The sequence below is a fragment of the Clinocottus analis genome, unplaced genomic scaffold (assembly GCF_023055335.1).
Source record: "Clinocottus analis isolate CAN_PGR_092001 unplaced genomic scaffold, fCliAna1.0.p SCAF_7, whole genome shotgun sequence".
Lineage (NCBI taxonomy): Eukaryota > Metazoa > Chordata > Actinopteri > Perciformes > Cottidae > Clinocottus > Clinocottus analis.
In genome coordinates, this window is record NW_027176229.1 from 7,102,116 (window position 1) to 7,239,057 (window position 136,942).

The following is a 136,942-nucleotide window of genomic DNA, read 5'->3' on the forward strand; positions in this document are numbered from 1 at the left end:
ATTGACAATCACCCGGACCGTGATGGCTTTTTTTCACAGCTGATACTGTGAAATAGTTGAAAGGAACTGTAAAATTCTGAATGTTTCACAAGCCTGTGCCGTTTTTTCTTTTTTTCTGCCATTTTGTTAGTTTACTTCTGTGCTATAATGTCACTTCGTTTTATTCGGTCTTTGTTTGGCCGGAGTTTGTCGAAGGACACTGAACCATCACGACATACGGAGGGAAAGCTGTTGCTTCAGTGTCAGAGATAAAGTTGTTTTAAATCCAAACAGAAAAAGAAGACAGATATTAGAAAAAAAGAAGCCAGAAAGTTGGTGGGACAAGGAGACAGAGTGAGATGTAGGGTGTATATATATCTAGATATCTATATCTATATAGATATAGATATATATTATATCTATATATATATAGATATGTATGTATATATATATATATATATATATATATATATATATATATATATATATATATATATATATATATATATATATATAGATAGATAGATAGATAGATAGAATAGATACAGAGGCAGACAGGCAGATGGAGAGAAGAGTGAGCAAATATGAGCGTTAGCGGTGGATGGCTCCTGCGATAGCAGTGAAAGTGAGCAGGACAGGAGTTGTTTGGAGCTGGTTGTTTGGACAGATGGCTGTCTGTGTGCTAATTACAGACTGAGTGCTTGACACTGAACACAATCAAAGAGGAAACTAGCTTTATTTGTTCAGCTTCACCCACACAGGCACGCACACACAAAACGAGACACTTTCATACACACAACAAACACTAATGAAAACAGTTTGCCAATGGCACAAAGAGGCACAGGCAAACAGATACAGAAACACACGTTTATACGCTCGACAGGGCACAAATAGAGTCCTGCACAGCGGCAGCTCTCCATGTATGCACAAACGCTAAAGGACAATAGATCACACTGGCCTTCCCGAGTCTTTTCTCCTGCAAAACTCAATATCCATCCTTTTAAATAGACACATCTTTGACAAACTAGCTTGCATCACGTCTGGTGACTGTTCTCATAATCCTCTCTTAATTTCTGTTAATGCAGAGTCTACTTTTTGTTTCAGCTACATTCTGGGAAAAACAACAACTTGGCAACACTAGCTGGCTTACTGAAAGGATCTGCTTTTTATCCGATCAGTATAGTTCAGCCCAGGCTGGATAAAAGGGTTATATGCGCTACAAAACTTTAGATGTTTGGTCAATTATCCAATGAGAGAGATGTGAGACGCGATTTGCTAACCTCTTAAAAGGTACTGCAACTCCAACACAGAAGCTTTAAAACACAAACAAAATGCCATGCTAAAACATACTGAACACACATTTTGAAACTTCTTCAAACACCGGGACCATCATCAATCAGCAAGTTAATAAACAGCAGTTTTGATTATCTATCGATTGCTGAAGCCATTAGTCACACGATGTGCCTCTCTATTCAAACGTATCACCTGGCGAAGCATCATGAAATAAACTGACACACGTAATGCGAATCACGCAATTTTTCTGGATCACATTTGAACGTAACGGGTGTGACGAAAATGACAACATGCCACACCGACAGACAGATATGGCTCTCGGCATGTACAGTGTATGCAAATGCTCGGGGCTCCATCTATTTTATTAATAATATTATTTCGAAATATTACAAAAAAATCCCAGAACAACATAAGTATCCTGTTAAAAAGGTCTTATTATCTATTATTATTATGTCACCTGCGGCATCACCCCGGCACATCACACTAACAGCTAATAAATAGCTAGGTTTGAGTCAGTTATTCCCACCTTAAATTCTTTGGGGAAAGTTTGGGGAATAACCTACAACATCCTTTTAAGAAATACAGTTTTCAATGAGCATGTTTGGTGGTGGAAGGGGCACCAGCTCAAATCTTCCCTCTAGGGCACCACATTCGTCAGGGCCGGTTCCTGCCGACAGAGCACAATGTTAGTTTGGTGCGAAGTTTGATCATGTTAAGCAATTTCCCCTCGGTAAAAGGTATAGCATCTCCCAAGATGTGTCACCAAATGTAACACTTGTCTTCCATATATTCTATCCCCCAATCCTAATAACAGAAGTGGACAATGTTTGCGTCAATAAATTTCAGCATAGCCTTACACGGCCCTATCCATCCTGTTGAATCTTCTTAGCAGCAAATACATACAGAAATCGTTGAGTAGAAGATAATATTTATAAATGAATACAAACACATACAAACACACGTTTATTCACTCAAATGGCTGCTGAGCTGGTGCAAATGTAGACAGCTAGGCAGACTGATATATTCAAGGATCTATTGCCAAAAAGTAAAGTATAGTATATGCTTAAAGTCAGGTATGGGGATCATAAGGCAGGAAAGGGTCAGGAAGGCAGTTATTTCAGGGTAGTAGGGAGTGGCTACATGTGGGAGTGAGCTAACTGGGACAGGAGAATAAAAACAGAGAGAGGGCATCTGGTGGACAGGAAGAAAATGGCCATGAATGGGTTTGAGAAAGTGAGAATGTGGCCGAAAGAAAAGACAGAGAGGCCAAATGTGACAATTTTTTTCCCAAAAAAATAAAACTGATTTTAGAAAACATACTTCAAAATAACCATAATTTCTACAACTAAGAAAAGTATATAAAAAAAGGAGTATATACCCCAACAACTGAAACGTGTTCCAACATCCACAACTGATTTTGTTACAGGTTTTTTTTCCCTTTGACAAAATATATAAAATGATGTGATTCAACCATGGAACTATGAACCCTCGACCACGTCCATCTTTTAAAAAGACTGCAAAGACAAAGAGCGGCCTTAGGGCTGTTAACCATGCCACCAACCGCTAAAAGTCACAAATTATATGCAAAATAGTTAAGGACAAAAGAGCCCAAAACTATTTATTCATTCACCCTTTGCAGCTTACTTCAGACAGCATGGATATTCCACAACGAATAGGTAGAAGATGAAGAACCATAACTGCCTGAAGAGGTTGTGATTGTTCTTACTGAAAAACGTTTTTTAATCTGGAACTGTCTCATCTCACTGAAAAAGCTGTTAATGACCTGTCCACCCTTTGTTACATCACGCCGGTGTTTTCAGTTCTAATGAATCCTCTGTTCAGGTTGAAGATGGGCGGAGCCATAAGGAGATGGCTCTGTGTGGACCTCTACTGAGGATTTGAAGAGGAGGGCTCCAACCGAATATGAAAAGAAGTATCTCCAGGTTAAAAGGGAACTTGACATATAGGCTTTCTGGGAAAGGGCTTCCTCCTCTCTTTTTCATTCATATCTTTCCTATCAATCTTTCCTTTATTTTGATCTAACTTCCTCTCGCCGCCTCCTCCTTTTCTCTCCCACCCCCAGATCCTTTCAAGGCCAAGCGTAAGCTTGTTGGATTTGCGATCTCCAAAACACGTTCCCACATCCCTCCACGGCTCAGTCACCTCAGAAGCATGCTCATTATGAGAAAACATAACGAGCTGGGCCTTAACGAGCTTAACGAGCTGGGCCTTAACGAGGTGTCGGTGTCTGTCGTTGCCGTGACGTCTGGTCACACCTCGTCAGGCAGCCATACAGTACAAGGTACCAGACACCAGATGTTCTGTTAGGCTCGTGTTTGTTTTTGTTTTTTTTACTTGTAATTTACATTTAAATCAATTATATATTTAATTGGAAGAGTGAATTTATTCTTTAACAGTTGTTTTTTGAATTTATTGATTTCACATTACGTGGCATCTGTCTGTTTTTTTTTATTGTAATGTGAAGTATCCAAGCGGCTCGATCAGAATGTTTCTATTGGGTTTCAATGGAAGAAAATAAAAATTAAGTAATTTGCTCTTGTGAGTTATTGCAACTCCAAGGGACTGTTTGCATAGGAGTTTTATGACCTTTAACTAGATCATTACTGCCCATTCACAGATAATTTCATATACATTTCTTATTTTTCTAGGCTGCAACGATGATGCGCTAAATGATTCAAACCAGATTCAAATGTAAGATCTCACAGTCTCAAATATCAAGTCACATGTCAGGTCCAAGTCATAAACTTCTTAACTAAAACGTTCAAGTTAGAAACAATCTTTACTTTACTTTCGTTAAGTCAGTTCAATTCAGTTCAATTCCATTTGGTTGAACTTGATTAGATTCAATTAAATGATCTGTCTCTCCCTTACTGAGAAAATTCTGTATTTGGGGATTGATCAACTCTTTTCTGTGACCTGCATAAAATAGTCCAACGCATACGAAGGTAAAAAGATAATATTCCTCCTGGACTCTAACAAAAGAGACAAAGACTGCAGTAACATGTACCTCCGAGTAACTTGTCAGTCGGTGGCCCTCGGGTGAAACGCAAAGGGTTGTTTCGAGAGCCAGTGTTTGGTTTGTCCGTTCAAGTAAATACATGGAGGTGCAACATGGAGGACGCCATGGAGGGAAGACATTAAGAGCTGATTTAAGCAAACAACAACATCTAGAGCCTTAGTTTCAGGTGAAAACATAGATATGAAGAGTTTAGTCCATTTGCACAAAATATTACTCACTGCCTTTTGTAGTGTTTAGCTCGTTTGGTTATTTTACATGAAAGCCAAAATGACATGAACTGAAACTGTAACTAATTTAAGATGTCTTAAGATGAAGTTATGCTTTCTATATTTGACCGGTCAATGTCTCCAGTGGATGATCCTTTAGAAATACCTTAAAACATCAATAAAGCACCATATTTCAGAAGTGCTCCATTTTTGTTTCCTTTATTTCTATATGACAGCAAGTCAAAGAAGTTGGTTGTGTTTAAAACTTTGGTGCCAGCCCAGTCTTTTTGATTATTTGTTTTAGTTTTTTAGTGAATGTTTACTGGAGTAAGACAGACCGTTCTGTCACCGCTGACAAGGCCGCTAGCCTGGCTCCGGCTGAGCCGGTAATCCTCCTGTAAGAGCCGTTAAACCACCACAGCTGCGGCAGGCAAGCTGCCACCTGAAGCCAACTGGACTGTCTCATGATGCCACACACATGGAAACCACACACGCACGCACACACACACACACACACACACACACACGCACACACAGATATACATCATATAGAAAGACAAACAAACACAGGGCTCTTTTCTCTCTGTGCTTCTTAGTGTATATTTGTGTCGTTCACACACACACACACACACACACACACACACACACACACACACACACACACACACACACGCGCACACACAGGATCAGCCTCATGATACACGATTGTGTGAGAGAGCGGAAGAAAAATAGAGCCGATCAGAGTTTACGGTTCATATTTCTGGTGTGTTTTATGTGATAAAAAAAGAAAACCATCAGGGAACACACTATCTCACCTAATTGTCTGTGAGTGCGTGCACGTTGGGGTCTGAGCATGTATGCGCATGCGCTTGTGTGTGCATGTGTGCAGTGTAAAGAGACACAGAGAGAGAAAGCAAAATAAAGGGACCGAGGGGTGAGAATGGGGGTGTAAAGGTTTACCTGTTTATTTATTAAATAGTGTCAAACACACACACACACACACACACACACACACACACACACACACACACACACACACACACACACACACACACTTGGATTCATTCCAAGAGCACCAGCTTGCTATGAATAATAATCAGTGATTGATATTGTTTGAGTGTGTGCGTGTGTGTGTGTGTGTGTGTGTGAGTGAGAGAGAAAGAGAGAGAGAGAGAGAGAGAGAGAGAGAGAGAGAGAGAGAGAGAGAAGGATGGTTACCGCCTCGTGTAATCCCACTCAACAGGAAACATACACTCCTGGGACTGGACATTTTGTCTGGTGTGTGTGTCTGTGTGTCTGTGTGTGTGTGTGTGTGTGTGTGTGTTGGTGTGTGACAGCATGTGTGTGCCCTCCCTCTCAGTGAAGTGGGCACACAGAGGGTACTTGTGTTTATGAGTGAAGGCATAAATAAAAGGTTAGGTTTAGCAGAACACACAAACACATAACCTCTGCGTATGGCTCCTTTCATCTTTTTATTTTTGATTGAAGCCAAACCTTTTCTGCTTTGTTTGTCTATTTATTGTAATTACAAACTGTGCAGTGTGCTTTGCTACAAGCCAATTTTAACACTGGGGAGGAACATTATCGAGAACAAATAAAGATTATGAACGCTGAGTATGAACTGGATAGATCTGCAAGCAGCAATAAACAAAACACCGACTCGGTCTGGAGCTAATCTGTATTTTTGTCAATCCAAATTCTTCAAAATGTCTTCTAGTAGACAAGCAATAGTATCGTAGTTCCTTGGTTGAAGTTGTCACCTCGTCTAACATCTCGCAGCAGAGATGAACACACAAACAAACACAGAGGCTGCAGGCGTGCAGGAGAAGAGTTCATCAGTCTTTGTTAGGAGACTTCTGCCAGCATTTGTGTCTCTGATTAGATGAGCGTATTTTCAGAGCTTGTTTGGAGCAAATCGCTAATTAGTTGATTAATGAGCTGGTGAGACGAGATTGGATAAATTGACAGCTGTATAATGTGTGATCATTTTATCAGCCAGCTCGGCGATCGCCCGGGCTGCCGTTTAGTGCAAGATCCGGTTAGCTCGTCAATGAGTCAGTGAATCAGACGATCAGCCAACCGACCAGCAACTCTTCAGGCAGTGTGTTCACCACACTGGTTTACTGAAGGCAACTGGCATCAGATAATTGAAGTAGATTCAGGATTCTACAATCACATTGTTGCCTTTCACTGGTAGGCACTTCATGGTACATTAAAAGCAGTACAGGTTATAACTTTTAAGTTTTAACAATAATACTTCTGATATTATGGAGGTAGTTGCATTCGGGACATGAAACAGAAGACACATGTAAGTAAGACATACAGAGGAAAGCCACGTGCAATCATGGGTTCAATATCATCAACGTGTACAGCCATCTTTTCTGAAACCCTGTGGTGCGATGACTCCTCTGAGCGCGACCATTTCACATACACAACGTGCACTTTGTTGCATTCCTGACGCAGAGTAGCTGCTGACGGTGTGTTTTCACTGTCGTGTTGAACTCTGAGACTATCCGCAGTGCACCGCTGGGCGCGGCAGTGAGCGCCGGGGAAGCTGCTGAAATGGAGGCCAGACGATACATGAGGCAGCATCGATATCAGCTGATAATCAAACAGCAGTTGAATGCGGTAGTTAAATCTTATTCCTTGATGGCTTTTGAGTGTTGGCAGAGATAATAAAACACATTTTCCAACTCCAATTGAAGAACATTAAACATGTTTTGAGTGTGTTTTGTATACAATGGGTACAATGGGCTACTGCAGCAGCAAGATTGGGATCAGCGGTGGGCTTTGGGTCCTGGAAGGACCCTGTCCGGCCCACACTCTGACTGAATAAGAAGAGATTAGTAGCTCATGACAGACTACAGGCGCTTCATCACATTACACTTGTCACTGTTATGGCCAGCGTTGCATGCTGAAGACACGGGGATGTGTATTGAATACTTGAACAGCCACCTCTAATGGTATTAACAATGAATCTGCACTAAAATGACTATCACCAAACCATCGTGTCTCAAACAGAAACATTACAAACACCTACAAAAAGTAACATTTGCATTTTGGAACATAAATCAGAAAAGTCCACCACTCGACATATTGGAAAAATGTGGGCCATCACTAATATTTTTTCCGACAACCTCGTTTTGAACAGCTCCCGTTTGCCGTTTGTGTTCTTTTGAATCCAGCCGGTAAAATTGTCTGTTGGTCCATACGCCCAACTCACTGACTGCATATGTAATTACATTTTGTATGGATAATGGAGCCATGCAGGCACCTGGAATATGATTATGTGTGGGCTATTATCCTGCTGTCCAAATCAATGTAAAAACAACATTACAATTTTGTATTAAATATATATAAATTGTAACGACCTGAGAGTTAAAGAAAATGCAAATTCAGAGATAGCACGATTTAAAAAATATTGAATATCACTTTTTATAGTTTTCAGATAAATAGTAACAGCAGCAATTTAGTGACTCAATTATAATAGAAGAATATCAGCAATGGACATGTACTGTGCGTCCCTAAAAGACTAATAATACACATCATTCAGGACGTCGGAGGGGCCAGCGTCCCCTCTCTCCTTCAGGCATGGGAACATCAGTGTTAAACATTAAAATCCTAGAAAAACCTTAAACCCTCCCTTTAAGGCTCCTACTAGCCCTCCTCCTCCTTTCCCTGCCCTTCTATATCCAGCCGAGTCTCTTTTGCTATTTCTGAGCCAATTAAAGTTGTTCCTCGGCCCGGTTTTCGGATGGCCGAATGAAGTGGATGGCCTTCAGTATAATCCCAGAGAGAGAGGAGGCTAAGGATAAACTCACAGCAGGTCATGGAGGAAAAGAGGGGAAGATTTGTGAGGTATGTCTGGGAGACAAATATAATAGACAAATAAAAAGGAGTCAGTTCTTATAGGAAGGTTGGACCCTCCTATATTGATCATTCATCATTGTATTATTATTATAATCTGCATCTGCCGTCAGTTATGAGAGAAAACACGATGAAGTTTAAAGAAATACCAAAATCCATTCTGGAAATATTAAAAGACTAAACTCTGAAAAAGAGTAATTCCTGCAGTGTGAAGCGCCGGTTACAGACTTTACAGAACTGAAGGCATTTTCTTGTGAAGCATGAGAGCTGCTGTCATATGCAGATGTGGTCCACTGCAAAGCTGCCACCATGTGTTCTGGTTCCCTGAACGACACCAGTCTCTCAACAAAATCATACTTTAGTTGTCGCATTCAGAACCAGAACCAGAACCATTTACTGGGATTTGTTTTCCTACAAGGAATTAATCCTGACGGGAGGTGCAGAACATTTAACAATAAACAGAGTGCAAGAAATGGGAGCATGAATATTTACAATTAACTCTACAATACAGTATCAAATTAAAATAAAGTGCACAGACAACAGATAACAGTAATTTACGGTGAACTGTAAGTGGAATGGTAAAGTGGCAAGTGAATTTCCATCAGGATTTAAAACAGACTCATATGAACAATTGCTTTTATTTATATGGTTGCTGATCCAATATTTAAAAAAAAAAAGATGTCTATCTGGCAATGATTGAAAAAATGAACCTTGGACTGGTCTCAGGTATCTGGGCATAGTTTAAAAATATCTCTCTGGGGCATGCTACCAAATGTAGTCAAACCGTTCTAGCCAATACACCTTCTTACTCGGCTTATGCATGATATCTTGCTCCCAGTTTCTGTTTTCCTCTTGGTTTTAAGGAGAATATTTGGAGGCAGTAGAGTTCACTCGGGCCTGTCTTCAGAGGGTCTGAGGTCTAGAATCTTCATCAGAAAGGTTGGCCCGCAAAACTGAAATCTTGCAATAGAGTACACAATTTAGTGGTGACAATAGTGTCATCCCTCGAAACGCAGGCTCTGAATCGATACCCAAGCTGTCCTTAGCCAACTATTTGCTGAGACTTTAATACGTTTCTGTCAGCAGCACACTTATTAGCATCAGTCAAGATATTAGAGGCCCATAAAAATATTCGGTTCCCCGGGAGAGACCGACTAAAACACTCCCAGGTGATGATTCTTTAGCCCTCTTTAATATCTTAGATGGAGATGCAATCGATCCACAATTCCGTGCGGAGCGCCGAGGTGAGGATCTTCCCACAGTGAGACCATGATGTGTTATATAAAGCAGATTAATATCGCTGCCGTATTCAGACTTCCAATAATGATTTCTCCATCTAATTGACAAAACCCTCCGCTGTGATATGTTGTGTCGCTACAGTGGCGAACACTCTGTGTGTCTTTGTGGTGCGGGTGAGGGTGAAGCATGGCAGCGTGCGTGTGAGGTAGTGACGACAGAAGTCATTCCATGCAATGTCAAACACATCTGCATGTCAATAAGTCAGGTGACGATGGAAAAGCAGACAGAAAAGGACACATAACAGGCTGAGCGTAAATTCGCCACGTGTACATTTTCATAAAAAAGAATACATGCTAACGCTGATTACGTGCGTCAGCGGGTTGTGTGTTTTTGTTGCTTCATCTGCAATTTGCATGTTGGTTCAAGCAGAAGCATGCATGTGAAAAATCATGTTTCGCATTGGGGCTGTTGCAATTTCATGCAAATATGCACATCCTGTTCAACTCAGCATGTGGCCGAATGTGGATGCATCATGTGCACGGTGTTTGTGTACCATGAACAATGCCCACATAAGACACACTTACATGCAGACAAAAGCATAAACAAGGATACAAATGCATGCACCTTCATGTCACAACATATAACAGCTGCTGTACTTGATGAAGCTCTCTGCAATGTCGAAATGATGTATATTATTGGGACACAGAAGCTGTGGTGTGCTAATTTGGCCCAAGACAGCATTTCTTCATATCTCAGACAAACGCAGGAGTAACTGCAAAGATGAGGACTTTATTAAAATAGCATTAAAAAGTGAGCAAGATCAGGAAGTAGTGTCACCTTCTGTAAATAGCCTGGAGTGACTTCAAGCTTGAGTCAACAAACCAGACCCGGGACAGGAAAAGACAGCAAAGGATAGAGTAGATGAGACCAGAGCAGGAGAGGACGTGGCTGTGGTTCCACGCCGTATTAACAAACCGGGTGTGTGTATACACACTCGGTTCTATATGTGGTTGCGCGCTTGTGAATGTACACAACATGAGCAAATGTAAAGTGTGTACTGGACGTGTGTGTTTAGTCAGTGAGTCAATAGCAAGAGTCAAGCTTTATCCCTGTGTAATCCAGGTGTGTGTGTGTGTGTGTGTGTGTGTGTGTGTGTGTGCGTGTGTGTGTGTGTGTGTGTGTAGGACACACACTTCATTCCAGTGTAATCCACTGACCCTGACAAACAGAGATGGAAAGGGATATCTCACGTTGGTGTGCGTGCGTTATAAATTCTTAATGAAAACACATTTCCCACTTACTTCTCCTTGTGAGTGTGATTGCAATCAAGGACACGGATCGATGCCGATGTGGGCCAGCAGACTAAACCGTGGGAAAACAGGATTCTCTGCATGCGCTGCAATTTTAATAATTAACACATTCAGAGACTACTAAGAAATAAGACTTGGAAAGTGAAGTTCATCTTGAAAGTCAGCAGGGACGTCTTTTCTGTTTTTTACATCCTTGCTCCTTGCTCATTTGCTTTGTTTTGAATATTTGTATGGAGATTTATGAATACTAATATTTTGTTGTTGCATCAACCCCAATATTGAAAGGTTACTTCCTGTGTAACTACAAAGCGTTTTGTTGTTATAGTTGTTTTATAATGAAGTGATTGTTGGCATCTTCTTGTGGAGGGCAAAGGGCACGTACCATCCTGATCCATGCCACTGCAGACATGTGATTTGAATTTTTTGTATCAGGACATTGCAAATTTCCATGATTATTAAGACGATTCAACACTTTTTCGAGGTAACTTTTGTTAACAAAAGTATATTTCTCTCCAGGGAACTGTAGCTTTGCTGTAGTTCTTCCATCGTGAAGTAACTGGCAGCTTAGAAAGCTACACGTTCAAAGTTTCTTCTACAAACAGTACCTTCTCTACTTCCCTACCACTCCCGTATCTGTCTTTTCCCATGCCATTCATTCATCCATCCTCCTGTCTAGCGGCTTCCATCTGAACCCCTTAGATGGATCCAGCTGTATCCGACTGTCACTCAAATGTGAAATCTCAGAAGCAATTGATCTGATTTTGACAAAACTGGAAGGGCACCGTATTATTGTGCTAAAACTCCAGATGTGAAAAATACTCAAAACACCTGGTGAGGTGCATACAGACACAGGTATATATTTGGATTACACTGTAGTCGACATCTCACAGCTTTGTTGAGTTAACTTTAACACAAACAACTTCTCATCAAAGTAGTCATCAAAAGTAGTCGTCAAAAGTTCATTTTAAGGTTTAAAGATTCGTCCTCAGACAGCACATTTTTGTAAGAAAAATGCACAAAATAAGATATTAGAAGAACCGTCATGTGATACATACAGATTTCAGGTGTTTTGGATGGTAAAACTGCCAAAATGCATCCCACTCATTTAAAAAAAAAAGAAAGAAAAACCATTAACTAATCTCAAGATGTGAGAAAAGAAAACTGTACTGCGGCCTTCACCAACATATTTGAACCAATCAGGCTGTCGCTTTACACTCACACTGAGATCTGCTGTCACTTGTAAGAGCCAGGATTTATTTGGGAGTTAAACTGACAAACTTAGAAGCCAGAAAGGAGACGTGCTACAAACCACACACACACACACACACACACACACACACACGCACACACAGTGCACTCAAAGAACAAAAATCAAGCTGTGGCTGTGAGCGAGTGAACATGGGTTGCCTCGATGAAGCAGGAGCCACCTTCAGCTGAACAATCCCACAGAAAAAGGCCGACGAGACTGACGGGTGGAATTGGAGAAAAATCAAAATGCTCATGGCGTTCAGCCCATGTGGCTCATATTTGTGACTTCAAATATGATTCATCTCGTTCTCATTTCTCTCCCTTTGCTTTGCGTTCTCTTTATTTGGTTCACCTTTTTGTCTCTCCATCTTCACCTGCCTCCAATTGTTTGTTTCGCCGATAAAAATATCCTGCTTGATCTACTTCAAATTAAGGCGTCTTTTTGCTGCATACATGATGAAGATCAAGCGAGACTAGTTGACGACTTAATTTTTGCATGAAGAAAAATATATTTGTGCTAAAGTCAAATTCATTTCATTACATAAACAAAGAAAAGCTTGTTTTTTTAGAATAGACGAGTCCTTCCAACGACTCATCGCATTTTACATTGTCTGCTGAAGTTTATGACTTTAATTTCTCGATTGACAAATTTAGTCACTTAGTGGCATAATGCCACTTATTGATAAAGGAATTATCACATGATCATTGTTTGCTGTGTGGTTTTTACCTCAGAGTATTGGCTAGTATAACGTAAATACATCTTTTTAAAGAAAGAAATGCACAATGTTTTATGTTTCCAACAAATGCAGGTTAACTTCAAATGAAATGTTTTCATGTGAAGATAAAAAAAAAATGTGTTTGTTCATATCACAGATTTATTTATGCTCCACAGCTTTTTTACATCCTTTTTCACACAGCTTTTCTGCTATTCTCTCTCTCTCTCTCTCTCTCTCTCTCTCTCTCTCTCTCTCTCTCTCTCTCTCTCTCTCTCTCTCTCTCTCTCTCTCTCTCTCTCTCTCTCTCTCTCTCTCTCTCTCTCTCTCTCTCTCCGTTTGAGGAATTCAGACAGAAACATGGAGATGGAGAATTTAAGTACATCAGATGGTGCTGTTTCCATGCGCAAAAATTTCTTCTGTCTAAAAGTGCAGAATTGTGACTCAACTTGAAAAAACTAAAAGGAGAGCCCAATTTTAATCCACTTGGGATGAATTTGAGTTCTAATTCTAAATGATACGTAAAGACAAAGGTAAACAAAAGCATCGTGAAGACCTGAGCAAAAGGGGCAGTCTCGATGGTTCCTTTACATTGTGCACTGAACATAATTCATGTCATGGAACAAAACACTGAAAATTGTTTCAGTTGTGGAAGTAGGTCAGATCGATGCCGACTTCATGCAGCCAAGCAAGTTAAAATGTGACTTATTTTCTATCCGAACACTAGGAACTGGTAATTTGCACAAAAACACAACAGTAAGTGTGGAGTGGGTGGTACTACAAGTGACAGAGAATAACTGCAGAAAGCCCAGAATAATAACACTGTTTCACATTCATCGAGAATAACTAAAAGTATTGCACGCTTCCTCCACTCGTCGCATCTTCAGAGAGCAGAATAGAAATTCTTGAAAACTGTAGTGAAGCTCCAGGAAGTCTGACAGCGTTCGCTTGAGAGCCCTTGAGGGGATACGCTGATGTTTTGTACTTAAATCGAATACTTTCCTCTGTCAGGTGACAGTGAGAACACATTATTGTTCAGATGCCCTGGAATTTATTTCTAAATGAAACTAAAAGAACGTAGGAGGGTTTCACCCTCTTCGCATGTTCGGTATTGAACTGTGACAGGGTCTCCTTTGCGTGGCATTGGAGGAACATTAAATTACCCTCAAAGATATACATTTTTGGGATTATTGTTTCTCGTTATGTGTTTATCAGTAAAATAATGGAATCCAAAACATTTTTGTGTGGAATAACGTTGTTTTTTTTTAGCCTAAACTTGGACCACAAGAGCACGAAAACAATCTGAAACTTAACTTGATCAGATTCTTGGTTCCTCACGCAGGGAGATGATGTTGGAGATGTGTGGTGGTCTGCTTGTTCAAGAATTAGGTTAGAATCCTTGTGTTCCTGGACTAAATTCATAAAGACATGAATTTACTAAATAGTAGGGTAAAATGACATATTAACCAAATGCACGTCAGTTGAGACTCAGTTCTCCTCCCCTCTGCCGTCATGTGCAGAGTTTATGGATCCATTGAATGATTCAGGAATGTTCCATCTGTCGCTCTTATCCAAGAGACACAGCAGGCGTCACTCGATCAATACCTGCGTCTTCCTCCCCTCTTGTCAATTCTTTAACCTTTTTTTGTCCCCTTTATATTTCACATTGAGGTTCTGAACAAACGGATGTGGCGCTGAAAGCATTGACGTACAAAGACGGTTAAACCAACCATACTGTATGTGGAGTCTGAACCCTTTATTAAAATAAAAATATGGATAAAAATATAGAAATAGACGAGCGCCAAGTGCTTTGAGCTAAATGTTAATGTCGAGAAATGCATCCCGCTATGTTTTATTTATTGTGTTGCCATCTTAAAAGTGGACAGAGACTACTTGTTCATGAATTGGCTCCAATAATGGAAGGAAGCTTCGTCCACACGGCGCTGTGAGCTTCCTCAAATCCAACATGCCACGACTCAAGAGAGATTTAATTCATCCGACTGTTGCCTCCCACCAGTCGATTCCTGCTGTATTACAGTGAAAGTATGTCGAATGAAAAACGTTCTCCCTTTCTCTCTCATTATCTAGAGGGGATTCAGGTTTCTCTGACCAGACTGAAACAGAGGCTTCTTTCCATTCCCGAGCTTTACATTATGACAGCGAGTGGGTGATGCGCTTCATCTTGATCATCTTGATCAGCTACAATCTTGTTCACAAGACTTGAGTGCAGTAGAGTTAAAGCACACAGAAGCACTTTAATAATGTTGTGATAAATCTTTCAGGAGAAAGTCTCTTTGGGGACCAATTTAGATGTAACAAGTATCCTATGGGGATGAGCAATAATAAAACATTCTGCACAGCGAGAGTGTTGGAGTGTTTCCAACTTCTGAGACGGGAGGATCTGAATCGCTCAGAGCTCAAAGAGAGGCGTGATCATTTCTTATATGCTTAACACTCTAGAAATGGCATACAACCAACGTTTTTAGGGAATTTAACTTTTAACTAATCCAATATTCAAGACATCCCCTTGGCTTTGGGAAATTGTGATTGGCCCTTTTCACACATTTATTATTGATTTAGGCTAATTTATTAATTGTTTGATCGGAACACTATTTGAGCGCTAACTCTATCATTTAAATAGAGATTAATTGAAGCCGCTCTCATTTGAGTTGTTTAACAGGATAAAACCCTCTTAGTCCAAACCATGGCCCGGAGGTACACATCGGTCTGTGGATAGGGGTTTTGAAGCCTTGAGTTTGACATTTTGTCCGGCGCCATCTTGGTTTTCTGGAACCAGAAGTGACACTAGAAGTGAAGCTAAATATGACCGAGTGCTGAATATTACAACTACAGGGCTCTCAAGTTTTGAAGACAGGCAAGCGTGACATATATCCCCCTGGAGCCGTTGACGGGGGCTTGAATCCTCCGTGGTGAGGGCAGCGCGCGACCAGGTCATGTCTGCGCGCTGCGGCACATTAAATAGCCTGGAGTGTTTTTTTCAGCGTGAGAAATGCGATGTGTGGCGGGAGGGCGTGATTTAAGACCGAATTGCGTGACAGTCACGCTCAGTGCGTGACACTTGAGAGCCCTGCAACTAAAATGTTACAATTGAACTAATAATACATAAAAGGGTTATAGTTCTAAGAGGAAAACACAGACAAACACCCAGAGCAGACAACAGAATTGTAACGACCTGTCAATCACACAGCCACACCCAAAGCATACCCTATGTTGTCATCGATTTAAATGGGACCAGACCTGTGTGTGTGCGCGTGTATGTGTGTGTGTGTGTGTGTGTGTGTGTAGTCCATCCAAACTATCATGCTTGTTCTAGCAGCATATTTTGTAATTGCATAATGAATGACTGTTATTTTACATAATACATTCACCTGTGGGGTAACAAAGTCAATTACCTTCCAATCCAGTTAGTGCATGCATTTCCTTTTCCTTAGTGTGGAAGAAAACCATTAACATAAGCACTACAGGTCAGTTTATAATGTAATACTTGAGTGGGGAAAAAAAGGTCTGTCATTAATCTGTGCCGTTTCAATTTATAAATTGATTGCACCGAGAGTGAATTAACCATCAACCCCTGTAAGTACAGAGTTTACAGTCAAAACATTTTCAAAGTCGTTTTGTGGTTTGTGATGTGCGACTACCGGGATGAATCATACAACAACAGACAGCCTCTCTGGGGGGACTGCATGGCACTTACTATTCATGTTCATCAGATGGTTATTATTTGTGAATTTGGTAAACACTTCAGATTTTCATTTGACAACATTCCTACATTCAACCCACACCGCTAATTTCTGCAGCTCTCCCCTCCCTCTGCTCGCCCGTCTCCTCTGCTGACAGCGTGCCAACAAAACATTTTCTCATGTTTGAATGACTGAAGGTAGAAATACATAAAATAATTGCACATGCTAGATTAGTGAGACTTTGTACACTGAGGAACTGGACCTTAACCAAGTTTCTCTATTTTTGTATTTTCCTCATGGTTACGTTTTGAAGTTTGGCTGACTGTCAGGTCTGAGCGTTCACACTTATAAAGGTTACAGGGGGTTTCAAAACTGCCAAGTTTATTCTCAAAGTAGGTGTCTGTCAAAATGACAGGCTTTGATGCTCTCATCAAAACATATCACACATACACACACATACACTCTCAAAGGGCATCAGGCCCACATAAAGTCTGTGCATTGCAACTACAGTACGATTTGTTATATATTAATTACTCAAACATAATAGATACTATGTTAACAGCTGCTTTTTTTTTAGTTTGTGATGGTTTTGTATCAGAAGTGAATATTTCAGTTAAGCTGTTTAAAATAACATGAATGCTGACTCTATACTTTACATTTTAGGAACACAAAACTGTTTGTTTGAGCTTCTGCTCTCAGACTGCCTTTACTTTAATGGCTAGCTGACAGTAGGCAACCGGGGAACACACCCATCTCTATGAACACACGACTTCAGTGGCATCTTGTGCAATTATCCCTCTGAAAAAGCTCCGACTGAACACACCCACAGTGAGCAAATGAGATGAGGTCACATCTATTCATGACTGTCAACTTCCAACATAAAGTAAACCTAAACAATGACCCTTCTCCTGTTGTGAAAAAGAGCAAATAATCAACGACAAAGACACGCGTCACATCTGATTCAATAAACTTTATCGCAACACCAAAATAGGTAAAAATTACACTGTAGATTCCCTAAAGGCAGACATTGAAGAAACAAATTCAATCAAGTTATTTACATGGGACACACCCAGCATAATGTTTGCCACCTCTGATAAGAAGAGCTGCCTAACCTGCATGCATACTACAGAAGGAAACAGTAGATCTGCCATTTTACCCAGATTTCATTACGACCACATACAGTAGACATTTACTAAAGTGCTAAGGGAACAGTATGATCCCCGGCTCTATAAGAAAGAGCCTATGTATCTTTGGGACTTAAAAAATACCTTGTGGTATTTTCTAAGTTTTCTTTACACAAGTCTTCAAACCCAAAATGAATGATATAAGCATCCTTGAGGCATGCCAATCAGTGGAATTGTGTGACACCTTCGGAAGGAATATGTCACCTGCATACTCATGCAAACATCGAAATGTTGCATCACAGAGCTGCAAGTGGTCAAAAAGACCACAGGGTGTCTTTAATGAGGACACGATTAAATCTGTGGATATGACAGTAAAGATGAACTGCAGACTTTTCCAGTTGATTTATTTATATTCGTACCTTTGAATATGTTTCAAAACATCCGGCAACAAGACTAAATTAAAAGTCAAAAGGGAAAAAAAAGACATGTGTTGCCCCTGGATCAGTATTAAATGCTTCCTCCAAAGATCAAATGCCCCAAACAGAAAATGAAACCCACTTGATGTTTTGTGATTGCACGCTAAGTTGTGCTACTGGTGACCAAAGCCACTGCAGTTCATCTTTAATAGCATGAATTCCCCTTTAGGCTTTAACACACAGCCTGAGGACTTTTTGTATAAATAATTCAGCTTTCCCATGTACAAAGCAAACAGGCTGCACTGTAGTTATTAGGAAAACAACACATTTTTGTTAGTTATGACAAACATGGAACATAGATACAGAACATACATTTTATTTATATATATATATATATATATATATATATATATATATATATATATATATATATATATATATATATATATATATATATATATATATATATATATATATATAGGCTTTTGTGGTGAAATAAACCTTCGCTCACTTTTAGATCACACTTGACCTTGGCTGACTTGACCTTGATAAATGAGGGCCAATAGGAGTTAAACATTCAGCTGTAGAGCCTCATTAATACAAGCCTTAACGTCTTGGGCGGAATTAAACAGTCAGTTGTAACAAACTCTAATCATTGATAGGATTTTAACATGTAAAACCCCAAAAATGAATAACTTTTTGAGGTTGGGAAAAGTTCAGAAAGATGAGTTTTACATGGAAACCCCTTGTTTTTGGATTCAAACTACATCTCCTGGCGTGTTATGGCCCTCTAAAATCTGAGACTCACTTTGGTCAGCAGGTTAGGGTCACTATCTTCAGGTACATAATTATGATGTCATCATAATTTCACAGTCCAAAATATATAGATTCATATATACATACATTTGATAAAGCAATACGCACCACATAACAATGATGTGGTGATATGAGCTGAAGCAGAGGTGTTAATCCCAGGTGTTTGCGTGTTTATCTGCACACTTCCATGGATTTTTTTTCAGGCTGGGATCCACTCAGAACCAACACTGGGGTTGAAGCAGGGGACACAGAGAGACATGGCTCTTCACTGGCTGATAGAAATCACAAAGTGAAACCAAAGCAAAGTAATGATAAATTACACTTCTCCATTATTGGTGGCTTCAGAGTAAGAGCGTATACACAAGTGGTGCTGTGCCCGTCATATTATATTGATGTGCACAGCATCCAAAGCTGAATACAGCATCCCACAGATACATGAACATGGTCGACTAAGTGCAGCTGCTTTACCACTGGATTGAAAGCTAGCCAATGCAGCAGGACAGCTCTCATTTTGACATATTATTTGTACAATCTTTGTGTTGTTTTGACGTACCCTTTTTTATGCTTTGTACAAAGCTCATGGTGCCTCTGAACTACCCCAGTGTATATTTCCTTGTTCCCGTTAATTTGAATTAAGTTCATTAAAAGAATCTCATCAGCTGGTGCTCTTTTGCAGATCCTCTCTCCAGCTCTGTGAAGCCTCGTCTTTAATAGTTTTCCAATTCAGGAATGTTCTTGTAGAGGTCCAGTGAATCAGGGTTGGAGAAGGCTCCTCTTTGTGCCACCTCCCGTCCAGCAATCACCTGCTTCACAGCCACCTCCACCTTCTTACCGCTGATGGTGTACTGCACAGGGATAAAGAAAGGGGCTGTCAATCAAGCCAGAACTGACTTTTACAGTTATACCCATTGTTGCAGGACAATCTGACAGGTGTATTTATATCTGAATGATATTCATATTTCTCTTACTGGAATGTCTTTGGTCTCCAGCAGCAGAGACGGGATGTGTTTGGCAGACAGAGCTTTCCTAATGGCTCCTTTTATCTTCGCCACCAACTCCGGACAGAAGGGCCGACCAGGTACCATCTTTAAGAACAAAATAACTCGCTCTTCTCCATCGGCATTGTACTGAGGAACGCAAAGACTGTCTGTCACTTCCTCGAACGCCTCCACTGCAAAGAGGAGAGGAACGGAAAGGGCAGAGTGGAAGACAAGGAGACAGAACAGAAATGAGGAGCGCAAATTGGAGGCATGGAGAGAAGAGGTGAAGGGAGTGAGGGAGCAAAGATTAGAACACAGAAGAGGAGAGGAAAAGGTGGAGTGTGTTAAGAGGAAATGGGTGACAGAGAAAAATGTTTCATCATTAACAACTTACAAACTGAGCACAGACTACAGTCAATAATAATAATACATAATCAATTGTGCTTTTACTACATTCGGTTGGCTGAAACAAATAATGACAAGTAAACAAAATTAGAGGTGGGATGGAATATTTTTCTACCCACATAAAGGGGACTTTATCTCAATCTGAAATGCTATTTCTTTCCACGTACTTTCCTCATGTTATTCTTTCTTACACCCACACCGGCACTTCCACCCGTAGCGTTCAAGACTCACCAATGTTATAGATCTCTGAGCTGCCAAATCGGACTCCGTTGGGGTTCAATGTGCCGTCACTGTAGAACAAACACAAGTTCAAGATCCAAAACTCCAGGTTCTGTCTTAGAGAAGCTGTCTTGCCACACGTTGAGAAAATAAAAAAAAAATCTACAAGCATACAGAAACTATTTATGTAAGCTTGTGATTCTTTATACACATGCAATTTAGAAACCATATGTTTGTCAAATTATTTGTTTTATTATTTGCACACTGAACCTTTAAGATACAATAAATAAAAACAATGCTTTATTTCAAAACTTAGTAGCTCTCCTTGCAGTAGAACAGTTAATAGCTGACCTTCTGCCCAGCATGACGACACCTCCTGTCTTTGGGTTGATTTTGCAGTAATCTCCATGAGCCCACACTCCTGGAGACAAATAATGTGGTCGTAGAAAAAGATACATTACAAACAAATGTTAAACCACAATTAAAAACACGCAATGAATAAACAAAAACCTCTGATGAAGAAGAAGTCGAGAATTGTATTGAGTATAATAATACAAAAGAGGTTCTGGGTTATTTGTATGTAAACAGTTTTTAGGTTTGTATATACATAAAATATCTCTGTGCTTACCAGGATATGTCGAAAAGTACGCTTTGTGGTATTTGCTCCCGTTTTCGTCATTCCAGAAGTGTGTTGGCTGGCAGGGGATCGGTTTCAAGCAGACAAGCTCCCCGCTCTCTCCCCATACGGGCTTACCTGTCCACACACACATTTCACAAGAACAAAAAAAAAGTTAGTGGCACTGGAAACACACACAAATGAAAAAAAAATCACGTGGCAATGTATCCCACACTCAGAGAACCTGATACACTTTATTGTGTGGTTACACACAGACCTCACCTCCTCCCTTAGGAAGGTGTTAGAGGTTTAGAGAGCGACTAAAATAATCCCAAACTCTTCCCGCAAACTGCCTTTAAATTATCACTCAATCCACTCTCCTTTGAGGTGGTGGAGACACGCCAGCACAGCCTGCAGCTGGGATCGGGGGCTGGGGAACAAGGGACTAAAATCAATGAGAAAAACATACAGGGCTTTGAAGACTCACAGCAAGATAAAAATCTCTCATTTTGGTTTGGATTGTTCATGAAAAATGTCCCCGAGGTTGATACCTGTATTTATTTACCCAGAGAAAGTTCACTAATTACTCTCCTCAGCACTGGCCAGCTTTGAACGAATGCCAATGCATACTGGTTCATCGACACATGGAAGTGACCAAGCGTCACTACGATCTTATTCCGTGAGCTACCAAGCAGCTTTAGAAGCAGATGGGAAGTTTGCTCAAGGGCATCTCAGCAGTTTATAAACTGGCGTGCAATTAATTTTCCTCATTAACATTTTCCAGTGCCTCCTACGATTCAAACTAGGAACTTCTTAACGTCGTCGACATGACCCCTGCACTGTGTTGGCACTATTCTGTAGAACGCTTAATCGATTAATAAGAGTTTTGGCTGAATGGAGAGAAAAAGCAACAGTATTACATTTATAAGCCACACGGTCTTACCATCAAGGCTCCAGGCTTCCACAGCAATACCGAGGTTTCTTGTTTGGATCTCACCTCGATACACTGGAACTGTTGGGTTCTGACCCATGAAACAGGACACTATGTCAGTGCCGCCTGAGCCGAGAAATGTGAGAAAAAAACAGACACAGAGGGGGAGATTTAGTTGCTTGATAGTCTGAAATGAAACAACTCAACACCTTTAAAAACATGTTAGTTTCTTTCAGCGGATTGTTTTGGATTTAAAAGGTGGTGATGGTGGTGGGGATGGTGAAACACTCTCATTTACACCTTTTCAAGCAGAAGCTGTTTACAAAATGGTCCAGTCCAATGAAACAACTATATGCACCACTTAACCAGCCCTGAACTTCAGACAAAGTTAATTGGATGGTGAAAACAACAAAACATAAGTATATATTGTGAACAGGCTGTATTTACATCGTACTATATTTATCCAAAGCGCCTTACAATTTGCCTCTCAATCACTAATTCAAAGCTGGGGATTGAACCACCAATCCTTCAATTAATGGATGAAAAGAATGATTATCACATGCATTTTGAAGGCTGTATCCAGCAACTATTTGGCTTAATAAATTACTTAAATGATGAATCTATATTCAAAATTAGAAATACCTAAAAAAAGTTTCGCACTAATAAGGTAATAACCTATGTTGGCTGTGGGGTTGTTCTGTACCATAGTGGCAAAAAAGGTAAATTCAAGTTTTATAGCAATCTACTTCGAAAGAAATCCGGTACAATTTTCATAGTTTGTTTATCAACCTGTGGAATAAGGTACCTCCGTAAAGCATCACAGGGACAACCTCCTGTCCTGTCCTAAACTAAACATTTCTTAGTTTTTGTATGCATCCTACATTACGACAACACAAACTGGGAGTGTTCGTGCCCTGTTCCACCTCCATTGACCTACATAGGAGTTCTACACTGTTGCAGAGCACATGCGCACACACACTCTTTCTTCCTCTGGCGCACCATCTATTTGTCTCTTTCTACTTTCCAATCATCTACTATTTCTGACACGTTCTATTCGTCTCCCTTCCCTTTGTCCCAACTCTACCTCCCTGTTTCGTTTCCTCTCTGTATCATAGACTCCATCCATCCATCTTTTTTGCTTGCTCCCAACATCTCTCTGCCCTTCTACCGCTTCGCTTGCTCTCTTACTTGTCATTACACTTGTTCCCTCTTTTTCTCTGTCTCTCTCTCTCTCTATATATCTCTCTCTATCTCTGTTGGGTTTCTTTATTGGGCTTTAATTGGCTCCCAGGAGGAAGTGGAACTTAAAAATGGGAAGACACACAATTATTTTATTATTACACTCATTTTGATGGGTTGGTTCCCACACATATATTTTAAGCCAAAAGCCACTGCAGCTTTCTTAGGAAGCCTTCCATCATCAGCTATTTAGTGCGAGTGTATTGTGTGTATCGTGTGTGCATACACAAGAGGGAAACTTGTCACATTGATCTCATGTTTCTAACAGAACTGACTACTCTGAACAGTGAAGAAAAATATTTTTTTAACTCCCCACTTTGTGTGTATATATTTGTGTGCATCCAAGTCTGCTTTCATTTTTGTAGGTAGGTGAGACTACTTTGAACATCCTCTGGCACAGTTTTGGGTCACACAAAGCCACCAACTGAGAAAAAACAACCAGTTAACCAACACATGGATTCATAAATTCAAAAGGGGAATTCTCAAAAGAATACACACCCTGAAAGTCACAGGAAGACTTTAGACACATAAATTCAATATTTGTGCAGACACACATGCACACGCAAACAAAGTAAACTCAACCTCGAAGAATACATTAAAAACACAAGCTGAGGGGTATTCAACTTGTTCTTCTCTTACTGAGAACGGAAGGAAAGAGAGGAGATGAAGAAAAAAAGAGGAGAGGAGTGACATATTGGGTGTCAGGCGGAGGTATATTAGGATGAGGAAATCCAGCAGTGAAAGTGTTAAAGTCTCCCAATGAGGCGCGACGGGGGTCTGACATCCCTGCAGACAGGATAACACACACACACACCATAAAAATGGAGAAAAAAATCATTTATACACTATAAAAATGAACGCATCAACTCACACACGGTTGCAGACACAACCACACACGCAGTCACGCAGGGTGAAAAAGGCATAGGGGCCCATCACATATGCCACCATGACCACCAGTCAGTTCCATATGCTGTGATAAATCCACTCACACACGCACACACACACACACACGGGGGTCAAGGTTAGGCCAGTTGGCAGCCAATAAAGTTGGAGCCTGGCTGTTGCCCTTGGCGGCCAGGAGGAAGCTGATGGGACAGGACCTGCTGTTCTGAAGAGCATTCACACGGACACACGGTCCATTAACACACACACAGATCTAGTTTTGTAATTCAACAGATTACTTATTTGAAAAGGAAAATAAAGTGTTTCGACTTGGGCCTCATTTTTATTGTTTTTGAAAGCCTGATTGATAGGTGATAATAATACATAATTGTGAGAGATTTCTTAAAAAAATATGTTGATACCCATATTGTGGAGTAAAAGTAGAGTCAAATCTAAACCAGGAAAGTGATTAAACAAGTAAGGAAAGAGCCTGGAAGACATTCAAATCAGGGAGTTAAAAAGGTATAAAATAAATATTCACAATTAGACAATATTTGTTCGATGTTGTCATGGTCATATTATGCATTGCAGCAAAGTGTTGTCCCATTCATGTTTTACACTAGTTCAAGCCCTCACAGCCTCTCACACCCAACCAGTTACCAGGTGATGTCAGTAAGTCCCTGAAGGTTCAGGGTTTGAGGGCTTAGGGATGACATTCGTATTGGGCCACTGCCAATGAGGAAGTGCCTTAAACCTGCATTAATGCTAATGGTCAGCAGGGGGGGAAACTCCTCATGTTGCAAAAAGAAGTCTGATTCTCTTTCATCCTTCCTGACCGCCAGAGGCAGTGCTCAACACTGGATACTTTTTGTCTCGCACATGCGCAGGTCGAGTATTTATAACAACAAAGTCACCTGTGACCTTGTGACCAAGATCAGTCCTTTTTCATCTTCTCGCCATGCGAGCCAACTACCATGTTAGCATCAGCTGAAGCTGAACTTGTATGAAAGAAAGGAGCTCGTCGCTTGTAGCCACAGGATAGTGGAGGCCATTGCCTCTGCATACAGAACGAACGGCCGTGCTCAGCCATCCGGAGTAAGAGGCCATCCTGAAGTTATATGAGGTAGTTTCTTTGGCATTCCTTGTGACTTTGTTGATACAAGTCATCCAGTATAAACCACTTCCTCTGGCAGTCTGGAAGGATTCCTAGAACCGTAGTTACCTTCGTAACATTCGTTATATAGACGTCTACGAAAACATAATACTTCTCTCTTGATTTATTACCTCTGTAAACTTTGTAAACATGAGTTTATGGTCTCAATCATCAGTTTCAAGTCTGCTTTAATACAGCATGATGGTAATTTTGTAAATGGTGGTCCCATTTAGAGTAAAAGAGACAATCAAGCAGGAGATTCTTGAGGGTGTGGCTACCTTTTAACTGACTGTACCTCTCAGCGATAATGCAAAGGGAAGATGATCGTTTGAAATCACTGATTTTGGTTAATTATAGAGTGAAATATTGAGTATTTAATATGTAGAGAAGTGAATGAGGAAGCGATAAGACAAAGTGGTCATTACTATTGAAATTACTAATAGATTTCTACAAAAGCTGTCAACATAAGACACACGAGTACAAAGTCCGTGCTAAGAAATGTTAAAACAAAAATGAAGAACAAAGATACATCGATAATAAATTAGTCACTCAGCTCGTACTCTGCTTCTTTTTGTCTACAGATTTCTGCCTTGTGGGTGACACTGCAAAGGACGCCCTTGAGTACCACCCTTCTGCCTGCATATCATTGTGTGCAAGTGTGTGTTTGTTTGTGTACGTATGCATCTGTGGCTGAATGCTTTACCCACCAGAGCTGCCATTCACAGTGAGTGCGTGGTGCATAGCTGCCGTTAGTCCGTGCGTCTGTGACACTCCAAGCTGCTACTCCATATGTGTGTGTCGGTGTGTGTGTCCATAATACTTCCGTCACCCAGGCTGTGCTAAATGTTAAACGTTTCAGGACTCATGTAGAGAGACAGATAGCATTCTACTGTCCTGTCAACATAACAATGGGCTGAGAGGACGTGTGTTTGTGTGAGTGGTGGTGCTGTGGGTGGTGAAGAAAATGTACAGTTCTATGCAATTTATTTGTTCGAATTTCCTTTGTATCCGTCAGTCCTTTTGTGTCGCAGATGCTTTGCTTCTATATTTTGCATTTGTATCTGCAGCTCCCATTGTCAATGGAGTACACATGACCAGAATTTTGAAAAGCTGCTGCTATTTGTTCCCATTTATCTAGATTCTTAGAAAATAATGATAAAATGTGTCCCTGCAGAGCATGTGTCGGTTACCTGAGATGGAGCCCAGCAGCACGTTGCTCTTGATGCAGCGGTAGACATAGTCGTAGCTCTGAGGTTTGAGAGGAGATCCAGTTGAAAGGATGGTGTGGAGGGACTGGAGGTTGTGCGTTTCCGCTGGGGAGAAGGAGATACAGCAAAAATATAAATCAAAGATACAATAATTGACTCAATATTAGACACTTTTAAATATTAATAATTGCCAAGTACAGTTGGCAATGTCAGTTTTTTTATTCAGTTTTAAAATAAAATAAAACACACACACAATTTCAACATGTTCACAGCCGTGGCTCCATGCAGCCCTCATGTTGTGTTGAAGCCTTTTGCCAACCTTTTGTGTGTGACATAGCACACAAGCTTGCATGTAATCTCTCTCACACTCACACACACACACACACACACACACACACACACACACACACACACACACACACACACACACACACACCTTTAGTCTCAGTCCCCATGGTCCATGCATGCATGCGCTCTGTCACACACATATGCCCAATCCACAAGCCAATGGCACCCTGCAAACTAATAAGCTTCCAGCAACCGACCCTCACCCCATAAACACACACTACGATGCACGCGCACGCGCGCACAGACACAGTGGGAAGTCTTGCTACCCCCCACCATGCCTCCAGGTGTCCGGTCCAAATGTCAGCCCAGGGAAAAGGGCCCATCCGCTGGGGCAGCTCGAGAAGAAGCTCCCGCTACCCTTCTGAGTCCACTGGAGGCATGCTCACGCATATACACACACACAGACACAGACACACACACACACCCCTCTGCCATGCCCTCTTTCACTAATAAGCATCCAAACATACACACACAGTGCCAAATGGATCAAGTGGCTGGCTGACTGAAGGGGATGAAGCTGAGGGAGAGAGAGAGACACATTTTGTTTTTTGTGCCTTCCTGCTCAGCCACAAATTGGGAATGTGTGTGATCAGTCCACAAGTTGCAGACAGACAGACACGCAAAACAGGCACCATGAATAAAGATTTGTGGTGATTATAACAGTGCACTGGGAACTGAGACACACACAACCAATGTTTATTGCATAAACAGTTGCTAAGTGCTAATTTAGGAGAGGAGTCGAGAGGAGAGGAAAGGAGAATTGTGAAAGACAGAGAATGTAGAACGTAAGGACAAGTAGGAAACAGATAAACCTTTTGAAATAGTTATAAGTGGTAATTTACATGAAGATGAGGAGAACAGGAGGATAATTTCAGAGTTTAGATAAAGCCATGACGAAGACACAAAGAAGGTGAGAAACAGAAGAGCAAAAGGTTTGATAAATAATTATGCAAACCAAATGCCAGTTGATGTAATTTCTTTGTCTTTCACCCACAAAAATAGCTGCATTGTCATTAGTGTGAACCAGGTATAAAAGTTGAGATATCTTCACAATTTATATCAAATTGAGAACTGGAGCCGGTGCTTTTAAGCGCGTGCTTTGTTCTCTTACAATACCGTGTGTACCTTTGCAAAAGAACATAGCAAAGCAGCAATAATTTTAGCATGCACTCTTAAAGGCACATGTTTTTGTCACAGAAACGGCAAAGAGACAACAGCCCATATGAAGGTTAGCAGGGAGGCTAATAAGCACTGGCACAACTCTGATTATGTGCAGAGACCTGATTCTTTCTCTGGAGAGCTGTGACATTAAAAGCAATTAGTTGTTTCTATCCATGACTCGTATGAATTATCACAACAGCACTTTTATCCATTCAATTCAGTGTCAAACACTAAAACACAGGGCAAACTGTTGATTTATGAGGTCGATGGCAAAAAGGACATTTAGAGTCAAACAGCATAACGATTATTATGTTCATCTGGTCTTATTGTTCCATGTTCTATTCTCAGATACTAGATGTGTGTTTATATATGTGTGTGTGCGTGTGTGTGGGTGTGTGTGTGTGTATTTCTCTCCGAATATCTGCTTGTTATCTGTGTGCGTCCATGTGTGTCTCTGGATGTCTGTGTGCATGCTCACGTCGGTGTATACATGCTTGTGTCCATTACCACAACTCACCGGGTTTCAGGTTCCTCTCCTGCAGCACAGACAGCCACTTGGCCCCGGTACCTAAGATAGTGATGCTGGAGAATAGAAACAGATGGAGAAAGCCAGACGGAAAAGACGGAAATGACTTTTTAGAGCATACCAATATGAAGGATCAGCGAAGCGTTCCTTTCAAAAAAGAAAAAAAGATATATTTTGGGAGGAAAATAATTTGCGTCAGAGTTGCCAACAAAGACAGCCATTGTAAAAGCCCTCCTACATGCATGTAACGTATTCTACATTGTGACAGCGGAAACTTTTTAAAAGCAGAACCAAATTAGCAAACATTATGAATCATCCTCTTGGGTAGAAATAATAGTACTGCCAAATTTCATGGCAATCTGGCTGGTCATTTTTTAGATATCTTAGCTCAAGATATGGTAGATAAGTGGATGGACAGACAAGCTGACAAACTGGGCTTGAAATTCTAGATCGAGCCCATCAAAATAAAAACCCAACACGGGCACCATGCTTCAGTCCCCAACTACGACAACAATATGTCATCTGGCACTTACACACGGCTTTGCACAAGTAAACAGACTTCCGCACGGTGGCATTTGATGTGATGTCACATTATAGCCAGCTCCATTTTTTTTATAAATAGCTTATATTGTCAAGTGTAAAAGTGGCAGTGAAATGTGAGCACCGGGTGACCAAATTCCCCACTTACTAAACAATTATGAACATGAGATTTTAGTCGGGTTGACAAAACAAGAAGGTTGTATTGTAAAGTTGGGTAATGGAGTGAGTTGAGACTGCAACTTGCCTGTATTGGCAGAGTAATATTGAGATGGTAGAGTGTTATAAATGGTTTATACACTTGTATAAATATGATTGGATGGTTCCTTTTCAGCTGCTGAATGAGGCACTGGTGGGAAAGCAAGGAATGACCTGAAGCAAGCATGACATCAATGCTCAGCCTGAACTGACTATGCTCCATTTGTTGCCCTGAATCTATGCTTGGCACGGCATAATTTCAATGTCTGTGTGCTGCATGTGGAAAAAAAAGAAAAAGAAAAGGCCAACAGTTGAACAGCATTTGCCCTTAATCCCATCTGCTCCAGTGGAGCTGCTCAGTCGTCGGGTTGTACTGGGAAGCTCCCAGGAGAAGAGAGTGTCACTGTGCAAACGAAAAGCAAGGTGATGCTGAAACAGAGCTTGTGTGCTCAGTCATTCATGGGCAGATAAGAAAAATGAAGAAAAACAATTGATTTGGAATTGACTTTCAACCGAACAAACAACAAACAAAAAAAGAGTCAAACACAATAATGGTCAGTCTAGCATAAGAAGACAAAATGTCTTCTTTGTAAATTTTCTACAGGGGATTAGTTCAGAGGAGACTGTATTGACAAGATGTTTGTGCACAACAACCCTCAAATGCAAGGATGTTGGATGGTTGCTTTCTTCTGTGTGAGTGGAAGTCATCCTGACAGCTGACAACAGTTGGACAACGTGTGGAAAGTAAGAAGTGACAAAACGTCACTTCTGTGTTCCCCTGCAGTTTTGAATTCTAAAACAAAGGGCCTTTTAAAGTCTGCCTCTGTCAATGGCTGTGTTTCTGTCTCTGTCTGTATATTCTTGTCTTCTCAAGTTATTTTTGTTGACATCAAATCAATCAAACTGCCTCTTATCACTACGGTAACCGTGTCTGTCAATCAAAAAGAAGAAGAAAAAAAAAAAAAGAGTTGGTCTCTGGGAGACAAAACGACAACGTTGCTTGACTGGTCAATAACCAGAAATTGGTTTGCACTGAAAGATGTGATCTGTTCTTACATGTTCACATCGACTTGTGTTAATGGAGTTGTTGATGGGGTGAAGGAAGATGCACAGGGGTAGATCAAGTGAAAAGTCCAAAGAAGTAATATCTGAATGATTTGAATGGAAACGTGCACAAGCCAATTGCATCTGCACACACGCCTCCTGCATGCTGCCTCTGCATGCTTCGTGTGCCTGCTTAAATGTCATATCTCGAAATCCTATCTCATAAATTATGTAAGATCCAATCTGTATCACTGTGAACCCACATCTCGATGTATTGAAAGATTCTTAATGGACACTGTGGACTAACCAGACATGAATGTCTGTGTTTTGGCTAATCCAGCAAATAAGATGCGTTACAAATTAAGATACTTTATCACATTGATGGAAAGATTATACAAAATACCTTGAAACTGTCTCACTCATTTACAGCATTGTCCACAACGGCCTCATACACAAAGATAAATTACAATGATGGACTCTGTGGAAAATATTTGAGGGATGAAATATTTTTCATGATTATATCATATCGCCTACCCTTTCATCGATGAGGGTTCAAACTGTTTGAATATTACAAAATACTGCAGGGCTGCTTTACTTATGCATCATTCTGTTCATATACTGTATATTCTGACATTGTTTTTTAGAAAATGCTCTATACTTTATTGCAGAATCATACAAAGGTAATTTCCATGGCTTCGATTGCATGGTTATTTGTCTTCTTACCATATGAGATACATTTTTGTTTCAATAGGGGAAAAAAGATCACATACAAAAAAAAGGTACTCAAGTCCATAAAATTACCAACCTCTCATTTGGCTTGATAATCAATATTACTTAGCAATTTAATTAATCTATTTCTAAATGCTTTACTTTTACGCATCGAATTCCTTCATCTCCAAAAGTAAACACATTGTTATCTAAGACGGTATACATATACAAACACGGTTTGTGAATATTCGGCAAGGATGGATAAATATGGTCTACTCCTGTTCTACACATTCACATTACAGCCATCAGATAAGACAAATGACATAAAAATAAATATTCACCACCAGCCCGCACACAGTCTATCTCTGTTCAATTCCCCCCGCCCCCACCCTCCATCTGGAGTTGTTTCATGGCCGGCTACCATGGAAAGGGTCAGTCTATTCTGATTGGAGGCAGGTGGCTGCAGGTCTGGCTGCTAATTGGATGTTTAGGATGGAGGCTGGAGGAGTAGCTGCGAGTCTCCGTTTGTGAATGTCTGCTTGTGTTAATGCGCGTGTGCCTGTTTCACAGGAGGCATGTTGCTGGAAGCTACTGAGCCAATAAGAGACCCTTGAAGCCAATTGGACGCGAGAGCGCCTCAGAGCAGACCCTGCGTTAATGTGTCTCGATGCGCATGTGCATGTTTTCTGAACTACTCTCGCACTTATCCTTCACCCTGGAAAGATTTGCAATATAAAAATGGATCGTCGCTCTTCCCTCAAGTGTCAGGAGCCACAAGGAACAGTTTGAAACCACTTTGTGACGGTGTAACCGTTTCCCCATTTGCAAATATAAATTAAGCTTCTCTTCAGCTGTTAACTGTGAGCATGAATGCTAATAAACTTAAACTCAATATTAAAAGTGTGAAGCACCACATGATTATTTTTTTTAAGTCAATAAATACCAAATCCAATGCTATTAATACAATAGGACTTGTTCAGTATGATAGACAGCCTTCATATCCAGTCAACAATATTTGTTGCGTTTTTAAATTGAACGTATTTCTCTTGACCCCTTCCCCTCACAAGCAGGACGCTGGTACTGAGCCCCCCTCCAGGAATGCAATTTCATCTCTATGAGTTTCTGAAGAAAATTACTTTTCCATCTGCACTTCCATCCCTCTTTCTGTGATCCAGTACTGTGAAGCTCTTTCTGTTTTGTTCTATAAAGCATTCTCCTTGTGTGCTACAATCCACCCTGTGGCAGCCAATCACAAAGGCAGGGCAAAAAATGGATGCAGAAATGTTTTCGTTTTACAGTCAATCAATATGCTGCATGTAGCACTTTAAAGAATATGGGTGTTGCTTCGTCTGTGAATAAATAATATTTGTAAAAGCTTTGATGAAGAGTTGAGTCTACAGTTTACAACATTCAGACGCAGCAAGAAGACAAGAGGTTATTTAAAAGATTATGCCGACATTTCTAAAACTGTAACTGCGCAGGCGAGATGCAATCTGCTAAACCATATCTGTAGTCATCGCCTCCAAAGAGGAAAACTGGGAATGTCGCATTGGCAAGGGACAACATTTCTATAGTTGGTGCAAAAGTACAGAAGGGATCATTTTTTCTGACATTGCAGCTCAACACACGACGGACAAAAGTTACAAGAGGCAAGAAGATCCTCGGCGTAAAACAGAGGAGCCCCCAAAGTCCTGTTAATACTTGGAACCTGTCACAGATATAAATGTTGTGACCTTTTGCTTGCTTTATCCAGGAATGCTGCTGCTTTAGTTTTCACTACGGCCCCTTCAATAAATCTCTCTCCCCGACATGACACAGGCAGGGGACGTAGTGAGATAACTTGTGAAGAGTGCAGCCTCTGTCTATAGTAGATTTGGTGGAAATTGCATCCATGTTACTGGTAAAAACATGGATGAGTTCATACATTTTATTACTTATTTTCTCTAAATAAAAAGGTATATCTTAAAATAACATTATACATAAAGAACCTCTCCAGTGGCTCACATTGGTTCGTCTCTTTCAAGCAGATGTTGTGAAGCACAGAAAACTACTGCAGAACTAACAATAAACAAGTCTTTTGGGAATTTCCCCGTACTTGAGCCTCCCCTCACCTTTCTCTTTTTCTCAAAAGGCAGCAGATCTGCAATAATCCATTATAGCAAACAAAAGGTTTTGTTGTGCAAAATTACAGTACCACTCCTTTCTCATGATTGAAAGTGCAATCTTTCAAAAACAATCAATAAAGAGATTTAAAACTGGAAATGTCAATTGTTAAGAGTGATGCAACAGCAAAAGTAGTTATTACAATTCCACAACCAACCGACAAGTCACATTTGCAGAGGAGGCCTCAATGTGAGTTTAAGACTCTCCGAGGCGCTGACAGATTTAGTCCCGATGTCGTCAATTCAAAAGATGAGGGTGTAAAAAATGTCACGTCAGCCTCTCCCAGAGGGTTTTTCAGCGTAGCGTTAGGATATGGAAAATGTGTCGGAGGTGGCAACATCAGCACCTAATTGGTTCAAAAATCTTCGCACAATTTAAAAGGTTCCATGTGTTTTGTCACACTGACAGGCCCACAGTGAATTCCTCTAAGTGGATAATATCGCCAACACTATTCTAACCTTGTTCACGCCATTTTCCTCATTTAAATTATTTCTGGGCAAACAAGCCTTGAGGTTGAAAGACTTCAGTATAACATTTATATCAGTAAAACACTTGCTGTCAATCAGCCATACAGCAATAGAAATGAGCACAATCCTAGTCTAATAGTTATTATATCAGGATGCCAATCATTATATAAAGATCATAATATTTTGTTGATTCAAATGGCTACTAAAGTTGTGAAAGAAGCTTGTTTTGCATCTACAAACTGATCCTGTTCTGAGTTTCTGCAGCAGAAGTACTTTTACTAGGCATTTTGGCTCTATAATTCCCACTACTCCCATCTGTGTCATTTTTTTCTCCCCATAACTCCCTTCCTTGCTGAAGGCAATATGCCATCTCTGCTGCACTAAAGATGTGTCTGAGGTATCACTGCTTTCAAACTGCTTCTCACTTTTGCTGACCACAGTGCATTGTTTTCATTCGTTAACCACAGGCTGACCAAGTTGCTTCAGTGGCAAGGTTGCTCAAAGCACATCCGTTTCAGTTTTATAGCGGCCATTAGGGGTGAGAGATTTCCTTACATTCGGAAAACAACAAATTTCTTTGCGGATGATACAAACTTATTTTGTTAGCGAAATGTTTTTAAAATATCCATAACATGCATCTCATCGGTCCTTTGTATTAAATTGTGCCTCTTCAAAGTTCTCTTCTCACTGATACTTTTTGGTCGTGGAATACATAATACACAATAAATTGGTTAGGTGTAAATGTTGGATGAAATGTTGCTCTAAAATTGAAGGGAATAAATATAATGCAACATAAGGGATTCATCTAAAAATAATTAATGAAAGAAAATAATTGACTGTCTTGGGGCAGAGCTCTTACGTGTACCACTACATCGTCCTCAGATGTACACAGAAGTAAACAATGCAACACATTTAATATGAACCAATTAATGGCCTCCCTACAAACATACATTCACACAATATTTTCTTTAACCTCTCCATCCAAAAGACAATGGAAGAGCAATACTGTGTTTTAGCATCTGCTGCTTATGGTGGTGAAAGTGGTGGAGGGTTATAGTTATGGAGTGAACAGTATCTGGACTCGATGGTAAACTTTAGCTTTCAGCCGTCTCGGCTGTCTTGTAGTTTGACCCGGGTCATCCAAATGTACAGCATCACCATCAATCTCAATAACGACGTGCTCCAGGGATGGCTGACCTGCTGACTTCAGGTAGCCTGTTCAGCTGAGCACAACACATAAGTGCAATTTCAGGGTGACAGCGAGGCAGCTGTGCTGATCAATAAGGAAGTTGAAGTGTTTTGTATGTTTGAACTTTGAGACCGATTTATTTTTCAAAGTTAGGTGAAACTGCGACTAGAATTGTCAAAATCTCAATACATTTACTACATACAGCAGAGTAAAACATGGTGGCATGACATGAAAGCCTATTCTCTTTTTCCAATGGGTTCATTTCCAACTATACACCCAACAACCTTACTATAAAAATCTATGGCATGAAACGAAACACAGATATTATCTTCTTTGTCCACTTTATATACCATCTCCTATCTTTACTTTATGTTTCTGTTTTCTATACAATCAAGTCGGTAAATAATGAATGTTTATCGTATGATTGGTTGCTGAGGGTCTACATTCTCAATGGATATTATAAACAGCCAAAATCTTTATTCATGAGTCTACTCGTGTGTGCGCAAGTTGTCAATTAGGCAAACACACAATCAATTCTGTGGTTGAAAACAAAACCTCCAAGGAAAACTTTACCCTTTGTCTGTGCTGTGTCTCACTGCGCATCCAAATCCCTCTTTCTCCTTTGATTGTTTGTTTTTTGTCAGTACTTTCTAGGTCCCTTTCTGCTCATGAATCATCAACATTTTATTATTCTTATTTAGTTTTATTAATTTGTATTATATTAAAGCTCTTTTCTTGATTGTATGTCAGTTGCACCATTCGTGTTGAAAATGCAACATGGGTAAGGCTGCACTGCATTCAGTTGAGATTTGTGTGTTTTCATGTGGTTGTTTTTGATGTTTCATAAACAATTATCACCTAAATATTAATACAAATGGAGGCTTCATGACCAGAGTCTGTTTTCAGAATGGGCAATTTAAAAAAAAAAAAATCCTCTACCAAGAGAAAGCAAGTCTGTGTGTGTGTGTGTGTGTGTGTGTGTGTATGTGTGCGTGTGTGTGCGTGTGTGTGTGTGTGTGTGTGTGTGTGTGTGTGTGAGCGTGTGCGTGTGCGCGTGCGTGTGCATGCGGATAACTTACCCCAGCTGGTCTGTGAGGTTCCACAGTACATTGGGTGTGGGCATTAGTGGAGAACCGTCATACAAAACCACAGAGGCTCCCACTGCCAGAGCAGACACCAGCCAGTTCCACATCATCCAGCCAGTCTAATCAGCACGCACACACACACACACACACACACACACACACACACACACACACACACACACACACACACACACAGTGAGTTTATCTGGCATAAACACGCTTTTCTCATCAACATGGATAAATCGATAGAAAACTAGAAAACTCATGCAGACTGTGAGTTATGTATCTGTGGTTCACATAATTGTGTTTCTCTTTTCTCTGCATGCTGAGCTCCTGCTTTGGCATCATCCCTGATACTTTCTCATATTGATTGTAACGTTAGCTCTCCAGACCAGAGCAAATACAATATTTTCTGTAAAGTGTACATTTCTACAACAACAATTAATGAAACGATTAGTCAATAAAACTGACAAGCTGATTGAGAAAAATCTAAGAAAGAATTCCGATAATCAATGAATCCTTGAGGTCATGCATCAAGGAAAAAGGCCAAATATGACCTGGATGCTGCTTCTGAAATGTCCAAACTTGCAGCAGTTCTCTTTATATGATTGAAAATCTAATATTGGTAGAGATGAACCGATTGATCGGCTACCGATCAAAACCGTCAAGTCGTTCTCACATAAAACAATGTTCCTTTGTGTTCATCATCAAAAGGAGCAAGAATCTTATGGGAACCACTAAAAATGATGCACAGCACTCAATGCTGCTCATTAGACAAGATCTGTTAGAGAGTGTGTGTTTGTGTTTGTGTTTGTGTGTGTGTGTGTGTGTGTGTGTGTGTGTGTGTGTGTGTGTGTGTGTGTGTGTGTGTGTACACATTTATGGTACCATGAGCACGTCACTTTTATTGTGAAAAGATTGCGGACCTACCGTGGTGTAGTAAATGATGACATCACTGCTGGTCATATTGCCATGGAGAATGTGTTCTTTCAAGTGTTGGATGAGCGTGCCCTACAGCAACCAACAGACAGAAAGATAAGGAATCGTTTCAGGTTTTCATTCATGACTGACATTTGATGATTGCTGGTGCTGATATGTTACACACACGATGGACATACAGAATCTCAAAGACACCTGCTTATTAGAGGCTGTAATTAAAATACTACTATGTTCAGATTATATCAACTTCTGCAGTTCCCGTTTCCTGCTCACAGCGTTTTCAAGAGCCATTCATCGCTCATTGACTGCAGGGAGGCGAAGAGTTGGGCCGTAAATATACCCGGCACCCAACAGCAGTCAATGAGCCATAGCTTTTAGAGGTTTGATGCGGATGACATGCTTCACCACGGCCCTGAAGCCACGCCCCCGCTGCTGAACACAACGCTGTTGCTTGTGTATTGATAATGAACATGTTGCGTGTCCAAATTGCATCAACTTTACACGGCAATACACCCACCAAGTGAGAAGTATATCAGATTGGTTCAGATGATGATTTGAGAAATGCAAAGGACACAGAGGGACACACACACACACAGACACAAGCGCGCGCACACACGCAAGTACGCACACGTACGCACACACACAGAACTTCCTCTATTTTTGGAAAGATGATACTCCCACAGCACAACCTATTAGCCAAATGGGACCAGGTTTGTCATGGTCACTCGGACATCATATTTAGACGTCCACCAAATGTGGTTGCATTTTCTCTGTTCAGGAACAAATCTGGTGAGGAATCCTCAGAATTTGCTGGAGTAGGAGGAAAATAAAGCTTTAAATTAGTGGAATTTGGATCTGGACGTAGCGTGGCCTGTAGGGATAAATCCATCTGGACCCACAGAATCCAGGATAAAACATATTTATGTCCCTGAGACTTATGGTTGAATAGTTACACACCCAAAATGTAAAGTGTGTTGTTATAGCTCCCCCATCTGGCCAAATTGCACCAAGTTTGACACGTCCTTGGGTCCAGCAATACGCTCAGCATGTGTGTAGAGATATGAAAAGGACATACCCACATGCATATAGCCAGATAGAGATTTCTTGCTTTGTAGTTATACATATGTTTTATTTTATAAATGTAATTCTCAGTGGTGCAAACAAATTTGGACAAAAAGGGCAAATGTGTTGAGTGGAATTTTCCTACAGTCGTCGCTCTATCACAGATGTATATGTTTGCATTGCTGGTGGTGAGTAATAACTGTAGTGTATGCTCCGTGTGTCTGCGTGTGTGTGCTCCGTGTGTGTGTGTGTGTGTGTTCTTTGCCAGGACTTCGCTGTCATACCCGTCCTTTGGTGTGTGCCATCTTGCTACTGACGGCACGCTAACAGACCTGTAACGAAGCAGAAAGCGCAACAGTGCCGGAGCTAATTGCCGGAGCCAGAGAGGACTGCCAGCGTCGCAATATGCAATGTTTGTACCAACGCGGTAGGGTCCAATTATCAGCTGCAAGAGGAAGGAGAAGGGGGCACAAAGGAAAGAGACAGAGAGGATACAATAATAGAAAGAAAAAAAGTTGGGAGCGAGAGGAAAGAAGAAGTAAATCAGAAGAGGAAAAAAAACTAAAGACTCAGGAGGGATAAGTGGGAAAAAATGTGAAAATGCATGCACGTTAAGGATAGAAAAGCCAATGTGAAAGACGGCGGGAGCGTATCAAAGAGGGAGAGAGAGAACATTTTGTGAAACTGTGTGAATGCATTTGTTCAAGTGTGTTAATCCATTCTGCATGATGAGTGTCTCAGACTTCAAATTGCAGTGGTTCTTTTGACACTCTCTTCACTCACATGAGGAATGTAGCGGGAAAAAGTGATATTCATGCTGCGGAGAGCAGATAACCTTTGAAAGATCTGATGATGGAAGTTTGTTGCCATCTTGTGGTGGAAAATGTAATATAAACCGATAAATAACACACAAGATACATGTGAACTACTGTGAAGCTCGCCAAGAGTGACTCATGTTATAATTTAATTTGATTTATATGATTCATCTTTCTTAAAAAAAAATACTGAAAGATATAAGCATGATATAAGATCTAAGGCATGCCGGTGGACACCTACGATTGTCACTACATCGTTAACATTTTTTGCTCTTTTTTTTTTGCTCTTTATGTGATAACCAATCTTTGCACATAAAGTTACTAAATGATCTATCCTTCATTAACAACAACATTGTTGTGAAAATATGCAGCTTTTGTTGTGAACATAGCATTCATTTTAAACCTTTGCGCTTAAAGCAACAGTTGTAAACATTAATAAAAAAATACCTTATCTTTGCTAAATCTGCCACTATATTCTGTCAGCAGCACATGAGACAGATAATCTGCCTCGTTTCAGTTCTTTAGCAGACAGCTGGATACTAATCCATCTTTTCAGGCTTCAAGGAATGCGTTTGAGTCCAAAACAATCAGAGTCCTGTCAGGAGCGACTAGCAGCTGAGGTGGTTAGTGTTGACGCTGCAATTCCATCAGTTATGTCAGAAGTTAAGATGGAAAGATACTTAAGTGTGCGTTTATCTGCACAATGAGAAATGTTGGGACGCAGTCGGCATGTTGAAAACCCCGGATAAAGACCATTGGTTGTGATCAAAAGCTCTGAAACAGCTAATAAATAATAAAGCTAATATATGGGTCTTTTGCGGGGAATTTTCCAAATTCAGAATTTTGATATCACTCAAAAACAATTCGACTACTTTCCTCTCCCCCTCCTTTTCTCATCATTCGTCTTCTTGAGAATCTCGCCTTTTTTCCAAATTGTTCAAGTGTAATATTACAAATGTTGTGAACTGAAAAGCAAACTGTACATGTGGGCCGACTCAAGAGAGCTCTGCAAACAGATGCAGGCTGTCTGTCTCTGTGTGCGTGTGCGTGTGCGAGCTGCGAACCATATCACTATTGTGGAGTACTAACAAAAAATCTGCAACAGAAGTGTCACTCTGTTGCCATTTTAGTGTCCGCTCAACAAAGAGAGGGAGAGTGATCCATATTTATGATTTGGGGATGATGGAAGCCAATGTTTTTCTTACCCCAGCAGAGTGGACCATGCATTTCGGAGCTCCTGTGGTGCCAGAAGAGTACATGATGAACAGGGGATGGTTGAATGGAAGCTGCTCAAACTCCAGCTGAGGAAACTGGCCAGCTTCACCACGACCAGATGCCAAGAAATCATCTATAAATACACTGCAGACAAAAACGGAGAGAAAGAAAATGAGTCAAGGAAGTAATGAAAGAAAAGATTGGTACAGTATATGGGGAAGAGAGTATCGCTCAGACCGGCTCTCAGTCTGTCAAAAGTATCTGTTCAGTTCCTCAGTTTCAACACAGTCTAGTCGATTCCACAAACGCACACACGCACACACCTGTTGGGTATCTTGGAGAGGTCGGTCTCTTGTTTGGAGCGAGCGTAAGGAATCACCACTACTTTCTTCAGGTCGGGCAGACCTACAGCGAGAGAGATAGAGAGAGAGATAGACTCGGATGCTTCACACTATAACCTTATGAAAAGCAAAGACGTTTCCCAGAGGAATCCCAACGTTACACAACATGTCACACAGTTTGGTTCTTTAGGGAAGAAGATGTTTTTCATTGAGTGTCTCAAAGATGTTTTGTAATTCTCTGGACACTCAGATGAAGAAATCTTACTTCACACTTGACGTCTATCAAGCATCTGTTGTGCATTAATTCTTCCAAAGGTTCAATTTGGAACACTTGTAAAACCCAGTTGAGCGACACTTTTGTACTCTAATGGTATTACACTTTAATGGCTTAGTCTACTTGTTCGAACAAGTTCTTTCTAAGTTTTAGTTGCTGAATGAACTCTCTGTAGAACCCCTTTAGCAGGTTTTATCACCAGATTATTGAAGAAGCCGATATATGTTTGGGGGTTTCTAAAATGAATTGATGGTAGTCCCACCTTTGACAACACTGATCAGCTTTTCTATGTGGTCATGTGTTTTGCCGTTGTAAACCACTGCCGCAACAGAGAAGATCAGCTTGGGCTGGATTTGAGAAAATCTATCCAGGACACCCTAAGAGAAAAAAAAGAGAGTGAGAAGGTTAAAACCAAAAAGGAGAACACTGGAGTAAGCAGACAGGAAATGAACAGCGAAATAAAATGCTCAATTTACTGCAGTAAGAGAAGTAAATGTGGACCCTGAAATGAACAACGACAAATGTATTCAATGAAGGTTCTGCACAAGAGCATATTCCTTCATCCTGTACATTAGTTACTAAGGAGTAAAATACAAAATATATATGATCAACAATCAAACAACTTCCTTCTATGGCTGAAGACATATTTTTATTCTAGATGTAGTTCTCTGATCGGCCAGATGGGGCAGTAGCACACCAGAAATAGGAAGCAGAGCGCGATATGACAAAAAGAGCATTAAGGAAAATGTTGCTGAAGGACCAAGGCCCAATCCCATTCTTATATATATATATATATATATATATATATATATATATATATATATATATATATATATATATATATATATATATATATATATATATATATATAAACCTCAGGTTGCAATGCATTGCGGGTAATGCAAAGTCAGCATCAAGGAAAGGGCTCATAAGGGGCTCAAAATGTCGGCCACAGAGCCCTCAGGCACTCCACAATTTGACAATGGAACGCCCCTAAACCCTCAAGGACTTCACGGGAGCGCACCTCAAAGTCTGTGAGTCCGTAAGGGAGGAGATTGGGATTGGGCCTAAGTGAACTTCACTCTACACTCTTGGTCACTCACACACAATTCAATTCAGTTTACTTCACAAATTACAAATTAGTCTTAGAGGGTTTTACAATCTGTACACATTCGATACGATGCCGGACAGGTCTGATCCTCTATTTTCTCTTAATATGTAGGTTTGTTTGCATATGTCCTTTAAGAATTGATCAAAAACATTAACAATTTATCACTGTAGATGGATGCATTAACTTCAGGATTAGAAGTTTTTTTTAAAAATCCCCCTGAATTATCAAATCGAGCTTTAATGACTAAAACAATGAGAAAATAAAAAGTGTTGCTGATACTAGAGAAAGAAAAACTAAAATATATGTAAATAAAGACATATAAGCCCCAAACAGTATAATATAGTCCTTACATTGACTCCAAAGTCGACCGACGTGGAGCTCCAAATGGCTCCAATGCTGGCTGCTGCCAACATGGCCTCCACAGCATGGATACCGTTGGGCAGGTAGCCTGCAGGGAAAGAGAGGAGGAAGTATGTTTAAGCAGCAAGCAATATGACAGATATAATCTTAAGTGGCTATCCCTTCAAGCAGAGAGCCGTCGATGTCGGCAGAAAGTAACATGCAAACTGGATGAAAACTCATTTTACCGTGACTCCGCGAATATATGCGCAATCAACGTAATTCCAACGGATTCTGAAAGCTCAGAAGCGTAGCTTTCCAATGTGGTCCATTACGGTAAAAGTAAAAAAAAAAATAAAAAACAGTGCTGAGTTTGTCTACGGGGGAGGGGGAGAGCAGAGATCAGCTCCAGAGAGCAGGGGAGAGACTTGACTGGCTTTTCACTGCCTTTCAGTGGCGTTTTGAGCAGTGTTTTCTTTGAAAGTAATGTGTTGGGGTTGTAAATTATAGCATTAGTATAGTTTCTGAGAGTTCAGCCACTTGCTCGGCCACCTAAACCCCCCACTAAAGGTCCATTTCCTGTCCCCACAAACACAAAGAACAGTGGGGAAAGAACAGACAGAAGGCCATTCTGAGGAGGAAACAGTGCACAAGCTTCATGTAAAAGCCTCTCTAGATGTGTGAGTACTGCAATAATGTGTTATGTCTTCAGCTGGACAGTAACTGGTTCAGAGAGATAAACAAATCTTTAAAGCGCCTGGACATGGACACATATAAAAGCCTATAACATGGACACCGAATGCTTTATGAAAGCAAAACTGTTTGAGAAGATGTGGAACAGGTTAAATTGTATTTCTGTAATCTCAAAAGTTTTGTTAAGGTTCATTTTCAAATGTTTAGAAGATTGCTCCTTTACTTTTTACACACAGTTTTAAGCCATTATAACATCTAATAATGACTGATACTTGACAGATTTAGAAAGCTAAATTTCTCCTGAAAAAAAGAGCAAAATAATTTTGCCAAAAGGAATTTTTTTTTAAATATTTATTGATTATTAAGATAAAAAAGTACCAGGCGGATTGTTATCATTACAGTACTAAAGGGGAGCTGAGATATGCTGTCTTCTTTTGCGATATACTGCTTGAACAATATAGGGGCCCAAGACAAGGACATTTCAAGTCTTTTCACTAAAAACATGATTCTTAGTTTCATAAACACAGTTAATGGATCCCCTTCAGGCCGTGTTGGCCTGAAGGGGATCCTGGCGCTTTAATTTTAATTTCAATACCAATTTAGACAATTTTCTCACTGCAACACCATCATGCCGCTACTATCTACTGGGTTAACTTACTATACAATCAATCTAAAAAGCCTGATGTCAATGCAGCCCTTCAGTCATAGCTGTGGTTGAACTACAATACTAAAATAAAACAATTGATTGGCCAGACTCAACACAGGAGCTCTCATGTTATGGACACTGGGTTGTTGTTCATAACAAGTATCTAATCTAACACGATAAGAAACAATACAGCAGGTAGTTCCAGCACAGCCATTTGGCACGTCGAAAGAAAACTGAAACAGCCACTTCATCACAACTAATCTGGGTTTTATCAGTTGCTCTGCTGACTCCTGCTTACTGGAACCAGGAAACAGATTTTTGTTAGATGACATCTGACAGATCACCATCTTGCAATTTAGGTTATACAGACACTCTCATAAATAAATTTCCTCTGTCAATAAACCAGCATAACTAGCATCATGGATTATAATCTTCATACAAAACTTTGCTTGACTGCCTCTGTTGCTACTTTTATGACTCACCATCTCACGGCGCTGTAACAACCCTGCTTACACGGCAAAGCAACACATTGCTGCTACTTTCTGACTAATCATTCATACTGCGAGGAACCTTTTAAGGTTTGTTAATAACTACTGAATGAAAGTCAACTTGCCTTTAAGGCTAATAATGGGTATAATTAATGGCAGCATAACAGTGTTATTGTTGAAACATGTGGTTATTGGTCCCCTAACCTAGCAATTCATGAAACAGAAATTACTTTTAAGGAGTTAAAAGTATCAGAAGATAGAAAATAGATGTTTTAGCCATGTGGTTTGAGCGGTAATTGGATATGAATGTGACCTGTGAACCACTGATTTGAAATTAGCTGAGAAAAACTTGTTTGACTTGAATCCTTCCTGGATCATTTCTGGGAACAGATCCTGGAGGAAGGCACTTACCCATGGGAGGCCACCCTGTGGTAAACCCGGCAGTTTAAGTGGTAAAGAAATCAATAAATCTGCAGCATGAAGGCTTTTTAAAAAGTGCTCTGTGGAGTTTTCTTATAAACAAGCAAATGTATGTTTACATTCAGTGTTACCCACAAAAACACAAGTTTATCCTTGGGTGTTTTTTTCTTCCTCATAAAACTGTTGCTGAATTGTCTTTTTTTAATTATTATTATTATTAAATCGTGAATTGTTTACGTCCATGTTTACTTAATAGCAGTTTTCTTCTTTACTGCCCTTGTCGACATTTGTTGACACACCATCACCACTGAGTTGCGTTGTCAATACTGTGAGAATTAAGTAAGGGCATTTGAAGAGAAGACATTAGAAATGTTTTAACCAGAGTTAAACCACATTGACCTCACGGGCGCAATGTCGTAGAGCTAACATGATATCGGTACGCGTTTCTTTGTAATCTGAAAAACAATGGGTGGAGTTAGTGAAGATATTGTCTATGAAAAGCAACTTATATCAATATGAAACAAGAACAAGAATAATAATTGTCTGGATTACATTGTTTTGCTGCTAGCACGGCTACAGCACACAGCAAAGCTGCTGCAAAATGTGTCCCGCTGGTTAACAGTCTTCTTTAGTTTCAGCTCATTTTGCTTGAATGTAAAAGGGTGTAAATTCTATAAATTAAACCATTTTCAATTGCTTGAAACATATTACTTATTTCAAGTGACAGTGCTGCTATGTTTTTGTTTAATATTATTCCACAGTATAAGACTGTTTGCAGTGTGTGTTAATGACAAAAGATCCTGGATCATCAGTGGGCATTAAGGCTGGATACGAGCTTCATAACACAGTGGAGGGGGATGTTGAAGCTGATCGCACCAAGGGTGCATATATATGTGTGTGTGTGACGTTTTACTGCTATGAAGCTTGGGTGGCTTCATCAGCTAAGTGCTTATATATCTCCTGGATTATAGACACTGACAAGGTATTTTAGTTACAACCTGGGGACAAGGACATCTCTGTCTCACACACACACACACACACACACACACACACACACACACACACACACACACTTCCTTTGAGGGATGTAATGGGAAAGGAGGCATAAGGAAACTGGAATATCTCTTTCTCTCTCTGCAGCTCCCTATCTGTCTCCCCTCTAGTCTTTCTAATGACATTCCCAGAGAGCTGAAGTCATTTAGCTAATGGATTTCCCTACCGCAATATCCATCTTTACTCTGAGCACAGACACACACACAACATGTATACACCCTGATTGTTTCTGGACAGCTAAACTCAATATGAGCTTATAAACACTGTTGTTTCCAAATAACAGCAGGAAACCTTTCAACCATATGAGGGACAGGTCATTTAGGTCCAGAATGAATTCATGCTCACACTAAATGTCTTGTAATGAATGTAATGAACAGTACATTTTGGAGACCTCTGACAATTCTGATTTTGACCAAGACCCTTTCTATTAGCTGAATAAAACAAACTACTACTATACAAATTATGGTTAAAAATTGGATGTATGGTTTTGTATTTTGAGATCAGAAAAATTTATCTGGTCAACAAATGATTCAGTTCAGAAGTCTGACATGCTTTTGTTTAGCCACCCAAAAGAAACTAAATGTAAATGACCTGCATTAAACTGCTGCAGCGGCGCTGCTTGCTTTGGTATGAATGTGCAAATGTGAATCAATGTACTGTCCAGTGAGGAGTTGCAGAAAAACAGGAAAATCAGCCGGTCCACCTTGTACAAATATGAACTTTGAAAAAACTAAATGGAGACTTTCAGAAAAAACTGCAACTTCTGCCAAGACTCGCTCCTTAGCAGCGAGTATAATCTAACTTGTTGCAACAAGTTTCAAATCAGAAATAAGTAAGAAGAAAGGAGTGGATGAAGAAGATTGAAAGACAAAGTCACAAGTAGATCAAATAATCTATCCACTAGTAATTCTGGTCGGTAATCAACCATCACTTGATTGATAGTGAAGGTTCTATAACATGTTGATACCATTAGGTTATACATTAAGGACTCACCTACGACCCTGTCTCCAGTCTGTAGGCCCATCTTCCTCATGGCTGCAGCAAACAATGCTACATCACGCCTCAACTCCCCAAACGTCACCTTCACGATCTCATCATTTGCTTCCGCTGGTAGACACAAAGAGAAAGTGAGGATCATACACAGAAACAGAGGTAAATATGCATTAAATATGCATTACATATGTATTTAATGAAAACCCTTGTAAAAGCTCCAGACACGTCCACATATTTTGATTGGTTCGAATATTTAGGCTTTGTGCTGACAAAAAGGAAAACAAGGAGACATAAATAGAGAATGATAGTGTGGCAGGATGGAGCCAGACAGGAACAGTCCTCTTTGTCCCTCTAAGTAATAGTTTCCTGACATCCATAGAGGCTCCACAGAATTGTGACCAATGGGCCTTCTCATAATTACATTACAGCGCCTGCAGAAGGTTGTGTGCGTGTGCACGTGTGTGTGCATAAGCCCACCCCACCCTCATATACAGGGCAATAACGAAGTGCCTATCCATTAGCATGTGACAGCTCTGAGAGATAGAGGAGGGAGCAGCAGTTCATCTATTAACAGAGTGACGTACGCAGCCGTGCGCTCACCGCTGCACCGATTCAGCGATCAAATGCTACCTCAATGCTGTGACTTTCTTTCTGCTTAGTTCCTTTGAGATTGCAAATCGCGAAGATATAATAAAAGAACATGCAAACTCAAGAGGGAAACAATCCAAGTCCTCACCAGTAAATTAATGGAGAAACCCAAATTTTGTTAAAAAATATCCATGAGAAGAGCCGCAAATACATCAGTCTGCAGAGACTGGATTTAAAGGTGAGTTTTATGAGGGGAAGTAAAACCAAAAGAGGGCTTCGTTTGGTGATTTTTGTTTTTTCTTTATTTAGTTTGTCGATATGATTCATACTAGAGATACATTTAACAAACATTCAAAGTGCAGCATCGTTTGTGTCACATATATTACACAGTTTTTAAATTATTTGTTCTACTTACTTGCAGCATAGAGAGCTACTTTGTCCTGGTCTGCATGTTTGAGCAAGTTTTCAGCGTAGTTGAGCCGAGCTCCTTTAAACCACTCTGGAACATCCGAGATCCGTTTGGATAAATCCACCACCTAGTACACACCCATAGAACACACACACACACAAACACACAAACACACACACACACACACACAGACAGAGTTGACCATACATAGTGCTTTGGCTGGCAGAGACATTAGTACATAATGTGTGACGTGTCATCAATGTGTACAAATGGTGTGAACCTTCCTCTTGTGTTAGCTTCTTGTTAGCATCCCTTGTGTTAACCAGTTGGTTTCAACCCATGCCTTAAATCAGCTATAAAATACACTAAAAACAATTATCTACAATACAACTTGTTTCTAATCTCTTGGTTACCTTTTTAGGCTTCCTTATCCATGAACATATTGTTGTATGTTTTAATTGTTTTGGTGTCAGGAAACCCCTCAATTTTCAATTAAGAAAATGGTGAAATTAACCTCAACAGAATTATGTAAATAAATTAAAGGTTGTTGTGTTACCTGACTATTACTGAGGGGTATTAGAACACATCTTTTAAATACATTTGTTTTATTTATTTTTTCACTTTTAACATTATCAACTATAATTTCCAAGACTAACAACACACATTTAGTGAAAAAAAAGTTTTATTTTGTTGAAATAAAAGGTTCTTGACAAAGTCAAAAGGCTTTGAGGCAATAAACACACTTTATATGGTTCTCTTATGCATTTAAAACCTAAAAACGGGTTGGTGCCGAACACAAGAGAAAGGTTAACAACATGGAACAGCTACTCAACCCCAAACACTTGATATTACCTCACATCCATGTTAGCTTTATCATGAAAACTAAGCAACATTAAACAGTAAATGCCAAAATCAACACAAAGATTAAGATTCCATAAAATCAGTGAAATGTCTTTTTTCAAAATGGCCCTTTAATGCAGTCTTGTTCAAATAAGTGCAATTATAATGTCAACAAGCCATACAGTCTTTGAGTTTAGAGTGTGAAACATTTACTATCAGCATGAAAAAATGTGCCACATGTACATTTAAGATGCATTTTATGTCAGCTGTTGAACTCAGATGTCCTTTTTTGTCAAATGTTGAGAGTGGTTTATGAATGAACTAAGTATTCTCTTCTGATTAAGGAAGAATCATATCTGATATTTGCCTTTTCATGGAAAATAATGAAGAAAGCCTTCCCACCAACTCAAAGCACAATTAAGCTATTTTTTCTTAAATCACTATACAGCGTGGATTTCCTAGGATGGATGCACGCAGTGGATACACCACCTTTTGTAGCGTATCATTCTTTTATGAAAGCAGAAACCCTGCCATCTCTCATGAGAGTGTGTTGTTCCGGACAGCTCAAAGATTGGTATGTTGCTACACAAATTATATTCGTGCAACAAATCATGTGTGCCAGAAATAGATCAAATATATATCATCAAATATCAAACAAATGAACTTGATATTTTACTTTTTTTTCAAACAAGGTACAATCCATAACAATAACTTGTGCATATTGATACACTTTGTAGTAACACAAACTTTGAATAACTCCATCATTTGGTGTACAGTGGAACATTAAGGGGGTTAGTTTGAGTGATGAAAGGAGGTAATGTACTAAAGAACCACAATTACTGCCAGCCATTTCAAACTCCCAAAAATGTATTTGTAGGAAATATTATATTTAAAAAAAAATCAGAGAGTGGCTGTTAAATTTTAGGCTAAAATTCAAACCATTCTCCTCCAGGATATACCAGCAGAGGTTGGACTCACCTCTTCATATGGCTTGGAGCTGACAACGCCGCAAAAGCGCCACACTTCTGCCCAGAAATCTGAATAACTGTCCACCGACCACTGGTACAGCTCATTATAGTTGACTAGAGGACAGAGAATCAATCATTAATACATATTTATATATATATATATATATATATATATATTTATATATATATATATATATATATATATATATATATATATATAAATAAAAGTTGAAAGTTGATACAGATGGCTGAATATGAAAAAAAAACATTAGTACATAGAAAGTAAAGCAGAAGACATGTATCTTGCAATCTTTGAGATATCCTGACCAAATGTTTAAAATCACGGATTTAAAGTAAAGGTTGTTCTCTCCATCAGATGCATTGATAACTCACCAAGCCAATACATCATGCACACTTAGAATCAAAGAAGACCTCAAGAATGAAGTCATTTGAATTTCACTCACAAAGCTGTCCATGCTGACCTCCTAACACTAAGCCTCCTAACTCTTTTCCTTCCTACTTACAGACCAGGTTTTTCAACATTCTCTCCCTCTCGCTGTCTCTCTCTGTCTAAAAAAACAGGAATGGTGAGATAAATAATTGAGGTAGTTAAATATTTCGTAATACTTGTATTAGTCTTAACCTGCAGACATGTGTTAAAAGGCAGAGTCGTTGTCTCTTCAGTAAGACACATGGATGCACACCAAAGCTAGCTTGAAGCAATGCACACTGCAAAGCAGCTTTATGTAGCTAAAAGGAACGAACCAAATATCGACAGGTAGCAGAGGGAGACACTATTACAATGTGTCTATTCACCTTACCAGCCTCGATGACGCAATAAAATCTGACTTGTAAATTTAAATTCACCTAACGTTTCTCTCTCGCTCCCTCTCTCGGTCCTCGTCTGTCTTCCGCTATCCTCCTCGTATCCTCGACCCGTATCTACTCACCGAGATTAGCTCCGTAGTCCCCGTTGACCTGTATCCTGAACTTGTCCATCTGCGTGTTCCTCTTGGAGTCCGGGTACCACAACACCTTGCTCTCCACGTCCATAATTTGCTCGCTCTTCCCTTCCGTGTCTTTAGACATCTTTGCCTTTCGTCCTTTTTGTCCGCTGACAAACGCCGGTTAACGCTCGGGGCCTCGCTAAAGCTAGCTGTCCCTGGGCTGAGGGCTCGTGTTGAGGTTAAATTAGATCAGCGACTGGCTGCTTACTTTGGATGGCTGGGGAATTACAGCGCGCGACAGCTCTCAGGGCTCTCTGTCAAAGGCAAGCGTGGGGCTGCCTAGGAAAACTGACTGACCACGCCCTGGCGTCATGACGCAGCAGCGCGAGCTGTGTTCAAGAACGCAAAGTGTTGAATAACTAACGTTGCATAAAATCCATGTATATCCATGTTTTTGTGTGTACTAATACTAGGCCAATGACACTAGATGCTTCTCTAACTCGGAATAAAAGTATTATTTAAAGGGATCGGAAGATTGTTACTGAGCATACTAATGGTTACAGTGATCTGTAAGATCTGTCACGCTGTCTTCAGTGTATTCACGCTTAGTATGTGAACATTATACTGTCAATATGTCAACCCCTCATTTTAATGTGATATGCGTGATTAAATTAATGTTGTAGGTGATTACATTTGTTTGATTGTTTAAGACCAATGATATGGAAAAGCTTGCACTCGATCAAAACATAATTTGATCATGATTTCACATTTCCACTGTCTATCCAATGTAAGACACCCAGGAAAGGAAAATGAATTACAGATATCAAAGTAAATTATTATTATATACCTTGAAACCACACAACATGTTTTCTGCCAACATCATTATAAATACTTGAACTCGATGACTTCACATTTCCACCATTTTATATAGACAAACTTCAGAAACACAATGTATATATTTTGGAAGTGTGAAATGTGCAGCCATTTGCTCAGGAATTTGTATTTAACTTGATGTGATCTGTGCCTCTTGTTGTTTTTTGCCACAATGGTGACGAAACAAAATGTCCCTAATGAGTCATGTCATTGAATATAGGTATGTATGCAAAGTAATAAACAACCAACCACACCCTGCCAGTCTGTGCAATATGTCTCTGAAATATATAACGCTATTCCGTCCGTACTAAAAAAGTGTTTTCTTTTTTTAACGCAATATACTGTGTACACAGATATTATTCAGTCGAGGTAGAAATGCGTTTGTTTGTTTTTTAATTGTGTGGGTTTTAAAATGATTTTATCACGCCGAAAGACCTTCGCAACACACCGTAGAAATCTTGAACATCACCCACACGTGTACGCGCAGTAGAATTGAACAGGCGAGTCTCGTGCACGCAGGAAACTTGCCTGTCAAAATAAGGGATTTTGATTGGTCCTCGGCACCCTGGTTCCACATCAGCCGACGGATCGGTCTATGAGAGAGGCGTATCATCAACGTTGGACTGGCCCTTCGTTTGTTCAATGGCAAGCTGGCTCGGAAGCTTCAAAGGAGGCCTATGAGCCAGTCAGAGAGCAATAAGGCAGGAGCATTCAGGGGTGTGCCCAATCAATGAAAGAGAAGAATGACCCTCCTCACCGTCTGGTGATGCCATCTCTACTTTAATCATGTTCTGTCTAGTCTTGTCTAGTTTCTATTTCTGTATCCCCATAATGATCATACTTTAAGCAATTTCACAATAAGGAAACCAAAGACTTGGCACACTTTTTTATAACAAAATTTGAATTTGGGAAAACAAGTATTACTGTCTTGCTCAGGCACTATGCCAGTCCCAGTAGCCTGAATAGTTCAGTCATCCACCAAGTGCATTGGAAATGCATTCATTGAATGCAGGCTAACAAAAAATGCCATATGCACATAAAACACACATAAAAGCATGAGTGAAGGCTTTTGTGAACACATACAAAATATACTTAAAAAAATAGATCATATTTGGTGCTCTCAGCTAAATATTTAGTAGTTATTTTAATGATACACAAAAACAAATAACATAATAATGCTCAATGTGAGTTTACATTTTATTTACAGGTCATGGACCCAGAGTCCAGATGGCAAAAACGGTAGCTTCATATCTCAGTCCACCATAAAATCCAAGCAAATATGTGGGTCAGATAAACACTGTGAAATCCCACCGTGTCTCCTCAGTTTTTGCCGAATCATTCTGACATGGTACATTCACCTTGAAACCACACATGTTTTGACTACGCTTGTATCAAAGGGGCTGTGGTAAGACCTTGATTAAAGCAGTATAGCCAACACATAGGAAAGGATGTAGGATATGATGATAACACTGGGTGGGTGGGGTCATTTCTGTTATGTTGCCCAATCATACAAACAAACTGAATCTATTACTGGTGCACTGTCAGGACCATTTAGAAAGGTTTAAATTAATGATAAAAAAAGAATGAAGGAAAGCAGCTAGTATTGCTCATGTACATAAATGCTGGCACAACAAACATTCATTTTTTGGGTCTTACCATCAAAGTGCATGATGTATCGTCAAAGAAACATTCTTTGGCCACAACATCCATTTTCTGAAAAGTGCACTCTGATGAGTAAGTGGTGTGTTTTACCGTGACTGTGTTCGACTCAATCTATGTTACTGGCAATGCATTGTATGCCAAAAGCAGTGCATTGAACCTTTCTAGTTGCAGCAGTAAGCTAAAGCTTGCATAGATATCACAGGTCATTTGAAAGCTTGTTTGTTTTTCCCACAAAATAAAATATTGGTTTGGGTGTCACCTCTTTGCCTAATAATGCAGTAAATGTTCCCCTTGACTTTAACAATATGTGACATTATGAGTCAGGCTTCTTTAAAATGATTGCAAACCCTGAAGTCTTATTGTGAAAATATATTCAAGTTTCACTGACAAACCTTTTTGTGGCTGATTTGACTGATTTTGACATTGAAGTTGAACTGAAATGAAAAAGATCATTGTAAAACAAGCAGTGACATCTGTCATTATATTTCATCATAGAAGTCTTTCCCAATGCCTGCTCTTTGGACCCTGTCATGTTAGATATGTATCCGATTCATACATTTTGTCATTCCTGCTTCATATTTTGCAATATGTTGCATTTTGAAGCGTTAATTAGTACATTGCAGCACACTTTTGGCAAATAATGCACTAGTGTCAATATCTCTTATTGATTTTAACACTACCTTATAGACAGATGCGTATTTGCTTTTTTTAAACAGTGAACCTAGCGTTGTAATGAGTCAGTTATCTCAGTGGAAGGCCACTTTTTCTTTAACCTTCATGTAGCTGACATACTGTTTTCGCACATCTTTATATTACTATACTACTCATTACACATATTACTACGTCCCTTTACATCACAGTCAACACATTCTGTAATTACTTTCAACGACAATATTGTTGTATTCATATTTTACGTTAGTATTATTTTATTTATTTGTATGTGATTCTCAACCAAACTATTTGACTACTCTTTGGGCTTGCATGCTTCTCTTAATAACCTTTAAGCCAAATGTAACATGTTGTGACTTTCTTTTATGTATTTTCTTATAGCATAGGCCTGCATGGATAAGATTTATATATATATATATATATATATATATATATATATATATATATATATATATATATATATATATATATATATATATATATATATATATTGTATTTCTTTGGTGTGTACATGAGCTAAAAATATCCTTAAAAACTTGAAAAAGCAAAACATAATTGATTTGTATATGTAAATAAACAAGTTTACAGGGTTTGGTACAGACCTCACATTGATACAAGCCCAGGCTTTATATCATCAGGCATTAATCTGACGTACTACCTGAAAGCCACTGTGTGTGGAGAAGGATCTTCAATCAAAAACATAAATTTGACAGATACATGTGTCCACCAGATGGCGCACTAGTACACAATATGTGAACAGCAAGAATACTGTCCTTGTGTGAATCTATTGATGATAGTAGATTAGTTATTCTTATTATTTCCTGTAATATTAAGACTTCTATATGTTATGAAGTTTTAAACCACAATATTAATACAAAAAACATTAATTATTGTATTAAATGCCATAACAAGTGCCATAATTGCATATTGTGCAGCTACGATACCCAAACGTACCGATAAGAGGAAGAAATACACAATCAGAAAGAACTTTTATGAGTTGCTTCATTGCCGAAGCTTGTTTGAACTAAATGTATTCTGGAGCTCGTGCTCTCAGTACATTTTAAGCTCGGCCTATTTCTTTAGGTACTCACACATTTAGGAACGTGTACTATATTTAACTTGCATTGCAAACACAAAACAACTTGTTTCACACAGTTTGTTTACTCGTGTTAATGTGGAATTGAACACGCTGCGACATGCCTACATTTATACACTGGAAGAGACGGAGCATCCTTTCATTTTTTTATTTCGTAACTTTTTCTCCCCTCGTATCACATGACTTAATCGTGCCTCAACGTCATCACCCTTCACGGAAGTCAGCGCTGGCGATGGTGGCGGCCTCATCAGCAGGAAGAGGATGTTTGCTTCTAGTGAAACACTAATATCACCCGATTAAAAAGCCTTTACGACAGAGCGAACCGTCATCGGGAGCTTTTTCTGCGCAGTCTGCTGGGACTAAACGGCGCATCCCTCCCTCGCACCCGGACCTCTGTGAGCCTGAAGCAGGGCGCTGGATACAAAATGTCCCTGTTCCAGTCGGCACTGGATTTCCTAGCCGGGCCTGGCTCGTCCGGATCGGCTAGCCGGGACCAGAACGACTTCGTCGGGCAGGTCGTGGAGCTCGGCGACATGAAACTGAGGATCAAGAGGGTGATCGCGGAAGGTGAGCACGAGACAACGCGTCGATATAGAGAGAGGTCTGGCGCGGCGCTGCTCGGCTCGCTAGCTAGCCAACAGGTAGCTAGCTAACAGGCTAGCGCCGGGTGACACACTTCAACTGGTAGTCAATGACAGTCAGGTCCGCAACTGCGGAGCTCTGAGTCATCATGTAAACACCAGCTGATCGGTGGGGCTCGCGTGTGTCTCGCGAGCAGTAAAAGATCTGCGTGTGAGGGAGATGCGGGGTCTCGATCACGATGATGCCTGCAGACGAGCTGCGATGGAGAAGTCCACCAACTCGCAAAGCCCACCGTTTAGTTCGCTGACGTCTCACAGCCCACCTCAGACCTCATCTTATTAATATTATTATTATTAGACGGCAATAGACGTCCAAGTCGAGATGAATGCCTGCAGGCAGGCAGGCAGGCATGTCGTGGTCCAGGGGACATATCTTGTGATGCCACAACCTCTTTCCTGTAGCTGCGTCCATACGAGCAGACAGTGCGGTGGCATTGGGCCCGTGGAGGAGTGGGGCTTGTATGAATTACAGCAATATAGCATGTTTAAATGGTAGTTAAATACTCACTGTGTCTATTTGAAGGACGTACATGACCTTTTGATGTGATCCTTTTTGTTTATCGTATCCCACAAACAAAAGAAAAGGCATTTAAAAAATGGCCAATTGTAGGATTTTTTTCTTATTTTCTGTGGTATTTTATTTCTCATATACGCTGTAGTTATGCAATTTCTGCGTAATGTGTGTGTGTTGATTTGGCATCAATGTGAAGTCTCCGGCATTTGTTCTTGCTTGAATGCTCCATTTTTATCTTTTTGTTTTTGCGTTTCTTTCTGGCTGCAACAGATGAAATGTGTTGATGATGAAACTCGATGCAACCTCATTTCTAATTTGGTTCTCAAAGGTCTGCATTACTAAGCTTTTTGTTTGCATGGTACTTTTGAAGTTTAAGCAGTTTGCCAGTTAAAAGCCATCTCAAATGTATTTTTTTATATGTATTATTATATTTATTGCAGCAAACTGTACTGAATTTAATATATTGTATCAAATGAACCACCAAAATACAATTTAAATGTGTCGAATCATCTAATGCTATAACATTTTAAGGAAATACAAATTTAGGAACAATTGATTATACTATGTGTATAATAGTCTCAATCTGAAATAACAGCATGTATTTATTTGTATGTACCAAATATTGTGTTTCTTCTCTGTGGGAACAGAGGATTCTTGCCCTCCATTGAAAGTGGCACGACGTCCTTTCTACACTACTATGATGCATGTTTGGTTACCTGCAGAAGTGTCTGATAGAGCAGGCAGTCAAACGCCAATCTCTTTTTGATGTAGTGTGTTAAAAAAATTCCGGCTAAATCAAATTTAACCTCAACTTGTAATTGATTTAGCTACATTTATTTGTACAATCTGTTTTTTCAACATGCAGTGGGATCACTTGGGCCGAAAATAAGTAAGTTATTGTTCGGAGTCATGAGAGTTTACAGCATGGTCAGACCGGTCGGTCACGGTCAAACTCGTCCATTGTGTGACTTCAGTGGTTCAGCGGGCAAACTTGCTTCACTTTCCATGTCATTTATTATCAGTAAATTTAATTTCCTACAAAACAAACTAGCAACAAACAAAAAACGGGGAAACAACCTTTTGAAGATAAATCTTTTTTTTTAACAACCCATATAACAAAAATGAACCTTTTCACTAACTGTTGCCTTTTCAGTTTATGTAGTTGGAGGGGAAAGTGCAACAAAAAGCAGTTTGACAATGAAAGAGTTGGCACGTCTCTTTGCTGTGTGAGCCGTCTGTCCACCTTTCTTGGAACTTGCTGACTAATTTTAACAGATTGCTTCATTGCCGCTTTCAAACTGTTCTTCCTTTTGTAATTCAAACTTCCATGTCCACTATTTGCAACTCTTTGACGTATTCTGTCCCAACTGCAGTCAAAATGTTTGTGTAGAAAACAACACCTTTCTTTTAGATATGGTTATGTATGTGGTATAAAAACCATAACAGCTGATTGAAAGAAAAATATCACAGTAAAGACTGCAAAAGCATCAATTAACGTTTGAAGTTGGAAGTCTTTAAAATGTCAGAAAACAAGGAAAAAACTACGACCCCATTATTCAACTTAGAACGACATCATCAGAGGGAGGATTACAATTCAGAGGCACCGGTTCACTGTGTTGTGATCAAACATCCACGGCTATGACAGTTAGTTAAAAAGTGGTTAACGGAGACACACAGGAGTTTTCAAATCAAAGCAGATGGTAAAACCAGATCATTTTACACGAATCCTCCAACCCTTTTCAAAGTCTCATCCTGCTCTTTGTAAAGGTGTCTTTGTGGTTTTTCCCTCAACGAGATCTTTTGGAGCGAGAACACAATGGCTGGCTGTTACCCGATGGTTCTGTTTTTTAGGACCATGACTAGTTTGTCTGTCTGCTGAATCAGCCACTTGGGCAGATAGGCCACACTCATGCGAGCTCTCTTCCACTTCAAACAATCTGTTTGTGCAGCCACACAATGCTGTTGGGAAAATTTAAGAAATCAATCGGATTGGTTACTGTTGTAAAAAAATGTCAACAGGCAAGTGGTGTTCATCATCATCATCATCATCATCATCATCATCATCATCATCATTGTATTGAGCAACCACATTCTCTGTATTCCTTAGATTAGTGGGGCAGAGAGTAACATCCTTACATAACTACATGGGGGGTTTGGAACAGCGGCACCTTGCTGTTCTTTCCTCTGTTGGCGTCTCCGTCTTCCTCTGTGCAGGTGAAACAGTAGACGAGAGAAGTCTCTTTATTCAGAGCCAGAGAGGAGACGCTGCGTCTCATTTCTCCTGTATTCCTGTAATTATTTAACACGACTACAAAGAATGTGCCCCGAGCAATATTCAATACGTTTGGTCATTACCATTTTCTGTACATTTCTTTTGGGGACTGGATAGGAGCTAAGGAAATGGAGCCTTTTAGTTATCAGTCCCTCCCCATGCTAGCACAAGACAGAGGAAGACATGTGATCCCCTCACCGGGGCTGGCTGTGCATTCTCAAAGTCACTGGTACGTGTTGCTGTAACGGACAACAAGGTCTGTTCTGGTTTCGCTTCATGCAAAGTGTCTGAGTATGATGAAGTGGGGCTGGCACTTAAGAAATGCAATAAAACCAGTGTTGCCCCTAAATGTTAAAGAAATAAAGGTGCGTGAGCATCAGGCTGCTGTTTGAATCCTAGATGAGGGTGAAAAAAAAAATCAGGACTGTCAAAATAAAAGCCTGAAGAATCCCCTGTGAAAATAAAGATTATAATCTTGAGCGTGTCCATTTAAGATTTCACAAAGCAAAGCAAGCTTGGTAGTTGATTTACTCATTGCTATGGTAACCTCCCACCCCGGCCCTGTTTGGACTGTGACTTGCTAAATACATAGACAGACGCAGACACACTATCGACAAGAAAGTTAGCAAACCAAAAGGCTCTCGTGCACAAGCTACATGGGCTTTTAAGTCTTGAAAGAAAAGATGAGCCGTCTCGAGAAATAAATTGGGACGTACAAATTGTAACAATATGACAATGTTTTGTCATAAAGTTAATATTAAGGCTGTGTACTGCTCGTTTCTGACCAGTTTCTCTGTGAAAGGTCAGAGAGGGCCCTGCCAGGCCAAACTGACTCTGCTGCCTTCCATTGAGACAGGATGCACAATACCAAGGCCCGAGCCCATCTAAATTAAAAATTTAAGCTGATTCTGATAAATGGAACAGGACCATAATTCATATTGTTAATGACCCTTTTGTGTGTTTTCCCTGCAGTCACATTTTAAAGTGGCTGCTGTGAAAAAGGCCTACACCTGCCTCTTCATTACCTCAGCATTGTCACACCTTCAGTAAAAAGGTGCAGGGGCTTAGTGGTGGCCCAGAGGTTAGAGGTCGCTTGTTTGGTCTTGTTCTGCTGTGAGGCACATAAGCTCTAACCTTCTCCACTGTGGCTGCTCGATGGCCAACAGATAAGTCTGAGGTTGTAGTTGGCAGCTTCCAGGTTTAAACGCTTACGAGCGTGCGAATCGGAGCGTTGCTGGAGGATTTAGGGCTCTGTGCCGTGATAGGAGACCTCGAAATGGTCCAGCATCCTGCGGGATGGGACGAATGTGTGGCATCATGCCGCTGTTATCTCCACTTACACCTGATGCTTTATCATCATAACTCCACCCCTTACAACTGACTCATGTGACATAACGTAAGGTGCAATAAATAATGGGCCATTTACTGAGCACTTAAGCACAGTTGAAAAAAAAATCAGCTGTTGGATATCTTCCCTTTTATTTTCGGTGCCCTTGTATTTGCTGCTGTTGTTGTGTTTACAAACTGCTCTTAATGATGTCGCATAGCAGTGACGTAAAATACCACACATTCACATAAAGTGAACAAATCAGAAAAGTTGACATTCCTTTAAGACCGAAGCTACACTCAAATCAATAACAACACATTTGACTCTGTGTCACACAATTGCTGCGATTCATTGCACATTTGGGAATGAGGATTATGCGTCACTTTCAGAGTGCATGTACCATTCCTGTACATATTCCTGTAATAACTTCCTGCCTGCCTTCTGTTTCTGTTTTCTCAGGTGGATTTGCTTTTGTGTATGAAGCCCAGGACATGAGCGGTGGTAAAGACTTTGCCCTCAAGGTAAGATTAAGGTGTATGTCTTATTAAAGGGTCACCTGATTACAGAATAACAAAAAACTAGGGATTGATCGACTTTGCTCGTCTTGATACCGATAAGGATTAAGATATCGGTTCGAGTACTTATGCCAGGGTTTAATTAATAAGCTAAGTGCCTGAAATAAATTCTAGTATATAATGTATGTAGTATTAAACGCATATCATTTAATTGAACTGATCGACCCCATCGTCACTGGCCTGATACCCAACATCGGTGCATTCCCACACAAAAAAACAACAATGGTCTGTGTGTGCTTTTGTTTCAGAGGCTGCTGTCCAACGAGGAAGAAAAGAACAAAGAAATCATACAGGAAGTCTGCTTCATGGTATCCTTTATCATTTCCAGATTGTGGTGAAAAGACACTTGTGTTTTTGTTATGATCAATGTAGAGCCTTTCTGTTTTCGCAGACAGCGACATGTGACAAAGGCGAGTTAATCTGTAACCCATCGCTTCTGGAGGCGTCTCCAGCGTCGTACACTATCATTACGAGATCGCTTGTGGTTTACTAGCAACACCACACAATGTCGGAATGCACAACACAGGAACTAATTTATATTTACAGGTTTTATCCTTATAATAACATTGTGGTTTCATAAAAGCAGACTGCCACGATTCGGTCAGTGAAAAGCTCGTCATGTGTTCATTGTTTGAGAGGAAGTGAGGAACAGGATATCATGAATAATTCTGTTATGTCAAATCACTGAAGCGTTCACTTTCTTTCAATGTCTCTGGAGGAGATTTATGTCATGTAGTTACAGTTTGTATCAATGAGATTACTCAGTCGGTGAAGGGAACTAAAAAAAACAGCCTTTTGGCTAGCGCAGCAGCTAAAATGCTGGGACATCTCTTGTACTGTTGCACAATGGTGGTTTTATGCTGTGTAGCACATTGTGAACTCACCGGCCTTTTGGTAAACGAAGCAGCACTGTGCTCCCTGTGCCATTGCAACATGTTGTGTTTTTGGAACTTATTTGCATCCTGTTGAATGTCTGAAGTCACCAGGGAATCAGCCAGCCATAATGTCTCCCTGCAGTCGCTGGTTAACCAGTAACCTACAGTGCACTGTTAGAAGCCTTTGAGGCTCAGCTGTGCAGAGTAGGTCAGTTTAAATTGTTGGCCATGATGACCGATTTAAACCGTGTACTTCATCATACGCAAAACCATCCAAAGTGGATGGTGCATTCTGAAATGACTGACCTGAAGCCGTGCTTGGTGCTGTATGATCCTTCACCCGCCTGCTCTCCAGAAAAAGCTGTCGGGTCACCCCAACATGGTTCAGTTCTGCTCTGCTGCTTCCATCAGTAAGGAAGAGTCTGACACCGGACAGGCCGAGTTCTTGATCCTCACCGAGTTGTGTAAAGGTAACTTCACCTTCAGACACATTTTTATTCCTTTACTTTGTCTTCTTCCTCTATCTTTGTTTACTTCCTCGCGTTTGAATCGGTACTAATTCATACATCAAACCGGGTCCAGGGCCCGTCGGGTCCAGGGCCCGTCGGGTCCAGGGCCCGTCGGGTCCAGGGCCTGTCAAGTCCATTTCCTAATAATGCTCAAAATGCACTGGTGAAGAAACGGTTTCCTGTCTGCGGCCTTTCTACTTCCTGCTCTCCTTCCTTTCGGCTCAGTCTGACGGTTCATTTACAACAGACTTTGTTGTCATTCATATATTCCTGCTTTTGTAAGCAACCTTATTTCCCCATGAACAAGATGCATCAACACTATTCATTCATTGATTGGATGAGTGTGAAGCACCTTTTCTCTTTTGGATTCTCTTTGTATTGCATGATACTTTCATATTATCCCAAATTAATCTGACGATTTACAATCTACAGACACAATTTCAAAAGCATCTGTGTTGTGACGACTGGCCTTTTCTTATTGATTTGTGTTTTCTCTCCTGCCTCAGGTCAGCTGGTGGACTTTATAAAGCGGGTAGAGCAGAGGGCTCTCCTGTCATGTGACACTGTGCTGAAAATCTTCTACCAGTCGTGCCGCGCCGTGCAGCACATGCACAAACAGAAGCCTCCAATCATACACCGGGACCTCAAGGTCTGTTGCTCCGCGGCAGTCGGATGAATGAATGATATCTCAAATGATGAACTATCCGCGATATCATCGTAATATGCAGCGTCGATGAATTAAATACAACTACTCAGTTTGACTGCACTTGGTGTCAAATTAATAATTCATGCGGCAATTTAAAGACAAATTTACGGTACTGTAAATTAAGGGCTGTTATGATTACTAATTGGTCATTAAATATGTATTGATGAACATGCAAGTCCTCTGCTTACTTGATATGTTGCAGATTGAGAACCTTTTGATTAGTAACCAGGGCACCATCAAGCTCTGTGACTTTGGCAGCTCCACCACGGTGTCACATTACCCCGACTACAGCTGGTCGGCACAGAAGAGGTCCATGGTGGAGGATGAGGTGCACACGCACACACTCAAACATCAGTCACGGGTCATCTCAACAGGACACTTGTTACACAAAAGAGTCTTTTCTTTATAATATTGAAATGGTCTTTGATACAGTTTTACATATATAGACCAAACATTATCACAAAAAATAATACTTTGTATCGTGTGGTCCTTAACAAGATTATTTATGTCATACCAGTTGTAGTAAATGCATACATGATAAAAAAAACAAATGTATATGTATACAGATACATATATGTATGCTTCACAGACAAGGTTTATTAAATGCGTAAACATTTCACACAACACAAAAACATGTGATAGTTGAGGCACACTTTGTCTTGGAGTGCATAATATTTTCTCAAATTTCTCCACGAAAATCAGCTCTTCGATTGATACGGGAACAAACCGATTGATTATTTACAGCGGCTCAGTAACAATACTGACCGAAGCCAGGACCGTTTGATTGAATTAACAGCAAGAGATTGAGGAAGCACCAGCCTAATCAGGTTGATTATATTTATTCCACGGACACACACAAACACACACACACACACGTACGCGAGCACACACACACACACACACACACACACACACACACACACACACACACACACGCACGCACACAGGAGCTTTGTCACAGATGACCTCAGTATGCAGCTTTCTAAATGGGATAATCTATCCGGCACCTGTTTTCAGGCTCGTAGCACAAAAGAGATTTTTATGATGTAAAATCTGAGGTGGGCAGGTGTTTAGTTCAGATTTGAATAATTAGTTTTTAGAAAGCATGCTTTGCTCTTCTGTATGGGAATATATGACGTGTGTCTTTTTCATAAAAAAAAACAACAACCGGGTGAAGGTTTTAACCAAAGCATTTCAAAATTAATAATTTTGTCTCGAATAAAAACAATGACGCCTTTGAAAGGTACGAGGCAAGATTTCCCAAGATGTGAGCCTCGCTGGATCTTCTACTGCAAGACCCCACAGCGGTCCAACAGCTGTTTTTAGTGTGTTTTCTGTCTTACAGATCACAAGGAACACCACTCCAGCGTACCGAACGCCAGAGATGATCGATCTCTACTCCAACTTCCCCATCAATGAGAAGCAGGACATCTGGGTCAGAGCTTAAACCTTTTTTTAATTTGTGTCCCACAATGTCACAGCAAATACAAGACGATCACAGATCATAACGTGCGGTTTTATGTACGGTCTAAAAAAGAAAACAGCTTCAAGCTAACTTATTTAGTTTAGACATGAAGCAGTCCTTTCTCCTGTCGTTGTTTCTCCAGGTTGTCTTCCGACAGTGTTTTGTCTACTTCACAATTGACTTTCGTTCCTGTTCATTATTAATGGTGGCTTTGTGTTTGTCTTAATCATTTCCATGCAGGCCCTGGGATGCATCCTCTACCTGTTGTGTTTTAAGCAGCACCCGTTCGAAGAGGGAGCCAAGCTGCAAATCGTCAACGGAAAATATGCCATTCCTCAGAACGACGTCAAGTACACTGTGTATCACAACCTCATACGTACGTACCTTCAATCTCTGTCTTCTAGTTTCTGCCTGTCACTTTTCTTCTTCCATCCCTCGATTTCTCCCACCTCCTCTTGCCCACAAGTCACAGTTTGGGATGGCACCTTTTAAACATAACGTTCATAGAGACACAGTAGAGAGAAAGGCCAGGACAAGTTGAATATTGGCAGCACCACCGAGTACTTTGTTTGGCTAATACAGTTCCGTTAAACAGCTCCACCTGGTGGAAAAGGTACATCAGTATATTCCCGGCAAACAGTGGCACAAAAATATAGATACCAATTACCTTAAAAAAAAAAGAGCAAAAATCCCATCATTCACATTGACTGACGTGTGTGTGATGAATGTATTCTCTTAAATAATTAGTCATACTTATTTGATCTCCATATTTACAAGTAAGTATTATAAGTTATGTCTTCATGAATTGCTTTGTTTATGCATCGACATGCTGTCATCCTCTTGAACTGTGTCCTCAGATGTTTGACATGTCGCCTCCTGCTCCTTCCATCCAGGTTCCATGTTGAAGGTGAACCCAGAGGAGCGTCTGTCCATTACAGAGTTGGTGAACCAGCTCCAGGAGATCGCAGCAGCACGCAACGTCAACCCCAAGTCCCCCATCACCGAGGTGGGTGTGTGCGTGGTTGTGTTCACTGCTGTTGCCGCACTAAATTTGAGACGAGACGTACGACAGTAAAATATTGTTTCACCATCGACCATGGCTTCTGGATTGAGGTTGGAGCAAACAGCAGAATTTCAGAAAGGAGCACCTCTGAAAGAGAGCAAAAGGATGTCAGTGGCTGATGAATCAGGCCGAGAGACGAGGGAGAACGCATTTGAAGGCGCTATCCTTATCCCTAACTGTTTTGTTACTGGCTTCTGCTTCAGGCATCCGCTTTGAAGAGGTGGCAACTTTCACCAAGTGCGTTTTGGAGAAAACAAGTTGACACAATCTCAACCTGTGAAGAGGCCATTGACAGGCGTGCGTGTGCGCCTGTGCGTAGGCGTCTACACACATATGCATGCACACTCATGCACTCTCAAATTGCTGTTGCACTTGCTCAGTGTCTCTTGCAACCACACGCACACACACACACACACACACACACACACACACACACACACACACACAGACTGGCGGGCTCAAAGGAGTCTGTATTCTCTTTCCCAGGCTCCTCTCTTCCCAGCTGGCATGGCCCAAAGAGACAGCGAGGTGGATAATCGGTGTAACTGAGATTGCAAAATAAGCCTAAAGTGATACCAACACTTCAGCAATAAAGCTGTATTTTGGGTGAAAAAAAAACTTCCAAAGTAGCTAATTCGGCATAATCAGTCTTAAGATTAGAGCCACGGTTTTTGAATAGAAAAACATGGTGGCTGGTCACGACTAAGACAAAGCAGCCACAGCCGCTAATGATTCTTAAACACAAAATCCTGGGACTTAACACAAAATCCGCAGCCACAGTTGTGATTTAACAGTCTGAAAAGCTGGGAGAAACCTCCAGGTTTACAGTGATGTACACATGGCTGATTTATATAGCTGGGCCAGTGTATGTATTCTGCATCATATCTAAGTAAAACTATGAATACTAATAATACTTTTAGTATTTTTTTCCCTCTCTTCTCTGGAATTTATACACCGGTAACCACTGAAGGAAATTCAGTTGTTCCTGTGCTTTAGTACTGCAGACACACAAGTTTATGCCATCGCTCAGAACCAATTAATAACAATGAGTTCTTCTGTATCCCAACTAATTTCTCATCAAACTGAATCCTGATAAGGTCGCTAAATGTGTGCAGAGTGAAGGCAGATTTGGCGATCGCTCATCTGATTAGTGTTAAGAATCCCTGCTGGACATAAGGAGATTATAGTCCTCCACCTTCTTGTAGACCTCCTCCTTTTCCTCCTCCCTTTCCTCCTCCCCCTCCTGCTCTCTGCAGCTTCTCCGACATATGGAGAGGCAGACTGTGAGATGGAGAAAGAGCAGACATGGAAGTGAAATACGGAAGACATCTCTGAATGGAGGCGAGACGCGGAGTCCGTCTGGCGGCTTTAACGCAGACCCGGACGCTCCGGTTCACTTTGGAAAAATAATTTATTCAGCACGTCTGAAATATTTAACGCGTTACAATTGTGCTTTTTTTTGGGAATTCTTTTTTTTTAAACTGGTGATTTTGCATTTTGGGACAAGACCTGTTGCTTGAAAGTCAGGACTTGATTGTTGCTCCTTTTCTATTCCTCTATTCGCGCGGCCCTGACCAGTTTCTATCATGTTCTCTGCTATTCTTATTTTTTACATCTTCTTGCATTTCTAAGGAAGATTTGCTTTGAGCATCAGAGGCAAATGCTCAAGAGCTGGCTGTTTTTTTTTGTGTTGACTTACCTGTGACAATGTTGAGTGCGTACTACTGTTGGCGCCCGGTTTATGACGGCTATGAATGTCTGCAGCTGCTGGAGCAGAACGGAGGTTTTGGCAACAACGGAGCCCAGCCGCCCATGCAGATCCACAACGTCCAGAACAATTCAGGTAAAGGTTTGGATGATGATACGATGCTTCTTTTTGGGGTTTGGGGCTGAGTTTTTTCTTTTTGTCTAAATAACTTCAGTTGGACTATTACCTAACGGCCATGCAGCTGTTTTTGAAATTGTTCTTCTGAGATGTGGCTGTGTGTTTTCTTTTAAAGGCGCCACACACTGCCCAAACATCACCCGTACTTTACACATGGTAATAAGTAATCTGGTTAGTTCACGTATGACCAGCCAAACTAAAAAAAGCTCCTCCTTTTTAGAGCAAGTGGGATCATGAGCAACAGTCAGTAGGTCAGTGCCGTGATCCTCATATGTGTTACAGATTGTGGGGATTTCTGAAGCAGATTAAAGAAAAGTATGCAAGCTCTATAAATAGATAATTCTTCTATTGTCTGAACTACAATTCGGAGCACAAGCTGAAGGTTACTGGTGAGAACATAATAATAATAATTTCCGGTTTTAGTTTTTTTTTTATCTCGACTTTTATCTAAATGAGCATAATGGGCTTTGCCATGCACACAAGCAACTATACATACACACACATGCAGGTTGTGTACTGTGACTTGCAAATTAAGAGGATTACTGCGCGGCCAGTCAGCCATCTGTCGAACGGCCGAATAATGTTTGCCATTTTCCTTGAGGACTCCAGTCCTCCCATCCACCCATACGATCAGATCTGGGCGATACATAATGTTGAGTCATCTACCTGCTGTTGTAGCTCAACATCTGGCAGCTTCACCACAACTGAAAATGATTTTTATCCCACGCATTTACCTCGAGTCAGTCACTTATTGTAGCTCGATAAACAGATACTTTCAGACGCATTGAGCTCCATCATTAGATTGTAATTAAAAACACTATTTTCCCACTGTTTCATACAAGGATTGTCAGTGCTATGGCAGTGTCTGGAAATCTGTCCTTTCAGCATCATCTCTTTTCCCCCACGACGCCTTTAGGCATATACGATCCTGATCAGTCAGGCAGCGGGATCCTGGACATCTTGAGAGGCGGTACGGAGCGCTTCCTGACCAACATAAAAGACACTTCCTCTAAGGTCATCCAGTCAGTAGCCAGGTAAGCTCCAACCTTGTTATCATGACTATCATTGTTGTATTTATCCATTTTTTTTATCCAAGTTTTCACCTTTTCATTTTGTCTTTCACTTCATGACAGATCAGTTAGCACTCACGGGTTACTTTCACTTCATGTGTGTGTTTTTATGTGTTGCACCACTACATTTGCATAAGTAATCATTTATCGCAATTTGATGATTAATCTAAAGTAAAAGTAGATGATGGTACACCTGCAAATTGTCTTCATAAGCGATCATCCTCTACCTTACCTGCCCCCCAGATTTATTTATTTTTTACGTTTTATTCATTTTCACAGTTTTTTTATCCCACCAGGAAAGAGGATTCACACATATCTGAGGGCAATTACAGATTGAACCTCATTCCCGACCCTACCCACCCAATGTAGGGTTACAGGCTGTGAAACTTCACATTTACTGCTTCTTGGCTCTCTGGAGGACTTTTTAGCGATGACCCTCCCAGAAATTAACAAATCTTTGACTAACTGCTGGCATGTGATCAAGTCTGTGAATGGTGGGATTAATCCAGGTGCACTTTGCTGCAACATTGACATCGTCATTGAGAATGATGTTGATGTTGGAGACACAACGCCTCTGTTACTAATGTGAAAAAAAGAGTTGAGAACAAGCAAAGGGGTCCTTTAAAAGCCACTCTATCCTTTAATGTTTGCTGTTTCATTTGGTTATTCTCTCATTGGTTTGTTCCATTTGTTTGGTAGTTTTGTTTATTTTTTGTTTCTTTTCTCTGTCCCAATCCCTCATGGTCCCACTATGTGTCCATCACCTAGCAACCCAAGGTAAATATGGGTCGGTGAAGTGCGTTAACTCATGCGTCGCTCTGTGTGCTCCTGTAGTTTGTGTTTGATTTTAGAGGAAGAAAAAAACCCTACTAAGCCTTCTGCTGTGCCGTGTCCGCCGTCACAGCTTGCTGATCCTAACATCACACATTCAATAATTCTGTTGAATGAATGCAGAGCGTGACGTGAATGGAGAGAAGAGTATCATCATGAGAGTGAATGGCAGCGCCGGGTGATATCGGTCACTGACAAAGCCAGTAAACATGTTCTCTACGCATACAGGAAAGGAATGGGCCGGTCTGAGCTGATGCTGGAGGACCAATGATAGCCTTTGCTTTACTGCATCAGACACTTCTTTATGAAGTTTAAGGCCAGAAAGCATTGTACATTCCCTTAAAGTTAATTTTGTAGCCCTTGTCAGATCCATCATATAATTTGTCACGCCAAAAGTGTTTTTGCCACTTTTAGCTGTTTTCAAGCAGACCGCATCATCCATAGAATATTTTGATGGTTCCCAAACTTTTTTGTCCGATGTCACCTCTTGCCATGTCGGGTAAACTCAATACCTCCTCCATTATTTTTAACCATTCCATTATTTTAAGATCATTATTTTCAACAGTTCACCCATTAATTTGAGCCATGTCCAATTCAACATTAACCTCTGACTTTAAGCTCACTGAACTATCTATTGTAACCATGTGTTCATTCATTTGATCTAACAATTTGAATCATACTTTTAGGTATTAATCTCTCATCACTTTTAACATCTCTGATCACTTCCCAACTTTTCATGCACCACATGGCTTTCAGATGTTAATGATTAAACACCTGCACATTATGTTATTTGTTCACAATTCATAATTACAATTTTTTTTTTTCTCAAAATAAGTCAAGCTATTATCTGTCCATGTACCCCAATCAAATCCAGATGTGCTTCTGGTTGAGATTCACTTTCCTTTATGTGAATGAATGAATGAATGAGTGCCTGGTCATTAAGTGTAATATTCCACTGCTAACAAAATCACCATTTTCAGCTTAATGTGTCCGAACCAGCATTGCCTGTCTGTCCTGACAACATACCGATATTGTGCCATTGAGTGTCATCAGCATAGAGGGATTCATTTCTTTGCCTGGCCTACAGGTTGATTGTGTTTACGTAATTCTAATATTCAGTAGGAATCATTTTGCGTTGTTTTTGTCTTTGTCATTCCCCCAATATGATTCATTTTGCTGTATATGTAGCCTACTGTATTGATTAACTGCCAATAATACGTAACATCAAGAAGATATTGGCAGCGAAAAGTATTCCCATGCAACAGCCAGCACCTGCCAGAAGCGTGTGCTAAATTTAAAAATCGAAAAAAGAAAACATCAAACTTTTTCAGTCTTAATTTGCATGATTGTGGGACAGCCGTCATTAAAGTCTGTAAATCTGTACTGTGGGGTAACGCTGGCAGAGTTGCCCATTCAATAATAGAAAACGTTCTTGTTTCTGAACCAGTTTGCATTAATTGGCTGTAGTTGTGTCTCCCAGACATTGTCAAACTGTTTCTTTCTTATTTCTTGTTGTGAATTGTGTTCTCCCTCCTTTTTTCATAAGTGTGATTGTATTTCCTCTTCCAGCTATGCCAAAGGGGACCTAGATATTTCATACATCACCTCCAGAATAGCAGGTAGGCATGATATGCTTCATAAAGTTACTTCATAACGTTGTCAATAAGCAATAAGGTCATGATTCTGTACTACATGGTGAAAATAACATTGGAGGTGATTCTATTCTGACACTTAAGTGACCTGATGTGAGATAATGTCTTAGATTAACATTTTTAGAAAGGGGATGAACCTTGATGTATGTGTGTGCGTGTAGTCATGTCCTTCCCAGCGGAGGGGGTGGAGTCGGCGATAAAGAACAACATTGAGGACGTCCGTCTCTTCCTGGATTCCCGTCATGCCGGCCACTATGCCGTCTACAACCTCTCCAAGAGATCCTACAGGCCTTCACGGTTCCACAACAGGGTATGAAGCGCGAGAGTGTGTGTGCACAAGTGTTTGTGCAAGCACCTATTGTGTTTGTGCAAGCACCTATATCAGCACGTGTACGTCACTGCTGTGAGTGGATTGTTTAATTGCTTTTGGTAAAGCAGGGTCATCCTTTTACTTGTGTGCGGCTGCACACGAGTAAAAGGATGCTCAGTGTATTCAGGGGTGTGTCTTTGTGTGCTTGTTTGTAGGTTTCCGAGTGTAACTGGCAAGTGCGCCGCGCCCCCAACCTCCGCAGTCTCTACAGTGTGTGTAAGAACATGCACCTCTGGCTCAAACAAGACCAGAGGAACATCTGTATAGTACACTGTCTGGTAAGTAATCTCTCGTCACTTACGGGATGCCGAAGATGACTTGGGCCTTCATGCATGCTCAGATAAGGCGAGGTCATGACTCGAGTAGATGATGATGATGACGACGATGATGATGATGATGATGATAACACCTGCTATGTCCTTAATGATTGCCTCCACCTTCTGTCTCTGCAGGACGGCAGGGCAGCATCGGCGGTGGCAGTTTGCTCCTTCCTGTGTTTCTGTCGCCTTTTCACCACAGCGGAGGCTGCTGTCTACATGTTCTCAATGAAGCGCTGCCCGCCTGGCATCGCACCCTCACACAAGAGGTAGAATCACGGGATCCATCCTCAGTGACCTCCACATTTCCCTCGGTTGACAAAAGCAGAGAATTAAGGAGCCTAAGCTTGCGTTTTAATTGTTTGCAGGTACATGGAGTATATGTGCGACATGATGGCAGAAGAGCCCATCGTCCCCCACAGCAAGCCCATAGTAATCCACTCCATCGTCATGACACCCGTGCCGCTGTTCAACAAGCAGCGCAATGGCTGCCGGCCGTTCTGCGAGGTCTACGTTGGAGACGAGAGAGTCCTCACCACGTCGCAGGAGTACGACCAGATGAAGTAAGTTCATGCATGACGTTCAGCTCTAAACGTCAGTAAAAAGAGTAAAAACAACGTTCATGTTAACTATTGTCTCGCTCACTCTTTTGCTCTTTCCAGGGATTTCAAGATGGAGGATGGAAATGCAGAGATCCCCCTCAATGTGACAGTCCAAGGAGATGTACTGGTGGTGATCTACCATGCCAGATCTACACTGGGAGGACGTCTGCAGGCCAAAGTACACACGCGCGCGCACATACACACGCATAAGTACAACACACGTCAGCTGTCAGCACATTCCTTGACAAACAGAAGTTTATTTTCATGTCCTATGATGATTTCCAGATGGCTTCCATGAAGATGTTTCAGATCCAGTTCCACACAGGCTTCGTCCCCAGAAATGCGAACACTGTCAAGTTTGCCAAGTACGGACACATTTTTTCTAAAAATGCAATACTTTTGACTGAACAAGATCATTGTCACCCAAGGCTTCACATTTCTCATCGCCTGGACCATAATATCAACGGCATCAGATTTCTTATTTTCTAATTAACTCCTGAAATGTACTCTCTCCATAAGTTCCTGTTTCCAATCCGTCTGCTGTCCTTCCAGGTATGACTTGGATGCCTGTGACATCCAGGAGAAGTACCCGGACTTGTTCCAAGTCAACTTGGACATCGAGGTGGAGTCCAGAGACAGACCCAGTGCCAAGATCCCTCCTTGGGAGAGCTTTCAGACAAAGGGCCTCAACCCCAAAATCCTTTTCTCGTCTCGTGATGAGCAGCAGGAGATCCTCAGCAAATTTGGTAGGTGCTGTGTAGAAGCCAGGCTCTGGGTTGATGAGTGTTTAGCTTCTCCATCCATTTGTTTCTGTTTCTCTGTTCACTTCTCTTTTTTCTTTTTTTCTAATTCACACATTAAACTAAACCTAAAACCTTCATCACTACAGGTAAGCCCGAGCTGCCTCGTCAGCCAGGTTCCTCAGCATTTTATGACTCCGAGTCGCCCCAGCCGGCTCAGACCCCAGAAGTCTTGAATGCGACTGAACCAGAATCCCCTGTGAGCACCGACGGCAACGCCAACAACTTCTTCCAGACACTGGATTGGGAAGGTACCCCTCATTTTTTTTTAATGTATTTTGAAATACTTGTTTATTCTGTCTGTATATATAATAGTGCTGTTGTGGATTATTTTTACTGTTGACTTCTATGTATTACTTCTTATTTTACTACTATCCCTTGCTGCTGTAATCCTGCAATTTCCCCACTGCGGTATTAATTCAGGATTATCTTATTTCATCTTATCTTATCTTACATGTGTTGGCGCGATAACGTGTGAAAGTCATTTTGATTTTCTCCCCGTTCAGCCTTAGTCTTCTGGTTATTGCCCTTCATTTCAACAAAGGGGACAGTTCTACTTTCCGACGTGCATTTTCCCAGACAAGATTTAAACCATAAAATCCTCCTGGCAAAGTGCCACAAAGTTCCACTGACCAGCCTTTGGCATTTGCAGATGTGAGTGGCGCTCAGGATGCCTCAGACAGTCAAGGAGGATCACTGAATGACCAGGATGACCTAAGTGATCAATCAGAAGGAGAGTCCTACTCCTATTCTGCTCCAGGTGGGGAGCCACTGTCACGTGACCCCAGCGAACCACTGTTTGATGCTGACTTTGAGGTGGGGAAAGTCTTGGATGGCTGATTATATTTATTGTAACTACCTTTATAATGCACCCTGAGTTTTATGAAGTATGCAGCATTTCATTATATTTCTTTTCTTGGTGTCCCTTTCTCCTTCCAGACCTCCCCTCCTGCAGCCCAGGAATCACCTATCGGGGACACAGCTGACCTCCTGGGGTTGAACGCTGATCCTTCCATGTCCTCAACCTCCTCCTCTGCTCCTCATCAAGGAGTCCAGGGAGGACTGAAACCTGCATCCAGCAACAGCGACCTCCTCAACGACCTGTTTGCCCCCCCTGCTGGTCAGACAGGAGCAGTGCAGGAAGACTTGTTCTTCGGTGGGCCAGCCAGTGGGGCCACATCAGACTCCAAATGTAAGCACAGAGGCTTAAGACACGCCGACTGCATTGTTGTTTAAGTTATCCTTAAAGCATTATCTACCCTCTATCTGCAGCCATGGGCGACCTGTTTGATCCCTTTGGCATGGTGTCTGGCTCCGGTGTTGACGCCACTGTGGGGTCATCTCGGCAGGCCTCTGGGCCGGACCTGTTTGGAGAGCTGTTGGGTTCTGACAGTTCAGCTCACAGTAACCCTGCTCCTGCTGCAAAGACAAGTCTCTTCAACCTCAGTAAGTACATCAGCTGTTGTGACAACACATCATAGTGTGGTAACATACGCCTTCCTCCAACTTGGCAGAAACAAACCTACAGCCTCATTAAGTCATCTCAGATTTGTTGGACAAACCATTTTACATATTTATAATATACACTCATTTAGGGGTCACATTCCAGCTTCTTCTTGCATTTGCTGCAAGCATTGGCGAATGGAAACATGCAAACTAAACTTACTTTGCGGATGATTTGGTAATAACAGATAAACTAGTGAATGATGCCCCGAAGATGACATCATCAGCCAGCCAACCGGACCTGCTGGGTGGATGGGACAGCTGGGCAGCTGGCACCACGGCTAGCATGAGCACCGCCGCCAGCAAACCCAGCTACACCAACACGGGTGAGTGGTGCAACTGAAATGTAGGGGTTTGTGGCTGTCTGGAAATATGAGATGTTAGTTTTGTACTCAAATATTCCGACTGTCCGTAGCTCCTGGTGTTGCATCTATGTCGAAGGCCAAGTCTCAGACCTTTGATCCTTTTGCCGATCTGGGTAACCTGGGTTCCAATTTACCAGGTAAGAGACTTGCTCAGATGTTGTGGCGCTATGCAGTAATGTAAAAGGGAACAATGCCCTTAAAAGAGAAACATATACACACATGACATCGTGAATCTATAAATGAATCTGAATTTACTCTCATTCCTTCGTTATTTAGCTTCATCCTCCTCTGCTAAACCTCACGCCCAGTCCTGGCAGTCCGGAAGACCCGCCTCAGCCCAGAGCAAACCCTGGAGGGCCGGATCAGGACCGGGGCCAGCACCTAAAGCCTCCTCAGCCTCTCAGTCTGCAGGCGCGCAGTCCACCAAACCCAACTACAACCTCAACTTCACTAGTGTCATCGGTGGGAGAGAGGAAAGAGGAGCTCGTGGGCCTGGTTTCGGTAAGCAGCATTGAATAGAGGGAGAAGAATTAGCTTCAGGAGTTGGGGATCTTGTCTATGTTGGATTTTTCAGTAATCACTGAAATACAGCTAATGGAAATAACTAAATGTGATTTGTTTGGATTATTTATGGACAATATCTCTGATTCTCTGTTCTTTATCGTGTTGCAAACTCTACTTGGGACTTGAGTCAAGGTTCCTCATTAAGACTTCCTTCCTGTGTGCTGTGTTGTGACGCAGGCCGCAAGCCGAAGGTAAAGGAGGATGATTTTGAGGACCTGCTGTCAACTCAGGGTTTTGCCTCTCGGCCTGATAGGAAGGGACCAAGGACCATCGCAGAAATGAGGAGACAGGAACTCACGAAAGACATCGATCCACTTAAATTACAGGTAACAAACTAAATGCATGTTACACGGTAAGAAAGAGAGTCTTCAGTGGGTGAAAAGTGAAAGAGCAGTGCTTGCCTCTCCGGCCATGACCTTAACCCTCAGTGGTTGACCTGGGCTGCTTCTAGTTGATAACAAAATGTTTCCTGGACATTGCACAACACGTGATACACAGCGTCACTCCCAAGTGCTGGTCAATGTTTGTGCCTTTTTTTTCATGGTAAAAGTGGTCACGTTTATTCTGTTCTTCATGCTGCAGATCTTGGACTGGATCGAGGGGAAAGAGCGAAACATCCGAGCGCTGCTGTCGACTCTAAACACTGTGCTGTGGGAGGGGGAAACCCGCTGGAGGCCCGTGGGCATGGCTGACTTGGTGACACCTGACCAGGTGAAGAAGTACTACAGGAAGGCTGTGCTGATCGTCCACCCGGATAAGGTAGAGTAGAACAATGACCAATATTACAACCCTTCATCTTAACTTTCCTTTATTATTTATTGTCACACGTGTTCTGTCTCGCTCTCCCCTGCAGGCAACAGGCCAGCCTTATGAACATTACGCAAAGATGATCTTCATGGAATTGAACGACGCCTGGTCAGAGTTCGAGAACCAGGGATCCAAAGCACTCTTCTAAAACCCTGGTCTGGATCCCAGCTGAACCAGACCGGACCGGACCAGACCGGACTGGACTGGATTTGGCCTAACCAAACAGGGGTTAGACTGGGCCAGATTGAACAGGACTGAGCCCACATTGGGCCTTAGCCTCTGAGAGGTGTCCTCTCTACCATTCCCTTCACTCCCTCCTTTCTTCTGTTTCTACAGTCGAGAAAAAATACCTTTTTGCCTCATTGTCCGGCTGTAGGCAGAACTTCCTCACTGGTTCATAAACAGCCAGTAAAATAAACAATGTGATAGTTCTTAAACTCACTGCCTACCTGTACAACTGCCTGAGTGGTGCTGCAAACATCTGGAGGGAAGAATGGGCGACAATCACATGAAGGAGACAGAATGGAAAAGAAATTGGATAACACAAGCTGATTATCTTGACGGTGGTATTCAGATCAAAATATTTCATGACCCCACACTAATAAAATGCTGGTAACTTTTGGCTGTGGCTGGTACAGTTGTTATTTGTGCCTGGCTGAACATGGCTGTACATTCCTCAGCATGCCAGGCCATCTGGAAGTATTGTTTTTAAGCTTTGTTGCCTCAAAGAATAGTGAATGTTGCAGATGAATCATAGAACAAACCAGTCACAGAAACCAATGGACTAAACAAATAATCTTCTCTCCTGCCTCTACAGCGGAAGCAGGATTAAAATCTCCCCGAGGATTTTGAAGATAGATCTGTTGATAATACCCATTCATTCTTTGGAGTGCTACTGCTGCACCTTTTTTGGGGTCAACAGTCGGTTGGGTTTGTTGTTGAGACCATTTCCTTGTCAGAAAGAGAAGACTATTGCCTGCTGAACACAACTAGCACTGCTTCTACCGTTACAGTTCCTGCTACACACACACACACACACACACACACTCCTCAGATTGATGTTGAAACCTGCATCCCGAGCTTCTGACTTCTGAACTGGTTTTGGAGCCCCATATAAACCTAAGCGGGCCGTCTGTTGTTTTCGAAGTGCTCTTTTAATTCTACCCACTCAGGCTATACTGTGTAGCTAACTGCATGCTCTCCCACACTAAACCTCCAAACAACAGTGGGTAGGTGTGTTTGATTTCAAACCAGGGTGATCCAAAGGGGCGGGCGCTCTTTTATTGAAGTGCTTTTTTTTCTTTTCTTGTAGCAGAAGCATAAAGAGTCTACTGGCCTGATGACGCTGGATGGCAGCGCTCACACTGCCTGCTGCTTTTGAGCATCCGCAGCATCAGTCATTAGCCCCTCCCCTTGTCTCCGTAAGCCCCGCCCTCCTCCCCCCAGCACCTGGTTCAGTGGACATTTGTTTGTCAGTGCATAGGAGGAGGTGACAAAGTGAAGGAATGAAAAGAGAATACAGTGATTTAACCTGGTTGCGCTTAGTTTTACTCTTCCTTGTGTTTTCTTTGTTTTTTTGGGGTGTTCATTCCAAACTTTGAGCTCTTGTCAGTAAATCATCACTTCAGTGTAAATATATAAAATAGTAGAATCCATCAAGTGGCTTTGTTAAGATTGCAGCCTGGTCAATTGACGTGTTATCGAGCCTCATGCTGGACTGTGTGACTGGTTGTGTGTATGTGTGTTTCCTTGGGGGAAGATAATGAAACCTTGTCGGACATCATGCTTTCTTGTCTGCGATCACAATCTTTTCTTTCTTAATTTCATTAGTCTGCCTCTCCCACGCTTCAAACTAATCTTTCCACTTTTTGCTTTTCCCTTTTTATTTTCCATTTTACCTCATGGACCAATCAAATCACCTGTTTTCTTATTTATTATGTTTTGGGGGAGAGGGTTGTGTGTTATGATGACATGTTGTCATGCATATTGATGGCACAAGTGAAAATCTTCAGATAATATATGAGGAAAGTTTTGAGTGCAAGTTGTTGGTTGATCGCAGTGAGCCTCTTTGTTGCTGTTTTCATTCCAAAATGTTTATTATTACAAATTTACTTTTACAAATATGTATCCTCTTGTTAGGTGTTGTTTATTTGTTTGTTTGTCTTTTTAATCTGTCTTCTTTTTTTTCCTCTGGCTTCTGTTTTGCATTTTGTTAAACTTCCAACATGAGGGGCCAGTAAACCTAAGTAAGAAAAAAATAAATAAACTGATGCTTAAAATTCTCTGGCAGTATCATATTATAAAGAGGGAGGATTGCAAAACCACACATCAGCAGTGTTCACTGTACCAAATTACATCATACTAATATATGAATGTAGATTTCAATGCAAAAAGAAATTAAAAAACCTTTTGATTTGAGGCAGATATTTTGCTGTTGTATTGTCTTTATTTTGAAGGATTCAAAGGGGCTGCGCGTATACATCGAAGGTAAATTAAACAATATTATCAGAAGAACATATTTAAAGATACATCGGGACTTATCTTTTTTTAATGTCCTAGAAACCTGAGTCTGTGTGCTTTGGTACTTTTTGATGCATCGCATTGCTGTTCCAACTTTAAACATTTTTGAACTTTCTCCTCTTTTTTTTAGATCAATAACTATATATTAGAATCATTAAGGATTTATTTTTAGAAGCAGAGGCTCCCAATTTTGGAGGTGCAACTAATAAGTACCATGAAGGGCTAAAAAACATTAAATATGAAATGTACTGTTCAGTAATGAGTCATTTTAGCAAGCCCAGTTCTAGATCCACTTCCTTTAGTGATGAGACTTTTTGAAACAACAGTAGACCTGAGGTTCATCACACCTGACAACCAAGCTTGCAATAATATACCTGAACCATGACCACAGATAACAGCCAGTGTATTCTTCTTTCCCCTCTCTAGCTACTAGTGGAGACCAACATTTTATTTCACTAATTTGCGATTGGAATACAGTATTGCAGTTGTTGCATAACCAAACGACAGTCTTTTATAGAGTTGCATCTTTGAGAGCCAGTTATTGCCAGTACATAATGTTTCCTTTTGCCCCAACGCCAAGATTTCTGCATTTTTAGATGAGTTTATTCTATTTGTGCAGTTTGTGTGTGTGAAGAAGTAAGTAAAACAAGGACTCTGGCTTCACAATGAGTTACAGCTTTATTTAAAAGTTGGACCAACATCAGTTCGACAGTGATCCTTTTCACCAGATCACATTCACTTCCCCTCCAGAGCACAGATTTCAAACACAAGACTGTAGCACATTATATGGTCTATACAAAATGAATTAAAAAAAGGGTAGGAAAAAAAAGACCTCAGCTCAACCCCTCAAACTGCCATTTTCCAGTGGCCATAACACCTGAAACTCTAGCTTTGGGATGTGTTTTAGCAACACACTTATGGCACTTAGTTGAGGCAGAGAGGAGAACTGGGGGACAGAAATGGGGGCTATAAAGAGGTTCATAGGAGTGTCTTTTTTTTAGGGTAAAAAGAGCCGTTAAAATGGAACAAAATCAACGAGCAAGTAGTCCCTCCCACCCATATGAACATAGGCCCAAGTACAACTATACCCACATTCAGCGACGCGACAGATGTCACCTGCAACGAGTGGACGCGGTGTTGAAGCCAAAGTACTGGAGAGATGAACAGAAATATCAGGCACTGCCATTTATCTGGTTTTTGGAATCTCTCAAGCACGTCTGCTTCCACTCTTAATGCAAATTATTATTATTTTTGCGTTTTGGGGAGAAATACAGATTTGTTTTAAAGCAGCCACAATGTGTTGGTGACCATTACTGTGCACACGTTATTCTGCCTTGACTGCAGCAGGTTGTTGGCATAGTGACATCTGGTTTGGTGTAATAACAGGAGCCGGGGCCAGAAAGGCACTTCAAAGTGTGGATGTCCTTTTTAGATTTCCATGCATAAGCCCTAAAAAATGAACAAGATCAGCTGTAAAGCTTTGAGTCCTCCAAATGGCCAAAGGGGAATCTGAAAGACACAAAGAAGACGTAGGCTTAGTTATTGGCAGCTGGAAGTGATGGAAACTGAATTTCCTTTTTTAATAATAAAGGTTCGCCGAAAAAAAAGAAGAAGAAGGAAATTTGATTAAATCCATGTGATAATTGACTGATTCAATATTGTGAGAAACTTACAAAAGACAAAAAAAAGATCTTCGGAGTTGTGTGATGTGAAACTAGCCCTCGATGGCGACCTCTGGAACAATCATGTGTCCGTTCAGCACCGCCTCCATCGTCATATCCTGAGCAGCAAACCAGACATTACCGGTTAGTGCACTGAGAATTCACATTATTGATAAATACATGATTCATGACAGCAGCAGTAAAGTTTGTATTTACCTTTGAGCCGAGTTGCACAGACTCCACAGCGAGCTGCATCTGACATGGTATGTCGCAGATTTCTGGCATTGGCTCTTCTGACAGCATATCCAAACATATCTGCTCAGCATTGATGTCCTGGAAAGGCAAGGAGGGGAGAGAGAGTGGTGGTTAGAGAGCCTCCCTTTTTGGATAATCTGAATAGACGAGGAATGTAACACAGAAGGACTCTCACAATATTTTCATATAATGGTTTAATACCATAGGTCTGTTCAACTGTAAGTAATGTCAATACAGTTACTCACAAGGGCCATTTCCTCTGCAAAGGCAGCAACAGGCTCAGCGGGCATGACATCCACAGATTCTGATTTGGTGTCAATCACTTCCACAATTTTCTAAATATAGCAAGCAGAGAGAGAGCTCACTGTTAAAAATAAAAGTGGAACATGACATTTGCACAAATGGATAATATGCAATAAACATGGCAATAACATCTGGAGCAACAGCTCATCATCAAATCAGCTGATTTAACTGGAACTAGTCTGACCATAAGAGGCAGAATGTAAAAGAAATGTCTTTTTTTGTGTGACCTAAAAGATGTTAATGGCCTAATAATAGTAACAATTGCATTAACTATTGATGAATTCCTGTCTTCAGTTCTTACCGACTGGACAGCAGCAGACTCTGCACTGGCGACATCCACTGCTGAGACTGATTCTGTGACAACAAAGTCATCAACCAGGCTGTCAGCAAGGCTCTACGTGGAGAGACGGAGAGAACAAGATGAGATAATGTTAAGATGTTCAACATACCAGCCCACACACACAACAAACGAAGTGGAGGAGGTGAATTAATTAGACATTTGTATTATTATACATCACATATTTAAGATAGGGATGGTGAATTATTATCAAATCAAATATAACAGACCCTAGCTGTGACTTATTACAGTCAGCACATCAAAGCATAACCCATAAACTTTGTTTTCAGGGTGATCAACATCAAGAATGCAGTCATCCCAAAAAAAAAGGTCACATAATGTGTGTAATCAAATATTTTGAGTTCAGGTTTTACCTCTTTGACTTCAGTTACGAGGGCTTCAGCCTCTTCAACCAGAGCCTCGGGGACGGTGTCTTGCACCTTGGGGCCCAACAGATAATGCCATGTTTATTATATATACAAAAGACAAGGTGTTATTCAAAAGTCCTCAACAAAGCCTTGAGCAACAGAGCCTCTTAGGAAGTTAATAAGTTAACTATATCTTGTATTTTACAGGAAAAATAAAATAAAAAATACTCACCTCTGGGATTTCAACAGATGGGGCAGCATCCTGTATGAAAAAAATAGCAGGACACAGTGTGGCATTAGTGATTGCTGTTAAGTTGGACTTTGAAAGAAAGTACATTAATGAAGCACCATGCCAGAAAACAGACATGAAGACCTAACCTGTAAAAAGATCTCTTTTTTTATCTTTTGGAAAGGATTTAGACGATTAAGGATGGGAAACTTTTACAAAACCACAACTGTTCAAACCACATGCTGCACACAACAACACACCATCACACTATAGAAAAACTACATGAGTCAAAATGCACTTCTGCGTTTTGTTCGTGGCAGATAAAAGGAAAAAGAAGTTTGAGTTTATCAACGTGGCACCTCTGTGATAGCAACATTCTCAGCGAGGACCTCAGGTGCATCTTCCTCAGCCAGCACTTGTATTTCAGCATCGTCATCTTCACCCTCAGCTGGGTCTGCAGGACTGGCGACGGCCTCAGTCTCCTGTTGTGGCTCAGTTATCTCTGAGACAACCTCCTCCACCGCTTCTGTAACCACTTCCTCTGCGACGGCTTCGGCTTCGGCAGGAACTTGGTCAGTTGTCGGCGCTTCAACCACTTCAGTCGTTTCAGTTACGGGCTCTGGTATGGTGATATCGCATGTGACTGCCACCTCAGTCTCAACGGCCTCGGCCTCCACTTCTTCAGTCTTTGGCTCGTAGACATCATGCGTCTGCACATGCAAAATCAACACGGCACACATTGAAAAACCATGCCACATGCAACAGGGGAACCAATGGGCAACACTTTGTCCATATGAATCATTGATCAACAAGGTTTTTCTTCATGAGCAGGACCATTATGTGGACAAAACGATGACCTCACATGCTGTACAGAGTCTGTTCAATTTGAAGCCTCGTCGTCATATAGAAGAGCAAAATTACCTGTTCAATTTCTGTGGTTTCCTCTGTCTGAATCTGGAGAAGGAGAAATAAAAAACACACTTAAGCAAATGGATGCATTGGTCGATGGACGGATGGCTAGACACACGGACATAAAAGCCACAAGACGATAACTGTTTTACAGCCTGAACAACAAACATTGAAGATGTTAAAGCTAACCAATTATACTTGACTGCGTTTCAGAGGAGCGGTTGCTAAATTACAACTTTCGTACCAATTGCAGCACTTATGTCACCTGAAAGCTTTAATAACAGCAATTGTTGGTTGTTTTGCTTTTTTTGTTGAGTAATGAGTAATGAGTAGGTTGTTTTTTTTCTTTCCCTGAAAACATCTGGAGAAGGCGAACCTAATCAGAATGTTATACAAGAGAACGAGCCCTGGGGGAAAGTGTGGCTGTTATTTAAAAGGTGTGAAGTTTATGTCATAGAAACACGTTTCTATTGAAAGAGATCCTGTTCAGTTACTGCTGCTAGGAACTTATAAAACAAGAGTGGAAACTCCCGAGTTACTCTGGTTCGATGCACGACGTCTTCCGCACCACTGTTTTTGTTGCACATGCACCGAAAATGTGTTAACGGCAGTTCTGTTTTCTGCACTGGATGAATGCACTGCATTATGTTGTATGAAGGGGCTGCATGCTACGCTTGAATGGCAACACAAAACATAATTCTGAACATAGGCCCAAGTACAACTCTGCATTTAACACATGTGAAGCGTTAAAGAGCAGTGATCTGCAAAGGAGAAGTAACTCGAGGTTCAGTGTCTCACTAAAGGACACCTCAACATGCGGACAGGGATACTTTATTTTGTACCTTATCTTTCCAAGGAAAACTTGATGTAACATGAACCTGAGTGACACGTAATGTTGTCTCTGTAAAAAGTTCCAATAATCATGTTGAGGTGTGCTCCACTCACACTCGTTCACACTTCTGCTGAAAAGATATACTGCCCGAGCAAGGTATAGGCTTAAAAGTGAGTTGGTGTGTGTGTGTGTGTGTGTGTGTGTGTGTGTGTGTGTGTGTGTGTGTGTGTGTATGGAGGTCTGCTCTTACCTCGATCTCAACAGGGGCTGCTACAGGAGCCTCAGCTGGGGGTATGACCTAAGAAGGAGGGAGAAAGAAAGAAAAACGTGAACTCACAAGTCAACACAGTCATACTTCACTTAGGGTATGCCTTCGGTGGAGGTGTAATTTGAGTTTAGGAGAGGGGGAGGAACAGGCATACGTTCTGCAGGAATGTTACAACCAGTCGCATACTGGGAAAACGGTACGCCCATTTCTCACCCGCTATTCTAAAATCTGTCTCAAATTTAGGAAAAGTATTATATATAAATAGATATACTTACATATATTATACACACAGACACATAGACACTTTATTTATACCTTTCTCCAAAAACACACAACTCTAAAACTACATCTTTTTAAAAAAAAAAAAAAATACTTTTCCAGAAAGTGACATACATTTTACTGCATCTATGGAAATACTTATTTTCTAGACACGCATGTCCAGATAATGACAGAAGGCACCCATATTTTACAATGTTTCTCTGCCAGGGCAACTTTCCCGTCTTGCGACCGATTTGGTATGGAAGAGTTGGCAGTAACCTAAATGGCCACTGGCGGCACCCACTGTGCATCCAAGTGTGTTGAGCTATAGTGGCACTAACAGGAGCAGCGCATGAATAATGCAAATCTTTATAGACCAACCGTAAATTATTTACACTGTTTTGTACAAGCCTGTCTTCAATGTAGGACAGGTCTAGTGCAGAGTGGCTGCTACTGCTACCTCCATTGGCCAAAACCACCAAGTCTATTTATCGACAGTAGTTCCACCGAGTGAAGAATTACAAAGAAAACCGTTCAAACGCTTGTTGTTACGCTTGATTTCCTTGACCGTCTCCACCTCTTTCTTGACGCTAACGGAGAGGTGAGCATTCCTGTTCTCCAGGATATAACCAACTTCTGAACCAAAACCAAGTGAGCAAAAATGTGTACATATTTGAGAGGAGTAAATATAAACTTCAGCTATAGCATGAGACGGACGGTATAGAGAAGAGGGGGAGGGAGAGGGGTGGACTATAGGCCTTCCTTTGCTCCACAGGAAAACACACACACACACATGAAGCTACACACCCCCTTAAGTCTGCCCCAGTACCAGAACACTTTGTACCAAACTGATCTGCACTCAGATCCTGCCTCAAAAGTCATATTAAAAAACAAATCCAGCTCAAACCAAAGCCGATCTAGAAACGGACACTTTTTATACAGACCACTTTAACACAGAGAACATAGTGTACCTGCACTCCAATCAATTGTATGTTCAGGGAAACAATTTTATAGTCATGCTAAGTACTACTTATTTGCAGATGAATACAAATTTAGCTAGACAAATAAATGGTCAACCACTTTGACAACTTATACTTCGTGCAAGAGGAGTCGTCAAATGCATGCAAAGCAAAGAATGTGAACCAGAAAAAGGAAGTGTTTGACTGCAAAAGTGTACGGTCAAGCTAACAAAGCCCTATAGATGTCTATAGAGCCCTGAAAAACAAACCCATAAAAGTTGCGAGGAAATGTGGGGAGGGCCCCATGTGCGTAAGGAGGCTGGACATTGTGGGTGGAGGGGTGGTGGCCTCCACGTGCTTTGCCACAAGGTGATAATCATTTCAACTAAGTTTGAAGGCGTACAGAAATATGACTTTGCACATCTTTGCCACCCGCAGTTTTCTCTAAACACGCTCAGCCAATCCTTTGAAAAGCACGCTGTAATTAGCACTAATGTGAGCAAACTGAAAGCAATATAATCGCAAATCATCCCTTCAACCCACACAGCTAGACACACACCATAAGGTAATCAATATCCCAACTTTCCCCACCCCGTCTCCTCCCAGTAAAGACTTAAGGATAAAAACGAGGACAATACTATCGGTGTGTGCATGTGTTGGGAAGACGAGTTAATTAGGGGCCATAGAACATGCGAGGACGGTAAAGGGGGGGGGGGGGAGACAGAAGTGAAAGAGGGAGGCCAGAGAAGGGCACAGTGTTGAAAGAGGAGACAGAGAGGAACAAGTGGTGGGAGGGAAGGAGAGAGATGAGGGAGAGTGAATGTACAAGGGAAACGAGGGTGAGGGACTGAAGGGGGTAGGGCTGCAGGAGCACCGGGGGAGCCAACTGGTACAAAATGTTCAGTCTCGGCAGTAGCCTGCACCCGTCGCCTCGGGCCACAGAAAAATGCGACGCACTCAGCAGGTCTGCAAATCAGGTGGTGGGTTTACACTCACCTGAGTCTCCGTGGTGACAGCCAGAAGTGGAGGGACCGGCTCTCTTTGGTCCCAAAGCCAGCTGAATACGAGCCCCATTTATGCACACTCTGATTCTATCAACTAGTGCCCAACTGTCCTAGTGGGGACCAAGTCTAGCCTGACACGAGGTGTCACAGAGTGAACACTTTAAGGTGTCTGAGAGCAAAGTTTCATAAAGTCAAGATTGAAAAAAGCTCATTAAACAAAGCAAGTAAAACATTACTTGCCCCACACATTAAACCTGCTACTGTATGCGTTTGCAATTCAAAAGCACCAGCACTGACAAATTCTCAGTTCAGCTAAAGTGCGTGTGTTTGTGAGCGACTGAATCGGGCACATCTGCAAGCAGTGAAGGAGCAGTGAAGGAGCAGTGAAGGAGCAGAGAAGAAGCGAGGCATGAGGCGAGGGTGGGGAAGTGGGAGGGGAGGGGAGGAGGAAAGAAGGGAAGGAGGGGGTGAATACTACCATTGCTCAAATACAAATCTCCCATAGAAACCTTTTTTTTATTTTTTTTTTATTGTTAAGTGGGTAAATAATCCAAACATCCAACTAACCATAATGTATATGGAAAGCGGATGGGTTGGAGTATTACTGGAGAACAGTGTGACAGTGTGGGGCAAATGGCCACCGAGGATAATGACACCTTCTCCCTGGCTAGCGTTTCACATGCTAACACACATGTCAGCACACGCATGTGCACCATATGTGGCCATGGCTCAGTGTGGAAGCACAGCCTTGAATTTAGTGTGTGTGTGTGCGTGTGTGTGTGTACACGTGTGCGTGTGTGCGCATGTGCACTGAGGTTAGGCACATGCATGTACACTATGCAGCGTATGTACACATAGCCTGCAGTCTATTGGCTGAAACGGAACATTCTGTTCCAAAAAGCTGTGAGTCTCCGCCGTATGAAGCAACGGTCTATCATTTCACAACTTGCAAAAAGAAAATGTTAAGGTTTGGAGGGTAAAAAATGTTTGGGAAATTATTTAGTGGTGTAACTTATGGAACAAGGTCATGTGTACAGTAAAGCTATGGATCATTTGTGTAAGAAAACTGCCAAATGCCATGAAGTTCTTTAAAGACAGAAGACAGACGGCAAACTTTTGCATCTTACTGAGTAACTTCATTGTCTGTAAATCTCGAACCAACTTCATTGAGCAAGAATATAACAAATAGTCAGATCAAATGTGAACCACCTTTCTTGCAGCACAATAAATGAATGAAGGGAATCCCTATAAATGACTAGATAACAAACTCCCCAACAAGCTTATCCAAGCAGCCTATTTAAAACCCGCACACCTTTTTGAATAACAGTTCGCTTCATGGCACAGGCGTGTTCTCGTGTAGGTGATAATGTACAATGACTGCTGAACTGGCTCCGCTTTCCACCTCTTCGCTAAATGGAACATGTTGTTCCCTCTGTCTTCCCACCCCAACCCCCCTACCGCCGCCCCTCTCCCAGAACAAAGCCATAGCACATACGACGGGAGCTTACAGCATCTCAAAGAGCCACAATGTATGAATATTGGTCATTATTGATAGCATGCAAAATTCACAATTGCTGGTTATTGCAATGTACAAAAACATGGATATTGAATGTTGATGGTGGATTGTTCCATTTATTGTAATGAGTGTTGTCATGTGCAGTGGCGTCAGGCCGAGAGCTGCATTTACCAAAACCTCACCAAGTAGTTTTGTTACCCAACACTACAGGGACGCACTAAGTGCTCATGTTGCTGGACATTCGTATGAAAAATGCACAATGAACCAGACTGAAGTTAATGTGCCTACAGCTCTTCATTTCAAAAAATCCACAAAAAACATCCATGTAATAATCACTCAGAAAGTATCTCCATAAATCTCCATCACACTTTCTGTGATGTTTTGTAACGAGGGTGATTCAGATACTCGATGGTTAGTTTACTGACAAGTCAAATGTCTGCATGTGTCTGATACGAAGCTGTTCTTACCTCTGGCAGCTCTGGTTCTGATTCTGGCTCTGGTTCGGGAATGACAGATTCAGCCTCCTGCACTATCGCAGCTTCAACTGTGAAGGGCTCTTCAGGTGGAGTCTCAACAACCAGGGCTTCTTCAGTGACCGGGTCTTCAACCTCAACTTCTGCTGGACTCTGTTCCAACACTACAACCTCTGGCTCTGGCACGGCTACCTCAACTGGGACGGGCTCCTCCACAGGCACTGGAACGGGCTCCTCCACAGGCACCAAGACCGGCTCTTGCACAGGCACCGAGACCGGCTCCTCCACAGGCACCAAGACCGGCTCCTCCACAGGCACCAAGACCGGCTCCTCCACAGGCACCAAGACCGGCTGCTCCACAGGCACCAAGACCGGCTCCTCCACAGGCACCAAGACTTGCTGTTCCACAACTGGTTCTGGTTTAATGATGGGGATCTCTACAGCTGGGACAACAATTGGTACTGCCACTGGGATCTTTACTGGTGCTGGAGTTTTGGCCGCTTTCTTTGAGGTTGCTGCAGGGGGCGCTACTGCAATCGCAGGACTCGCTTTGATTGGCGGGTCAGCTGCATGCTGTTCTTCAAGGGCTCGCCTCTGGGCCTGCTGCAAGAGGGAAAAGACACAAAAACATTTGGGTTAATGATTATTGTCTTGTCATAACCACGAGAAAGGTTCACATTTATTTTGACTGGAAATTTCCCATGTTATTAATAGCATGTAATACTATACTACAAAACAGGCAACTTAGATTAATATTGGCAAGTCATTGAGTGTAATGACATAAAGTCCACGAAAAAGGTGAAGCGAATGGGAGTAGAGGAGTCTGAAAGCCACAAAGGCCCCTTCTCGTGTTCAGATACTGGTGTTGTTGTCCGGCAGCGGGCCGTTCTAGCACATTTTTGTCTGCAGGAATACCAGGAATGCCATCCGACATGTTTTTTCTGCTCCGGACAAAACCGCCTCAGGCTTTAATAGAGATTTGAGGTCCCCACATCAGTGGAGGGAGGGGTTCGGTAAATGGGAATAGGCCCATCAAAGCTAGTTAGATAATGGGAGCTAATTAGTTGAATCAGAGCCATTCTGACAGGTCTGGTGAAGCGAGGATGGAAACCGTGCGAGTCAGCAGCTCTGATGGGTGCCCCGCAGGCCAGACAGTGGGCCTAATCACATTATAATCACGTTATAATCACGTTACAATCACTCCCCGAAAATGCTTTTGTTCGACTGGCAGCCAGTTAGTGCCTATGTCTGTGCCTGTCCACTAGCCACCGTCAAAACAACCCTCCCCTCCCTTTTATTTTCACCCTCAAATAGCTTGCCCCAAACCTCACTGAGTGATATATAACTTTAAATCAATCAAGGTCGTTAATTGTGTTCCTCGGGCTGCGGCTAGGGGGCCTGGCCACTTGATATGCTTACATACAAAGAGGCTTCTGAGGGAAACATTCAGCTTTACCTCTTGAGGCTGCTCCTTGGCTTCCTGTGCTCCGATATCTATAGAATTGGGGATAGCGTCGAGCTGTGAGTGACTTCAGGGGCTTTGATACGAGTATCACTCACAGGCTGAGCGAATCAGAGAGATTGTGCAGACTCCACTCTGGCAAAACTAATGCAAGACATTCCTCTCGTCAACACACTACCAAATACAGTTGTGTGGTGCCAGTGAGAGGTTTTAAGGAGGGGGGAGGGGCTGAGAATGAAGGCCACAAACTCATACACACATACCTAGAAGTCTTCCCAGTGTCTGAGAACTGGCATCAAGTGAGCATTTAGTTGTAAAGTTGAAATTAGACGTAAACATTTATTTACTGGAAAAGAAATGATAGAGAGCAGAACTCCTTCTTTGGGCACTGGATGTTAAAAAAGTGGTTTGCCATTTGTCACGCTATTGGCCTTCTGCTTCGACACATTGTGAATTATCATTATTGGAATTGTCTAAAGCTGTGTATCATCATCATGTGAAGTACTATATGTACCGTACAGTATGTACTGTGTGGAGGGGCGAAAGGGGAGGGGGCACCACATCAAACAGAATATTTGTTTTAATGTAATAGATAGTATATATTCGTACAAAGTCAAACAAAGTATATTCATCAACAATAATCCACAGGCATATATTAACCTGCATTAGCCATCCCCGCATGTTCCGTTTTATCCGGAGCGCGCTGAGAGCGCACGTGGCGCACGAGCTTAAAGCCAAGACGTGTACAATTTTCCTTGTCCCTTGTGCCTGATTGCAAGCCTCGGGCGTCTGACGTGCTACTTAAAGAGTTTGTATAATTTAGATGTTGATCTAGTATGAACATTTGTCGCGCAGTCTTCTATTATAGCGAGATTTTACGCACAAGGATTGGAGCGCAACTCGGGAGTTCAGCGCGTCACAAGAAACGCAACAACACCGTGAAAACTTTTGGCTTGATATTTCAATGTTCTCGTGAGACACATCATTTGAACACAGGTAGAAAACACCCGTTTGTACTTATCAGCAATCCCTCTTGTCGTCTTTTTGAGGAAAAATGTACCAAAAAAAAGGATATACACAGTATACATAATAAAGAGTTAAAATAACTACAACGGTAGGCGACGAAAGTCATTTTCTTTTCTCGATAGATGAAAGCTGCCACCAATTGATTTGAGTTATTAATCCAAGCAATACAATTTGTATTTGATCTTGATGAGATTATAGATTTACTGAAGAAAGTACGCCTGCCCCCACTTACCACCCTCTTCATGCGACGCTTGTTCTTCTTTCTTTTACTCGGCATTTTGATGCGTGCTGGTGGAAATAAGAGAGACTGAGAAAAAACCAAATGCAGAGAGAGCGCGAGGACAAAGTGGATCTTTATAGAGCCCCCGGTCGCTCTGTTACCTTTGCATCGAACCTATAGGAGGACTGGGATGAAAGATGGGGGGCGTGGAGAGGCAAGAGAGCGAGGCATACACACCCCCACGTCACACACATGCACGTGCACCACGGCTCAGAGAGATGATTGAATCGGAGTTGGACTACCTACTGGCTGGATGTTATGCAACCATTCCATCAAAGACAGGAAGAGAGTGGTCCATGGGCTCACGGAGTGCCACACCCCCTTTCCTGGACCAGAAATACGCTTTGACTCAAGCACATGGCAACAACGACGCCCATGCTCTAAAATACATGCTTGTTATCTTTCTGTCCCCTCTGAGAGTCTCACAGTGAGTTTTGTAACATGCAGATCCTAAAGCATGCTACACGTCAATTTTAAATCACATTCTTGGCAGAAAGCAAACAAGAGGAAAACACACAAAGAGCTCCTCCTTACACAACAACCCCTGCTTCTGTCAACTTGCATGCATTCATTAGAACCCCCGAGCCGGAGAATAGTGTTCATTGTATGTGTCTCCTCCAGGGAATAAAGAGAAAGAAAGCATGTAGCCTCCATGTGTTGACGCCCACCGCCCCCTGCACTGTACCAGCTGTGAGCACCAATTGTCTCCAACTCCTTGAGAGCAGCTGTACCATGAATATTTTTTTTTGCTTTATATCAAGTGTATCGTTCTAAAAGTGTCAAGGAGACATTAAACTTCCATAACAGCTTTCTATACTTCACATACATTGCATTGAGGAGAAGGTGTAAGTTGGTATTTCATTTTGGGGAGGGGAGACGATGATATACATATATAGTTGGCTCTCTACAACATGGATGTCTGGCCTGAAGGCTCACAAGTTGATTTACTTCTCGGCAGTTTGTGAGTGCAGATGGATTACACACATGCAGTGTTTCTACATGTCACAGCGCCTCCATGTCGAACCAGTGATCTTTCCACTAAAGTCACTGTAGCTCAGGAGAGCTTTAGTGGAATACAGCTGCTGCAGGGGCGGTATCCGTGTGATCTTTCAGCTACCTTACAGTCACAGTGACTGACCACTATGACAGAACATCTTGAAATAATGTTGAACTATGAGGTGTAACTGAGATCATTAAGTGCTTTTAATTTCGAGATGTCGTACAGTTTGTAACATGGTTGAAAAGTATTTCGCCATTTTAGCAGACCTGTGAAGCAACAACAAAACTGGCAGGTGGATAAAAAGGGCTCGTAGAGTAGAGTGACTTTCATCTCTGTTGCCTTTCTTGGTTACCACGAAATGCAACAACAAAATGACCTTCTTGGCGTGGTGAAGGATGAGCTGTTGGGGTTTTTAAGGGCAGGATTCATACCACAGACTTTCATCAGGCTTAGCTGGATGTTGCTGTTTTTGTTTAATTTTTGTAAAATACAGCAGTTAAGCCACCACTTAATGTCTTATTTTTTAGAGAAAACCAACAGGAAACAGTCGAAATATTTGTCGTTTGATGAAAAGTAAGGGGATGAACTGATTCCACCAAATTTTATGGAAATGTTCTTCCTCCATGTCCAGACATTTCTCTCAGGGTTTGTGTGACAATGGATGGTCCTGTGTGTTGCATCTGTGATCCAGACACACTCACACTGCTGTATGTATGAAGATAGCGGACAGGGTTGAATAAATCGCTTTGTATGCGTGTTGCATGCGTGGATGCGTGTGTCTGGTGTCGTGTGTGTTTGAGGGGGCTTCAGTGACATGATGATGGTGAATCTCTATCCGTGAGCAGGCAATCTAGAACAACCTTGTTAACTTTTGTGATGTTTAATTTGCTGAGTGTGAACTATCAGGAGTGGGAGTTTGTCATAGTAAAAAGTCATGTCACTATCTTTCTTTGCTAGGATTTGCTATTTGTTCATTTTACTTTCAAATGTTGACATTTAGCAGACAATAACTCACTGATTGTTCCGGTGGGATCCATTTTACGAAGCAGATACATTTTCCACAGAGCACTGTTATCAAGTGAACTCAATCAGACAGGGTTCATTATTTCAAAATGTTACAGCTAATTTACTTTAAAATGATAGTTATAACTCTAAGACGTTATCACCCTTGTAACAACAGTTTCCCCTCTCTTAGCTATTACCAGTGATCTCATTAGCCGAAAATAGCTCTCAGAGAGGTATTCTCACTATCTGTAATAGCATTGCATTGCATCGTGGGCAGCTTCCCCGTCTATGTCTCACCAGCGTGGTATTTCTTGAACGGCTGTAATTGTTGTGATACTGAAATAAGCTTAAGTTATCCAGTCATTCATTGTGAGTTCGGATGGTAGACCACAAGGACGTTTGCGGCACATTATCACTGAAACTGTTCGGAAATCAGGAGAAACTATTAAGCTCAGAATATTCTTTATGTTTTCAAAAGGTCTGCTCAGGGATAAGCTCTGAATATTTAAAGAGCTGAAATGGTGCTAAAACCTGCAAATACCAGCTATGTGTCTGGTTCGACTTCAAGACGTTGGCTACATGCATCTGCACCTTGAACAAATGTGTCACAGAAGAATGTTTTACTGCTGAGCAGAGTCAGTTCAGCAGGTTTATCGGGTCGTAGCCGAGGGGTTTTTGCCTTTTTAAACACATTCACTTGAGAGAATGTTTACTGCTCTTTGGGGCACACTGAAGGTTTTAGTGTTTTCACGTTCAAGAGAGGGTAAGCCACATCACAATCGACTGTGACCCTGAATACAAAGCAGTGTTGTTACTGAGGGACCAAGTGATGCTGAGCTAGATCTGATCTTATCTTCTGGGCGATTATGAAGATGACCTGGTCCTCTGGACAAACCGCCCCTCCCCCTCCAGCTTGCATCTTGTTTTGGTTTCACGAAAAAGAAAAAAACAAGGCACACCCAGTTGGCACAGATATGCATAATTACGTTGTTTGGGATGTTATTATTTCATGGATTTTGAGAAACAAATGGCGTTCGCATGCAGCCCAGCTGATGTTACAGAGGTAGCTGCTGGTATTGTGTCACGTGTGAGAGTGACAATTCCCTCATACATGAGTTAAAACTACAAAACAACAACTGATATAGGATGAAGGAAGAAAACACTGCGGAAACAACAAATATTGGTTCATAAATATGCAGAAAAAGAAGAAGATAACTCTCTTTTTGTTACAGCATTAAACACAAGAAAATGTGCGTGTCCTCCGGGACTTCCTGTGCTGTATCCAGGCAGAATAATACGGAGGAGTCGCCTCCTGAAGACTGCAGGCAACACGGCAAATGCTCAGAAACGTTGTCCATCAGCTGGTCAGGGAAGAATCATCATCTTTAAATAGACACATGATGTTTACCTGCACGCACACACACACACACACACGCACGCACGCACGCACGCACACACACACACACACACACACACACACACACACACACACACACACATCAGGCTAACACTGGAATGTTGTTCGTCAACAAACACCCCTCCCAGGTCAGCTCCATGGTTACCAACACTGGCCCATCAGTGCAAACACACACACACACACACACACACACACACACACATACACACACACCATACCCAGTCAAACAAATACTACCGTAAGAATTATTTTCACGTTTGGGATATTCAGACTTATTGTTCTTAAAGATGCATTAAACCACGACGAGGCAGACTATACATCAATCTTTTAAATCTTTTTATGATACATTTGGGGATTTTTTTTTTTGTTCTCAAATGTTATTCTTGGATAAAGCCAGAGGGGAGTACATATTGTCTCAAAGTTCAGCTGTGCAGGTAAGCAAATAACATTAACCAGCCTGCAAGCACACCAAGTGTGCATACAACTTGTAGAAACAGTTAGAAGAGAGAGTACTTTAGGAGGAATAAATAACAAGAACTTAACTTTTTCAAGTTGTTGTGATATACAGATTCCTCAAGATATGTAGACATGATACTGGAAGCATTGGTTGCTGTTTGAAGAACACCATTGTTCGCATTTCAATGAAATATTATAATCTGGAGCTTATTTTTGAAGGAATCTGCACTGTGAAGCAATAAAGGAATCCAGGAAAGTTATAATAATAATGAGAAGACAATAAACACTAGTTTCCTCCTGAGCTCTGTGACCCTGCTTAACAGATCCTTGTTATGTGAAATCTGTTGACCTCTGACCTACTAACAGGGACCCCTACGTCCCTCAAGAGCTACCAACTCTGTGGTTTTCTTGTGACCCCTAACATTCCTGGATCCTACCAGCATCTGCCAACCCTAAACCCAGTTAGACATGTAAACACCATCGCATGTGCCAACATGGTGTATAATCTAAAAAGGTGCCACTTTTTGTTTTAACATAAATGTGATGTCATGTGAGACATTACCATTGTGATTATTTTTTTTAAACATATATACTGTAAAGTCTTTGGAAAAATATGACAATTTATATGAACTCTAAAAGCATGAACTGCCATTGATTTCATTTTAAAGAACCAAATATGGTAATTTCAGTGTTAGTCAGAGGTCACGGGATGGTGTCAAAGGTTTGTACAGAGAGCATTCAGGATATCTTTCTGTACCACTCCATAAATTACTAAATACTGTCAACAGCCAGAAAAAAAAACCTGCATTTCAATTAGTAGTGTAGACAGACCGTATTTCTTTACTAGGCCGGAGTTTTAGAGCTACTTGATTTTGTCTTAGAAGTCACAACGTGTCTTTTCCTGATTCGTCACATCCCGATCAGGTGACCCTTTTTCCGGAAGAAGACGAACATCAACAACCATGATTATTCGTCCAATGCAAAGTCTCCCTACGGCCTCAAGCCCTCAACCCTCAGGGACTCACTGACGTCACTTGTAAGTGGTTGAGTGTGAGAGGCTGTGAGGGCTTGATGGTGTCAATACAAATGGGACAGCACTTTGCTGCAACATATCACAACACTTCCAGGCTCTCTCCTCACGAGATGAAAGGACATTTCAAGAAATCGATTGACTTGTTTTTGTCAAAACAGCTTTAATAACAAAACAAAATGTTTGATGAATAAATCTGTATAATACACATGTTGTGTGTGTGTGTGTGTGTGTGTGTGTGTGTGTGTGTGTGTGTGTGTGTGTGTGTGTGTGTATATATATATATATATATATATATATATATATATATATATATATATATATATATATATATATATATATAATGTCTAATATACAGGTCTAAAAAACAATAACAATAATTCTGAAAAAAAAAGAAAATTCCAGGATGTATGTTCTTTTTTTAACTACGCACATCATTGTTTTCTACTCTAAAATAGTACTATGTGTTAAAAACATCTCTGTTAAGCTTGACTTTGATTAAGTGAAGTACAATACATACCAAGCAAGGCCGTGTGGAACATCGTTTCATCTGTAAGTAAGTCATATTTCAGTTTTTTGGCTGGAATGTGGTTGATATCTGCCTGAGGCTTTCTCTGACAGTGGTTTTACCGCCATTGGTGGATTTTGTAGGTCATAAGCTTACCAGAAAAGTGTGCTAATCATGTGTGGCATCAAGCGAGGATATGAAAATGTATTTTTCCATAACTTGGGGAGTTCTATTGAGTCACTTTCGAGCCCTCTCGAGTCATATTCATGGTTTATTTTAATATTTATGTCAAATGAATTTATATGCTCTTGTAATGCCGGGCTTTGCAGTTTATTTGCTATGTCACATCAGTGGCTTTGGTATCGATTTATGGGAGTAGGAGGATATGGAGAGTGAGGAAGACCTCCTGATGAAGAATTCTGCCCCCATGTTTAGGGGCTGCTGGGGTTAATGTAATTTGCCAAGCTGAGCACTCATGTGTCGTCCTCTTTGTTTATCTTCTTTTTTGTATGTCTCCATTCTTCCAACAGCATGTTTAATGTCACATTGCTATGTGTTGTCTTTGAAAATGTCTGCCAGAAACTCAAACACTGGATTTGACAGTGGGACAGAACTAAACCCTCAAAGGACTTTGCAGGAGCGCTTCTCAAAGTCTGTGAGTTCGTGAGGGTAGGGATTGGCTACCACTGGTTAATTTAATATGATAACTGATTACAGGCATTGCTGACCTTGTTGTCTATCGCAGCAGCTGTTGTGCAATTAAATTCAGCAGCTGTTATTGGAGCGAGCAGTGTGTCTCCAGCCGTGTTGTCAGTCCTACGGAGCGGACGTTTGATATCACAGTTTGCAGCTTGGAGGAAGACGACGGACCCAAAACGGAAGACTTTCCTTTTCTTATTAATATCTATTCCGTTCTGCAAAACTATTGTCAAAGTCCACACTGAAACAGTAAAGGAAGAAAAGGACTAATTGTTCCGTAGTGCGACAGAGACTCCAGCCGCAAGCATTAAAAATGATGTTAAAATCACTGCTCACACAAGAAATATCCCAAATCAAACTTTAAAACAAAATGATTTTCCCTGACACAGTTGTGGTTTAGCCAAACAGAGACAGACGGAAAAGCGGCACTTGTACAGGAAGTTAAGAGTTTTGTTAAAAAAGATTCACAGCCCCAGTGGTGATGAAGGCCAGACAAAGATAGCAGTGCAGGGAAAGATTCAGAGAGAACGTCATCAGACAAAGGAAGGCCAGGGGCTGTAAAGTGTGTATTCATATCACAGAGCGGTGGGGGAGGGTTGGATAAAGAGAATGGGAGGAAGGTAAGTAGAGAGATGGGTCATCCTGGTAATAAAAGCAACTGTACTCAGCCATCATTCAGCAGAGAGCAGACACACAAACACAAACACATATTTTAGCACGCTCTCTTTTCTTTGACCGTTATGCTGACATGCACAGACACAAAAAACATCCCATCCATTCCTTTTTAAATGATCGGTGCCTCTCTCTGCATGTGCAGCCCTCGAGGGGGTTTTCTTCCTCTAAATCTATTCCAGGATCCCACATATCTCTTCCAGAGCGCCACTATCCAGGCTCACAACAACTCCCTTGCACAATAACTTTCTTCAAGAGCATCACATCCAAAATGAACTTTTAGCTTAATAAAAATCGATGACCAGATCTCTTTGTGGACAGAATTACATGTAAAACTGCACACAACTTAATGGTCACACAAATGTACAAACCGTCCATGTGTTAATAAAACCTTTGACATGACATTTCAAATTGTAGTTCACGTCACAAAGCCCTTCATAAATCCTGCTAAATGATAGAGAAAAGTGTAAAACACACAGGTTCCCCTTGATGTGATTCATTTTGTTTAACTCAGCTGTGAGAATGCAGTAGGACTCAGAAGTCCTTGAGCACAACGGATGATTTAAGGGATTATTTGAGGGGAGTTAAGGAATATCAGCTATATACAAATATCATTTGGGCTTTAACCATAAGCCTTATTGTGAAATGCTGTCTAAGGAGTACAGAATAATCAGGATTGCGACTTGATTCCTTACATTGAACAGATTTGGCTCCTTCACATGTGCACTCTGAGTACAAATGAAGCAAACTAAGAACCACAATCAGTAAAACCTAGATGTGCAATGTCAGTGTGTACCTTCTATAGTTGAGGCAAGGGATTTAAAAGATTTCTTTTTCATCTTATGACAAACTCTTCTTGAAATGTGGGGAAGACATTGTATGCACATTTGCTTTTACATACCAATATGGATCAAAATAAACATATACACAAGCTTACATATTACTTATAATACATATTCATACATGCTTGTGAAGAAAAAACCTAAATAAGCTTTGACGTTTTAACATCCCAGCTTCCTTCTCCCTGAAGATTTACTGATTTATACTCAATAAAAGCAAAACATCCGCCAATGAATCACTTAAAGCTACAGGGGATTAGGTAAGCAATCCCTAGTAAATTAGTCATGAGTCAGGTTAGCTGAATGAAATACTCCTGCAGATATTATACTGCTTTGTGAGGGGATCTTGAAGAGACTGACAGAGGAGATAAGGGAAGGATCGATGCACACGTGTCAGGAGAGAGATTTAAGAGAGGGGGAGAAAGCGAGAGAGCCATAAAAAGAACCTCATGAAAGAGATCTTAGAGTGACAATGATGGAGGAAATAAGAACAGACGGAGCCAGATAGAAAAGGGGGAAGCAAGAGAAACAGAGGTCAGAGGTGAGGAGGACATGGTGTAACATACAGGAGTTTCGGTTTGGTACGTTTATTCTGTTGCTACTTCACACACATTATTTTGGAATCTACAAGGACAAGTGACAATTCAGATTTAAAAACCAAAATGTGCAATTCAGAAGGCAAGAGCTTGCTTGGAGCTAACTAAAGAAGCGTTAATGTCGTCTCTATTCAAAGCATATACAGAGTAAATGGCATCAACAAAATAGTCTTTGGCTTTTGCAGTACTTAAAAAAAGTAGTAGTCTCAAAATGTTCTTTATTGTATCCACAAAGCATGAAGACGGATTCCTTGCATGAGTTTAAACCGACTCGGCAATAAACATTGTTTTTTTCTTTCGGACTTGATTGAACCTTGGACATCATTCCCTCAATTAAGCTTATATTACTTACTTGCATCATTAACTCTCTGAATCATATTTTTCCACTGATAACATCTCAGTATAATCTCTAGTTTGGTTTGCGTGCCAAACTATGGAAATCACCAAGCTGTCAAATGACTCTAAAAGCCATGAAATATAAAGAATGAACAAGTGGAAACTATAAGTATTCCTGTAGTAAAGCCATCTGGATAGTGCAATGTGGTTTCTGTCAATACATGAGACAGGGTGATGAGCTTTTGACAGACCGTAATCCCAGACTGGCTGAAGAAGTGTGGTTAGGCAAAATGTTCTCTTTTTACCAACCAGCTTGAGTTTGGTTGTGAATTGTGTGGCCAGAAGTACCGAGAAAACAGATAAATAACAAAAAGCGGTGGACACGAGACTACACAGTTGTACTGCCCTCTAGTGTTTAATTTGCTTCATACAGCATCCTATACTTGTGCAGGCTTCCTGCTATGCAGTTGTTGTCATAAAATTACACTCTGTCTCTAAAACACGAGGAAATATATTCTGGGATTCAAGCTAATCCATCCCCACAGACTTACTCAAACACAGACTTACACACAAACACACATAAACACATACGCATGCATGCATGTAGGCATTCCCCTAGCACTGGGTGCGAGATAGCATGGCATAGTAAGGAGATGTATAAGAGGAGAGGGTTTTCCCTTACGGTGGCTGGAATTCAACACCACTTCCAGTTGCTGTAAAACAGAGAGAAAAGGAGACGTTTGAGCCGCCACAGTCTGTGGTCTAAGACCTCTTGACATATATAGGATTACAGATCATGTGTGACTGCCTGTGAGACACATTGGGCCATGTGTGGCTGTATGTCAGCCTGTCCACACAGTGTCAGCGGTTGAAGACATCTGGCCATCCTGTGCGATTCACTGATCCACTGCTGCATGTTGGTTCTGTCAGAGAAAATATGTGAGTGGTTATGGGTGGATTTCCAGAATTTAATAGCTAGATTAGTTCGCGAATACATTTTAACCATCACTTTGAAACTACATGAGGTCTGGGGTAAATGCAAACCTATACTGTACATGTGTGTTTGTAAAATGGAAAGTGTGCCGACCATCTCAGTAAATGCAACAGCAAGTTTAGTCTAGTTACTTACTAGTTAAAAGGCTTTTCCTTGTAATTTCTATCAGTTTGTAGAGATTGTGGGGGCATAATAAAGACAAGAAATGCACATAGATTCAGAAAAGGTTGTTGCTTGAAGAAGAACCTGACTAACGTGTGCGTATTGGTCGTACCTTTTGCTGCAAGAGTGGACTCTGCTGGACTGGAGGTTTAAAAAGTCAGACTGGAGGGTACATGACATCTGACCTTTCCACTGGCTTAATGTTAAGGTACAACAGAAAGTTCAGTTAGAGCACAGTATTTATTGTTGAAAAACATAAATGATACTATCATGACAAACATATTCCATTTACATAGACATATGGTATAACACAAATAATTAAAAGAAAATTGTGACACAAATGTTTCGGGATTTCATTCAGGGTTTTGTTTGTAGACCAGCTACTATATTCATACAATTCATATGTTGTTCTGAGATTTAAACATTTTCTATGTTCTATTTGCTCATGAACACAATTCATTTACAGCATGGTCATCGTTTTATTCAAGCCTTTGAGCAAAGTCTCCAGAAACCTCACAAAGCGCATCTCTCTTGTTTTCAGAGCAGACAGTTTGCATTGTAGTTCCTCCTCACTCAGTGTCATTTGGGAAAGACTGAAGATAGACAGCATACCTCTGACCTTAAAATACTGCCTTCAGATTTCAGATAAATACCCGTAACCTGACTTTTAACATACATTGACAACATAATCAATTACGATCTACAGCCAACTTCAAGTCAAATTGGATTACCTGATAACAAGCTGTTGTTTTGGACCATCACATTGTTCCTATTTTATTTTAATGCATCATTCAGTCACTGAACTTGGTTGCATCTCTGAATTTGTCTCAAGGCTGCTACTCAGTTCAATATTGTATATTATAGTATTGATCAAATAGAAAATATAAACTGCAAAAAACTCAGAGAGCAGATCCCTAAGACTGAACAACCTTCTCAACCTTTAATTGTAAAGCAAGAAACATTTTGATGTTTTAAATCTGCATGTGGATCAAAATATGCATTGAAATACACGTAGTAATAGACATTGATCCTGTGCCGTGTTTTTGATGTATGAATTCTGTGTATAGATATTTTGTTTAGTACAATGAGGAATTGTTCCAAAAACAAATTAAGTGGACGTTTCAAGTTAAACATTTTGTCAAATTTCAAATTGCACAGAAATATATTAATTATTCATTTTCTATGAGGCCACGACTAAGATATAATGTACCAATATTTCCAACTGGTACAACTGGTAGAAGTAAGAAAAAACATTGAATTAAAACGGTGTGCACTGTATGCATATTAAAAAAGGAATCCAGGAGGAGACACTGAGATAAAACAAAGAGCTGTATAAAAGGCCACATAGTGGCCCCATTGGATTCACATTCACCTGCATTTATACTTATTTCATTAATACTTTTAAAAATATTACATGAGATACTGCCAATTTAAAAGAAACAGACAAACATGAAAACAAACCTTGTTGGGGATAACAAGTGGAAACAGGGAAACGATGCACACGGATCCCATTTCAACAATCACCATACGCGGGAGAAAATCTGTTTCAGTGGCTCACAGATTGCCTGTCCGCATGGCATCGTAGCCGTAAACCTGGTGCCAGCTTTTATCTCCTCTGTGCCATCATCACATTCATTATCATAAAAAAAAAAATTAAAAACAAGCTAGGGATAAAAAAAAAATAATCTTTGAAAGATTTGTTTACTCCATTTCCAGCTCACTCAAGTCCTTGAGGCAGTTTAATAATCAAGACTGTCCATGACCTCAGTAGAGGCACAGTGTGGCGGTGCGGCTTATTCTTGCGACGGTGTTTGGGGCTGAGCCATGTCTGTGTGAGCTGGAGCTGTGATGGGATACACAGGAACGTTGTACTCTGTGTATGACGGGGGCAGCTCATCAGGCTTCAATCCCAGCTGAAATGCACAGAAAGAAATGCAAACTTTAAACATGAACACACATTAAAAGTTAAAGAATTCAGGGTTTCGGGGACAGGAAGTGCCGACGGCACAATATAAACTTTTTTTTTTGGTCATTGAGTGCGATTGTTTTGGAATCACCTCATTATAGGAAGGCGGGGGCCCACAGAAGACAGCGTTGCTATATCGTGGTGGTGTGTGGAGCTCCAGGCTGTATCGAGGCCCCCTGCGGTGGTCTTCGCTGTCCTGCTGTGACATGCTTCCGTGGAAGGGGATGTAATATATCGGCGGAGGGCGCATGTCCTGATCACCGCGCCTCAACGCCTCCCTGTCTATCTGCTCATCTCTTAAGCGGCTGCACGCCCTGCAGAAGGTCGTGCAGAACATGATGGAGAGGCCGAAGCCCAGGATGGACAGGAAGATCCTTGAAGAGGACGAGGAGGAGATGCATGAGAGGAGGATGAGAAACAGGGAGATGGGGGCAGAACATCGAGAGGTGAAAAGGAAAGGAAGGAAGTGGCAATGGGAAGGTGGAGGTGTGCAAGGAAAGAGCGGGAAGTGGAGGGAGAATACAGAAAAAACATTTTCTTCAAAATAAAAAATAATGCAAACATTAGTGCAAGTTCAGATTTACATACACTGTAAGGCCACGCTCTGATTTGAGCTTGTTGTTTTCCCTGTTTCAATTTTTTTTAGATATTACTCCCTGTTTTATTTTGACACTCAGCTACAGCTTCCCTTTCTGTCCTTGCGTGCGAGTAACCGCTCCACCCTGATTGGTGTCACCTGTCCCTCTTTAACATTCCTTCTTTGTCTGATGCAACTTTGTCTTTGTAATTTCCACGTCAAGAATTACAGACATTTCTTCTCGGTAATGGAGACCTTGCTTTTTTACTCTTGCTTTCAGTAAATCCTAATTTTTCATTCAACCTGCTCTTGGTGTTTTGAGTCCACACAGACCTGCAGGTAAATACAAGGCTTTATGGTCTATTCTGTATTTTGTCACCTTCATCAATTGTTCTTTCATCAAATTGGGCAGTTTGTGATACAGAGCAGCGTGAGCATACCGTTCGGTTTTAGAAGGCAAGAAGAAAAACATTTTTACTTCGATTTTTCAAATGTCTGTCTTACAGAGTTTAGGTTTGTGGGACCATTAAATAAAGAAGTATAGATAAAGTCAACTAAATGAGGGTTAAATTAATCAGCAAGGTAAAGTATAGAGGAAAAAAATAGTGTCTTACTCCAGAATGGGAATGCTGTCAATTGGCATTATTTGAGCTCTGTGGATAAACTCCAGATGGACCAAAATGGAAACCAGTCAGAAAAACACTACGGACCTGAAGAGGAGACAGGCAAAATATTGCATAATGATTTTGCCATCAATGACACACTTTTTAGTCAGTCAATCGGTTGGGCCACAAAAATGTCCCCACCTTTCAGTGTCGTCAGTTTTCACCATTGGACGCTGAGTTTTGGCATGGAGGTCAAGCGTGTCGGTGTGGAGGTGTTTAAGCCAAGTGGGGAAAAAAGGGGCCTGGTAGTGAGAGTGGCCAGTAAAATAAAGGCACATCACTTCTAAATGGATTCACCACTGCCAAACTGTCATTGGTGTAAGTAAGCCCTGCCCTCTTTACTTAAACCACGCCCCTTCGCCAACTCATGAACCATGTATGCGCATGTGGATGCTTGAACGTGGACAAATTTACTCTTGTTTTTCTAAAAAAAAATATTATTTCTTAAGCTACCTATTCATAGACTTTATGAATGCCTTGTGTTTCTCCTGCTGGGTCAACAGAAGAAATATACTTTGAACTGAAGACCCATAAATGTGTTGTCAGACGGCATGAGTCAAAGCTCTTTTATTGCCTGTCTCTCCATGTGGGCGAAGAGATAATGAATTTATAAAAGTACGTCTCTCTGGAAAACCGTTTGTCCTACTGTTACCTCAGTTTACGATTGTTCCAACTGTTTAGTAGCCTCACTCAATCAGATCAAATGATTACATTTATTTCATCGTGCTTATAGAAGCCTGCGGTCAACAGGAATATCGAGGTATAAGAAGGCCAGAGGCATCTCATGTTAGTTAGGCAGAAAACTAAAAATACACTGTCTTAAAAATATTATCTGATTTAGCAACGTAGACTATGTAAAGCCTCATTGGATTGCCTGGTAATTATTTGTCACAAGCTGAAAAGAGAGCTGTGCAACATTAAGGGCAAGTTGGTGTCTAACAGATGTATTGTTGTCACAGGACGGCAACAAAATTGTACTGATCTTAGGTAACAATCAGTGGCATATAGTCCCTGTATGCTGTCACAACATATCAGTCAACAGATCTTGGCACACTTATGAATCACAAGTAAGTTACTGTGCACGTCATTTGTTGGATCAACGCCCCAAAAAGACTCAGTTCGTATGTGGTTCTATGACTGAGACTACCTCTATGTGGGTCTTCTTCAGGGACCTCTTCGGAAGTTGTAACTAGTGACACAATGTGGACTTCCTCTCAAGTGAAGTGGAACCAATATGGAGCCGTTTGGCTTTGTGATTAAAGTCGATCACCGGCTTTGATATTATTATTATTGATAATGTTTGCTACTATTAGCATAAAGGAGACCCTTTTTGATCAAAACTGATTCTTCACAAAAACTTTGTGCAAATTAAGTCCTCAACATGATAGTGAATCTGTTATTATAGGAAAACAAAAACTATACATTTTTCGGGTGATTTAACGTTACCACTTTTATATGTCGAGTAGATTATTAAACCAAACCTAGCAAACAAAAAAAACACAAAACAGTGAGCACACTGGAACAGGGGTCAAGTCTGGAAATATACTGGCTAAACAAATAAAAGGCTGCAAAACGCTTCATTTTAAGATAATGAGATAGAATTTGATTAGTTTTCAGTCATTGAGCAGCGGATTCCATAAACAGGAAGCAGAAGAAGAAAGACAAAGTCTTACCTCCAGCCCAGTGACAGCTCTTCTCAGGTGTACGACTGGGAGGGAAAACTCACTGGAGCGGAGTGCAGTCAGATGAGGGGGCGGTGGGTGAGTGTACGTGCACTGGAGTGAGTGCAAAGCCCAGTACATACATCAGCCCCTAAAAACACCCTCAGAAACTACATTTGAATATCAACATTATGTTTAATCTTATACATAAGTGTTATGTGCATGAATATATATGCTTATATATATATATATATATATTGTTTTTTTGCATTTTCAGTTGGGCGGTGTGTTTTATTAGTTTGTGCTAAAGGTCCATCGGAAGAATTTATGGCAGCATTTTACGATTTAAAGTAACAGTTTCTCCACAAGCCCTCAGCTGAGAGAGAAGAAACAGGAGCTTGAGAATCGAATTGTGAGAATCCTTCAGTGCTCATGCCAACTTGTCATTCATCAAGGTTAAGGCATGAATTTATGGGATTTATTTAAAATGTTTAGCTTTGTTCCTTTTATTTAACCAATTGTTTCTAGATTGGTTTAAAAGTGGCACTCTAGCGGTTTAAGATTGCACTTTCATGAAGTTGAGACACTTTCTCAAGACTGAGGCAGAGGCGTAAAAGTATTGACAAAACTGAGATGTTGTGAGTTTTAGACCCTTTTTTTCCATACTCCATTTACCATAATGCAACTGCACACCCATGTTCAACAAACTCCACCCATTGGACTAACTGGCTTTCTGTAAAAATTCAAGATAACCCCTGTTGACATCACTGTGACACAATTTCTCCAGAGCAACAAGGCACATTATGCAACAGCTGTCACAGGTTGAAGCGTACTCCACACGACAGGGGAAGTGATGTTGATGATTTCAAATTTGTGGAGTTTTGTTTTATGAACAAATACTTTTTAGGTTGTGCAGCCATCTGAGTTTGAGTGTGTGTGTGTGTGTGTGTGTGTGTGTTTGTGTCTCAATAGAAGCACTACTGTAAAAATAAACCTAGAAATGTAATCTTTACTGCTGGCAAAGTGTTTTGATCTGCTGATCAGGAGTGAAAAGGTACAAAGGTTACAGCCACATAACTCCCAGGGGATAACATGCAAGTATCACCAATATAACGATTTAAAAAAACACATTAGAATACAATATCTGTCCAATATTTAATTCAATTAACACATATTGGCTTACAAAATAACAGAATTTCTATGAATCCTGTCCAACAAAATATTTTAGTCTTAGGCATTGAAATGTGTTGAATAAACCATACAACTTGTTGTAACAACACATTCCTTATTGAGCACTGTATTTTGGCATTTGAGGATTTCAAAAAAGGAAAAAATGCTACCAAGAATCCAGTTTCTCATATTCATCAGAAAATGTGTTCGATCTGATTATTCAGCAGTGTTTTGTGAAGTTGCAAAAATAGCGGGCTGGTATTTAAATATTTGAGGAAGAAATAAACATCCAATGTGCTGTACATTTCTTTTAGTACAACACTGAACAATATTAAGTTGTTGCTTTTTACAACAAAACTGACACTTCACACAGGAAACCCTTCACAAAAAAACAAAAACAGGAAAAAAAAAAAAAACATTTCGGTGTCATGACTATTGCAGAGCGCATTTCATTGGGATCCCCAAAAGTGATGTTACCCCAAAAAACCTTTATGATATTCTTCTTTCAGGAAATATGCAATATCGCAGATCCCTTTTAACCTGAGGAACAACAGTTTTCAGGTTGTAATTTATAGAGGCGGCAGTAAGGAATAGTTTTGCAAGTCGCCATGTGAGGTCATTCAAATTTGGGATTATGAAGAATATGTACGAAGATTACTCGACATACAAAGGTTTGTGTTTTATCTTTCCACGTGGGGAGGCTGGAGTCACTGGTGTTTAAATAATTGTGAATTGTTTCAAATTTGTGATTCAATCCATGACTCCAAATCTCGTGATCACACACACACACACACACACACACACACACACACACACACACACACACACACACACACACACACACACACACACACACACACACACACACACACACACACACACACACACACACACCTCTTGTAAATTTCGCCTTTAACAACACAATTGTTTAACCGTGACCTTTGTTTCCCCTGGAGCTATAAATCTAAGTGCCTGGCTCTCTGGCTGCGCTTGTCCAGCCAGGCCTGCAGCAGAGGAAGGTTGGTGTTCGCCCAGCGGATGTTCTCCTCGATGGTCTCGTAGGTCTGCCGGATGCATCTCATCTCTGAGCCTGACTCCTCAGTCAGAGAGCCAAAGAAGCTTCTCACCTGAGCACAGAGTAGTTACACTTAAAAACCTATCCAAGAATCTACATTTATCTAATGAATGAGCGGAAAGCCTGGAGCAGCGTGTCACGTCAGACTGTCATCACATTACAATGCCCCTTTGTTCAAGATTAAACAATTGTATTTTACAACCATGGCTAAACAGATCAGCTTACAAACTACTGTTCATGGAATTAGGCAAACAAAAGAAGAAGACAAAGAAAACATTTATATACATGGTTGAACAATTAGATACATTTAAACTAAAAAAAAGCCAGGTTCTTGGGGAAACAGCACACACTTTCTATAGACAGATAAAAGAAATTAAAGCCCAAAAGTATGGCCACAGCCTCCCTTACCTCATCTAACATCTCCTTGGTAGAATACTGGTTGGTCACTTCCGTCACCAAGTGGGATATGGTGCTCGAGCCCAAGTCAAATCTACAAGACAGAGTTCAAAGTTTAGAAAACACAACTACAATACATGCTCATGCTCTACAGATGTATACGCTATACTTACAAAAGCAAACATATGGAGCTTAAAAACAAAAATAATTTTTTTATTGACTGCCTATATCATGTAAAATAACTAACATACTAACATTTAAATTGTACAATCTACATCAAGTCATTGTAAACTGCAGCTTTTACACATTGTTGACTCACAGTCTTAGATTAACCCTAGTTTAGAGAGGCATGTGTTGTGTATGCATGATGCATGACTGACTTCTTGATCAGAGTGGGCCAGTTGGCTTGGAGGAAGTCCCAGGCCAGTTTGTAGCCGCGGGGGTTCTTGCTGACTGAGACGACCACACCTGGGAGGTCCTGAGTCTTCATCACCTCACCGTGGAGGCTCTGCTCCATCATCCTGTGGGCAGAAATTAGAGTAAAGAAAGATGGAAATAGAAACAGTGGGAGGGAGCAGACAGGAGGGAGCGGGGTTATAAAATGGAAGGGAAAGTAAATTGCAAGTGTAATATAAAGTACTGACCATTTGAGCTTGTCCTGCAGTGGGCTGATGGTCATTGCCGACTTCAGGCGGCTCTTTAGAGACATTTGCAGCGAACGGCGGTACTCCTCAAACAGGAAGTCCCACCCCTGTGGTGTTTGAGCTCCAATCACAAACACAGCCATGGTGACGTCAACAGGGAGGCTAAAACAATGGAGAATGTCAGAGGTCAGTGAAAACTTTAAATTTCAACATACAAGTGCTGATGAATATTAAAAGCTCACGGTCAGTATTTGTGATGAAGAATTGTAAACAAATATTTAAAGGAAACAGTTGTGCTATTTTATGCCCACTGACCTCATGATGCCGTCAGAGTCCCTCCAGCTGTTAAAGAGTTTGGTGGCCTTCGTCACACAGGGAGCGTATTTTCTGACGCAGCTAAACAGCAGCAGGTAGCTCCTGAGCACTCGCTCAGACACCGATCCTGAGTCAGTCCACTCCTGCCGATCAATCAGCCCCCGGAACAGATCAACAATGTAGTCCTGAGGAACACATGCAGTCAGTATATACATTGAAGATCCGTTAACTCAATATTTTACAGACAAAGTGATCGATGAGTTCATCAAAGACACGATTCAGTTCTCCATCAGTTCTTCAACATTTTATATTGAAAAGCAGATAAAATAACTTGTTGATTGAACTTGTGTTGTATTCTTGGAGGTCTCCTGGTGGCCTGAGAGGAATTTCACTTTGTTTGAACTCCCAGGAGTTACAGGGAGCACTCTGCTTACACAATATGTGTACATGTCCTTTGTTTTTCAGGCTTTTCTGATGCTTATGCAAGGAACCATGACTCAGTATGCACTAACAGTTCCTTGTCAAGTTTTTTTGACCTTGAATAGCAATATGTAATATGGAGCAGTTTGTTCAGGAGGAGCTCCCCTTTTTTGTTGGTCTTGTGCAAGAGGACATGCACATTACGGTTTCAAACTGTTCCACTGATCCACAGGAAGCGGTAATGCGCTAAAAACGCAGCAATATACCAGCAAAGGCAAAGAAGAAAAAAAAACTGCAGGCCAGTAAGCAGGGATCCAATCAATACAGTATATTTAAACCTTAACTTTTTTAGACCTCAAGGATACACACAATGAGTTGTAATGAGTAACACTAAATTTGAACATAACTTATCTGTTTATAAACTCCACAGGGCATCTTCAAGCGTCAGAAGACATTTATCTCCTATTTTCTTTGTCTAGATTTTAAAGCTTATTCGTCTTCCTAATCATTTGACATTTTGGATTCATCACTGCTGCATTTACCAACCTTCATCTGGTTCTCCAGGACAGCCATGTCTCTCTTCTCCATCAGTTTGTAGAGCGGTACGAGCTCTCCTAAGCCCTGAGTCACAGCCATAATCTCTGTCTCCTTGGACAGGTACAGCGACAGCTCCAGAGCCGTGTCCAGCCTCACCTTCCCTGTACTGTAAACACACAGGACAGTCCATTTTATAACTATTCACACGACAAAGAATGTACAGCAGCTCTAATGGTTATTATCCGATCTGTAAACAGACCTGACCAGCTGGAAGACATTGTGGATGAGGCTGGCGCGATCGTTGCTGCTCAGGGCTGTGTGGTTGTGCTGCAGCAGTTTGATGAGGGAGTTCCACCCGTCACCTGCGTAGTGCACCAGGTAGTAGCCGCTCATGTCCACGTTGAACTTCACCCAGTCCGCCTCCTCCGGCAGGTACAGGACATCTGCATGGAGGAGGAGTGAAGACAAGCTTAGAAGTGAAGAGGTTTTGCGGCATTAAAATACTGCGAACAATATTAGGATAAAGTATAGATATATACCAGAGTCATCACAACACACTCACCAGTCTTTGTCTTAAGCAAGAAGCGGTGGGTGGTTTTGGAGGAACTGGTCATGTAGGTCAGTGGGATCTGCCACAAGAACCTAGTAACACACAAGGTTCAGTTTAGGAAATACTGATTTTCAGTAGCAATTACTGGAGAAAAAAAAACGCGCGCACACACACACACACACACCACTCTTAATCCTGACTAATTGGACATTTTACCCTTCAGCGAGGGAGTGGTCGTTGGTCTTCAGGTAACGCTCCTGACTGAGCCTGACCTCCCGACCTTTGACCTCCACAGTGACCAGAGGGAAGCCCTCCTGCAGCGTCCAGGTGTTCATGATGGCCCTGACATCCAGCTCGTCACCGGAGTACCATTTCTGCGTATGTAACACACACAGTTTTAGATTTTCATACTTATTGTTCTTTAAAATGCATTTAACCACGACGAGGCAGACTATAGATCGATACATTAATATTTAATAATATTTAAACACTGGAGAGAAAAGAAGCTCCAATGTGTGTTCACTCAGCAACGATTATGCTCACTTCTATTTGGTGTTATTTTGTTTGTATTTTTAATCTTTTTAGGATACATTTGGGGATCTTTTTTGCTCTCAAATGTTATTCTTGGATAAAGCCAGAGGGGAGTACATATTGTCTCAAAGTTCAGCTGTGCAGGTAAGCAAATAACATTAACCAGCCTGCAAGCACACCAAATGTACATACAACTTGTAGAAACAGTTAGAAGAGAGAGTACTTTAGGAAGAATAAATAACGAGAACTTAACTACTTTAAGTTATTGTGATAGACAGAATCCTCAAGATATGTAGACAAGATACTGGAAGCATGGGTTGCTGTTAGAAGAACACCACTGTTCGCATTTCAATGAACTGAGCACCTTAAAAATTGTATATATGAAATTCCACTTTGAATAATAATGCTTGCTGAGCCTCATGTCGTTATAGTTGCAAGACACATGTTCTCAGTAAGAGTGCTTTGTTGAACGTGGTTCTTGCTGTAAACGTACAGAGGCTCCTGACTGGACGCCGCGCCGGGAGCAGAATTCTTTGTGTTTCATTCGGCCTTCGACCAGATCGTCTGAGCCGCAGATCTGATGGGGAAGAGCAGAAAGCTTTAGCAGAGAGTCATAACAGTTCACACGTTCAGCATTCAATCCCAAACACACCAGATCCCAAATGACAAGTCTATAGCTGTACTACTGATACGTCAGGGTTACATGAGCAGGAAGAGGAAAGGTACATTTATACCCCAACAATGTGTACGGCAAGCTGACAAAGACCACTTATTTTAAACTCTAAAGTAAATGCATCCCTCAACCACACTCCCTCTCACACACTCGCATCACTCACATCACTCACATCAGTCAGGCTCTCCCAAAGGTTGCTGCTGACTGTGTTTTGGTAGCTGTAGCGCTTGAGGTATCGGATGATGCCAATCTCAAACACCTCAGGAGTCAGAAAGTCCTGCAGCATATGCAGAATACATGCCCCCTGGGGAAAAAATACAACAATTTAAATCATTTCTATCAAGCGATTAAGTACTATATTATCAGTATTGTTTAGTTTCGACTGCACAGTGTGGGGATAAGTTATTGATGCAAATTATGATTCATCGCAGAATGACTGGTCCTCTGACAGAACACGGCTGACCTTGTCATATGAAACATCGTCGAACATCTCCTGGATCTGAGTGGGGTTTTCCACATCGGTGGAGACCGGGTGGGATGAGCTGAGGGAGTCGACCTCCATGGCATCGAAACACTTCACTAAGAAGAAGTCATTCTGAAAAAGAATTAGAGGAGAGGAAACATGTGAGAGTGGATGGAGGAGATGAGTCGAAGAGAAAAAGAAGTTCAAGTCAGACTTGGGACAATTTTTAAAACCACTCAAAGTTATCCACACATAAGTACACTGTTCCATCAATATCCTCCTTTAGGAATATAGCTTCAAGAGAGAAATACAGCGATATGAAAAAGAAAGATGAGGCAGACTTGTATGCTCTGACCACTTGTTCTCAGTCAGTTCCCTCGGCTCTCACCACTTGCAGCTCTGGGTAGGTGATGTCGAGAGAAATATACTCCATGAACTTGGCGAAGCCCTCATTGAGCCACAGGTCATTCCACCACTCCATCGTCACCAGGTTACCGAACCACTGGACAGGAAGACGAACAACGCGCATCAATTACATGTGCAAGACCGACGTTAAAGACACAAAAGCATCTTTAGTTTTCGATGTACAACCACTGTACATGCTGAGTCTTGTGGCATGACACGGCAACGTCAATCACGCTCTTTTAAAAGCAAGCACATTTTCCTGTGTAACCTCCCAACCGTGGCAGCTAAGTACAGAATGATGCGCTGGGACACCAGTTGGCCAGCTACCTGGTGTGCAAGCTCATGGGCGATGACCTTAGTGATCCCCAGTTTGTCTGAAGCTGAGGACTTGTTGGGGTCAAAGAAGAGGGCCGTCTCTCTGTAGGTGGTCAGTCCCCAGTTCTCCATCGCACCTGATTGGAAGTCAGGAATGGCAGCCAGGTCTGGAGGGTACAACATCAGGCACATGAACGCTGCTACATATGGTACATTCACACCTCCTGCCTTCAATTGTCTTCTGAAATATGTACTCAAACAAATCTTTTCTTTAAAAAGATGTTCACTTGCTTCTTTTTTTTTTTTTACTTATTGCTTTTTTAAAAAGGACTTAACATGCTCATTTTTAGATTCTGGGTATTATAGTCAATGCACCTGCATGTGATAAAGAAAGGGAAACCTGAGTGGCTTGTTGGATGTTTTCTGATCTTGGTTGTAAGAAAATGACTAGGTTGTTATATTTCACATGTTTTCTGGATTTTAGGCATTCCAGATACCCAAATATACGTGAACAATCACTGAGGAAGCAAGTGGAAATATGTGCACTTTCCTACACCTTCTTAGTTGATTCAAGAGCGGACACAGGTCCGAGCTGGTCAGGGCACAGAGCACTTTAACTGATAAATGCCAAAATGTAAAGGTTGAGAGGTGGTAATTTACTGTAGGCCGAGTCTACTCAGGTAAAACAATATGTACAACATTAAGCCCTGACGAGCTCAGTTAGTTCTTTGAAAGTCAAAACAGCAAACCTAATTTTTACAAATTAAATACTGACCCTGTTTGGGAAGTGGGTAAGGAATATCAAAATAGTCATCGTAGAAGTCCAGCAGCTTGACAGCAGCATCCAGCGCAAAGGCTGTCTGGTCAATCTTCTCAGCTACAGCGTAGACGGAGATCTGGTGGAAGTCAAAGAACGTTTGTGACATGACATTTTAAAATGTATCCTGTTCATACTGGTGGGCATGTCTCTCCAAAATACTCTGGATTAAAAAAGTTCCAAATACTTATATATAATTTAGTTCAGAGTAAGAGAATCTCATGACGGCACGTCTATTGTCCGCCTCACCGTGACGTTATGCTGGGTGGTCTTGCTCACAGACAGGAAGTCGGACACAATGTAGGCCACCAGGTAAGTACTCATCTTCACGGTGGTGTCGAAGTGATCCTCAAGTAAACCGCCCGGCAACGCCACCGTGTTTACCTGAGAAACACAGGTTTACAGTGATAGAAATGGAGAAGAGACAGCAGAGGTCAAGAGGTCAACTGCAGACAGAGTACAATGAATAAGTACTTTTTTTCAAAATTGTAATACTTCTTTACTGTGTAGTGCATTTATAATTTATTTAATTTAGTAAAATTTCACAGCAAAGATGAAGGCGCAACTCAATTTTGGTAACCAGTTTTTATTTGGCATAATTCTTCTACTGTACTTTAAATCTAAATAAACTGATATTTTTGCAGTCGTGTGTACCAGGGGCATGTTGGATATGGCTATGTGCCGTGGCTCCCGGATAATCTGAATGGTGAAGTTGGCTTTGAAGGCGGGCTCATCAAAACACGGGAAGGCTGCACGAGCAAAGGTGGCTTCGAACTGCGTGGATGCCAGAACCCTGATAATGTAAATGAATAATAGGAAAACAAAAGTTATATCATGCTGAAAGACGATTAAAGGATAATTGAAGCTGTGATATGTAGCATTTTCAAACTCAATTTATCGTCGGCAAATTTGTTGATCGGTAAAATCTTTGGTAAAAATGACTTATTCACATTACTGAAAGCCTCCGTCTCATGCGAGTGATGCTAATGTTAGTGCTGTTCTTCAAATTAAGAAATTGTTTTTCATTAAACCTTTTGTTTCCAGTTGCATATTTGTCTGAACAAACGGCTTCATCACACACGCAGTCCCGTAATATATCTAGTAAAAAGCTGTTTGGAGAGGACGCCAATCATGTGGTTGATTTATCGTGTTCGCGGTTATATCCCAAATAAATGTGCCGCTGATTCTGCGATGTTGAAATGCTACATACCGCTCTTTTAAACGTGACGTAGAAAAAGAAAGTCCTTCATGCTCTTACCGGACTTCCCCGCTGCTGGTGCGGTAGGTGCTCTTGTAGAAACCATGGAAGCTGTCAGAAAGGTTGGCAGCAAACTCCAGCTGAACTTCATACCTCCTACCTTTGGTCAGCACCGAGTCTGACATCAGGGCGAGCTGATGGAAGCGAGGATACTCCAACACCTGGAGAGGCCTCACACCTTCAGGCGCGAGGAGCCACACATTGGTTATCTCCATCTGCTTGGCGTGGAGAACGACAACGCGGGTGTCTTCGTGCACGTCCAGCTGGATACGAACAACTCCTGTGAAGTCGAGGGAGGTCAGGTTGGGGCGGATGTTCAGGTCGTAGTGGATGGGAGAGACGGTTTTGGGAAGTCTCATGCTGTCCCAAGGGAACAGCTGGCCGTTGGTGGCCAGGAGGGCATCCTTGGCTTGGTCCGGATCCGGTAGCTGTGCTCCTGATGAGTGACGAAAGGAAACGAGCAGCAGCAGCAGGACAGGTGCCGCCAACATGGTGACAGGAAGTAAATCCTCTCCGCTGTGATACAAATATCATACACGTTTGGTTATGTTCAATGGTACTCCAGTTTTAATGTGCAGCTTCAAATTGCCACATTTTTATTATCCTTTTCACATTTCTTTAAAATGACTATTGCTAAGCAAAACACACAGAAAAATGATTCCGCACAACCACGCCAGGACCGTGTACTGCGATACTTTCGATATCACAAACATTTCCATTCATTTAAGGTCACGAGTCCCTTTGAAAATAAACCCTTTAGCGGCTGCTATACCGTCTGTTACCACACATTCTTAACATTATCATTCATATATTATCATTAGTAGTTTTTAAAAATGTCTTCTTACCGTGTCTTCTTCAGCGAGCAGTATTAGCCGAGCATGTATAAAGTAATTCAACAGTGAAAGTGAAACAGACGGAGGAGTTGCATTCTGGGAAAGACCACACAGGTGACGTTAGTTAGATATCAGTCAGTGTCCTGCAGCTGTGGTGACATGACTGCGCATTTTGAGGTGATATGTTTCTACTCCACTACGATTTAACATCTCTGCAGCTTCTTCTCGCAGCCCATGAAGTATGAGGTATAAACACAAACGTCTTGTGTGAACAGGAAGTTCCGTGTCGTTATGGTCTGCAGTAATATACTTCACCACCAGAGGGGAGCATTGCTTTGATTATCGGTCATTTGTGTTTCTTTTGGCTACCAGTCATCGTATTTACGCTGTCATCAGACAAACAGTCACAGAAATGACTGAAATTAACTGAGTTGAGCTGAATTGAACTGTCAGTTTTAGAAAACTTTATTTAACCCTTTCATTTTGACCTATCTTCAGTGACACATACCCTGTCAGTGATATATTAACAACTCTGTCTGTATCAAAGGCACGCTTACTGACTGATAATATAAAACAGTTAAAAATGTACTATGTGTGGCCGTCTCATGAAATGTCCGTCGTGAGCCACCGTAGGACAGAGTAAGCCCTAGCTCCTCCCACTTCCTGATTGGTAATTAGTCTGGGCCAGTACATAAGCGACCACCATTAGATGCCTCCTTTCTCTCTATGACCCCCAGGCTATGTTAAGGTTTGACTTGGGGGTCACTAAATTGAGGCCCATTTGCGATGCGTTCACCTTGTGCCCTCTCTCTTTGACTCCCAGGTTTCGGTCCAGCTACAGGGATTCCTGGTTCCCCGAAAAGCTTGCATGGCTGTTGACCCTCGCTGCTGTTTTGTTTGAGTTATTTTATTTACTTGTATTCTTGGTTTTGTTTGCTTTTGTTTACATCATTTTGTGCTGCATGGTTTTGTTTTATTTTGCTTTTGTTTTGCATTGTGTTGTGCTGCTTGGCCTTTGTTTTGCACGTTTAGTTCTTAGTTGACGGCCTACAAGGATATTAAGACATACCTTTTGGTTGTTTTTTTTAGATGTGTTGGGACGTCCTGTATTTTTATGATCTGGTTAAGTGCTACAATAAATGTTATATTCTTTTGAACTGTTCCTTTCGTGTCCTGAAGTCACCCACCCACATCGATCGTTAGGGCCCAGTGCTCGGCTCTTGGTTACATTTGTAAAATGTAACATTTGTGTGAAACAAAATCCAGCCTTTATACAAACTTGAGTCTTTCCCCAAACCCTGAAACCAAATCATATCATAAGGAACTTGTATTGAAGATGGTGGCAAATCGTTTAATTTTTTAAATTGAACGCCCATTATGACACAAAAAATTAAACGTTTGTAATGTACAGAATATTATGAGTTGAAACGGTTAACAGTCAAAATGAAATGTGAATACATGACAGCAAATTATAATTCTCATATTGCTGATATATATCTTATTTCCTCTAATGTGTATTGGGAGGATTGAGATGGTGTCAGTAACCCAAGAGGGGGTAATTGACATGTTTTACTTTTCAGGAAGAATCACTATTGGGTCCGTCTCCATGAATATAGATTATGACTTTGTTTTCTGTAACACACACACTTTACTTAGTGGATATTTAGATAACATGTGTCTTATCATTGATTATTTTATAGGAAGATGGCCTGAAACATCATTACAATAAAAGAAATGTAGCCAGAGTGACAGACTCTCGTAATAAAACCATTAACATCTTACATTCACAAGCATGTAGTCAACTGGAACTACTGATGATGATCATTATTTATTTTACATAATGCTCTAACATTTAAAGAAACTATCACATTAAACACATTTTTTCTTGATGTTTAGACCATTTGTGTGTTATTGTCACACAAGTTGAATATTTGAGCAAGTCATATGCAGCCCATACAAAGACTATGTTTACGTGATATATATAGAATAAAACAGATGCACTATTATGTCTTTAAACTCACAAGATGCAAGGAGAACTTAAGCAACTAAATGATCTCTAGTTCATTATTTATAGCGACATAAGATAGTGTAGTTATGAGTTTAATGTTGTGAGGCTTTTTTATTTAAGTGCTGACACAATTGTATTGTACATCAAATATTGTTTTATTGATTGTGTAAAGTTCCTTTGTTATATTTAAGTTGATTAATATATAGTGGAGAGCAGGTGAGACAATTTAATTGGAGTTATCTGGTGTTTAGCAAAGTAACAGTGAAATCTAAACCATTTAGCACAAAACATGTCAAGTTGTTCATCCTGTACGATCACTTTTCAAATCATAATCTCATTGTAGAAACTTGAGGATTTAAAGTTTCAAACACAAAAAAAAAATGAATATTGCATATAATTAAAACATATATTGCACACTCACAGAACACTTACACACATCCACAAAGGGAGAAAGTCCATCCGATATGCAAACATGAATGAGTAACCTTTACAATGGTGCAGTGATCATTTGGAAGTCAGATGTGAGGGTTTTTTTCTCTTACATAAGCCTGGATTCATAAGCAACACCACAACATTCCTGAACAATTTCTAAGAACGCTCATTGTCTGGCACAAGATTCAGGGTCAAAGAGAAGGACAGCTATTTTCTTTAAAGAACTCGTTCCAGGGGAGAGAATGATAAAGGAAGCGCTGATTGGGATTCTGTGTGGTACCGCCGTACTGACCGCGGGTATCCTAATCGGCCACTATGGTATCACCAAGAGCAACGGCTCCGCGCCGTCCTGGGTGAATGATGTGGCGAAGGACGTGGACGAGAGTCTCATTGAGGAGTTTTTGTCTGAGGTGGACAACATCCAGATTCAGGAAAACCTCCGGTGAGTTGGTGAATGTTCACATTCAGAGCATGTTGATACACATTGTGTCAAAACGTTTTTAAAAGAAAAGAAAATATGATTGAAAAAAGGGTAAGTGTAACAAAAAGAGGTGGTGCTTAAGTAACTTAAAATAAGCAATACTTTAGCATATTCCGAAAGGTTTCTTGAGAAACAACAGGTCACTGTATCCCTATGTGGCGTCCCCAACAAACCGTGTGACATGTGTTATGATCCTTTTAGCTTTTAAACAGTGAATTATCCAAAACATGACGGGATTAAACATGTATCCTTTATCCTCATCCACCTCCACAGGGAGTTGACCAAAGTGCCACACATGGCCACCACAGCTGGAGACGAGAAGACAGTCCAGTTGATGCTAAAGAGATGGCAGGACCCCGAAACGGGTCTGGACCAGGCCTGGAGAGAGGAGTACAAGGTCTACCTGTCTTTCCCTGACCCCAAGAACCCCAACAAGGTCACTGTAGGTGAGTCATTCAAACATCAAAACATTACTAGTTTCCTCCTCTTTCTTTAAAAAAAGATTAAACAGACACAACAAATGGAACTCCACGTTGAAATGTTACGCCTCATGCCTACTTTCAGCTCCAGACTTTATTTACACGGGTCACATGACTTTGGCTTATTTAATATCTATTAAAGTGGATGCATTATGACAGTTTACATGTATGCTGTTTTCAGATATTTTCATAGTTTATAATGAATGTGTATTGCTCTGTTGCAAGTGGATAAATTAAAATCTTCTGAAAAAAAGGTTCCACACTACGATGGTCATAACTTCTGAAACAAAAACATTTAAGCTTCAGGCTGGGAAACGGTAATATGAGCTCGCCTCAGCTGTATGCGGTGAACTGTCTAAATATAACAGGTTCATAATGTTTTTGATTGCTGCTGAAAATATATATTTATTGAGTCAATAACTTTGCATTCCAACTTTCAAAGAAAAGGGTACCTAATCTAAACAGGGGATGTTTTGTGGTGTTATGGCAATGAGGAGATTATAATTCTGCCAGTGTCCCGCTGAGTTTCACTGCACATACTGGCAGACCATTCACAATGAGTTGTTTATTTCAGTGAGCTCCTCTGATACTGTGCTGTACACTGCGAGAGAAAAAGAGAAAAGTTATACTCCGGACCAAGACGATCCTGAGGTGGTTCAGCCATACGCTGCATACTCCCCTGCTGGACAGCCAAAGGTAAATCTCAAATTCTGTTTAAAGACCGCTGATCCTTCAGTATGTCATTATTATTATCTGTCATTATTAAATGTAAATCATAAAAATACCTATATAAATATAATTTCACTTACAAATGATTCAAGAGGTTAGGTTGTATTGTTTTCATGCTGGCACACTGATCTCCTAGAATAAATGTATTGAGTGGGATACATAGAAGAGTCTGCAATTTGTGCTAATGCTGCCTGGGCGTCCTGTTGTAAAGTCAATTTAACTTTAAAGCTGCACAAATAATTTATTTGATGTAAGGAAAGTAAATGTAGTTCCCTCTGTGATTTAACTTTGACACCACTTGATGATTTTCACCCATTAGTCAATGCAGTATTGTTAGGAAAAACAATCAAAGGAGGCAATGTTCCAACAAGAATATGCTGACAACCTTTGTCAAACAATGAAATATAGTCACAGAAAAAAGTCTAGTAGGTTATTACACAGATAAAGTATATAGATGGTGAAATAAAACTAGAGATGTGTTTTATAGGGCTTTAAATGAGGCATACATAATGTTGGGAAAAGTAATTTACAGACAAAATCACATGATTGTCCCTCTGACAGAAGAAAAATAAGACATTTATTCGGATGTAAAACATCCCAGTTAAGTGGTGCAACAAATGTAGATCTCGGAAGGGAAAGAGGAAAAGACATAGGAGAAAAAAACAATTGGGATAATTGCTCTTTAGTCAAGGTCAGGTATGACTTTACAAGTGCCACTAAATTGCATATTGCACAACAGATCATCAAAGCTAAAACACTTTGAGAGGTTGACTGCATTGATAAGCCATCAGGAGCCCGTCTATGTATTTTTTTCTTCCGAATTATCATTCCGCTGTGTGGATCTGAACTTAATCCTGGTATAACTTCACCATCACTTGTGTTGCTTTTGTTGACCAATTGTTGTCGTTTTGCTGATGGTTTTAGGGGAAACTGGTGTACGCCAACCAGGGGAAACCAAGCGACTACGAGAAGTTAAACGAGACAATGGATCTGAGAGGAACCATCGCAATCACCAGATATGGAGGAGCAGGAAGAGCTGCTAAAGTGAGTGACTTCTTATCAGTATAATGTATGAGTGCGTTTTTAAAAAAAAGGCAGAGACCAAACCTCCGTACCAAAAGTGGCAGTTGCTAATGAGCTTTGAGTGCTTTGGCAAATGTCATCAATACAATGAACACCTCTAATCTTTCAATGACTGCTTTTATTGAGATCATGGAAGGTGAAGAAAAAGCAATATCACTGAAAAAGAGTATCCACTGAAAACAGAAACTGATCACTGCATCATGACTACTTATGCTGATTTATTGAAAACAATATGTAGAACATTATCTATGAGTAGTTTTAAAATCCAAACAACGAAAAGTATAAGTAGATGCAATAGAAAAATACAAAATGTAATGTTGCAAATCAGAAAGAGGTGGGTGACGCTAATTAGCAGGAAATGATCCCCCAAACTTCAGTTTATCACTCTAAACATCAGAGTTTAAAAACACTGAGGTGGTGTAATACCTGTGTAACATAACCTTGTAAATACAATTTTAAAACGGCACTTCCCCTTTGGGCACTGATCCTTACATTTCAATCACCTTTCTTTACAATTGCTTCAGCTGATTCTTTGACAGCACCATGAAGCACACCACATACAATTTGTCTGTGGGTCACCTCTAAAATCCAAAACAACGATCATTTTATCAAGTTGATGCAAATACAAAATACATGAAAATATTAAATGAAGTCGTCAAAAAATAGAAGTTGTCTAATTGTATTGACATCATTACTGACTCAACAATACAGAGAGATGGTTTGTCAACCTCAACAGTGTTCACATTACACTCATATTACTGAAGTATATTCTATAAACAAAGAGTGTCAAACATTTGCATGAACTGAACTCGAGAACAGAATATCTTTTATGTATTTTTCAAATAAGAGGCTACTTGTCTAGATGTACTCTTATATGCCTTGTTAATTGAGACGCCTCAAAGTATGTTTTCCCGCAGGTCTTGCAGAGGTATGGCTTCTCCCCAGTGTGGGCTCTTCTTATGTGAACCAACAAGTTACTATTATGTCCAAAACCTTTTCCACATGTTTGGCAAGAAAAGGGTGTCTCACCTGTGTGTGTCCTCATGTGGTATATCAAGTGACTACGACATCGAAACCCCTTTCCACATGTTTTGCAACAAAATGGCTTCTCACCTGTGTGTCCCCTCATGTGGACCATCAAGTTACTATTATGTCCAAAACCTTTTCCACATGTTTGGCAAGAAAAAGGCTTCTCACCTGTGTGTATCCTCATATGAACCATCAACTCACTCCTACATCGAAAACCTTTTCCACATGTTTTGCAAGAACAAGGCTTCTCGCCTGTGTGTGTCCTCATGTGGCGTATTAAGTTACTACTATATCGAAAATCATTCCCACATGTTTTGCAAGAATATGGCTTCTCATTTGTGTGGATTCTTAAATGAGCCTTCAATGTTGATGAATGACTGAATTGTTTCTCACAGTACTTGCAAGGATGTGGCTTATCACCTGTGTGTGTTCTCAGGTGTACATACAAATACGACCTGGACTTGAAAGCTTTGCCACACATGTCACATTGGAAAAGTGCTTTACCTGTTTGAGTAGTACGGCGAATCTTTAACAAGTTCCCGTCTCCACAGTGACTTATTTTTTTGTGATGTTTTTTCTTTGGTTCTGGCTCTGCATTTCTGATTGATTCAGAGTCTTCATGCTCACTTCCTTCCTGATCTGGGCTCTCGGGTACATGAGAGATGTAAGAGAGGAGCTGCTGGTCAACTGTTGGTTCTGGTTCACTGAGGTCATTCTCCTCATAAGTAGGAGTCAACATGAAGGTCTCAGTCTCCTGCTTCAGCGCAAGCTGCTCTCCCTCCTGACTGGTGCAGACTTCCTCCTGTTCCTCTTTAATCTGTGGAGGCTTTGTGTCCTCTTGGTCCAGACTGAAGCTCCTCTCCTGAATACAGAGCTGCTGCTCACAGAAAATCTCTTCTTCTACTTCCACCTTGAATACTTGTTGCTGTGGGAGCTCTAGAGGGACAGAGAACAAAAGGATGGTACAATTAGGTGAAACCAGAACCAGTTCTTCCCTCACACTAGAGAGAGTTGCTTAAGTTTGCAATATACTATTAAAAGCAAGCACAATGTTCTAGCTATATAATGTTAACATTCAGCGAATAATTAAATACAACCGTAGACAGGAATATCAAAAAATGGTATTCTTTGGCTGCCTCACCTCATTGTACCAACCTGTACCATCTGCATGAATCTATGTGACTGCAGCATTAATTAATACCAGTAAATTAGATACAATTCCTCTCTTTAGTGGAATTAATATTATTACATTTCACACACCTATCCTGTGTAGCCTTATTTCAGGTTTCCAAACGATGTCCAAGAGTCTGCGCTGTCGGTCAACCTCTTCCTGGTACTCAAAGATAGTTGTTTTAAAAACTCCGAATATTTCCTCAGCAGCGACAGAGAGTCGCTCCTGGACAAACTCTCTTAAATACTGAACTGACGACATTGTTGTTTTACCTCGCAACGACTACAATATCGTTTTTCCGCTAACTGAGCAGCGAACGTCAAACTGAGCAGCTAACGGCTGGCGCGTGTTGTTTACTTCCGCCGGGTGCGACACCTTTAAAGTTCCGACAGTAGAAGCGGATTGTTGTCTTCTTCTTCTGTGGTGTTTAACGGGAGCTTGCATCCTTTTTGTTGCATTACTGCCATCTTCCGGTTCCCAACTACTACACTTTCCTCATCAGTCCTGTTGCTTGCAAAAGTTTGCCAATCATCTTCTCCCAGCTTACCAGGTCCCCACTGTAGTATATTACTTAGCTCTCTTCCTTTCATCCCTTGTCTTTCCCTGGCTTCTTTATAGAGACAATAACAGCCTCCTTCCAGCTTGGTATGCTACCTTCCGCCAACACCCTATTATACAAGGTTAGTAACTTATTCAGCTCATCTCCACTTAATTGCTTTACCATATTATAACATATTTCAATGTTTCCTGGGGCAGTCATTCCAGCTTTATCCACTGCTCTTTTTAACGCTCCCAATGTAAATGGCCCACTCAATTCATCTTCAGTATTCTCCTTCGTCAAGGCCTCTCTATTTTCACACCTTGTCCCCTTTCTTGTTTGTTTTCCTTCAACAGACAGATTGTTATTGGTGTGTATCTTTACAAACGTATTAGCGAATGTCTCTGCTTTCTCTTTATTAGTCACCGCTACCTCTGTTCCAGCTTTTAGCACAGGATAACTCCACTCTCTTCTTTAGCCTCCCATCTTTCTGATCATTCACACTTCTCATCTTGGAGTTGTATTTCCATCCAACTGTGTCTTTTTAGCTTGTCTTATTGTCTTTCTCACTAATGTCTGAGCTTTTTTTACTGTATCATATGCTGAAAGTTACAAGTTCTTTTCATTCACTTGAATGCCGTTTCTATTTTTAATTGCCTCTTTACAGGTATTGTTTCACCATGGCACTGCTTTTCTGCTTGTTTTACCTTTACTTTTTGAGATAGAATCTAGAGCAGTTGCCATAATTCCTTCTGTTATTATATAATTTAAAATGTCTATAGGCATATCATCACTAATCTTACAGTATACCTACTGTTGAACAGTTTGTTTGAAAAATTGTTACTCGACACCGGCTGTAAAATCATTAATCAGGCCATTTATTCTTTGCAAAGAAGGAGCAGTCAGTGATACGTGTAACCTTACTAATTGCATATACAAGTCTGCTCTCCGAATAAGCGGAGAGTTAACATCTTGAATACATAAAACACACAATCAACAGAAGCTCTCATGATGTCTCGTGACACTGATCATGAACCTTCCTTCCATCATCCCATAGATATGTTTCAAGCCATAACAGCAACAATGATGTGTATTGTCTTTAGACCCGAACATACAGATATAGCAGATCACTCGACTACCAAACTAAACTTTGTGTAAGGGAAAGTTAAAACCTTAGTCATAATTAGGGTAAAGTTCACCCAGGAGTCACAGGCCATCAAACATCTTGTAATCAGAGGAGAATATTTTTTTCCCTAACACACTTCCTATCAGCTACAGGTTGTTTTTCTTTTCTTTTGCCAGTAACTACAAATATTTCTTCAGCAGCAGCACTTTGGCGCTCATTTATAAACTCTCTCAAATAATTAACGGAGTGCATTGCTGCATATTAACAAATGAAATAAAACCTATATCATCTACCTATGCATGTGCGTACAGGTAAGGCAACAAGCGTGTGTATTCTTTTCTTCCACTGACTGTCAGGTTAGAGCGGAGTTCTCGTTCTTCTCTCGGTTTAAACGTTAAATCGTTTTTCACACTGATGCATAGTTTACCAAGAAAGAATATTGAAGGCACTATCAATTTTTGTTTGTAAAAAGCTTAACCAGCAAACTAACTTTTGTGGTTTAATAAAGGTAGTCATCTCCGAAAGTACAATATTTAAAATGTAATAAAGTAGAAAGAATCAAAGTCAAAAGAACCAACATTTATTTAAATAAAACAATTATGTTTAAGATTTCATGTGGAATTTAAATGAAATCTTAGCCATCTGAGGACAAAGTTGTACATCATTACTGTATTTGAGTACATGTAGTTACATTCCACCACAGCTTGTTCAACATGAGGCCGCTCCACTGATCAAACTATCGTATCAGCTGCGGTAATGAATCATCAATTAACAATCTGCAGTCGGTGAGCTGCCACATTAGAACACCTCTTGCATGGTATAACTTAACACTCATAAAAGAACAGTTCTTTACTTTGACTACTTTTACTCTTGATGTCAGTGAGACACTTGTGCAGCCTTGATGAACATGTCATACTTAAAGCTTTAGACCTCAGTGTGAATCTCGTATTAATCAATTCAAAATTTTATTATCAGATATATACATGAGGTAAAATGAAAAAAATAAAAGAAACTGCATTTTGCTGCCCACTTCCCTTTGAGCACTGATCCTTACAGTTCATTGACTTTTCTTTACAATTGCGTCGGCTGATTCTTTGACAGCACCATGAAGCACACTACCTACAATTTGTCTGTGGGTCACCTCTAAAATCCATAACAACAATCATTTTATCAAGTTGAGGCAAATACAAAATACATGAAAATATTAAATGAAGTCATCAAAAAACAGAAGTTGTCTAATTGTATTGACACCATTACTGACTCAAAAATACAGAGAGATGGTTTGTCAGCCTCAACAGTGTTCACGTTACACTCATATTACTGAAGTATATTCTAAAAGCTGATTCTAAAAATAAAAAAGTATCAACATTTGCACGAACTGAACTCGAGAATTGAATTATCTTTTATGTATTTTGCAAATACGAGGCTACTTGTCTGTATGCAATCTTATATGCTTTGTTAATTTAGACGCCTCAAAGTATGTTTCCCCGCAGATCTTGCAGCGGTACGGCTTCTCCCTAGTGTGGGCTCTTCTTACGTGGAGCATCAACTCACTACCATCTCGAAAATCTTTTCCACATGTATGGCAAGAAAATGGCTTCTCACCTGTGTGTGTCTTTATGTGTCTCATCAGGTTGCTATTACGTCCAAAATCTTTTCCACATGTTTCGCAAGAATACGGCTTCTCATTTGTGTGGATTCTGATATGATCCTTCAATGATGATACCTGACTGAATTGTCTCCTACAATAGTTGCAAGAAAAAGGCTTTTCACCTGTGTGTGTTCTATTGTGGCGCATTAAGTCACTAGTACATCGAAAATCTTTTCCACATGTTTTGCAAGAAAACGGCTTCTCACCTGTGTGTGCCCTTATTTGGTCCATCAAGTGACTACGAGATGGAAAATCTTTTCCATATGTTTTGCAATAATACGGCTTCTCACCTGGGTGTGTTCTCAGGTGTACATACAAATCCAACCTAAACTTGAACGCTTTGCCACACGTGTCACATTGGAAAAACGCTTTACCTGTTTGAGTAGTACGGCGAATTTTGAACACGTTCCCGTCATCACAGTGACTTCTATTTTCGTGATGTCTTTTCTTTGGTTCTGGCTCTGCATTTATGATTGATTCAGAGTCTTCATGCTCGCTTCCTTCCTGATCTGGGCTCTCAGGTGATGTAAGAGAGATGTAAGAGAGGAGCTGCTGGTCAACTGTTGGTTCTGGTTCACTGAGGTCACTTTCCTCATAAGTAGGAGTCAACATGAACCTCTCAGTCTCCTGCTTCAGTTCAAGCTGCTCTCCCTCCTGACTGGTGCAGAGTTCCTTCTGTTCCTCTTTAATCTGTGGAGGCTCTGGGTCCTCTTGGTCCAGACTGGAGTTCCTCTCCTGAATACAGAGCTGCCGCTCACTGAGAACTACCTCTACCTCCTCCTCCTCCTCCTCCTCCTCCTTTTCTTCCTCCTCCTCCTTTTCTTCCTCCTCCTCCTCCTCCTCTTCCTCCTCCTGTTCTTCCTCCTCCTCCTCTTCCTGTTCTTCCTCTTCCTGTTCTTCCTCTTCCTGTTCTTCCTCTTCCTGTTCTTCATCTTCCTCCTCCTGTTCTTCCTCCTCCTCCTGCTGCTTTTCCTCTTCCTTCTCCTCCTCCTCCTTACAGACTTGTTGCTGTGGGAGCTCTGGAGGGACAAAGAACAAAAGGCATTAGGTACTACTGTGATGGTAAAGAAGAAAATGCCAACAGTGAACTCACATAAAACCAGACATTCAGCACACCGGCTGTCCCAACAGTGGACGAGGACAGGATGGAACAATTAGGTGAAACCAGAAGAGAATACCAACATCAGTATTGGATAAAATATTTGAACTTTTTTAATATTCTTCCCTCACACTAGAGAGTTGCTTAAGTTTACAACATAATATTAAAAGCAAGCACAATGTTCTGGCTATATATTGTTAACATTCTGTAAATAATTAAATACAACCGTAGACAGGAAATAGATGACTTAAATATATCGTATTCCATTGTAGCAGTATTCTTAAGTAGCTGCCTCACCTCATTGAACCAACCTTTTCTCATCTGCTGTCTACCATCTGCATGAATCTATGTGACTGCAGCATTAATTAATACCAGTAAATTAGATACAATTCCTCTCTTTAGTGGAATTAATATTATTACATTTCACACACCTATCCTATGTAGCCTTATTTCAGGTTTCCGAACGATGTCCAAGAGTCTGCGCTGTCGGTCAACCTCTTCCTGGTACTCAAAGATAGTTGTTTTAAAAACTCCGAATATTTCCTCAGCAGCGGCAGAGAGTCGCTCCTGGACAAACTCTCTCAAATACTCGACTGACGACATTGTTGTTTTACCTCCGCAACGACTACAATATCGTTTTCCCGCTAACTGAGCAGCTAACGGCTGGCGCGTGTTGTTTACTTCCGCCGGGTGCCACACCTTTAAAGTTCCGACAGTAGAAGCGGGTTGTTGTCTTCTTCTTCTGTGGCAGCTTGCATCGGCAGCTTGCATCCTTTTTGTTGCATTACTGCCATCTTCCGGTTCTCACCTACTACATTTTCCTCATCAGTCCTGTTGCTCGCAAATGTTTGCCAATCATCTTCTTCCAGCTTACCAGGTTCCCACTTTAGTATATTACTTAGCTCTCTTCCTTTCATCCCTTGTCTTTCCCTGGCTTCTTTATAGAGACAATAACAGCCTCCTTTCAGCTTGGTGTACTACCTTCCACCAACACCTTATTATACAAGGTTAGTAACTTATTTAGCTCATCTCCACTTAATTGCTTTACCATATTATACCATATTTCAATGTTTCCTGGGGAGTCAGGTTTGTGTTTTCCTCCCAAATTACTATCAGCCAAAGAGCAATTGAATTATAACACACCGTCATAAGTAGGAGTCAACATGAAGGTCTCAGTCTTCAGCTTCAGCTCAAGTTGCTCTCCCTCCTGACTGGGTCAGAGTTCCTCCTGTCCCTCTTTAATCTGTGAAGGCTCTGGGTCCCCTTGGTCCAGAATGGAGCTCTTCTCCTGAATACAGAGCTGCTGCCACGGTGTGAACCACTCACTATCAAGTACAGTTTTTCTTTTTTTGTGCCAGCAACAGCCCAAAAAGAGACTTGAAATCTTTTCCACATACGTTGCATTTGAATGACACTTTTGGATTTGCATTTCTAGTTCGACTCCAAGACTCAATGAGTGCCTTCTTTGCTTTTGGCTTCATGACTTGAAAGAGAGGAGCTTGTGGTCTTTTTTTTTCACTCCAAATTTTTCTTCTGCAGCAGCACTCTATCGCTCATTTATAAACTCTCTCAAATACTAAACTAAGTGCGATGCTGCATATTAACAAATTAACTAAAACCTACAGTATCATCTTCCAGGTACCTCTGCATGTGCGTACAGGTAAGGCAACAAGCGTGTGTGTTGTGTTTTCTTCCGCTGACACTGTTAGTCAGGTTTGAGCGGAGTTCTCGTTCTTCTCTCGGTTTTTAATCGCTTGACTGGCCAATATCAAACTGTGAACAGGAGTTTAAAACATCATATATTTTCACCATATTTCCTATGTACCACTAGCCTTGAATTACTATTAAAAAAAACATGCAAGTCTTTCACCCTCACCATTCCCCATAAGAAAAAAGAGTGGGTCTGTTGAGGTGGAACTATTTCATTTTTATAATTTTTCACACTAATGCATAATTTAACAAGAAAGAATATTGAAGGCACTATCAATTTTTGTTTGTAAAAAGCTTAATCAGCAAAGTAACTTTTGTGGTTAAATAAAGGTCAGAGTTTAAAAACAACTGAGGTGGTGTAATACCTGTGTAACATAACCTTGGAAATACAATTTTAAAACAGCACTTCCCCTTTGGGCACTGATCCTTACATTTCAATCACTTTTCTTTACAATAGCTTCGGCTGATTCTTTGACAGCACCATGAAGCACACCACCTACAATTTGTCTGTGGGTCACCTCTAAAATCCAAAACAACGATTATTTTATCAAGTTGATGCAAATTACATGAAAATATTAAATGAAGTCGTCAAAAAACATAAGTTGTCTAATTGTATTGACATCATTACTAGGGTTGCAAAATTCCGGGAATATTCAAAGTTGGAAACTTTCCACGAGAATTATCAGGATTTAACGGGAATTATCGAGAATTAACGGAAATTAACAAAAATTAACAGGAATTAACTGGAAATTTTGGGGTAATTTAACTGTATCAACCCTGTGATAAGCATGCATGTATGCAAACATTTGTAATACAACTTTTAAGAATGACTTTTTTTGACATTCCTGGACAAACTCTCTCAAATACTCAACTGACGACATTGCTGTTTTACCTTCGCAATGACTACAATATCGTTTTTCGCTAACTGAGCAGCTAACGGCTAACTGAACAGTAAACGACAGCTAACGGCACACGCGCGAGCTACTAGGATGTGGTTAGCAGACCAATCACAGCCTTGTGGACTTGCGTTGCTTTGACGTATAGTCAGAAATTTGGGGTGACGCACGCAAGCACACAAAATGGCCGATTTGACCACGCAAGGTCGGCCATGCGTGTCTTGTGTGCTTGCGTCTCTGCGTAAAACCCGAGTATAAAGGCTGAAGGCTGATTAACCTGTTTGAATTATACTTCTGCAACTCCAACTCCGGCTGGCCACGCAGTCGGATTGACGGACGTGTTTAGATTTTTTGTTCCCCTGTGTTTTCCATACGCCAGAACAGTAGGTGGCGCAACGACCGTGAGTCGACATGCACACCGACGTTCACCGATATCTCCCTCCAGGAATTCACCTCATCTGCGGGTCCTAATACTCCGTCAGACGGGTTATATAAATGCTCATATTTGCGGACCTCTTCAGCCAAACGTTCTTCAACGGGATCCATTGTTTGTGTTTCTGCTACGGCTTTTAAAAACAACGGTATTATGTTATGAAACCGGAAATGCAAAATGGCCGATTTCACCACGGTCGGCCATGCGTGTCTTGCGTGCTTCCATCTTTGCGTAAAACCTACGTATAAATCAGCCTCTAATCAGCCTTAAATCAACCTTAACGGCACATGAGTCAACAACACTAAACACAAAAAAATAATATTCCCAAAATTAAGTGGTGTTGAATGGCCTTCAGTAATAAATACAAAAAAACGATAGCAATGCTTCCAAGTGGAAATTGCAGTTAAAAGTGTAACCGAGGGGTCTTCTTGCGCCTGTAGCCTACTGTATGATCATAAGAAAACAACAACACGAGGATCGTTCGTTCAGCCAAACCGGCAACTTCTTTATTAACTTCTTTCCCTTTTTCACCACAAACATCTCTGCACCTCTCATTCGACCCCCCCCCCCCCCCCCCTTTCAAAATAAAAGCCCCGGAACACACTCGAACACTGCTTCCTAGAGCGCTGCCAAACTACACGATGCAATAGCTTACAAAATTTTATTAAAATGTGTAAATCAATTAATCATGTTTTTAATTAAATGCCATGTGTGTCTAATTCAGGCCATCAATGCAGCACCCTACGGAGTCATTGGTGTGCTTGTCTACACAGACCCTCTGGACATCAACGATGGCTTCATGTCTGACAGCAATGAGACATATCCTCACTCCTGGTACATGCCGCCATCTGGTGTGGAGAGAGGTTCTTTTAACACTCACTATGGAGACATGCTCACACCCTACCTGGCTGCCAAAGGTAACCAGCGACTTTTTTTGTATTGTATGTTTATTCTACTTTGACTTAAATACAATCCAGAGAGGGATGTTTACCACAGCTTCTAAGAGACATACAAAGATACAATCTTGTCATATACATTATTATTATGTTTTGATATTTAAGTTTTCAATATAATCTTCAAAATCATACAATATTTTGCAGAGGACACCTACAGAATTCCAACCAAGAACATCACTGGGATCCCTCCCATTCCAATTCAACCAATCGGATTTGAGGATGCCTACAGACTAATCTGGTTTGTGATGAGATGAATCTGGATGGGGGATTAATACGTTCCAAATATGGGTTGGTTGTGAATTAATTCTGACTTGTGTTTCCATTGGTCATTTCAGTGAGCTAGGTGGAACAGCTGCTCTAGCTTCATGGCAGGGAGCGTTCAACTGTACCTACAACTTTGGCGGTCCAGGGTTCAAACAAACATCTGCTTTCAACAACAGGTAGTCAACTGCCAGACAAATTCAAGCATTAGCTGCATTTTAAGTTGATCTTGAAGAATTATTAATTAACCTGTTTGAATAATAAAAGAAACATCATCAAACGGTTCATTTTTACTTCACATGTATATTAAGGCTGAAGATGACAAATATAACATTTTCAAGGACATACTAGAGTTTTTTCCGTAAAATAATTGTTTCTTCTTCATAGAATCTCCTGTTAAAGATGACACAGCAGTGTTGCTGTGGAACATTCTTTTGTCTCAATTTGTTGTTGCTTGATACTGAAATTTTCCAGTGACGTGAAACTGGACATCTTCAACAACGAAGAGTTGAAGAACTCCTCCAATGTGATGGGAGTTATCAGAGGGAGTGTTGAGCCAGGTCAGATTGCTGACCAAGTCCAAAATAGCCATTTTATAACATCTTTTTGCAAATTGTAATTACTCTGCTTTATGTCTGTAATCTGCGTCTGTACCCCCCCACCCCTCCTCTCTCTCTCTCTCTCTCTCTCTCTCTCTCTCTCTCTCTCTCTCTCTCTCTCTCTATCTCTCTCTATCTCTCTCTCTCTCTCTGTGTGTGTGTCTGTGTGTCTGTGTGTGTGTCCACAGACAGGTATGTGATCTATGGGAACCACAGGGACAGTTGGGTCCATGGTGCCATCGACCCGAGCAGTGGTACATCTGTCATGCTGGAATTAACCAGAGTGCTGGGAATGATGGTGAAGCAAGGTGAGGGCAGTCATAGGTTAATGAAAGTCCAATTGTTTTGCTTATATTGCTAGATACAATTTTAATGTCTCTTAATTTTAGGCAAATGGAGGCCTCGCAGATCCATCATCTTTGGAAGCTGGGGAGCAGAGGAGTTTGGCCTCATTGGGTCTGCAGAATACACAGAGGTGATTTGCGAATAATCCTCCAAGGAGTATGTTCATGTGTTCACGAGCAATAAAACACTCTAATTGTCAATTCAACACACTGATACAACCTTTCTTGGCCTGGTATGATCGGTAGCTAATGGTGGCTAATGTTAGCAAACTTTAAATTGACTTTCCTGTATAACAAATGTCATTTTTCTAAATTATTTACTCATTACTTGTTTAACTGTTTCACAAAATGTACCATTATTCTATGATTTAGATTTGCTTTAATGTTCTTCTTATGTGAATATGACCATGTTCTTGTCTTTTCTCCAGCAATACTTCACCAAGCTCAGTGAGCGAACTGTTGCTTACATCAATGTGGACATAGCTGTTTTTGGTAAGAAGTTCCTGCTGTACTACTTCCATCCATCCATTTTCAGCCGCTTATCCGTGGTCAGGTCGCGGTGGCAACACACCCAGCAGACCGATCCAGGCTTCCCTCTCACCCGCAACATTTTCCAGCTCATTCTGGGGGACCTCGAAGCGTTCCCAGGCCAGCCGGGAGATATAATCCCTTCAGCATGTTCTGGGTCTTCCCCGGGGCCTCTTCCCAGTTGGACGTGACTGGAAAACCTCTAATGGGAGGCGTCCAGGAGGCATCTGAATTAGATGCCCGAACCACCATTACTGACTTCTTTTGATACAAAGGAGTAGCGACAACTTGTCAGGAGTAAATAATTCCTTGTTATAGTCTTCATCCTTGGTTTCACCTGGACAGCTGCAGCCATTATAGTTGGAAAAAATATCAAAAATGTTCTCCAAACAAATAACAAATTTACAATTTTGCTTGTTTGAAGAATTATTTTTTAGTGTTTAGATGTTTTATAGGAATGTTCTTCATGCTATCTATTTGAGACGTGTATTATTTTCTGGTACAAAATCTTCCACTCCGCAGCCAACGCCACTCTCAGGGCTTCTGGGATGCCATCACTTCAGAACGTCATCTTCAAAGCCGCGAAACAAGTGAGCGCTTAGAAAAAACGTACATGTTAGTTTCTCCCCAGCATTTCAACTTTGCCACCAGGGACCTCTCGCATTAAAGTGTGTTTGTTCCCTATAGGTTGATGCACCAGGACTGGACTCCACATCTGTGTACAACAACTGGATTCGATATGCCAACAGGACAAGCCTGGCCAATGGACTCATTCCCAAGTAATGGACAGTTACACCTCTCTAATCTTCTCACAGCTTGGATTTCGTCCATTGTTTATCTAGTCCAACGAGGTTTTGTCTCAGGATTGGACTTTTGAAACAATAAGGTCAGCTATTTAACTGTTTAAATCCTGGATCAGAGTGATTGAGAATCGTGAACCCACCTTGACCATAAAATTGCCCTTCAGTAGGGAGCTAATCAGAGGTCAATAGGCCCGTGGTGGCCAACAAAGTCATAATATTACTGCAAAGGTGTAAATGCTTGGATCTAATTGTTTGCAGCTGAAAAGAAACACTCAGCCACAACAGAATGTCATGGGATACAATATTATTCTTGAACTGGCAGCACTTCAGTTGATCAACCCACATTCTTTAGTTTTGTCTTTTTGAACATTTAAGAAATCGTTGCATTGAAAATGCCCTTTGTACCTTACATGCAGTATGCAGCCTTTTCTCTGTATTGTGAGGGGATTTGCATCTTGAACACAAGTTTATTCAAGTATACCAAATGTGTGCCAATGGGACAACTCGGGGTCTCCCATGCGCTCAATACAAGATGTTTCTTGTCTTTATTTGACAGGATGGGATACTTGTCAGGAGCAGGAAGTGATTACGCTGCCTTTGTCCATTACTTGGGAATCACTTCCATGGACATTTCGTACACATACGATAAGGTATGCAAGACTGTGTTGGTGACGTATGTGGTGACGTTTGAAGCCTCGTGAGCCGGCCGTACCACGTGACTGATTCAGAAATTGGTTTGTGGGTTTGCCGTGCGATTTGAAATATAAGGGGCAGCAAAACTCAATGAATTTTTCCACCCTTCCTCTTTGTACGCCAGCTTCATCTGTGCCCTGCAAAAGGGTATTTAATAAAACAGCCAAAATAGTCTCAAAAGTCCAGCACCGTGGGAAAGTTCTTATTTTTATGAAAATGAATTCAATGTTGGATCTATGTTTTTTTTTCTTCATACAGAGTAAAACGAATGCTCGGATATACCCAGCGTACCACACAGCATATGACACCTTTGACTACGCTTCAAAGTTCATTGATCCTGGTGAGCTGTGATGTCACATACTTTTTTCTGTTTCAGTACTAAATTAAGATTATGCTTTATTTTGTTATGTCATGCACACATTTGGCACCATTTCTACTCATTTTTTTCATCTTATGTTGTCAACTCTGACAACTGGAAAGCAAAACATTTACCAACAATATATCTTGTATAACATCTCATGCTACTCCTTCCTCGTCTAAGGATTTGTCAGTCACCAGGCCATTGCCAGGACGGCAGGAAACATCCTGATCCGGCTGGCTGACAGCCTGGTGTTGCCATTAAACTGCAGTGACTATGCAGAGATTCTGGAGGACTACCTAAACACAGCAGTCACCCTATATCAGCACACACTGCAAGCCAGGCGTATCTCCATGGGTAAGCACAAGACAGTTAAAGATGCTTGAGTGATGCAGGTGAATATTGCAGCACACAACAAACCATTTAAAATGCTCTGCAGATTAATTTCATCTGAGTTTTGTTTCAAATTGTCAAAACAAGACTGCCATGTTTCTAATGACGTGAAGGTCGCTTCAATAATCATTTGACTTACTGCATTGCCTCTAATTGTTTGACCTGAGGTTGTCAATGTCTTTGATGTGAACCAAAATGGTCTATGTCTAAGGAAAAACATAAAGGCACAAGTGCTAATACAAAGTATCTGCAGGCTGCACTTAAGAACAGAACGAGTGGCAGAAGTAGCATCAGTTTCTCCAACAGTCACAGAGGATTAGAGAGGGTGAAGTCTTTGCCGGGAGGCTGCACAGCTGATCTGTGTCTTGTTTCAGAACCACTAAAATACGCAGTGGCCAGTTTTCGCAGTGCGGCTACCCATTTGGACCAGGTGATTCACAGTTCGGACCTGGCAAATGAAACGTAAGAGCACAAACATATTTTGATCTCCGATGCCGTCCAAGTAGAAACGAATGCCGGGCCAACCTCCCTCTCTGTCTCTGTCTCTTTTCTCTTAGACCTTTGAAGGTCAGAAGGATCAATGACCAGCTCATGCTGCTGGACCGAGCCTTCTTGGACCCTCTGGCCTTCCCAGATAAATATGCATATAGGTAAGATGATGATGTGTCAGTCTAAAATCCCTAAGGAGTTCATGTTGGTTCCTGGTGCTGTGTGTAAAAACTAAAGAAGTTTGCCATGTGTAGTTTGAGTGCACTATACTTGATGGCCATACGGTATATGACAGTAACAGGGATAAGGGCCTTCTAAAAGCTCAGATTTAGAGTAACAAGCTAGTGAGACGAGCAGGGGAGTCAGAGAGTAATGATCCTGGTGACACAATATAAAAACGGTTCAAGTAAATACTGTGTGCTTTAAATCCTCCTTATGAGCATACTCAAATGACTGTAGCTAAAGAAAGCATTTTTGTATAAGTTGTATTTATGCTGCATATAATGTTGCATTGTTTAGGAATCGCAGAGCTCTGCCTCTCTGCAAATCTTTTCCTCTCCGTGACCTTCTCTTACGCTCCTCTTTTTGTGCCACGTTAGGGATAATTGCAGCGAATATCCACCTCATTATGACTCAGCACATTTCATTTGTGCCGTTGCCTATCATTGTTTTATCACTCTTTATTTCCCTGTAACTCACGCAGGCATGTTATTTGGGCCTCAAGTAGTGCTGGAAAGCCAACCTTCCCCGGTCTGGCTGATGCCTATGCCAGCGCTGAGTCATCAGGACAATCCAGCGCCTGGGACAAAGTGCACTACCACCTGTCAGTCCTGAGCCAGGCCATCGAGGGCGCTGCCCACACACTGGTTGACGTCATATAGACGAAGCGGAGGAAGGAGTAAGGAACTGTCCTCGCTATGGGATTTTTTTCTTTTTTTAAGATAGGATCTGCAGCCAATGAGCACTGAACAGCTGATGAGAGTCTGGATTATATAAAGTGAGGGCATTCAGTAACAAATAAGCAAAGCTCATTGCGAAACAGCAGCACGAATGGTGTCTTCTATCGTCGTCATTTAATTACAACTATTCACTTCAGATGAACCACTGTTAATACAGTTTTAGTTTATTTTCATGTGCACACCAACTGTTCAAATTTGCTTACACTACAGAAGTACCTGTGTAATACTTTCCACATTGTGTGAACCCCATTAAGTACAACAAGAACAATAATTAAGAACAGGCAAATGCAATTGAGACAATGATCGCTAATGACATAAGAGACACAAATACCCACAATAAAAACACAGTACAATCCATTGTCTTGTCATGTATCAAAGAAAAAAGCAGTCATTGGTTTCTTGACAAAAAACAAAGGTGGTATTTTTTTCTTCTTTCAGAGATCAAACATTTCTGCTTGAGTAAGAATGAGTCACATTCAATGAGGGATGAGGACTTTCATTATTCAGACATTTACATCGTAAATATGTGACCAAACTATTTCATCTGACAGGAGTAGTAAACAGTTGTACCCCCGAGCCATCAGACCGTCTGTGAATGATGAAAGCAGACGGGCACCACAGAACTACTATAGCAGAATGATGCGATGCAATTTTACTGCGTTTATGATCCTTTATACATTAAATGGATCAAGACCACCTTGATATATACGTGTTCACAGCAACATGAGATGACTTTCAGAGCTCCAAAGAAGTTAAACCATTTATCCCAAACCTTCAAAATGCACTTCATCTTACATGTTTTCTATGGGCCTCCATTGCATCCTGTTGCAGTGTCTGTTGATCTACCCCAGGCCTGGATGCGGATGTGCAATATAGGCATCTGC

General features: G+C 41.0%; 7 protein-coding genes across 9 annotated transcripts; 2 read left to right on the plus strand and 5 right to left on the minus strand.

The window, feature by feature from the left end:
• Positions 1 to 18,621: 18,621 nt before the first annotated feature.
• On the minus strand, positions 18,622 to 50,461 carry aacs (acetoacetyl-CoA synthetase). Its single transcript, XM_068605101.1, has 18 exons — positions 50,156 to 50,461; positions 49,216 to 49,319; positions 47,404 to 47,524; positions 46,401 to 46,514; positions 42,119 to 42,216; positions 40,920 to 41,034; positions 40,366 to 40,447; positions 40,033 to 40,186; positions 36,942 to 37,022; positions 36,006 to 36,130; positions 28,612 to 28,676; positions 26,568 to 26,690; positions 22,116 to 22,229; positions 21,185 to 21,310; positions 20,908 to 20,977; positions 20,569 to 20,627; positions 19,921 to 20,123; positions 18,622 to 19,797 (listed from the first exon to the last, which is right to left on the minus strand). Exons 1-18 carry the CDS (start codon positions 50,292 to 50,294, stop codon positions 19,660 to 19,662), a joined length of 2,031 nt encoding a protein of 676 aa, XP_068461202.1. The 5' UTR covers positions 50,295 to 50,461; the 3' UTR covers positions 18,622 to 19,659.
• Positions 50,462 to 54,672: 4,211 nt separating this feature from the next.
• On the plus strand, positions 54,673 to 77,582 carry gak (cyclin G associated kinase). Its single transcript, XM_068605111.1, has 29 exons — positions 54,673 to 55,019; positions 59,666 to 59,727; positions 60,030 to 60,089; positions 61,012 to 61,126; positions 61,672 to 61,814; positions 62,074 to 62,199; positions 63,217 to 63,306; positions 63,577 to 63,712; positions 64,230 to 64,342; positions 66,164 to 66,242; positions 67,201 to 67,318; positions 69,755 to 69,804; positions 69,999 to 70,147; positions 70,363 to 70,485; positions 70,660 to 70,793; positions 70,893 to 71,087; positions 71,187 to 71,304; positions 71,412 to 71,491; positions 71,679 to 71,872; positions 72,016 to 72,177; positions 72,579 to 72,742; positions 72,866 to 73,118; positions 73,199 to 73,372; positions 73,618 to 73,755; positions 73,845 to 73,931; positions 74,071 to 74,295; positions 74,536 to 74,684; positions 74,941 to 75,117; positions 75,212 to 77,582. Exons 1-29 carry the CDS (start codon positions 54,878 to 54,880, stop codon positions 75,311 to 75,313), a joined length of 3,858 nt encoding a protein of 1,285 aa, XP_068461212.1. The 5' UTR covers positions 54,673 to 54,877; the 3' UTR covers positions 75,314 to 77,582.
• A 785-nt stretch (positions 77,583 to 78,367) lies between these two features.
• Positions 78,368 to 89,854, minus strand: si:dkey-164f24.2 (uncharacterized protein LOC566607 homolog). Of its 2 annotated transcripts, XM_068566389.1 has the most exons (12): positions 89,778 to 89,854; positions 87,052 to 87,660; positions 82,830 to 82,877; positions 81,760 to 81,792; positions 81,198 to 81,548; positions 80,842 to 80,871; positions 80,616 to 80,681; positions 80,206 to 80,298; positions 79,847 to 79,936; positions 79,563 to 79,679; positions 79,359 to 79,465; positions 78,368 to 79,194 (listed from the first exon to the last, which is right to left on the minus strand). In XM_068566389.1, the coding sequence occupies exons 1-11, from the start codon at positions 89,820 to 89,822 to the stop codon at positions 79,400 to 79,402; spliced, it is 1,548 nt and encodes a 515-aa protein (XP_068422490.1). In that variant the 5' UTR covers positions 89,823 to 89,854; the 3' UTR covers positions 78,368 to 79,194; positions 79,359 to 79,399. The 2 variants fall into 2 exon arrangements, with proteins under 2 accessions (XP_068422490.1, XP_068422492.1); XM_068566391.1 differs by lacking the exon at positions 81,198 to 81,548.
• Positions 89,855 to 106,382: 16,528 nt separating this feature from the next.
• Positions 106,383 to 115,064, minus strand: erap1b (endoplasmic reticulum aminopeptidase 1b). Of its 2 annotated transcripts, none has more exons than XM_068604689.1 (19): positions 114,823 to 115,064; positions 113,978 to 114,493; positions 113,374 to 113,512; positions 112,969 to 113,103; positions 112,678 to 112,798; positions 111,915 to 112,069; positions 111,571 to 111,684; positions 111,183 to 111,314; positions 110,892 to 111,023; positions 110,540 to 110,623; positions 109,732 to 109,889; positions 109,528 to 109,607; positions 109,225 to 109,408; positions 108,975 to 109,131; positions 108,009 to 108,193; positions 107,694 to 107,855; positions 107,430 to 107,570; positions 107,062 to 107,143; positions 106,383 to 106,705 (listed from the first exon to the last, which is right to left on the minus strand). In XM_068604689.1, exons 2-19 carry the CDS (start codon positions 114,466 to 114,468, stop codon positions 106,535 to 106,537), a joined length of 2,823 nt encoding a protein of 940 aa, XP_068460790.1. In that variant the 5' UTR covers positions 114,469 to 114,493; positions 114,823 to 115,064; the 3' UTR covers positions 106,383 to 106,534. The 2 variants fall into 2 exon arrangements, with proteins under 2 accessions (XP_068460790.1, XP_068460789.1); XM_068604688.1 differs by having other exon boundaries at positions 110,883 to 111,023.
• A 2,428-nt stretch (positions 115,065 to 117,492) lies between these two features.
• naaladl1 (N-acetylated alpha-linked acidic dipeptidase like 1) lies at positions 117,493 to 136,454 on the plus strand. The gene is made up of 19 exons (XM_068604690.1): positions 117,493 to 117,692; positions 118,005 to 118,177; positions 118,785 to 118,906; positions 119,864 to 119,983; positions 130,400 to 130,592; positions 130,776 to 130,869; positions 130,967 to 131,071; positions 131,367 to 131,452; positions 131,680 to 131,799; positions 131,881 to 131,966; positions 132,264 to 132,327; positions 132,886 to 132,953; positions 133,051 to 133,142; positions 133,723 to 133,816; positions 134,118 to 134,199; positions 134,401 to 134,574; positions 134,985 to 135,072; positions 135,168 to 135,260; positions 135,803 to 136,454. Exons 1-19 carry the CDS (start codon positions 117,493 to 117,495, stop codon positions 135,978 to 135,980), a joined length of 2,232 nt encoding a protein of 743 aa, XP_068460791.1. The 3' UTR covers positions 135,981 to 136,454.
• On the minus strand, positions 120,117 to 122,573 carry LOC137805041 (zinc finger protein OZF-like). Its single transcript, XM_068604696.1, has 2 exons — positions 122,312 to 122,573; positions 120,117 to 121,987 (listed from the first exon to the last, which is right to left on the minus strand). The coding sequence occupies exons 1-2, from the start codon at positions 122,481 to 122,483 to the stop codon at positions 120,873 to 120,875; spliced, it is 1,287 nt and encodes a 428-aa protein (XP_068460797.1). The 5' UTR covers positions 122,484 to 122,573; the 3' UTR covers positions 120,117 to 120,872.
• Positions 124,451 to 127,318, minus strand: LOC137805151 (zinc finger protein 436-like). Its single transcript, XM_068604947.1, has 3 exons — positions 127,068 to 127,318; positions 126,447 to 126,556; positions 124,451 to 126,338 (listed from the first exon to the last, which is right to left on the minus strand). Exons 1-3 carry the CDS (start codon positions 127,237 to 127,239, stop codon positions 125,313 to 125,315), a joined length of 1,308 nt encoding a protein of 435 aa, XP_068461048.1. The 5' UTR covers positions 127,240 to 127,318; the 3' UTR covers positions 124,451 to 125,312.
• Positions 136,455 to 136,942: the final 488 nt, after the last annotated feature.

What these genes read in the sequence shown, in the direction of transcription:
- aacs (XM_068605101.1), bottom strand. Translation starts at nt 50,294, where the DNA reads ATGTCTAAAGACACGGAAGGGAAGAGCGAGCAAATTATGGACGTGGAG. An exon ending in GACTGGAGACAGGGTCGTAG is followed by an intron (nt 42,217 to 46,400) that starts GTGAGTCCTTAA and finishes CTTTCCCTGCAG; the next exon opens with GCTACCTGCCCAACGGTATC. An exon ending in TCATCATTTACTACACCACG is followed by an intron (nt 36,131 to 36,941) that starts GTAGGTCCGCAA and finishes CGTGCTGATTAG; the next exon opens with ACTGGCTGGATGATGTGGAA.
- gak (XM_068605111.1), top strand. Translation starts at nt 54,878, where the DNA reads ATGTCCCTGTTCCAGTCGGCACTGGATTTCCTAGCCGGGCCTGGCTCG. An exon ending in TACAGGAAGTCTGCTTCATG is followed by an intron (nt 60,090 to 61,011) that starts GTATCCTTTATC and finishes CCTGCTCTCCAG; the next exon opens with AAAAAGCTGTCGGGTCACCC. An exon ending in TCATACACCGGGACCTCAAG is followed by an intron (nt 61,815 to 62,073) that starts GTCTGTTGCTCC and finishes GATATGTTGCAG; the next exon opens with ATTGAGAACCTTTTGATTAG.
- si:dkey-164f24.2 (XM_068566389.1), bottom strand. Translation starts at nt 89,822, where the DNA reads ATGCCGAGTAAAAGAAAGAAGAACAAGCGTCGCATGAAGAGGGTG. An exon ending in TCGTAACTGAAGTCAAAGAG is followed by an intron (nt 80,299 to 80,615) that starts GTAAAACCTGAA and finishes CTCTCCACGTAG; the next exon opens with AGCCTTGCTGACAGCCTGGT. An exon ending in AGTCTGCTGCTGTCCAGTCG is followed by an intron (nt 79,937 to 80,205) that starts GTAAGAACTGAA and finishes TGCTATATTTAG; the next exon opens with AAAATTGTGGAAGTGATTGA.
- erap1b (XM_068604688.1), bottom strand. Translation starts at nt 114,468, where the DNA reads ATGTTGGCGGCACCTGTCCTGCTGCTGCTGCTCGTTTCCTTTCGTCAC. An exon ending in ACCAGCAGCGGGGAAGTCCG is followed by an intron (nt 113,513 to 113,977) that starts GTAAGAGCATGA and finishes TTACATTATCAG; the next exon opens with GGTTCTGGCATCCACGCAGT. An exon ending in GACCACTCCCTCGCTGAAGG is followed by an intron (nt 109,608 to 109,731) that starts GTAAAATGTCCA and finishes GTGTGTTACTAG; the next exon opens with GTTCTTGTGGCAGATCCCAC.
- naaladl1 (XM_068604690.1), top strand. Translation starts at nt 117,493, where the DNA reads ATGATAAAGGAAGCGCTGATTGGGATTCTGTGTGGTACCGCCGTACTG. An exon ending in TTCAAAGTTCATTGATCCTG is followed by an intron (nt 134,200 to 134,400) that starts GTGAGCTGTGAT and finishes TCCTCGTCTAAG; the next exon opens with GATTTGTCAGTCACCAGGCC. An exon ending in CCAGATAAATATGCATATAG is followed by an intron (nt 135,261 to 135,802) that starts GTAAGATGATGA and finishes TAACTCACGCAG; the next exon opens with GCATGTTATTTGGGCCTCAA.
- LOC137805041 (XM_068604696.1), bottom strand. Translation starts at nt 122,483, where the DNA reads ATGTCGTCAGTTCAGTATTTAAGAGAGTTTGTCCAGGAGCGACTCTCT. An exon ending in AATAAGGCTACACAGGATAG is followed by an intron (nt 121,988 to 122,311) that starts GTGTGTGAAATG and finishes CTGTCCCTCTAG; the next exon opens with AGCTCCCACAGCAACAAGTA.
- LOC137805151 (XM_068604947.1), bottom strand. Translation starts at nt 127,239, where the DNA reads ATGTCGTCAGTCGAGTATTTGAGAGAGTTTGTCCAGGAGCGACTCTCT. An exon ending in AATAAGGCTACATAGGATAG is followed by an intron (nt 126,557 to 127,067) that starts GTGTGTGAAATG and finishes TTGTCCCTCCAG; the next exon opens with AGCTCCCACAGCAACAAGTC. An exon ending in AAGAACAGGAAGAGGAAGAA is followed by an intron (nt 126,339 to 126,446) that starts CAGGAAGAGGAA and finishes GAGGAGGAAGAA; the next exon opens with AAGGAGGAGGAGGAGGAGGA.